Source organism: Phasianus colchicus, chromosome 17, assembly GCF_987193195.1.
Source record: "Phasianus colchicus chromosome 17, bPhaCol1.hap1.1, whole genome shotgun sequence".
Classification (NCBI taxonomy): Eukaryota; Metazoa; Chordata; class Aves; order Galliformes; family Phasianidae; genus Phasianus; species Phasianus colchicus.
Window position 1 is genome coordinate 2,468,835 of NC_143452.1, and position 125,661 is coordinate 2,594,495.

Here is a 125,661-nt window from a genome sequence, read left to right on the forward strand (position 1 = left end):
CCCTCAGATGGAGCTTTGGGTACTTTGTATGTAGCAGTGAGCGACACTTCTTAACAAGCACTTCCAGTTTGGTGGAAGATCACCTGGGTTACTCTTATTCATCAGAATTCCCCCCACCACAGCTGTGGGGTGCATTAATTGTGAGCAGACTTGGATGTCCCTGTTGTTACTGCAGTCTTGTTGCTGCACCATGGAGCGTGGAGGAACCAATGGGTCTCCCTTTTAAAACTGCACTGCTGAGTGCCAGGAGCAGCACACAGTGGATTTTCACAAGGGCTGACCAGGCAGCTGAGAAGTGCTCCATTTCATCAAAAACAGCAGCTGTTTTAAAGTTTATACCATCAAACTGTTAACACTATGAATTACTGATACTGCTGTATGACCATTCACATAATGATGTGCATTAAAATAATTCCTGACACGCTGGTTTTATGTGGTGATATCGTAAGAATCATTAAGCAGCTTACTCTAATTTTGCCCTTTTGTCTCAGGCAGGACTGCTTTGTTTCCTCCTCTCTTACCTCCTGTTTTAGCTCTCCATTTACACATCCACTTTTCAGTCCCACTGGTGCTCATTTTCATCTCCTGCAGTCTCTCCTTTGCCCTCCAAGCTCCAGCAGTTTGTTGTATTCAATAGTGTGACTGGAGTGGTACATTTGTTGTGGTACCTTCCATCTTAAGATATTTTTCCTTCACATCTAAAGCTCTTTTCGTACTACTATGTATTTCTCAGTGCTGCTTTGGCCTTTTCATGTTCTTTGTCAACAAGGGGAGAGTGAAATGTTCCCTTCCTTGGTGTAAATGAACTTAAAGATTGAAGTACAGAAATGATGGAACTGTAGCTCAGTTCTGATTTCTTTATAAGTATCACACCTGGGCTCCACAGGAGGAGGTCTGAAGCAGCACTGCATCCGATCTTTATGTTGGATTAAATAAGATGGGATCCTTTGATGGGATTTGAGAAGATCATTCTAGAACCCAAGGGCCATAGCTTGAAAGTTTCTTCCTGGAACCATCAGACTAACAAATCTTTGACTGTGTGTAATTGAAGCACAGCACCCTGCAGGCTGCTCCTGTGAGCTGTTGTCTGTTAAAGGTTTTCAACCTTTTGACCTTACTGCTGCCATTCCTTTCTGGAGAGAGGCTTCTGATTCTCTTAAATGTGGACTGCTGTGCTTCTGCTGGTAGTTGTGTTATGGCTGCAGTCACACAGTGCTTGTGCAGCACTTCTCTGGCTCTGCAAAAGGTCAAGATCTGCTGTGCCCCTTCAATCACAGAATCACAGGATGGCCAGGGTTGGAAGGGACCTCAAGGATCATGAAGCTCCAACCCCCTGCCACACGCAGGGCCACCAACCTCCACATTCAATACCAGCCCAGGCTGCCCAGGGCCCCATCCAACTGGCCTTGAACACCTCCAGGGATGGACGGGGCATCCACAGCCTCTCTGGGCAGCTGTTCCAGCACCTCACCGCTCTCTCTGTAAAGAACTTCCCCCTGACATCCAACCTCAATCTTCCCTCCCTCAACTTGAAACCATTTCCCCTTGTCCTGCTGTTCTCTACCCTTTCCAAGAGTTGATTCCCCTCCTGTTTGTAGGCTCCCTTCAGGCACTGAAGGCTGCAATGATTCACCCCGCAGCCTTCTTTTCTCCATGCTGAACAAGCCCAGCTCCCTCAGCCTGTCCTCATAGGGGAGGTGCTCCAGTCCCCTGATCATCTCTGTGGCTCCTCTGGACCCTCTCCAACAGCTCTCTGTCTTTCTTGTTTTTGGAGCCCCAGACCTGCACACAGCACTCCAGATGCAGCCTAACGAGGTCAGAGTACAGAGGGACAATTACCTCCTGTCCCTGCTGGCCACCCCAACCCCACCGCAGTACCTCCATGCTCTCTAGATGGCAGAACGAAGCCAATAGCAGCGCTCTAGGATCAACCTGACAACAGCAGCCATGGGTCGTCCTTGCTTCTGATGCCCTTTTCCTCCTGCAAATCTCTTCCCAACGTCACTTTCAAAGCAAATTGCTCCTGAGGCTCCAACCATCTGTACTTGTGACCCAGGACCCAGCTGCTGTCCCTGGAAAACAAACCACAGCTCATCCCAGAGCAGGGGCTGTGCAGCAGCAGTCATCAGCTGCGCTTTGGGACGGTTTGTGTTCCCGCTGCGTGCGGGCAGGACGTTAAGCTGCAAGTCACTTCTTTCCCCAGGGAAGTAATTGGAACGGTTCTTTAACGGCATCGGTCCGCATCGCTGTTCCTGTGACCAGATAGCTGGGGATGGAGCCCTTCTGCTGCCGATGTGTTGGAACAAAGCCGGCGTGTAGTAAAGAAGTGAACTAGAAGTAATTTGTCTGAGTCAGACTTTTGGATACAGAAGTGACACTCCCTGCCCTCCCCCAGCGCATTGTGTGAGGAGCTGAGCCCCCGTTTGTGTTCCTTTTTTTTTTTTTTTTTTATTAGCATTAAAACCAAAAGGAATAAAGAGGCAGTTGGGAAGCCACCTGCAAATCGGCCACACGCTCACAGATGACAAAGGGAGTGCAATTTTTCCCCCCAACCCCAATGGTTTTGAATGTTAAGATGAACGTGTTTTTGTCTACATCAGCCTTATTTTGCCCCGTTATTTTTTCCCAGGCACCTGACTCTGAGATGCTGAGTGCTTTAAAGAGGGACACAGCATCTCAGTTTTCAGCTCAGCCTGTCGAAAACAGAGTTGTGGATAAAAGTAGAGTGTTGGTTTTGAAACCGTGCTCCTCCTTCACATTTCAAGTCTCTTTTGCAGAGGTAATTTTAAAGGTTAATGAATGGAACTGATCAAAAGTTTTCACCCAGCATCCAATACCAGGCTGACTATCCTGAGCTATTTATCATTTATGAGCGAACAAAGCAAGCTCGGGGTTATTTACAGCACTGCGTGCTGCCCTGGTGTACATGCTGTGCTTCACTTCACTTTGGAAAACAGCTCCTGCATTACTGCTCTTCTTCAGGGTTACTGAAAAACCATCCCCAGGACAGCTTCAGTATTTAACAAAGGTGAAAGCTCAGTGGGTGTGTAATATTTGGTTTGGCTGAGGTACTGCATCTGATCCTTTCAGTTTAGGAGAGGGGAATTCTGAAAGGAAAACTGCAGAAGTTTGGTGTCAGTGCTGCAAGGCTTCCTTGCCCTGGTAGGGAGGTTTAAGCTCTAAATCGAGCTGGGTGGGAGCAGAAGAGAGGGGATGGTCTTTGCCTCCCAGAGCAGACTGAGAGCAGCACCCTGCGTGCCATTGGGAGCTGCCTGGTGCCAGTAGGGTGCTGGTAACCACTACAGATACCCTCTCTGGGAAGAAGCTGGTATGACGAAGCCCATTTTCACTGCATCAGCACAAATCTGACCTTTGGATACCATCCCAAGCTGTGAGCTGTTTCCTATTTGCCAGGCGGTGTTTGTCTGGATCACGCCAACCTGAGCAGACTGGCTTCCATTTTCTGTTGCTGGTTTTGCAATCCAGCAGATAAGGAGAGAAAACCAGGCGCAATGCCATGCAGTGTAATGTCTGTCTGCTGCTGTTAATATTTTGGGGGTGCTAATCTTGAGTTTTCAACCTGTATGTTCACACCAGATTGCTGGAGGAGGTCACTTTTTTTTCCTTACTTTAAATTTTCAACTCTCTCCTTTCCTTGTGAGGCTGGCAATAAGGAGGGGAATAATGAGTGCTTTGTAACACGGGGGTTGTTGCCTTTGCTTTTGGTCTCACTGTGTCTATTTCAGGTCCATAATTGCTGTGTGACCGAGGAACTGCATCTCAGCTGCTCAAACTGGGGCTGGGATGGACAACTGGCAACGTGTGCAAACTGGATGCACTCAGGGAGAGCAGGAATGAACACAGCTGGCTCTTGCATTGCAGCCTGAGAAGTCAGTATGGGCTGATGTGGTTAGAGGGCAAACTGCTCCCCGGTGCCTTGCAGCCTATCACTGACACGTGCAGGTGCTCTCAGAGAGCGTGCAACCGTTCAAAAAGACACGAGCCTGAGTGTGCCTCTCCCATTAGCTAAGGAACAGAAGTACACATGCAAATGATTCGGGTGCTGCTTCAAAGCCGAGCGCCACAGAGGAGATATGTGGTAGAGGTGAGAGCTGTGGCAGTGGAGGTAAAGGCAGCCCTGAGCAAGGAGCTCCACGTGGCACAGGGAGCTCCAGGAGCCCCTCGGGGAGGGGAGCACTGAGCAGCTCCATCAACCCTGAAGAAGCCAGACCAACACCTGGGAGCTGATTTCAGCCTTATCTTCAGATGTTTGTTTTTCCCTTCATATTGTACCAAGCCATATTTCCTTCCCAGGTGAAGCTCTGAGCTGGTGCCTCGCCCACCCTCTGGCTTTGCAGTGCCAATGGCTGCGCTGTGCACCTGCTGGGAAGTGAGCTTGGGCTGGGCGAAGTCACAGAGTCCAAACACACTGCTGTGCGAAGCTTAGAGCACAGAAGGAGAAGAGGTTTTTCCCCAGACGTGCTCCCAGATGGCTCTGCAGAAGACATCCTGGCCTATTCTTCCCTTGTAAGCCAGTGCCCTGGGCTGAAGGCAGCCAGAGAGCCTGGTGGGATGGAGCAGCTTTCAGCAGCTCACTTGGGAGGCAGGCAATGACTTATTCTGGCTTACAGGGACTGGACAGGGCTGTCTTGGTTTGGTGGGTGAGCAGCATCCACACCCCTGCTGCCCTCACCCTGGGACTGCAGGTTGATACTGAGTTTCAATATTGGATACCACTGGAAGAGAGAAGGAAGTAAAGCAGCCAAATTTGCTCTGTCCAGCATCCAAGGCAATAGCTGCTGTCCTGGGGGCAAAATTGCTGCTGTAGTGCTCTGTGTAATAATACAATGAAAGGAACAATTCCTAACTCTTGGGAAGCAGGATCTAGTTGTGCCATCTTCCGTGTGGATGTGGCCGTGCTGGAGCAGCAGCTCAGCACAGTCTGTATGGTGAACTGCTGGAAGCCAGACCGAGCTGCAGGTGACAAGGACAATAAACGTGCTTCGGGCACAGCTACATGCTAACAGCACAGGGACATGCAGGACCTGTATCTTCATTCAGCTGCACACATGAGGGATGTGTAAGCTTTGTGAGCGCTTCCCATGCCTGAACAGCCCCTCTGGCCTCCCCCCCAGCATGTGGTCTGACTCACACAAGGCTCTCCCAACCAAAAATGGTTCGCCTTTAGGAGCAATGAATGAGAAGATCCCTAAACCTGAAACATTGTTCCCACAGGAAAGAAGCCCTGAGGTCAGGGCAGTGATGGTTGGAATCCAGCCCTGTGCTCTGAGCGGATTTGTATCCTCCCAGCTCCCCTGTGTGCTCCCACCACCACGAGGTGACCGTGTGTGACCTCAGAGACCCACAGACAGCCCATAAACATGACCACAGTGAGATAACTTTGGCCAAGTCTGCAGCTTGCAGAACCCTCTGACCCCCCCAGCCCAGGAGGAGCTGCGGTGCAGTGTTGGCAGCTATCAGGGTTCAGCACAACGTGGCAACTTATGGCAGCCCGCAGCTGTGCCAGGTGGGATTCATCCGCGTGCAGGAAAAACCCTCGTTTCCCCCAGCATTTGTTGCAGTGACAGTTTTGCCTTTCATTTGTCTTTGCATCTGCCCTTTTCCAGTGCCACAAGAGCTGAAAGCCTCGGAGAATTGGCATGAGGGGAGTGGGGGGGGGGGGCCAGCCTGCTCCCCCTGCATAAACTACCGCGTGAATGAGGGAGGGGGGAATAAAACAAACCCCGGGCTGCAGACCGCGTGCCCCCAGCTGCCCCGGCCTTTGTGAGCGCGGTGGGAGCAGCTGGTGCAGCAGCTGCAGCCCGCAGCCCGCGGCCCCGGAACGGCCCCGCAGCCGGTGCGGGTGGGCTCTGGGTGGGGAGACACCAACGAGCCCGCATCTGGCGTGTAACTGCTGCTTCTGCTGCTCGGTAACGGGGATATTGCCGCGACCGGTGTGTGGGTTATCACAAGGGCCAAGCGTTAATTAACTGTGCTCATCTCCGCCAAGCGGAACGGTGCTGCCGTTTGCTCTTGGCTTGCGGAGGAACGAGGCGCTGGGGCAGCAGGGTTCGGCCGCGGTCTCAGCGCTGCCCCGCGGCAGCCACAGGCGGAACGAGCAGCAAAACATCCCTCAAAGTTCGCAACATCCCTTAAAGCAGAGGCACCTCCCGCTGAGCCCAGCGGCCCCGGCGCGGCCGCAGCGCTTCCTCCAGGCCCCCGGTACCGGGGCATTTGGGCGGGGGGGAAGGGAGATATTTACGTCCCTTTGGGCTTGTCTAGGTTTTCCCTTATGGTTCCGTCTCCTCACGCACGGAGGTTATCAGCGCCCCGCATGCGGGGATGCCGACGGCGGGAGCCGCCCACGCCACGTCCCGCGGGGGGGGTATCGGCTGCCCTGCCCTGCCGCGCCCTGCCCTGCACCGCCGGCACCGCCACGGACGCGTAGCTCAGCCACGCCGCCCACCCAGCTTCGCGGTCGACTCTAGGTCAGGAGCGCAGGAAGCGCCCAGCACTGCAGACCCCGTCTCAGAGCGGCCCCACGCGGGGCAGCTCCGTGCTCCCTCGGCCCCTTTAAGGCCCCGCCGCGCTCCTCACCCACGCGGCGCCACGGCCGCGTCCCCGAGCCGCCTCCTGATTGGCCTCTGCCTCGGCGCGACGGTTCTGATTGGTCGCCTGTCAGCGCGTCCGCCGCCGCCGCCCTTGACCAATGGGCGGCAGGCACCGCCCCTCCCTCCGGCGATCTCGACCAATCAGACGGAGCCCCCGCACCCCCGCCCCGGCACTCGGCGGAGGGCGCAGCCAATGGGAGGGCGCGGGGAGGTTGGCGCCGCTTTCGCGGCAAAAAGGATTTGGCGCGCAAAGGCGCGCGGGGCCGGAGCGCGGGACAGCCCGGCGGCGGCGCGGCGCGGAACGGCCCCGCGCCCGGCATGGGCCGCGCCCCCGCCCCGGCCGCGGCCCCGCGCCCCGCGCCGCCCGTCACCTGAGCCATGGCTACGGCGGGCGGCGCGGCGGGGCTGGCGGCGCTGCTGGGCGGCGCCTCCCCGCACCTCCTCATCGTCTCGGCCTCCGAGGAGCCCGCGGGCGGCTGCCGCCCCGACGCCGACCTCCTGCTCTTCGCCACGCCGCAGCCCTCCCGCCCCGGCCCCGCGCCGCGCCGCCCCGCGCTGGGCCGCCCGCCGGTAACCCGCGGGACGGGGGAGGGAGCGGGGGGCGGCGGGGCCTCCCGGGGTGGCGCGAGCCGCCGGGCGGGGCCGGGCCCCGCGGTGCCCACGCGAGACGGCCGGCGGGAGCGGCCCCCCGTCAGGGCCCGGCCCCGCGTTAGGGCCCGGCCCCGCGGGGCACCGCCGCTCCGGAAGCCGCCGCCGAGGCCGCCTTCCGCCCGCTCGCGCCGCTGCGCGGGGCTGCCCCCGCAGGCCGGGGCCGGGCCTGCCGCCGCGGTGCGTTCCGCTTCCCCGCGCTGAGGAGGCCCTGTCCCGCAGGTGAAGCGGAAGCTGAACTTGGAGACGGATCACCAGTACATAGCCGAGAGCCTGCCCGCGGCCCGCGGCAGGGCCCGGATCCCCGGCAGAGGTACGGCGCGGCCCTCCCCGCTGTGCTGCCAGCCTGGAGCTGCGGGCGCGGCTGTCGGTGAGCGGCCGTCTCGGCCGGCTGCGGGCGCCGTGCGGGCTCGGTCCCTTCGTTCAGGATGGGCCGCGTCCCCCCCCGCTTCACCTCTGCCATCTGCCGTCCCCGTGGGAGCAGCGGGCCCTGCCTGGCTGCTCGCTGTCAGATCTCAGTTGCGGGGCCCTGCAGCGCCCATCCCCCGAGCTTCCCGCCCAGACAGCAGATGTCGGGGTGCTGCTCACCTGCAGGGTGTGGCAGTGTTGGTGCTGGGGCTGTCCTGGGCCCGTGGCTGAATCCTGCACCTGTCCCCAACAGGGACAAAGTCTCCTGGGGAGAAATCCCGCTATGAAACCTCTCTGAACCTCACCACCAAGCGCTTTCTTGAGCTGCTCAGCCAATCCCCCGATGGTGTGGTGGACCTCAACTGGGCGGCCGAGGTGCTGAAGGTGCAGAAGAGGCGCATCTACGACATCACCAATGTCCTGGAGGGCATCCAGCTCATCACCAAGAAGTCCAAGAACAACATCCAATGGCTGTATGTCCCCAGGGTGGGGGGAAACACGGGAGCCACTGGGGTTGGGTGGAGGGTGGAGGAAGGAGGGCAAAGCTCAGAGCAGTGCTGGTGGCCGGGTCTCACCCCGAGGTCAGGCGGTGATGGCAGCAGTGGGATGTTTGTGCTGGGGGTGACAGCTCTGTGTATCCCAGGGGCAGCCAGGTGGCTGTGGGGGCCTCCAGCCGACAGCGGCTGCTGGAGAAGGAGCTGCGGGATCTGCAGGCGGCCGAGCGGCAGCTGGACGATCTCATCCAGACGTGCACGGTGCAGCTGCGGCTGCTCACCGAGGATCCCTCCAACCAGCAATATCCTTCGGTGCGGGGCTGGGATGGGGCTGGCTGGGCTGGAGAGGTGCGGGGAATGGTGCCCCCCCCCCCGGCACCTACGGTCACTGTTTGGGGTTTTGTGTGTGAATGTGTCCCCGTGTCTGCTCCTTGACCCACCACACCGCAGCCTACGTCACCTGCCAGGACCTCCGGAGCATTGTGGACCCCTCTGAGCAAATGGTGATGGTTATCAAGGCACCTCCAGAGACCCAGCTGCAAGTCTCGGACCCGGCAGAGGTGAGTGACCCAGTCCCCCCCGTGGGTCTGCACAGCCCTTGGTACAACTCCGCCTTGGTATTCCGTGTCCCACCTGTCCCCCATGTCCCCAGGCTTTCCAGGTCTCTGTGAAAAGCACTCAGGGCCCCATCGACGTGTTCCTCTGCCCCGAGGACAGCTCGGGGGTCTGCAGCCCTGTCAAGAGCCCCTTCAAAGCACCTGCTGAAGAGTTGTCCCCTGGCTCATCGCAGCAGAGAGCCTCCCCGCTCCTGCATCCTGCCCAGGATGTGAACATGCTGCTGCCTGGTGAGCAAGATGGGGATGAGAATGGGTTGGGAGCAATGCCTAGGCTGTGGCGTAGGGACACTGTCATCACTGTTGTTCCAGTCCCAGGAGCATGAGGGCAAAGGGCTGCATGCAGCACAGGGCTGAGATCTTGGCTGTGTGTTAGGGGCGGCCCAGCCTCCATGCTCACATCATGCAGTGCCAAGTAGTTGGACTCAATGATCTTTATGAGTGAGTCCCTTCCAAACTGGGATATTTTGTGATCCACCCAGCTGTGGGCTTTGCTCCTACCCAAGCTTGGCAGAGGCAGCCCTGGAGCTTTCTGCTTAAGAAAGGACACTGTCCCTTCTTCGTCCCACCACCCAACAAGTGGTCTGGGTCATGCTGGCCTGGATGTTTCTGAGCTCTCCCAGCGCTTTGTGTGCAATCTGCATGGCCTCAGTGGTTCAGAGCACAGCAATCCTGTTGTTCTGGTGTGTGCTGTGGGGCTGACAGCCATGCTCTGTCCCCACAGAAGCACTGCTGCCAGGCACAGCGCTGCCCTCTAAGTGCCCCACAGAGGACGTGAGCTTGTCGCCGCTGGCCTCCATGGACACACTCCTGGAGCAGGGCAAGGACGATTTCTCGGGCTTCCTGGCAGATGAGTTCATTGCACTGTCGCCACCACAGCCACAGGATTACCACTTCGGCCTGGAGGAGGGTGAGGGCATCAGTGAGCTCTTCGACTGTGACTTTGGGGACTTCACGCACTTGGACTTCTGAGGCTCTGTCCTGATTTCTGAAGCTGCCCCACTGCCAAGGGAATGCGGGCAGGGCTGAAGACAGCCACATGGTGCCCTGTGCCTTGGCGTGGCTCCGGTGCCTTCCTGGGGTCCCTGTGCTGCAGCAGCCCTGGGGCCCCCTCCATCCGTCCCCTCTGCAATATTTTCTTCTTCCCTTCCGGCATCTCTGCGCCGCGATGGGACAGAGCCCAGCTTGGTGCTTGAGCCCTCACTGGGGGCTGCTCCTGTCCCAGGAGGAGGATGCTGGGGAGCAAGGGGTCCCCATTGGGTGCCCCCCACTGCGGGCCAGCCGCAGGGTGCCCATGGCAGAGCTTTAAGCAGTCCTGTGTATAGATCGGATTAATTTATTATTGTTCCCTGGGGACAGCGTTTAGTTTCCCGGGAGGGGTCGGGGGGGTATGTGGTGGTGTGGGGGTGCCGGGAGGTTTCCTTGTGCTGGGAAGGGCCAGCTCTGCAGGGTGGCACCGTGCCGGCAGAGTGCGGGGTATTTATTTATTATTTATGCCATGAGGGGCTCTCCCGGGATGGCGGGAATGGGTGCAGGGGGAGATGGTGCAGGAGGAGGGTCCCGGCAGGGTGTGCTGGCCCCAGAGCTACATGCATCAGATGGCTGCAGGAAGAGCGATGGGGCGGGCTGGGGGTGTCCCAGGATGTGTGAGGATGGGGAGTATGTGCACCCCCAAGCCCCAATGAGGACCAAATGTTGTCTCCAGGCTTTCTCTCTAATTTCCTGTGCAGCCCTTCAGGCTGAGTGCATTTTGGGTTTGTTTCCTCCTCCCTGGCTCCAAGGGGCTGTGGGGAGGATGGAGGGGCCCCGGGGCCAGGCTGGAGCCGCACTTTCACTTAATGCCTTTAACAAGCTTGTGTTCCGCTGAGCTTCGTGTTTAATAAAGGTTTCTACTGACTGTGGCCTTCACTTTGGGACTGGGCTGTGAGCGGTGGGGAGCTGAGATACTGCCTGCACCCAAACAAATAAGGCCTTTGAGGTTAACTTTTTTAACTTGAAACGCAGCAGTGGTGCTTTCAGAGCCTGCAGGAAGCACTTTGGTGCTCATCTCCCAGGGTGGTGACACAGCCTCAGCCCCAGGCAGGTATTCCACCCAGCGTGGGTGCTGGGAGATAACAGGGTGTCCCTGTAGGGCTGGGGACAGTGGCATGTGGTAGGAACAGTGGGGACAGCCCTGGAGTGGGGCTGAGTGCCCCATCCTGTTGGTGGGAAGGGATGAGCCACTTCCTTCCCCTCTTTGTCCGTCACTCCTTTCTTTCTGCCTGGCTTCCTGCGTGTTACTTATTTAAACTCTGATAAATATTTCACTCCAGCCTGCATTGCATAACCCCTCTGTTTCTGCTCAGGCTTTAGAGCAGTCTGGAGCCCAGTTTGGGGCTGTGCCACATGTGGCCCCACTGAGATAGGCACAGTGTCCTTGTGGCTCATGGGGCTGAGCTGTAAGCTGGGTGTGGGCTGGAGGGGTGTTTTACCTCTGGGGGTGTGCTGGTCCCTTCCTGCCCTGTGGAGGTGGTTCTGAAGAAGCTGGTGGCCACGGAGCATCTTCAGCTACCTCCTCTCCCACTTGCAGAAAGGGCAGCCGCTGGGGGCTGGCTGAGCCCTGGGAAGGTGGCAGGTTGCACAGATAGGAATCTGTTGTGAAGGTTCAGGGATGTTTGCTGACAAACCAACCCCAGCTGGGAGCACCTGGCTGCCAAGCCCAGCCTGGGTGGACATAACAAGTGTAGAGTGAGTATTTATCCTCTTCTGGTGTTGGCTCCCTGCTTTACTTAAGGCAGGGATCCCGCCTGCCTTCCTGCTGGCTGCAGTGTGTGGGGGCAGCACTGCTTTTCCCTGCAACAGCTGACCCACAGCAACAGCACAGTTCCTCCATTACCCAGAACAAGAGTACCAAACCACCACCAGCATGGAGCTGAGCCCTTGCAGAGCAGGGACGGATCATGTCCCCGTGTGCCATGCAGCCCATCTCCAGAGCACTGCATCGGCTGCGCCGTGCTGCAAAAATAACTGCTGTGTCCCGGGGATGAGTCACGGTGCAGCTGAAGGGCTTCCCCGCTTCTATTTTGGATTGCTGGGGAAGGAGCTGAGAGCTCGTGTAGGAGTTCTCATTTCTGACAAGCACAGGGGATGCAGTGAGCGTGGCTCCTCAGCCCTGCAGGGTGGGAGGGAGCAGGGTGGGAGGCAGAGCGACTGCCCCAATATGGGACAGCCGAGGAGCTGTGCATTCTGCGTCATGCCAGGATCCTGTACTTCACCTTCTGAAGTCCATTTGCATTTCTGCAGAAAGCAAACAACGTGGGGAGGTGAAGCACGGCATCATTTATGCATGAGGCACCACGAGGCGCTCCATTGACTCGTGCCCAGCTGTGTTGTTGTGCCCTGCTGTGCCTAGGCAGCGCAGCTGAGGGGACCCACACCCAGGGCAGGGTCCACAAGGGACCCCACACCCAGGGGAGGCATTGTGGGGTCCTCTGCTGAACTCCTACAGCCTTTCTCAGAGCTCCCACCTCCTCCTGGCTGTGCACAGTCTGTGGCCATGGCGCCCAGAGCTGCTGTGGGGCAACTGGGGCTGCACTGGGACTTCACTGGGACCAAAGTGGGGCCGTACTGAGCCAACCGGGGCTGCATTATGGGCTCACTGGGACCACAGTGGGGCTGCATTGGGGCTTCACTGGGACCGCTCTGAGGTTATACTGAACCGACTGTGGCCGCCCTAGGGTGACGGGCTGCCCTGAGCCCTCACTGTGACACTGGGGCCACACGGAGCCAACTGAGGCTGCACTAGGGACACACGGAGCCAATCGAGGCCTGACTGGGCCAGCTGGAACTGCACTTCGACCGCGCCGAACCGGCCGGACCCGCGCCGTGCTGACTGAGGCCGAGCCGCAACACCGCGGCCACCCACGGCCGCTGACACTGAGACGACCGCCGCCTCCGCGCTCCCCACAGCACCACCCCGTCCCGCCTCTTTCCTCTCTGCCAATCACAGGCGCGATTCTGAGATGCCAATCACCGAGCGCGACCAATCGAAGCGCCGCGGGGGGCGGGCTTTGCGCCGAGGCAAAGTTGCCGGGCGGCTGCGGGACCGCTGGCTGAGGGCGCCGCTCTTGCGGTACTGTGGTGCCGGCACCGCGCCGGGAGGGCAGCGCACCCCGCGGGCGGGCGGGCAGGCAGCGGGCCGGCCATGATGGCGTGCGCCGAGCTGCTGGCCGTGTGCCTGCTGCCAGCCAAGCCCGGCCCCGAGCCCCGCCGCGAGCCGCTGCCCATCTTCCACGACGTGAGTGCCGCGCGGGGCCCGGCGCCGGGGGCGGGGGAGCGTCGGGTGGGCGCCGGCGGGACCGGAGCCGGGCGGGGGGAGCGAGCCGCGGCCTTGGGAGCAGAGCGGTGTGAGCGAGAGCTGCGTGCCGGGCTCCGGGAGCGGCACCGGGCTGGATGTGGCCCTGCTGCTCCCCGTGGGCGCGGATCGCGGGTCCCATCTGCCGTGCGGGCGGCTCGCGGGGCTGCGGGTCCCCGTGCTGCCGCAGGGGCTCGGGCCGCGCGGCTCTCCGGCCGGCGTCGTTAACCGCGCTAATGGCTTGGCGGAGGGAACGCGGGCTGTGGTGGTGACAGCTCAGCTCCCCCGGGCGGCCGCTTTGTCCCGGCTCTATCCCTCGGAGTGTCGTTAAGGCAATTAAAATGTGGAGTGTTAACAGAGCTACCAGCGGCTCTCGTGGCACACCAGCCGCTTCCCGGGTTCTCTCGGCTTCCCTCCGGGTTGCTGTGCTCCCGCCTCAACTCTGGAGCTCGCCAGAACGGTTTGAATGCTTCCTAGGCCAGTTCCCAGCTCGGTTCATGGAGCCCAGCTGTGTGCTTCTCTCCTCCCGCAGGCTCTCGGTCAGTCCCACACACCGCAGTGAGACCTGCAGCAATGGGAGCCTGTGAGCACAGCATGAACCCTGGGCATCGCCCCTTTATTGACATCTCCTCTGCCGTGGGCACCTCCAGGTGCTGGAAGGATGTGAGACTGCTTTTTCCCCTAAGGCTGCAGAGATGCTGCTGGGGGACTGTGGCTCTCTGGGCACACCTGGACATGGTGGCACTGCCAGGAAGCTGAGCTGTGGGCTGGCAGTGGGATGGGAGGCTGGGAGCAGTGCTGGTGGATTCCTCTCTGATGTGTGTGATGGAGAGGGCTCCTGAGCAGTCCAGGTGCTTTTACTAATGAGAGATGGAGAGGAAAAGATGATAAGGAAAGGGAGATGAGATGAGAGGGAGAACAGTGGGATCTGTCTGTCTGCCTGTGGCAAGTTGTGCCAGGCTGACTCTGAAGAGCCAGGTCACCTCTCCTGACCTGCATTCACCCCTGTTGGAAGTCACCAATGTTTTGGGAAGGTAAGAATGAGGGCTTTGCCTGCAGTGCTTCAGCACGCGTGCTGTGTGAACTGCAGCACTGCTGTTGCAATTATTACTCTCCATATACATCTCAAGTCCCAGGGGTGCTTGCCCCCCAGACTGGAGCCTAGGGCTCGCTTGCTTTCCATTCTGTATACCAGAGATTCAGAAAAGCTGTTTGCAAAGCCAGCCTTGTGCCTGAGGCATGGCCTTAAGCTGCAATGACTTGTCTGTTAGTTCCCTTGGTGACTGCCCCCATCTCACAACCAGGGTGTCCCCTGCTGAGTGCCTGGGAGCAGAGGTTGCTTCTAGCCCTGCGAGCAGGCAGGGCCTTGTAACATCCTTCTTTTCCAGGGCTCACGAGGCTTAATCCCAAAATAAAAGTAGGCTCAAATCTTCCTTCATTGTTCTGTCTGTCACTGCAGGCACTGAGCAGGGCTGTGGTCCCTTGGGCTTAAGCCTGAGAGCCTGGGTGAAGGGACATGTCTCTCTCAGGCTTGAAGCAGTGTCCCTGTGTTTCTGGAACTGCCCAGCAACGTGAATGCATGTGAGGATGAAGGTAGGGTTCTCCAGTTGACAACCCAGACCTGTTTCTGTTCTCAGGCTGAGGACAGGTGGGATGAGGAACCTTGCTGTCCCCAGCATTGCACAGCCTCAGGGGATGTTGCCTTTCCTTCACAGGGCTCTTGCAGCTCCATTTCCTTGCTAAGATGATCTTTAGACAGTTCTGCTGCATACACAGGCAGAGGTTTTCTAAAATGTTGCTGTAGTGGAGGCTTCTGTATGTGAGTGAAAAGCATCTCCTTGCCATGATTTGCAATGAATCCAGGACAAATACCCCCAGGTTAAGGACCTGCAGTCTTCCCAGCCCTATGGCATCCCCCCCAAAGTTCTGCCCTCACTCCAAGCCTGCAGGCAGACCACAGTGAGCCAGGACAGCCTAGGAGAAGGAAATGTTTGGCCTCTCTTGATTCTGAGTTAAGTAATACCTGGGTGACACTGGCAATGTTTTGGGGTGCAGGTAGGATGAACTAGCTGGCCTTGGTGTTGGAAGGAAGCATAGCCTTGAAAGCCTGAGTGGAAGCAGATACAGAAGCAGACCCTTTTGCCTGGAGAAAGTTCTGCTTTAAAACCCAGAGAAATCCCCAGTGTGTGCAGACTGCAAGTTTCGGTACTTAGTTGGTAGCAAGAAAGCTTAGAAGTCCATCCTGAGAGTCCTAATGGGCACTCAGAGGGCCCTGCCCTATATTCATTTGAGGAAAGCAGGCTGGCGTGACCGGGAATGGCATCTTGCAGGCAGTTACCTAATGCTGGGCAGCTCAGGGCAGTGCTGCAAAGGGAGCAGGTTTTGCTCAGGAGAGCATCCTCCTGTGAGGTGTCCCTGCTTCTGGTTTGGGCCATGGGGATGGAGAAGGGAGCTCCCTATAGGGACCAGCTTTGAGAATGAGATTTCTCCAAGAAACTATTTCAGCTGTCTTTTTGGCTGAGCAAATGTCAGGAACATCTCTGTGGCTGTGCGTGCAGGGCTGGCTATGGGCTGTGTAGCAGAACCTCCAGCAAGCAGTGTGGGACAGAGCTGGGGTTGCAAAGGCAGCTTTATGGATGTATCTCCCAGCAGTGAGGAGCAGAGCTCTAGGGCTGGTTTATCAGTGGTTTCTATTCTGCAGGTGCTTGGAAAAGAGCATAACAAAGCCTGCTTTTCCTTTGCCCTGCCCTTTTTCATTCCTGATCTTTCTTCAGACCTAAAAGACATGGTTAAAAAGAGGAAAGTTGTGACACACACAGCTTGCTGTTGTCAGCTCTGCTAGGATGTGCTGGCCAAAAGCCTGTACTGTTCTGTCTGGCAAGATGTTCTCAGCCTTCAGCAATTGTGAAATTGTGCTGTTCCTCTCCAGAATCAGCCCAAGACCTTCAGACAGTTGTTGGTGAAAAGGGAGAGGGGAGGCAATAAGAAAACCTGGCTTTCTCCTGGTCCCTGTGGTTTGAGACAAGATGCTTAACCAGAGCAGTGCTCAAACTGTGCTCTGGGACAGAATTAGTTACAGATGAATGAATTAATTATTAGTTACATTGCAGGGGTTCACGTGTCTGGGTGTCCTATACAGAAGAATTGTGAAGGGCTGTTACAACATGCAGGGTGAGAGCTGCAGATGGTTGAAATGTTGGTGATGACGTGCAAAGCGCTCACATTATGGAGTGTTTTTTGCTTAATGTTCTTTCATTTAAGGGATTTGAAAAATTAAACACTTTCCATCACAAGGCTGTAGCAAAGCTGCAGTAATGCCTTTTCTACCTTGTCTCCCTCTGCGTTCTCTAAAAGATGCTCTGTGCTAGTGCTGGACTTGCTCGGGCATCAGCGGTTGTGCTGAGAGCTTTGTGCAGCGGAGAGAAATGGTTTTAAGCATTTGCAAAGGGAAATTTCCCACCAAGCAGTCTGTGCATGCTGTCCTTCTGCCCCCGTGGTGTGGGCTGCCCCACAGCTCCTGGAGGGCTGGAGGTTCCTCTATGGTGGCTGGGGAGGGCTGGCAGCTGCTGTGCTCGCTGCTTTCCCTGCCACTGCTCTCAACCTTGTCTTGTTTTCCCTTTCAGATTTTCCGGCGAGCGGACAAGAACGGTGAGTGCTTTGTTCTGCTGCCTCCTCCCCCTCTCAGCCCTGGGTAAAGCGGTAGCCCTTCCTCGCTGAGAGGTTCACTGGAAGAGCGAAGGACAAGGACAGGCAGCTCTCTGCCTGGAAGAAAATTGCTTTTCTGCTTTGCCTGGAGGTGAAGGCACTGGCCAGGGACTGGGAAAGCAGTTTTCCCAAACTCAGCGTGGCCTGTGTGTCACCCAGCACAGGGGCTGTGGGTGCTGGGCTCTCACTCAGCTGAGATGTCACCACCCACACAATGGCAGTGCAATGGGAGGCAGAGCAGGGCTGGCCAGGATCCATCAGGCTTTTTCTCTATCCCTTGCACCACTGACTCTGTCCTCTGTTTGGGTGACTCTGCTCTTTAACCCCACCGGAGCCCCTCATGTCTCAGTGTTAGGCTGGAGTTATATTTGGCACCCTTAAACCAAGATGTTCAATGCCATGAGTGGTTTCTACAAGCCTTCCTCCCACTTTGGCTCTTCTCTTTCACGGTAGATTGCAGGTTCCAGAAGCCACCTTTGTTGCAGATCAAAATGTAGCTCAGGAGCATCAGTTCCCTACAGATTGGAAAGAGAGAGCTCATGAGTCAAAGAAAAGATTTTCTTTCCATAGAAATCTGATACCATCCTCATTGTGACACTTATAATAGGCTCTGTACTGAGGAGAACTGAATGGAAAGCCAGCCTGGAAACTTATTTAAGTGTAGTTTCAATACATTTCTGAAAATGTTACAAAAGGTCTTTTGGAAGGATCAGGGTAGCTGAAATTTCCACCTAGCAGCACTTGCCCTTCTTGCCAACCCTCCTAGGTATCTGATGGGGTTGCTCTGACTGATGGGATGTGCTTTCAATGAGATCTCCACTCTAATTATCATGCACAACACGCCCAGTTATCCCACGCTTCTGTAAAGAGGCTGCTGAGAGGATTGCTGGGGCTTGTATGCTTCTTTCTGCAGATATATAATTATTCTTCCCTTTTGTTTAAATGCAGATGATGGGAAACTGTCATTTGAGGAGTTCAAGAACTATTTTGCTGATGGAATCCTCAGCTCGGAGGAGCTGTGGGAGTTGTTCAGTGGCATTGACAGGCGTCATTCAGAGTAAGTACCATGGTGGTGCAGAGGAGAGGAGATGAAGGAGGATATGAAACTGCTTGGCTGTAGATGGAGGACATTTGGAGGCGGGTGCAATAAATAGTCAGGGTGAGATAAAGCTAACTCTTGTGACACGCAGATGTTAAAATCCATTAAACACCGACTATGAGCACTGGTGATGAGAGAAACCAGATTTTCTGAGATCAGGCACTATCAGATTTACTTTAGTGCCGTAAGAGCAAGCATCCATTTAAAATTACATTATGTTGGTTTGAAAAATGTCTTCCAGAAATACACAGCTTTACAGAGCAGGTTGAGTATCTGCAGGAGGAGCATGTGGTGATGTGAGGACGATGAACAGTTATCTTTGTGACTGCTGACACAGGGAGCTGATTTTTCACTTATGTAAGGTCTTTCCACCAGAAATGGGCCTTATGAGTGTCAGTATAACTGTGAATTTAGGTCAGCACTTAACTCTGGGCTCCTGTAGGTTGGAGCTACCTAGGAAGATCAGCTGGGCTTTGCTGGGTTTGTCATGCCACTGACTGCAAATTCTGAGCAGTCCCTGCCTGCAAGTCCCTGAGCTATCCACCCTGAGTTGGGTGAGTGGAGTGATTGATTCTGACCAAGCATTGGGTTGGTGGGTTAGGTGATGCTCTTGATGTAGTGATGGGGCCAAGAAGTGTGCTGGTGCCTCTGCAGCCCCCTGTGCCTCTTTCTGTGATATGTATCAATCTGGACAACTGCTGAGAAGGTGTTGTACCATTTGTGTGAGGGCTAGATGGCATCTTCCTCCAGTGACTGCTTGCTGCTGTGTGTACAGTTAAGTGAGCTTGCTGGATGAGGGCAGCAGGGATGTAGCAGGCGGCTGTTGCCTTTCTCTGTTCCTTCCACTGAGCCTCAGTTTGGGGTGATGTTGGAGTCATCACCAATGCAATACCACTGGAAAACAGATTACAGCAGAACAGAGGGCTTTATCTGACTGGCAGTGATTTCTTGGTTTACCATTGCTTTCAGGATGGGTTTCCTGATGTCCCTGGGCAGCAGCTCCACCAAACCTCAGACCTTCCAGCTATGGAAGAGGAAGGATGCTGTGCTGGACCTCTCCAAAACTGCCCGGTGGCCCCCTAACTCTGCAGGCCCCATGCCCCAGGGCAGCATGCCTGCTCTGAGAGTCATGTGTGGTCTTGGCTACTGCAGTGCTCTCTGGAAATCGTCACCTGTAATGACAGTGTAGTAGCTATGACAACGTGGTGTTTGCAGCACTGAGCTGGTGACATCTATTAGCAGGGCGTGACCATTGTGTGTTTGATCTCTTTCTGCCATGAAGACCAGAAGGGACCTTGCAAACAAAGTTAGTTTCCAAATTTTTGCATTCACTAACTTCAAGGAAGCACAGGAAACCCCTTGTCCTACAAGGATGCCCTCAGTTCTCCATAGGAAAAAGGGAACAGATGGGAAGGCCCAGCCCTGAGGATGTTTCAGGAACACTCCCTGTTTCTGTCCCTGGCTGGATGTGAGCCATGTGCACATGCACAGGGTTAGTTCTGGGACAGTGAGCACGTGGGAGAGGGATGGATTTGGGATTGTGGCAGCAAGGGAACTGTACTTAATCTCTCCAACCTGATCATTAACTGGTGAAGGAGCAGGTGGCATCTCCAGGAGCAGGAGACTGGTGCTCAGCTAATTGCCTGGTAGGAGGCAACCAGTCCTTTGCAAACAGTGTGTTTGTCAGAGTGCCCTGATCCTGGCCTGGAGCTCTGTGCCTGCTGGGCTGAGGGCTTTCCAGGCAGCCTTATCCCCAGGGAGAAATTACCAGGGACTGCCACCTCCTCTGGGATGAGGCCTCTCCCTGGGGCCAGCTCCACTGTTGCTGGCTTTGTGCACAGCCTTCCACGAGGCAGTGTCAGCTTTCACTTGGTGCCACTCCAGGCTGGATTTGGCCTGGCAGTGAACCGTGGTGTTTGCTGTCATACAAGTGACACAGAAACCCTGTCCAGGGCAGGCAAGCAGGCCTGGCTCTGGGCAGCTTCAGGATGCATTAGATAGTTTATCGCTTCATTGACCTTGCCAGAGACTTCAATTCAGAGATGTAACAGGGTTTGCTCTTTGCATAAAATGGAATTGATAAATATCCATTGGGCTCTGCACAGACCTACTTACCTGCTGCACATTACAGGTGATGGAGAAATCAGTCGATATTCGGTGTGCTGGACCAAGAAAAGCTTCCCATTGCTCTGCATCTGAAGTCAGGCTTTCTGCCATTTGTTCTTGGAGCATTCAGGAAGGCTCCCACTTTGTGGAACTTCTGGTGCCTCGTCAGGGCTGTGCTTGTAGCCATGCTGTCTCCTGGAGAAGAGCCAGGCTGGACCAGACCAGGGCTCTGTCTTTTCCAGTATCTTTCTGCCACTGGTGTTGACAGAAGGGGCTTAACAAGACTATAGAGGAAGCACCTTTACCCTTCCAGCAATCACTAGTTCAGGACCTTCTTGATAACATCACCAGCTCCTGTTGTCCTCCACAAATCTGACTTTGTTTTGAAACAGACTTTCAGCTTCAGCCATGTGGGCTGAAAGTTAGTTCTACAGTTGAGCTGTGTAGCATAATGCTTCTTTCTCCAGCTTTTTTGATTTCTGATATCTGCCAACTTTGTGTGATATTCCACAGGTTATCATGAGAGGTATTGTGAGGCTGTCAGTGAAGCCTTCTCCCTGCAGATGCTGTGATTGCTTTGAGCTTCACAAAGGAAACATAAGCTTTTATACTGAGCAGAGTGTGTTCAGAGGTAGATGTTCAGCACCATCTGCTTGTGCCTGAAATCAAAGGTGGGCAGAGGCCTTCAGAGGTCAACCTGCTGCTGTGTGCTTCTTGCATGTGAATTCAGCATAAGCATGGTCAGCTCTGCAAGCACACCTGGCTTTCTCCTCTCATGTTCTATAGCTTTTCTGACAGTGGGAAAGTTTCATTCTTAATCCAGTTGGTGAATTTGGTCACAAGGAAGCTGTGTTCATCAGGTCTGTGTTGAAAAGATTATTTCATTGTCAGTGACAGCCTGACCCAAGGAAACACAGCAACAGATTTTTTTTATACCCAGACATTATCTGTGTCTGGGTAATGGAGTGCTGCCCAGACACATACTGACTCTCTTTCATCACTGCCAGCCTGCATCTGCTCCCCTGGCTCACAAAGCTGACATCTGGGAAGATTAATATTTTAGAGGTCTCATGCATTATTTGTTCTCCTTCCAGAGAGCCCACAGCATCACAGTCTCCTTTCCTCCCTTCCTCTCTTCTTGTTCTTCCTGTCTGCTTGTGCTCCACCTCCGGTGTCACCCAGTGCTCAGGCAGGACGCTGGTGGTGTTTGTTAGAGCTGCCTCTAAGTTCCAGTTCAGTTCTGAGCAGGTGGAATAAGGGCTGAGGGGTAATCCAACATGTGTTTGCTGACTTGGATGGAGGGATCGGATCAGAATACGTCTGCGATAAAATTCTAATCCAACGTGTTTGTTTGAGTGATTGTTTGAAGGTTTTCTGTTTCCCTGTGAGACATCTTTAGTCTGCGTTTCTCATAGATACTTCATTTTGGTTTTAAAATATCTCCTCATTCTAATTTTTCAGCGTTTAGAAAATGTTCTGTAGTGAAACTGCATGCAACTTTTGGCAATATCTCAGTCCAACAGGGAGGTTCACTGCTGCGTTTCACTTGTCAGAGAGTGCAGCACCAGAGCTGGCACTGGAGCAGAAGAGACCATGTCTCCCTGCGTGCATTTTCATCCACCAAAACTTCTGATAGAAAAAAGCCAAACGTTTTTGGGAGCAGTGGAAAAGCTCTGTTGCTGCAGAAGTGTCTTGGGAGGAACAGCATGCAGGTTGCTGTCAGAGCAGCCCTGTGTCTGTGCTCAGCCCAGACAGGTGGGTAGCAAGGGGTCCTGAAATCCCTTCAGAGGTCCCCACCCCTACAATTGTCCCCTCCTGAGCATGTCTATATGGGATTGTCCTGCACAAGTGGGCTGAGAGCCAGCTTGGGAGGTGTTTGGACAGAGCACTGAGGTGTGTGTGCTGTGTGAGCTCACTGCTCTGTGCATGGGCTGATGCAGTGTGTCCCAGAAAGTGTCAGGAAGATCTCTCATACCTTTCTGTTCTGCATCAGTTGGGAAAATCTAGGGGGGAAAAAAGAGATCCAGCACATCCTCCTTTGTGTGGGAGGTAGCTGTCAAATCAGGCTGACAGCAGCTTGGATGCAGTCTGTTGAGAGTTCAGATCTTGAGCCACGAGTGAAGGATTTGGGATCTCTGAAGGTCTGCTGACCTTTTAGTTTTTAAGATCTCCCGGGAAATTCCCTCAAGCCTCCGGTGCTGTGAAAGAACTGGTTGTGTCACATTGCCTCCTGTCTTTGCTCTGATGCTCAGTGTCACAGCATCAGCCAGTCTTTCAACTCTGCAGAGTGACTGCAACTCTAAAGAGCGCAGCTAAGGGTTTGGAACCAGATCTGTGATCACAGATCTGAGGTTTCCAATGTGAACGTTAAATGGTAAAAAAAAAAAAAAAAAAAAACCACAAAATTCCCATCTGCTTTGCTGAAGCTGATTGATGTTTTCTTGCATCAGTTCCAGGCGCATTCTGACAAAATCCTGAAAACATAATGATGACAAGATCCTCCATCATCAGTTCAAGCTTAATTACCGTTAATCAGAGGTTTGAATGTAGTCAAAATACAGCTATGTGGAAATGTGGAGAGCCTCAGAATAAGTGCTTTGGAGACAGAGGATGCCTGTCCTGCAGTGATAAGAGGAGGTGTCAGAGGGAGGAGCTACTGGTACTGCACTCTGTCTTTTTTACCCTTATTGCACTCTGTCTCTTCTCACCATGCAGTGCTGTGCTCTGGCAGCTGGTGTTTCAGTGCTGACATGGGAAGAACCAAGTGTGATTTGGCACTTTTGCAAGGCAGGGGCAGTGCAGGTGCAGGACCTGGGAAGCAGTGGCCATACAGAGTTTGCCCACTTGGTTTTGCTAACTTGGTCCACATCTCCTCTTTTATGTTACTCATCTCTTGGATGGGAACCAGTGGCTGCAGTTATTCCTCTGGAGCACAGGTTACACAAGCTGTGCCATGGATGCTGCAGTGCCCAATCTCTGTGTCAGTGCAGCAGCAAGGGACTTCCTGAAGCTTTGCAGGTTCCAGACTGCTTTCAGAAACTTGTAGAAAAAAATAGTAGGAGGAAGATGTTTTTTGCAATTTAAATTTTTGCTTCAAACCCTAGTCAGCTTGGCAGAGCTGTGGGGGGATGTATGGAGCTTCTTAGGGGTGGGATCAGTAAAGTTTGACAGAGAGGAGTTGGCAGGTGAAGGGGTATTGGTTCTGTTGATTATCTGTACTGTATCTCAGGGGAAACACTATTTTTATCAACTTTAAAAACTACCTGCAGTGCCTGGACTGTGGTCCAGAGCTCTGCTTTAATCAGCTCCTGCAGTGGTGTAATGTGGATGAACCAAATCACATCCCAGCACTGCCAAAGTAATACCTGATGCAAGTAACTAAATGCAGGGGCTGCAGTCCCACTGCCAGGGGCTTCTTACTCCCAAAGAGGTTTGGGTTTGGTTATGCAATTTCCATTTCATGACCCCAGTACTTGTCCTCCCAGTGTTCCTGCACTCTGAAATTGGCTTCTCCAGCAAACCCCAAGTGCAGGAGCATCCTGCTGAGTCCATCCTCCCTGGCACACTCACCTGCCACACTCCCAGTGTTCCCCTGCCCATCTCTGTCTGCTGGGGCTGTGCAGGTTCTTGGGTCACAGGGGCCAGGTGACAGCCCAGGGCAGCCAGGGTCATGGGACTTTGCCAACCAACTGCCCCACGTCTGAGCTGCAGCCTGCTCTCTGCATGGGGCTGCCCTTGAGCTCTTGGCTGTGAAACAGTGACGTGCTGCAGTCTGCTGAGCTTTGCAGGTGTTGCTGGTCCAGGTGGGTTGATCTGCTTACAGCAGGAGCACTGACAAGGTGCTATGTTTTCCACGTAAACTGGGGAAATGTAAAATTGACATCTGTCAGCTCAAAAATGAGAGGGTTGGACATTGCTATTCCCACTGGGGTTTGCGTATTTTCATAATTGGAAGCACTGTGTTATTAAAGATCATGGAATCTTGACAGAAAAAGAGATGCAGAAACCAGCAGCAGTGCTGCATCCACTTTTATGCTGGGAGCCCAGCAAGCTCCAGATATCACCAGTTCCTCCGCATGTGACAGTACTTAAGCATTTAAAATAATTTTTAATACTGTCTTCCACTTTTCCAATCAGGTGTAGGAAAAAAAAAAAAGGCTGCAGACACTTGGGAGATTTTGAGACAGCAGAATTTCTTGAGGAGGCTGATTTGAATAAATGACATCTTGGGGCATTTTCCCTGGGAGCCGTGCAGGTGATGTGAGGCATCACAAGCAGAGCTGCTTTGCAGCTTTGGCTGCCTGAGTGTATCTGCCAGTTCTGGGCAGCGTCCAGATCTGCCCCAAAACTGCTAGGTATTTCTGGCTGTGTCCTCCTTCCTCTCCATCCCAGCAGTGCCTTTATTAGCAGGAAGAGGGAAGTTTGCCCTTCGTTTGCAGTGCTTGAGAGTGCTGTGACCAGGGGGCAGGGGCTGGATGTGCAGAGCTGCACTGTAGGGTGACAGCTCTGGGTTTAAGGCTTGGGGCTGTTTTGCCACACTCCTGTTTGCAGTGGTGGGACCGTGTTCCTGCCTACCTGGGCATGTGATGGTTTTCCCACAGGACTCCTGCCTTGTCTGGCACCTGGTGGCAAGAAGATTCAGGGAACTAACAAGCTTTTCAGTCTGTTGGTTTTTTTTGTTTGTTTTTTGTTTTCCTTTATCATCTATTTGCTGTCTGCAGGTACCTTGTGTCTGTGAGCCTTACAGGAGCTGCTCCAGGGGCATGTGTGGGCAGAGAGGACAGGAAGGGGACTGGTGTCACATGAGAAGAACTTGAGCAGAGGCAATGCTCTTCACACCTTCCTGCTGCTGCAGGTGCTGAGCACAGCTTCTGAGCTTGTGTGGCTTTTTTATCTTTCAATACAGCCTTTAAAATGCACTGGAGGAGCATAAATTCACTGGGGGCTCCAGACAAGCCTTCAAGACCCCACTCACCACAACTGTTTCTCCCAAACCAGCCTCACCATCTAACAAAACTGTTTTTCTTGCAGCAATGTGGACACAGAGAAGCTGTGTGGTAAGTAGGCTGATCTTCTGTTCCGGAGGGGCTTTGTCTCTTGAGATCTGCAGGGGGTTTGTGCATCTGGGCTGGGCAGGCTGGGTGGCACTGATGAGTCCCTGTGTGTGGGTCCAAGCTGTCTGAGGGAGGGTCACAGAGGGTATCTGTGCTTTCCTCCAGGATGCGGCAGTTGTCCCTGGGGCAGAAATGGGCTGTCCATCTGGTGCCAGGAAGGAGGTGTGATTGCTGGGTGGGAATGGGAATGCCCCATGCAGTGCTGGAAGCAGCTGGCACAGGGAAGGTGAGGAAGGAGACGTTTTGGGAGCTTACTGTGTCTTCTGTCCCACTTCAGATTATTTCTCAGCGTATCTTGGAGAGTACAGGAACGTGCTTTCTGCACTGGAAACGCTCAACTCTGCTGTCCTGGCAGCCATGGACAAAACCAAGCTGGTAAGGATGAGGCAGGAGGGTGGGTAACAGAAGTGGTGTTCTCATCTTGTTCAGCATTAAATGTGGGTTTCACAGGCTGCAGATGAGGTACTTCCCAGGTGTTACAGATTATCTGCTGCAAAGAGGTTTGATGTGGATGGGTTACTTGAGGGTGGATCCTGCACCAGGCAGCTCAAGCTTGAGCTTCAGTGAATATGAGTTTCTGCTCATGGAGAGGGGACAGGAGTTGCTGTAGGGAAAGGGCCACTTCAGGAAGCTGCCAAATGTTCAGAAGGAAACGAATGGTGAAATCCATTGACTCCTAGCTGAGTTCACCCCTGCTGCGAATGCCTTCCCTCTTCCTGCAGCTTATACTGAGGGGAAGCAGATCTGAGGCTGTTAATGAGGCCAAGCAGTATCCTGCTTTGTCTGCCTTCCTGCCTGCATGTTGAAGGACAGGGGTCTGCAGCATGCAGCACTGCAGCTGAACTGCAGCTGCAAGAGAGCAGTAGCAAATGCTGGAAGGGACCCTTCTGGGTATCAGCATCTTGTCTGCATCTGAGGAGTAAGTGATGGTTTAGTTTTATACCTGGGCCATCACCAGGAAGGTAAGTAGGGAAAAAGAGGCAGTTCCCTACTGGTCAGAGAAGCAAACGGTCCTGCTGCCAGCTCCCCTGAGCAGCTCTCTGGGGTGTTTGTGTCTCTGTAAACTCACTCATGATCTTGCCCTCTGTGCCGCCTTCTGGACAGATCCACCCTCAGTAGTGTCTCCCTGTGCAATCTTATTAAATGCAAATCCAGAGGGAGAGAATGATTCATCTGGAGAGAGCTGTGCTTTATTTGACTTCTTTTCTTATTTATTTATTTTAATAATGAATTCATTGTGTATTCATGTATTTCTCCCAAGTACAGCACAATTACTGTCTGCTTCACAGCGTTGGCATGATGTATTCATTCATTTAATAGTTTCTGGTGTAAACATCCCAGAGAGTTCCATTATAATTACATGTCGCTGTGCAGCCCTGTTCAGCACACACCTTAAACCACTCATTTTCTTAAATTAACTTCTCATTTTCCTTATCTCTTGCCCTTTTTCACCGGGCTCAAAGAAATAAAAAGCAACCTGTGCTGGCTTTGTTGTTGAAATTCTAGGGCCTTGGATGCAGCCTCTAAGAAATAGAGCTTAGTGGGGGTTTCTAGTGTCACAGGTTTTCCCTGGAAAAGGGAGGCAGGTTTCTGCTATTGAAACAGGTTTGTGTGTTTGTTTGTTTTTGCACCTGTGATGGCTCTGAGCAGAGCTGGCAGGAAGGCAGGACATGCTGGTTGTGCAGCACCTGGTCAAGGTGCAAGTGCTGATGCTGCTGGGTGCTGCTCCATGCTCAGCCCTGGGTGACCCAGGGAGAAACCAGGGCTCATGTTGGAGCTGTGGGAAATGTACCATTGCTAGAGGCTGGCAGAGATGTTAAACACTGCTTTCTTAATCTGCTGTGACCTGAATGCCTTCCCATGTTTGTATTTCCAGATGGGCTATTCTGGGAGCAATGGGTCTATTAGGGTTGGGAAGATTTTGGCCAGACCTCACACCTGTCTGAGCCTGGGCAATAGGCAGAGAATGGAGATTTCCCATGTGATGTCTGCCTGTTGTTTTTGTTGACTCAATCATCCTCTGTGCCCCTGGCTGGGGACTGGGAGTTCTGCTTTGTCAGAGGAACATCCCTGAGCTGAGTGAAACTTGTTCCTGTGGGTTTTGCTGGAGGTGCAGCAGTGCTGGGTGCTGAGCAGGCTGAAAGGTCCTGGCCTGCTCAAGTGGCCCTCACTGTGAAACTGCCTCCAGAGCAGGGCTGTGGGGTCACCTTGGTGGAGGATTTTCAATAGCTGCCTGGTTTTCCCCTGGCTTTATGTAAGAGAGCTTCATGTGATGCTCATGGAGACAGTGATACTCAGATGTATGGGAACTGTTGAGTCCCAGCCTAACCCACTGATTGAGCACCTGGGGAAAGGAGCTGGTCAGCCCTGAGAGCACAGGTGAAGGCAATTCAGCTGCAGAACCAGAAGGGGTGAGCCTGACTGCACCTCTCTTAAACCTCATTTGAGGGCTGACTGCCAGTGGGGAAGGATCTCTTTCTGGAGTTTTCCCTGTGAGCTGAGAGAGATGAGCAGTCCTTTTTCCTTCCCTCATAACACCTTTCTGTTGCATTAGTCCCTCTGTCATTGCACCCCTTGTATCACCATTCCATTGTGTTGACCTTTCTGATTGTTATACCTGGACCAGCTAAAGGAAGAAGGGCATCTCTAATTTGGCCTGGGTCTCACCAGTGGAATCACAGCATCCCTTGGTTGTGAGTGTGATCTGACTCCAGTAGCTCCTTCTTTCTTCTTTCTGAGGATTGCTACCCCTGTATCCTCCAGGCACTTGTTCCACAGCTGCAGGAGGCCTCAGGTAAATAAATATGAGCCCACTTCTCAAGATGGAAAACAGAGCATGGGATGCTTCGTTAACACAACAAAAACATGCGTCATGGGAGACAGGCTGGGCTTGCTCAGACAGTGTTGGGCAGCAAGCTGCAGGGAGGGAAATACAGAAATCAAAGCTCAGAGGGAATGTGGTGCGGCTGTGCTGGAAGCTGTGGTTTGAAGTGGTGCCACTGAAAGCTTTCTTGGTGCTTTGGCTCCCACTTCTGCATGCAGGACGGCTGGCACAGATGTGCAGTGTGTCTCCTGGCTGTGCCCTTGGGCGCTCAGTGCCAGCAGTCACCTTGTAGGCTGCTGCAAAATGCTGCAGGAGTGTGGGAAATGGAAGCCAGGTTGGTCCTCGCTGTTGCTGTGACAGCAGTGACTGTAGGAAATAGCATTTGTGTGGGCAGCAAACCTGCACCAGCTCGTTCTGTTTCGTCCTCAGTTGGCAGGAAAAGAAATGTCGGGGTTCATGCATTCCTATCCTTCCTCTTTGGTAGAAACATGGTAAAGAATATCACCTGTTCAAGAAAAGAGTGGGTTTTCTTGTTTGGTTGTTTCCTAATATAATAATTATATATTTTTAAAGTATAACTACTGGTAGCTGTGCTACAATATATTAAATATGCCTTATTCTATGGCTGAACTTTGCATTTGCAGTCTAATAGTGTCAGAGTAGGATGCAAACAGTCTGATATCTCTAACAGGGATCTTGTGTGCTAGAATCTTCTCACTCTCTAGCCTGCAAACACTGCAAACCAAGGTACAAATAGCCCTCCAAATCAGATGCTTTGATGTCTCCGTTGGCAGGAACCGTGTGTTCACCTATTCCTCCGTGTCCCAAGTTTAACCACCATCATAAGAAACAAACAAAACCTCTCAAAGCACAATTGCTGCAGTTCGTGGCAGCTTTGGGATTTTTGCTTGGGTCAGCGGAGCTGAATACCACTCTGCAACCACAGTTCTTGTCTTGTGCTTGCTGAGTTATTTCCTTTGCTGTGAGCAAAAGCTGCTGTGTGCTCAGTGAGATGTGTTTTATTGAGGTTCTATTGACAGTGGGGTTTGAAGTGCTTATTGCAATACCCAACGAGAGGGTTTTTATTTTTATTTTTTGTTCCCTAAAGTGAGCTGTGCAGCTGAATCAAAGTGAAAGTGTATTTTCAATCAATTCCTTCCCTGATATGAGATCTTCCAAGGTGATGCAGAGGGGTGAGCTAGCATTTAATGTCTGCTGAAATGCCTCCTTTGAGCCCAGGCATGAGATGCCCATCACTTGATGTGGGGCAGAGGGAACATTTTTCATTATGAAACCCTAAGGGGCTTTAGTGATGCAATGCTGCCTGGCAGTTCCTCACTGTGCCTGCAATGTGCCCTGAGGCTTGGAGACTCCTCTGCTTTCTGCTGGATTCCTGAGAGCTCCATAGGGCTCCCTTCTCTCTGTGTGCTCCCAGGGGCATGCTGTGTTTGAGCAAGACAGGAGGGAACTGGCTTGTTTGTGCACAGGGCACATCTGAAATGCTTGCAGTTGTACTGGGACCCTGCTTTGTCCATTCAGGGTGGTTGGAGGTACACAGTAAGAGATGGGCATTGGAGCAAGTGAAAGTGTATGTTGGAGCCAGGTGGGCTCATCTCAGCTGCTGTGTGTAGAGCAGATTGGAGCCTCCAGAAATGTCTGGCAGGAGTCTGAGCTCTCCTCTGAGAGAGCGTAGTTGGGGGGTGAGCTGGGAAGGGAAACCCGAGCCTGTCTCAGCACTGTGCACCTAGCATGGACATCCCCAGGTGTGTCCCAGAGGTGCCCTAGCTCCCATTGCTGCTCTGGGCAGGCGGAATCACTTCCTCTGACACAGACCTTGCAGTGAGACAGGGGGATCTGTTTTGTGCAGCTCCCTCTGAATGGGCATGGCTGAGGGTATGTGAGCTGCTCACTGCAGGCAGCGCAGGGGGATGGAGCTGGGGCTCTGCTTCCTGAAGGCACACCACCTTCAGCTGCTTCTCTGCCACCCTCTCACTCTGGCAGGAAAGAGATTCATTTTGAGAGATGGATAAAAATCCATTCACAGTGGAGCTGCTGTGGTGAGAGCTGTCTGCTTGGACAGAGAGCAGCTGCGGCTGTCTGTGCCTGCTCTGCAGATGAGCATCCTCTCCACTTTCAAGGCCAGGAGCTGGCATTGCATAGAACTGCAGCCCTGTGAGTGACAGCTGCAGGCAGAGCCGTTTCCAGCATCAGGGTGAGTGTGTCTGTTTGTGTAATTACATTAACGACTTTGTTTCTGCTATGTGGGACTGTTGGCTCTGTGCCTCCCCCTGCTCCTGGTGAGAGGCCTGGTGTGGCCCTGGGATGGGGTCTGTGCCTTGCACTGTTTCTGACAGCAGCATTGGAAGGGTTACATCCAAGTGTTTTTATGCAGAGCTTTTGGAATTTGGGATCCTCAGTTCTTCTGTGTGTTGGAGAGAAACAGAATAGGAATTGGAAATATTTGACCTCAATAATGCAACCACATCACTGGAATCTGTTTTGAAGAGGAGGGTTTGAGCTCAGTGCCCAAAGTGGGACTCACTCAGCTCCCTGAAGCACCAAATTACCTTTATACCAAAATCACAGAGTGAGTTCAGTTTTCTGATTTTCCCCACCTGTACTTCATACTCAGTGCTGGGCTGCTCTGTTGTTGTGGTCAGAGATCACCTCTTGCAGTAATGTTGCTGCAGTACTAGCACTCTGTAGCCCTTCTCAGCTCATTCCTTCCATGGATGTGGCTCCTTATGCAGACCTGTGTGGCCCTGCTGTGCTGGCAGGGAATTCAGGAAGGCTCACTCTGCTGTGGTGCTCTGGGTGTGCATAACCTCCTGCCTGAAGCCTTGGGGCCTGGCCGTAGAGCAGCTGGAGGAGGCGATCTGAGTTCCCCTGAATTCACAGTGGGCGTATTGCAGTGATGTTGAATGGGCCCAGGAACAGCTTGGAGCCACCAGGGGAAAGCAGTTCAGTTCTTTTGGAGCATTCAGGTTTACTTTGGGCTCCTGCAGCAGGGCAGGAGCTGGGCCTTGATCACCTTCCTGCAGCAGTGATGGCTTCTGTGCCTGCCTGCTGGAGTGTTCCATGTGCATAGTGGGGCCTTGTTGCTGGTACTTCTCCTTTCCAATCCACATGTGCTGGGAAGACATGAGTGATCCTGCTATCGAGCCTTCAACCCTTGCTGCCCTGCTTCTGTCTGGAGCAGCCAGGAACTTCAGCAGGCAGCCTGTGTTGGGGCAAGGTTTGCAGCTCTGAGCATGTCTTCTTGGGAAAGCCAGGAAACATGGAGGAGTCCCCTGTCTGCATGGTGTTAACCCTCTGTGTCCCTCTTGGTGTACTTGGGTACTTTCTAGAGACTCTGTAAGGCCAACGGGTGGAGCCCAGGGGAGCTTTGGTAGAGCAGCCTGAGCTTATTTAAGGGTCGTCCCCTTCCAGATATGTCTGTGCTTCCTCACGCAGAGCTGTGGCATCTGACTATTTCTCTCCTTTTCCCTACAGAGCTACGAGACCTCCTCCAAGATGGAGCAATTCCTGACCCGCTTCCTGCTGCGGGAGACCATGCACCAGCTGCAGTCCCTGCAGGGCTCACTCGAGTGTGCTGTGGACACCATGGAGGAGCAGGCAGGACGGGAGAGGTACTGGGTGCTTGCTGGGATGTGCTGTACCCTGGCACCACCGTGGGGTCACAGGGTGTTGGGACTTGGGGTGCTTCTGGGAGGGATCTGGTGGAGCTGCCCTTTGTGACCCCAGCCCTGGGAAGGACTGACCCCAACTCCTCCTTTGCATTTTATTCTTTCAGAAAGGACATAAAGATATCAGAGACTTTGGTTGGCTTGAGGTCAGGACGGCGATGTGGGCGCAGAGGACAGAAGAACATCTGTCTGTCTCCAACAGACCCCTACTCTGGAATGCTGACCACAGGTACTGTAGCTCAGCCATCCTGGGGCATATCAATGGATAAAGCCCCCACCCTGCTACTGCCTGGACTGAGTGTGAGAGCAGTCTGCAGCAGGGTCTGGACTACTGTACTCAAATTACAACCCAGACCATTGTGAGATGTTGTATCTCTTGAGCAGCGGGAAGGGTTTCAGTACAAAAATCAGTTTCTTGGTTTATATCAGAGGGTTTAGAAACTTCTGTGGTTTTCTGAGTCCTCAGCAAGCTTTTGTGGTGACATCTCTCTGCCTTCACCTCTGCAGGTGTTTGTGTGGAAGCTGACAGCCAGTGGATGGCAGAGATCTCCAGGCTCCAGCAGCTCATTGAGAAATTGGAGTGCAAGGTGCGGGGGGCTGGGGGCTGCCCCACATCTCAGTGCCAGAGCAGCGCCGGGACCTCTCCTTGTGCCAGTAGCTGTGGTATTCAGCCCTGGCTTCATTACAGAGCTGCACCAATTCACCAGACTCTGACCTGTGAGTCAGTCTGGACCCACAGAGCCCCACAGATGTGTGTGTGTCACATCCCCTCATCCCCAGGTATCTGAACACCTCTGAGGTGGTGCTCATCTCACACCGAGCTGGGCTGGATTGTGGGTGGCTGCTCATTTTGCTTTATTACAAAATTCTCAGCTAACAATGATTCTGTGAAATGCAGAGCCCACGCCTGGAGCCTCTGAAGGAGGAAGCAACGTGCAAAGGAAGAGATGAAGTAAGTGCCTGTCCTGTTGTTTGTCTCTTGCAGTAATGCTGATGCATGTACAGATTTTTCTCTTGTGCACCTCTGTGCACTGAGATAGTCACTGGCTTTGGTCCAGAGCTGTGCTTGTTGCCCAGGGCACATGCAGCTTCTGGGTGTGTGTGTGCCTGTGATCAGCCCGAGGAGGGCAGTGCTCTGCTTGTGAGCACCCAAACCTCTCAGCTTTGTTCCAGGCCCTGTGGTTGGGGTGTCCCTTTCAGCTGGAGCAAGCACAGAGGGAAACACAGCAGTCGTGGTGCCAGCCTGGCTCCTCTGCTGCCCTGTGCTTGCTGTCACTGCACCATCCTGCTGCATGGAGGGAGGGCAAGCGAGGGGGTGTCTCTATTTGCGCTGCTGCTGACTGCCTGTCCACCCTGCAGAGCATCCTGGTGGCCAAGAGACAAATATCAGTGGCCAAAGGTGGCATTGAGGAGTTTCGCCAGGCACTCAGGTCCTACATGGAGGTCACCACGGCGCAGAGCAGCTGCCTGCAGTAAGTGTGGTGGGGAAAGGAGCAGGGCAGCCCTCGGTCCTGTGTCAGTCAGCACAGCACAGGGCCGTGCTGGGAGGTGAGAGGGGGTTATGCCAACCTGAATGATGGTGCCATACACCTGTAAGAAAGTGCAGCATTGAGAGACTTGAGAGGAAGGGAGAAAAGTGAGGGTAGAACTTCACATGAAGCATGTGTGGTGCTGGTGGGAAGCATCCTGACCTTCTAAAGCTGGCCCATGACTTAAGATCAAGACTGTGCCCCAGCACTGCACCAGAGCTAAGGATGGAGCCCTGGGCCAGATGGAGGCACAGCTCAGTCACTGTGTCCCTGCAGACTGCAGCTGCTGCTGGAGAGTCTCCCTTTTCCCAGGGGAGGCTTCAGGCTGCTTCCAGAGGAAAACGTTTGTGCTGTACCCATTTAAAGTGCCATTTTTCAGCTCTTCAGTTTCAACAGTAGAAAACTGCATTTCAGTGCAAGCAAAAGGAAGAAACTTGTTTTGACGTGTGGCAGTGAGAATGATGTGTATTTTTTTTTTTTTTTAGACTTGATGGGCTTTTCCCTCGTAAGAACTCATAAGAAATTGGTGATAGGTGGATGGTTGGACTGGATGATATTGAAGATCTTTTCCAACCTTGGTGATTCTGTGATTCTGTGAACTGTTAGTGTGACATGGGAGCAGCACTAGGGGCTCTCCATGTGAGTGGGAAGCAGATGTGGAGTCTGAGAAGACCCTGCTCAGTGCTCCAGCACAGGGAACAGCAGAGTGCAGTGCAGCCCTTGTGCATGGCACAGCTCTGAGCTGCAGCCTGGGCATCCTTGGGTGTCCTTTGGCTTTACTGCCCTAGCTTCCTTCCTGCAGCTGCCACAGTCCAATGCAGATTGTCCTGTGGCTCTGCATTCCACTCCCTGAGAAATAATTAAACATCTCCATGCTGCTCCTGGGCTGCTGCGAGGGTCACCCCAATGGCATTTCACTCCTGGCTGTTGAATTGATGTAGTGGGGGTTCCCCTTGGCAGCTCCAGGTTGTGGCTGTGCCCTAGCATTGCTGCTGCTCTCTGACAGCTGGGTGGGTGCATGTGGGCAAAGCTGTGCCTGTTTTTCCCAAGTGGCCCCAGCTCAGGTTGTTCCTGTCCCCGCAGTGTGTCTGCCTGCAAGCTGACAGACGAGGCCTGCTTCATCCTCTATGAGTTCTGGCAGGACGCAGCTTCATGGAGAAGGTTAGGGACTTTCCTTGTGTGTGGTGGGGGGCTAGGAACTGGATGTGGGGGGTGGAAAGGGATTCTTCTGGGACTCCAGGGGGCCCTCACCAACCTGTCCTGCTCCCTTGCCCCCTTGTGTTCCAGGACTGATGGCAGCAAAGGGGGGCTGAGCACTTAGCTTGAGGGGTGGGAATGGGGTGGGAGCAGGGTGGGAGCAGCAGTGCTCTGGGCAGTGTCAGTGCAAACCTGGCCCCTCCCTGGCCCAGAGCCCTCCTGCAGCCCTGGGGCAGGAGCAGGACAGGCTCTTGGCCCTGACCTGCACACTGCCCAACAGCCACCTCCAGTCCAGCCACAGCAAGATGTTCCAGCGGGCCACCATCAGCTTGCTGGAGTCCCCAGAGCTGCTGACCACGATGCTCTTCCCAGGTGAGTGGGGGCTTTGATGAAGCTGTGCTGTGGGTAGCAGCCTCCTACATCATGTTTCCAAATGTGCTGTGCAGCCTGAATTGCTGAGCAGCTGAGAGCAGTTCCTGGTGGAAGACACACACAGACCTGCTGCTGCCAGCCTGGGCCCCAGCTGGAGGTCACACTGACTGCCCACTGTGCTTCCCCCCCATCCCAGAAAGCTGGCTGTAGAGTATGTGCCTTCCTGGTCCAGTCCCAGGGGCTGTGTCTGAGCTTCATTTTTAAGGGTGCAGTCAGAAACCTACAGAGGGGGGGGTTTGGAGGCAGCTCTGAGACCAAATTGCTCTCCATTTCACTATTTACTGTGCAGGTGGTGCTGGTGCCTCAGCTCTCTCTGAGCAGGGCCGCATTCCTGCTCTGTCCCCGCTATCCTGCCCTCAACACCACATCCTGCCCTCCCTGCCTACTTCCCCTGAGCCTTTCTTTTTCTCTCCCCAGCCTCGTGGTGGATCATGAACAACAACTGACCTGAGCAGCCGATGCTGGTGGCACGCAGGATGTGAAGCCCCTGCACTGCCACTGCCTGTGCTCACGTTTGTCACCTCTGCTCCCCTTCCTGCAGCCCCGGGGCCGCCTGCCTGCTGGCCCCAGCGTTGTTCATCATTTTGCTCTTTTTGTGTGATTAATTTATTAATTTATTTACTCCTATTGGAGCGGGTGAATGTGGCGGTGCCACCCCTTCCTCCCCCCCCCCTCCCGAGTGCAGCTCATGGCTCTATGCTGCTGCTGAGTGAACATAAACAGAACTGGCACCAGCAGAGTGTTGGCATGGAGAGTGTGTGGTTGTCACTGCATGCTGTGGGTTGGGAATGGCACTGTGAGGAGCCAGGACAGTACAGTGCCTGTAACAGCACAGTGATGGCTGTGTCCTCATGCTGCAGAGCCAGCAGAAACCGAGCTGCTGGGAGCAGTGTGAAGTGAGAGCCAGCATGGGCACGTGCCACGGCCCTGCAGGGGAAGGGAGAATAGCACAGGTCCTCTTCTGCCATGCACCTGTCCTGCAGCAGCAGCGTGGTGCTCAGCCCCACATCTCCCCTGCCCCTCACCTCTTTTCCCTGCTGGCTTTCACCAGAGATACTAATTTGAATGGTTCAGCTCCATTCCCCAGTTGTAGTCATTAAAATGCCATCAGCCTGTGCAGGGCCATGAGGCACAGAGGGGCAGGGGTTGGGATGCAGGAGAGGGCTCTGCTCACCCCAGCCATGGAGGTGGGGGATGGCACCCATGAGAGGACAAAATGCTGGGGGCTGCAGCTTGGCCACAGCTGCTGAGCAGTGGTGGGGGGCAGCTGGGGGTGACCTGCAGCCAGCAGCTCCCTGGGCAGCTGCAAACATTTCCCCACCCCCAAGCAGTGCCTGACCTCCAGCCCTCCATGGTCACAGCCCCTAAACCCTGGATTTTATCCCCATGTTTCTGCCCCCAGCGGCAGAGAGGGGAAGGCGCTGTGTGATGAGTAGAGTCTTTTTATTGACTACTTCTGAGTAGAACAAACTAAATACATCTGTAACAGTTTGGGTTCCTTTATACAGTACATTAAATAAGTTATGCACAGGAATGAAGTAACAAATCCCTATTACAGAATTAAATGTCAAAAAAAAAAAAAAGGAAAACTAGAAAACTCAGTCCCACAAGTCTGCCCATGTCCAAAGTTCACATGTATCATTATGTGTTTAAAAAAAATAATAATTCTAATCATGACTGTTAGTATTGTATTCATTTACACTGGGGTTAATTTTAATACACAGCCACCAAAGTTGCATGAGGATGATGGAAGACGATCTATGTACACACGCAGGCAGCACTCGGCCCTCACACTGCAGGCCATGGGTTGACCCCCACTGCTCCATGAGAACCAGGAGACTTTGGGGCTTTATTTTGTAAGATAAAACCCTGCAGAGGCAGGGCTGAGCTGCAGAGCAGCTCCCACAGCAGCGTTCCCTCCAGGCTGTGGTTGCTGCTCCTCCCCAGCACACCGCCCGCTGCACCGCTGCAAGCTCTGGGATCACTCCTTGCATCTCCATTATTCGCCTCCAATGGAAAAAGTGATCAAAAATAATTTGGGAATTACTTGCCTCATTGGGCTCCAACCCAGCGAGCACACAAAACCAGTCATGGAAACGCAGCTTTACTGAACAGATGCTTTCTTCAATCCCATTTGTGCGCAGCACAGCATGAGCTCAGTGCTGGTGCACTCTGCATCCTCCAGTTCCTGCACTGCTGACAGCACAGCCCTGCATCCCCCCAGCCCTGAGCAGCCTCTCCCCAGGCAGTGCTGGCTGCTGGGAGCTGAGAAGGGCAGCGTGGGGGTGCTGGGCCCCACAGCTTCAGGTAGGGCTCTGGGGCAGGAGTTGTGTGGGAAGAGCAGGCTGTGACACCACCCAGCACCCACCCTGCAACCTCTGTGGTTGAAAGCAGTAGTAACTCCCAAACCAACAACTTCCACGCAGCAAAAAAAAACCACTTCCTGCATAGCAAATATCTGCACCCAGATGGAAAGGGCAATAATCACCTGTGAGGGATTCAGATTTGGTCTGCAGGCATTCAAAGCTGCCTGGCATGGCACAGAGGGACTCAGTGCAGCCCCTGGAGCGGAGCTGTGTCCCCATTGCTGCCTCCACCACCAGGGTGATCTGTCCTTATCACTGCAGAGCAGGATGGGATGCTCCTGCTGGGACAGATGCTCCGGTGAGGCAGAGCATCACGCAGCCAGCAGCACACACTGGGAGCAGGGTAACAACAGACAGATGCACCTGGGGCCGAATACAGAGGGCTTTGGACAGCCCAAGGAAGGAGCTCACGTGTCTGAGCTAATGAACAGGGCTCTGCGTGCTCAGCACTCCTGCCTGCAGCCCCCACTCCTTCACAGAGATGGTGAGGAGATGCTGGGGGTGCTTGGGCTGCAGCTCTGTGTGCACTGAGCGAGGCAGGAGGGGCGGCAAAGCTTCCAACAGAGGTGGCCTGGATTTGTCCAACGTGTCAACTGATCCGAGTTCCTGTGGGTTTTATTTTCCAACTTCAAAAACCAAAACACCACCAGGACAATGAATGAAACGGGCTGAACCCAAACTTCCCCTTTAGAGTCCGTTCGTGTCTATCGCTGTCACAGACGCGGGCGTGGAGGAGCGGGAGGTGGCTGCCGAGCTCTTCTCCATGCTGGGGCTGGGCACGCCGTCCATGCCCTTGGCCGAGCGCCCTGCAGGCAGTGCCAGCCCCTTGCTGTGGCCATGCAGGCTCTGCCCGCAGATGCGGTGGTGCCGCTCCCAGTCCTTGTGCTGGCAGAAGGAGCCGCAGTAGCGCGCGATGTTGCAGCCGCTGCACGTCTCGCTGGCCTTGCGGCCGCAGTTCCAGCAGCTCTGGAAGGAAACAGACATTGTGCTTTGAAACGGGTCTCGCAAACAAAGCTGTAGGAATGTAACAGAGCTGCTGCCCCAACAGCGCTGGAGGGAGCTGCTCACCCCCGCCGGCCCCCATCTGTTCACACTGAAATGGGTCCTGCCCTCGCACAGACCTCTGCCAAGCCCAGAGCAGCCGGACTGCCCCACTCCCACTCTGCCCAGATCCACCCAAACGCATGCAGCAAGCAGCAGGCAGGACTGGAGGACTGACACACACACACTGCTGTCTGGTTTTTCTATTTCCTGCTGTAAGCAGCTCTGTTCTGGTCTCAATCCCAGCCCAGTGCTCACCGCGGGGATCCCAGCGTGCTGCACCGCTACCAACTGCTCTGCCCCTGGGTGGAAGCACAGTTGTGAGTGGGACAAGGAGCACAGCAAAGCCCCTGGCCTGCAGCCCACAGCCAGCTCAGTGAGAGCACGGGGCCAATGCTGGAGCTGCAGCCACAGCTGCTTCAAGGGAGTGGGGGAACAGCTGAGCTGCAGCTGGGCTCGTGTGATGGTGAACACCCACCCAGAGGGTGAGTGCAGCTGCCACCAACACTCAGTGCTGTGGGCAGGAGTAGGAGGCTGCAGGGTGGGCAGGCAGCACATGGGGCTGCACTGGGACAACCTGCAGGCTGCTAGCAGCCCACAGCAGCTCTAGGAAAGCTGTGTCACTGCTTTAAGCTGCTTACATTTCAACCACTGCTGTTAAATCATGCTCCCGAGGTCACACTGTGCGCCAGGATGCACGCCAGCTTGTAAAGCCCCCAGAGAAGAAGTCCCTGGTGCTGGAGGATCAATCAGGGATGCTATCAGCTCCCAAGGCCCTGCTCTGCTCCCACTGCTCTGTGCAGCAGTGTGGGGCAAAGGATGGAGGCAGAGGAGGGGATACACCCCAAAAATTCCCCTACAGAGAACGACTGCTCACCTCATTCCTCCTCAAGCAATTCCACCCGCTCCCATTGTCTGTTTACTGGTTGCTGCATTGGTTCATCCTTCAATGATTTCATGGGAAAGCACCAGAGCACACACACATCTATAGCAACACCCCATGTCCACACAGCTGCTGCCGTGTGCGGGGATCAGAGCTTTCCAGAGCATCCCAAGGGAGGACAGAACTATACTGGCTGCCCACACGGCCTGGGGTGACACAATTCCTCACTCACTTCTCAGTTCTGCTGAGCTGAATCAGGCAAAGCCTGAAGCATTTGAGCAGAGAAGCGACAACACTGAGCCAGCCACAAGTGGCTGTGACGTCGCAGAGCAGGAATTACCCAAGCAGCTCCTGCTCAGCCCCTCTGAGACCTCCAAACCAAATGGAATGCATTCCCAGCCAAAGAGCAGTGAGGGTATCTAATGGCTGAGGAATCAGAATAGCTCTGACACTCACTCCCTGCATTCTGCTGTGACAAACCTGGAGGCACCCACTCTTTTCTGAGCTGCCATAACCCCACTGGGTGTCCTCAGACTCTGCAGTATGGGGACAGCCATCCTATGCACACTTCCCCTGAAGCCTATGGGGTCAGAGGAGCAAGAGCTGTGCAGAGCCAGATCCCAGAGGGCAGCCAGGCACACACCTGTGCAGCATGAGCCTGCAGAGCAAAGTCCCAGACAACACACACCCGGTGCTGCTCAGCAGCACCACAGGCACATTGCAGCCACCAAACAGTGGCAATTCTGAGCAGGATGTAAAGCTGTCCCACCAACACTCTTTTCTCTCTGCAGAAACCCCTGCAGCCGCCCCACACTCCGCTGACGGTGCCCTCACACCACTGCTGTGCTCCCAGGGCTTTTAAAAGGGATGAAAGCAAGGCAGGGGACACCCAGGCACTGCAGGGCAGGACCCAGGGCTTGGGACTCGTGGGCCTGCCCAGCTCCATACCTCTGTGGACTCCTCCTGCTCATTGATCACCAGGAAAGCATCCTCGGTGGCCTGGCGCTTGGCATCGGCGATGGTTTGCTCCATGCGCGCCCTCTCGGAGGCGATCATCTCAAACGCCTTCTGCTCTGCCTCTGCCACAGCCTTCTGCACCTCCGACATGGCCTGGCGCTTCACCTCGTTCACGGCTTCTTCTGGAAGGGAAGCTCAGCCTCACCAGCCTGCCCAGACTCTGCGGCCGCGTGTCCCCACTCAACACAGGGAGGGCTGCCCTGGGCGCACCGCCGGCAGAGCCTGTGCCAAGGCCATGTGGGGCACAGACAGCAGCGTGCAGCCTGGGCTGTGCTGCAGGAAGGCTGCTCCAGTCAGTGCACTGCAGCACCAGAGCTCACCCTGGGCAGCCCCACAACCGGTGCTCACCTGCTTTCTTCCATATCTCCTCGGTGACGTAGCCCGGCCCCGACCTGCTGCTGAACTCCCGCAGTGAATCTGTTGGAAGAAGAGCGAGGCAGGGAGGGTTAACAGGGCACAACTCACAGCAGAGGGTTCCTCCAGTTGGGGCCGTTCATCAGACACTTGGATGATAAATCACAGCCCTTAATTAGTGCCCTGCATAATTTGTGATGCAGTATAACCCATCCCCATCTCCCAGCACTCTGCAACAACTGGAGATACAGGCACGTCACCAAACGCTGTGTGCTGACCCCAACACCAACCCTCAGCAGCTCACAGCCAGCACAGCATCCATGGGGACACCCACATGGGGATCCATGCCCACGCCACACAACCCTCGTGCTGTCTTCCATCCCTGCCCTTTTTTAGTGCTTTGAAATCTCATCTATCTCCCTTCAGTGAAACTTTAAAAGCCACTGATCCCTTCAGCTTTGCAATTCAGATCTGCATGGGGTTCCCACCGCAGGGCAAGGGCTGAGCTACAGCACAAGGACCTCTGACTTCAATCTGTTCTCCCTTCCACTTCCACACTCTCTCCCACCCTGGGTTCAACACACACCACCCCAACTATTGCTTCTGTGCAGAAATCAAACTGAGGTAAAGCCCTCAGGATAAATTAGGTTTTAAGGCTGCAAACTGCAAATGCTCAATAACAAATTCTACTTTAGTTCCTGTTGCATGGGTACATGCTGTTGTTTCACAAGAAATGCTCATTTTTGCTGTCTGAGAACTCCCAAAACTCATCCAAACACAGCTAAACCTGACCCAGACCCTAATTTGGGTACCTTTCTGACATCCAGGAGGATTCACTTTATGTATTAATCCAAACAAGTTGAATATTTATCATTGAATTGTAAGAGTTGGGGGGGGACTTTTAAAGGCCATCTGGTCCACCCCCTGCAGTGAGCAGGGATGCGGACATCAGGTTGGTCAAACTGGGATTCTGAGCTTTAAGAATTGCATGCATTGAAGTCCTCAAGGTCAGAAATGATTTGGGTTTCAGTGAGAACTACGTGCTCTCAAACTGGGGGGGTGAAGACAGCTTTCCACCTGTAAGTTAATGCTTAGAACTGCCACAATGACAGATGAATTGTCATCCAAAGCAACTAACAGCTTTCTCCCCATGATTTCATTAAGTGAAGTCAAGCTCATCTTTCCAGTATGTTCTATTTAATGACTCATTATCAGTCTGAAGAGTTTCAGAGCCAGCAGTCAGCCACTGTGCTGGAAGAAGAAATCATTGCCCACCACAGGTATGAAAGAAACGCCAGAACAGGGCACAGAGGTGGAGCTCATCTAGAACCAAGGAAGCTTAACTTTCCTCATATAAAGGGGCTTAGAAAAGAGATGGAGAAAGACTCTAAATCAGGGCCTGGGATATCAAGACTAAGGGGCAATGGTTTGAAACCAAACAAGAGCAGATTTAAATTGGACAAAAGGAAGACACTGATGACAGTGAGGACGGTGAGGCACTGGCACTGCTGCCTGGAGAGCTGTGGGTGCCCCATCCCTGGAGGTGCTCAGTGCTGGGATGGAGGGGACTCTGGGCAGCCTGATCTGGGGGGCAATCCAGCCCATGGCAGAGAACTACGTAAATGTCCTTTAAGGTCCCTTCCAACCCAAACCACACTGTGATCCACTTCAGTTGTACCCCTTATGCTTTGCTATAAACCTACTATTTAAAGACCCATTTTCAGATAAAAAACCCTTTTTCTCGTGCAGCCTCCAACCCAGCACCGCTCACCGCTGCCGATGGAATCGGAGCTGCCAGGGCTGTGCCTGGCTGTGCCCAGCTCTCCCCCAGCCTTGCGTGGCTCAGCCTCACTGCACCGCCTCTTCCAGTAGTTGAGCTCCTCACGGTCAGCCTCCTGGCAGCGCCGCAGCACAGCCATGGAGCGCCGGGTCTTCTCCACCATCTCCATGATGCAGTTCAGCGCCTGGAGGGAGGGAGGCTGTCAGTTCTTCTGCCACTGCTCAACCAAGCTGGCTCTTGAGTTTCCCACTGGAGGTGCCCCAGGGACTTTCCCAGTAAGGGAAACCCAAAGTTATTTCAAAGCAAAAAGATGTGAGCATGGTATCTCAACAGTATTCAAACAGATACCACTGGGTCTCGTGGCCATCCGTGCAGTGATGCTGTGGATGTTAGCACCTCCCGGGAGCTCAGGCTGTGTCTGAGCTCAGCATCTGGTTTGGTCACCAGCAGATGTGGCCATGCTGCTAAAGGTGGAGCGAGAATAAACTGCTCTCCCATGGGAGCACAGTGCCCATGCTGTTGGCTGTGCCCCCACAGCAGTGGGGATGTGTCTTTATGATTTATGACATCTCTCTCTCCAACCTAGAGAAATTTGTCTTGGTACCAGCACTCCATAGGTACATCCCAACTTAAAATATTCACCTATGGGGCCTTCTGCTCCATATCCAACCACATGAAGCATCAGCTTTAGGGCTTAAGTAAGCATAAGAGCCCCTCTACATTTCTGATCAAAGCTGAATTTCAATTCCATCTCTCCAGGGGAAGCATTCCAGAGAAGTGCTTGGGTCAGCAGCCTTGTTCAGCACAGAAAAACAGGCTCTGCAGAAAGTCTGCCAGAAGTACCAAGTCTGCCCATACCCAACCATGGGTATGGGTAACCATACGGGCTGGCAATCCAGGAGAAAAAGCCTTCAACCAACCCCAGTATTGTTTTGGTTTTTTTTTAATCTGTAAGCTCCATACATGTGCTGCACACAACACATCTGCATGCTTGTTGGCACAGTGCTGGCCTGGGCAGCTGCTGGAAGACCTGTGCAGGTTACTCTGACCTGTGCAGGATGTTCTGACAGCCAGCAGGAGCAGCTCTCCAGCACCAAACACTTGGTCCAAACTGCTTTTGGCTTCCACTGCGCACAGGCAGAGGAAAAATACCAGGAAACTGCTCCTGCTCCTATCTGCCCCTGTTGACCTACTTGTGGCAGCCTGTCCAACTGCTTTTAAAGCCTGGATAAGGTATCATATCAACAAGAAGGAAATCACTAATTGGAGCAGGTGAGCAGTGGGTCGCTGTGTCCCACAGAGCTCCCCACACCTCCCACCTCCTTACATGATCGAGGTGCTTCCACTCGTCAGCCCACTCCCTCTCAGTCAGGCGGTGGTCCACCAACTCGTCCTGGTAACCTCCATTCAAACCTGCAACAAACCACAGTGATCAGATGGAGCAAATGCTTTCAGTGCTGCAGAGGGAACTCAGCCCCAAAGCCACAACAGAGCAGGATTTCTAACCAGGTAGAGCTGTAGTTTTAAAACACATCTCCAAGACATGGCTTATGGGGCTAATTGCATACGGCTGCTCTGATCCTTGCTTGTGTCATTGCCTCAGAAGTGCTATGATCCCCTCACAGGCCTGGACCTGGCTTGCTCTACAGGCAGCTCCCTATTTGTAAAGCCAAAGGGCTCTGAGCTGTGACTCAGGTTGCCCTGCTGGAAACAGGGCAATTGCTTCCACACACCACTACCAGCACCAGGAGAGAGGAGAGGTCACACACTGCTTTCCTCACACACCACAGATGTCCTACATCAGTCATCTCTGAAAGGCTAATTTCTATTTATTTCCACAGCCTTCATCTCTGCATCCACAGTCAGCACCAACACCAGGTCCTGCTCGCTCCTCACCCCTGGTGGCTGCAGTCTTATACACACAGAGGGAAACTGCAGCTCTGCCTCTCCCTCTGTCTTCCTGCTTTTAACTTTTCACTATTTGACGTTCTGACTTCTCTGCAAAACCCCTCAACTTTCTTATGGGACACACCTAGAATTACAACCCAAAGCCCCGCAGAGCTGCTCACCGAGCCCGCCGTGCCTGTCCCGGATCTCCCTGTGCTCCAGCATCTTGCCAGGGTCTCTGTACAGATGGGAGGTGGCGATGTCTTCCAAGGTGTAGTGCTGGAGGGGTGGTGGGGTGGGGTGGAACTGCCCACCAGGGTTCAGCATTGGGATGCTGAGTGCTGGGCTGTGCCGGGGCGCGGGGCTGATGGTGCACACACGCTTGGCAGGCGGCTCCGTCGGCAGCGGCTCTCTCTCAAAGCTGTTGTCATCCCTTCTGTAACCAACCAAGAGACACAGGGATTTGTTAGTGCTGCATAAACAGGCACGGGAAGGGAAAGATGAAGAAATTGAAACAGCAGAATTTGGGCAGTGCTGATTTACCAGAGGGGTAGAAGGAGGGAGCTGAAACAAACATGACCGACTTGTGAACAAATCCACGGAATGACCTTGCTAAAAGGAGTTCAAAATGCCCAAGTGTTGTGATTCATCTTTCTGAGCACAACCAAATTAAGATTTCACAGTTTCTATAAATTTGAAGTGTGCTCCACATAATTACATAACGACTTTTCCTTGGAATAAAGGCAGCAAAAACAAAACCATGTCCTTTCCTGTGCTGAAAGTGCCTCCAACCTGCTGCCTTCCTGGCTCAGGCACTTGGGTGACCTGCTCCCAAAAAAATCCCCATGGGCAGGATCTGCCCGAGAGCCCTTGGAGAGGATCTGCAGCCAAATTATCAGTGCTATAAGCAGGAGCTACAGCCATAGACAGCAGCATCTCACCAACAGCTGTAAGGAGTGGCCCAGAACACAGTTTAAAGTTTTAATTCATCTTCACTGCTGTCCAAAAACATGACTTTGGGAACAGAATGGCAACGGCTCCTTTACCTGTCAGGGCTGTGCCTCTTGCTGTTCCCATTGACCTCGATGAGCAGCTCTGAAGAGTCGGCTGGGGAGGAGGTGGTGTTGAGAAGGATGTGCTCATGCTGCGCCAGGTACTGGGATGGTGTCTGCTTGGCAGCCCGGGCGCAGTGCAGCAGCTCTCTCTGGAGCAGAGGGAGGTTGGCCTGGAAAACATGCACGGCTCTGCTTCACGCAGCCTGCATGGACACGAGCAGGTTTGCTCAGAGAGCATGAACAGCTCAAGCCTGGGGTCCCGCTCAGCATTTCCCAGCTTGTCATGTCTGCACTGGGCAGACCTACCTGTGTTTTCTCAGGGGCTGGGGATGGCCTGGGGCTGGTACACACAAAAGCACTGTGGGAAGCACTCTGTGCTTCCAGCATCTCGCTGCCCCAGACAGAATAAGCCAACACTTCAAACACTCTAGATCCCAACATTTTCAAACTGCAGAATGGAGATTGGTTTGTCTCATTTACCCCTAACACACAAGCAGATATACGTGGCTCTCATTACAAAGTCAGCTTTCTGACAGCAGCACGTGGCAATGGCCACGGTCTGTGCAGTCTGTCTTGGATAGAATAGTTCTGGTGCTTGTTATGAGAGCTTCCCCAGCAGGGACACGCTGCCAAGCAGCACAGCCCTGAACAGCACTGTCAGCCAGCCCCACCAGCTCCTGTTACCTTCAGGAAGGGGATCACAAAGGGCCGCAGGGGGAAGTTGGTCGCCTCTTGCAACTTGCAGTGAAATTCCTCAATCGTCACTGTTGAGTTCTGAGAAAAGAATTAAGAAATGAAATGACCGTTTGTTCTTACTTTTAGATGCTTGGAAAACAGCTCAAAACAAACAGAACTAGTAAGGAGACTGCATCTGCCACAACAGCACTGACAGTGCTCACATCAGATCCTGCCTCACACAGCCAAACAGACTCAGGCCAACGGAGCAGAACGACTGCAACGGGCATGGGGGGCTGTGGGCACTGCCAGAACCAGAGCAGGGGGCACCTCCTGCAGCCCAGCCAGGTGGCCAAGGGCAGGCTGGGGACGGGCAGCAGCTCCAGTTGCTTCTTCCCTCCCTTCCAGCTCAGCTCACCCAACTTATCTGCCATCCACAAGGTCACCAGCAGCCTGCTGCTCCTACACTGATGTTCCCAGGTTGGGTGCTACCTGGAACAAGCTGCACACACAAAGTTCATCCCTGCAGCAATAATTGCCATCGGGGGGACATGAGGGATGAGCAGAGGAACTTGAACAGTTTGTCATTTCCTTTGCTGGTGGGTAAACTAATGTGCTGCCTCACACCCATGGAAATACAAACAAGTGCCCGCCTGCTTCAGCAGCAGCACTTGGTGCCCGCTGCTCAAGTCCAGTGAAGAACCCCAAGGCTGCAGACTTGTGTATGCTCTGCCCGTGCCAACCTGGGGAGCAGCAATACTTCAGGCTTCCCGTGGTCCAGCTGCGTTTGCTGCGTGCTCAGCCTCTAAGCAAGGATGCTGAGAAGCACAGATCAGCTCAGAGCTGTGCTGGGCCATGCAGCAGGTGGCAGCTGGGCAGGTGGCACAAGGCTGTGCTCCAGGACCTTGGCTGGGCGTGCACAGGGCTGTGCAGCATTCCTACCAGTCAACTTGTACCACTGCAAGTACTGGATCCAGTCCTGCAAGGCCTGCTCATTTCTTTACTGAAGGATGTTTTCAGCTCTCCTTAGATGCAGAGGGGGAGGAGGTCGTATGTGCACTGTGTGCACCAGCAGCAGCAAGCCCAAGCACAAAAGATGTAAAAAGTGTCATTTACCAATCCCCTTCCTGCTACTGCACTGTCAGACTGCCATAAAAATGAATTCAGTTAGTGACAGTTTGCCCAGCCATGCGCTTCTTGTAGATGCAAGCAAAGCACTGAGGCCTCCTGCTGCAGTGCCAGGCTTTCAATGTTCCCCAGGCCTCTGCAGTGCTAGTGGGGCTGCACTGCACTTTGCAGGAGGCAAAAAGCCCACTAAATGCCCCCCGTGCTCAGCACTGCGTATCACAAATGAGGTACAGAGACATCCTCTACCTATTCAAGGCTTAGAAATTGATTTCTTTCAAAAAGCAGCAGGCACAGAGAGCACCCCCACAGTCCAGCATCACCCCCTCTCCACCCAGCAAGTTGTGCATGCAGCACCTGCAGCAAACAGGATGGTGGCCCAGCATGCAAGGCCCACCAGCTCCCTGTAAGATGCTCTCTCCAAAACAGCACCCAAAGCCACCGGTCCGTATTTGCAAATGGAAGCACCATCACCTCCCCAGAAATCACACATCCCTTCTGCTCTGGGCTTAGGGATGCAAAGAAGAGAACACTTCCCTGACAGAAAAGCACAGGCTCCTGGGAGTTGCTGGGAGCTGCATTACAGGAGCAGAACAGGAAGCACAGCACTGCTCATGGCTCCTAGTGAGGAAGGCAAAGAACACCAGGCATGCAGCTTCTACAACAAAGCGTAGTCCCAAGCCCTCTGGGTTTCCATAAGCCCAGCTGCACCTGGGCCCATGTCAGTGCAATGGAACAGATTGCTTTTGAAATCCACCGAAGAAAAAAATAAAAAATAAAAAGCCAGCGAGTTTACCAGAAAGCACAAACAATACAAGCTGTGCTCAGCCAACAGCTCTGCTTGCAAAGGCCCACGATATTGTGCAACGGGGGCACGTGTTGGCTGCTGGGATCCCATCACTACAACGCTTTTGCAAAAAGAAATGTCCCCTGGGCTTCCCAGGGAGCTGCTTACCACCAGGGCCAGGACCAGGGTCCGCACCTTCTCCCCGATCTCCGGAGAGATGTCATTGCCAAACTGCTGCAGGGTGGTGAGGAAACGTTTCAGCTTGCTGAGCTGCCGTGCACCGCACGTGGCCGGGAGCTGCTGGTTGGTCAGTGAGGAAGAGGAGGAGGAGGCCGGGCCGTTGCCAAAGCGCTGAGGTGGGGATGGTGCCCCATTGAGCGTCGGTGGGGAATGGTTCATCCCATTGGGCACTGCAGAATGGAGACAAAAGTGTTATGGCATGAGATGGGCTTGGCCCTGAAGGCTGCGTCCTGCCTGCAGCGCGTGACCGTACTCCCCATGGAGCTGAAGGGAGTTTGGCAGACACGGCTGTTTGTCCAAACCAGTCCCATCTGTGACCGGGTCTCCTTTAAGCAGAAAGCGTGATGAAACTGACTGCAGCTCGGGAAGTCCGCATGGGATTAGAATAAATTGTTGACATCCCCTCAGTGCTGTTGTGCAATCTGAAGTCGTGTCTGGGAAATGGTGAAAGCAGCTGTGCATGGGGGGCCCAAACTTCAGATAAACCCAGAATGTTAGAGGTGAAAAATACACCACGGTAAATACAGCTGTGGCTGATGCACAGGGTTGGCCTTAAAAGCCCAGAGCTGAACGATGCACCTCTCCAATGAGACAGGCTGAGGGAGCCAGGGCTGCTGGCCTGGAAAAGACATGGCCCCAGGGAGACCTCAGTGCAGCCTTCCTGTACCTGAAGGGAGTTCACAGAAAGGAAGGGAGCAACTTTCTACATAAGCAAATAGCGACAGAACAAGGGGGAACGGCTTTAAACTAAAAGCAGGGAGATTTAGGTCAGATGTTAGGAAAAAATTTGTTACCCACAGGGGTGTGGTGCTGGCAATGCTGCCCAGAGCTGTGGGCGCCCATTCCTGCAGGTGCCAGAGGCCATGGACAGGCCCTGGGCAGCATAAGCTGAGGGCAGCCAGCCCACAGTGGGAGGGGGAGAGGGGAGAAGCTCCCAAAGAGCTGCTACAGGCATGGGAAGGCATGTGCTGGCCGCAAAGGAACGCAGCCTGCCAAAGATGCCAGCATTCCCACTGCAGCTTCCCCAGGATTGCTCCTTGGGTCTTCCAAAGAATCACACCTGGGAGGGTTTTTCAGAGAAAAGTACTGAGGCATTGGAGCAGTTAAACCACCCCCGGGGCACAGCAAGGCTCCACACACCTGGAGCTGTGGGGTGAGCACGGAAAGAGGAAACACAGTCAGTTGAGATCCAAAGGAAAGATAAGGGCAAAGAGACCAACCAGGGCAAAAGGCTTTTCTGGGGCATAACAAAGACACACTCCTTTGTGCAGAGAGCGATGATGAAATGAAAGTAAAGGCTGAAGACAGAGCTGTGAAGGCAAAACGGGCTGGTGCCTTCTGTTCTGGGTCAGTGCAACCAAAGAAACTCATGGCCACACTTTCCCAGGCCAGGAAAGGAACAGAGATGACCTGCAGAGATCAGCAATACCTGCCATAGCAGCAAATACTGAGCTCACTTGAAAGGCAATGGCAAGTACTCACAACAGGCATTGCTTCTGCAGTAAACGTGTAATAAAGGTGGGTAAAGCCACTCCAAGCAGAGCACAGCCTTGTGCACAGCCTTGTGCTCTCCAGAGCTGCAGCCAAGGAGCTCTGCCCCATTCCCTGTTTCTTTCCTCCTGCTCTTAGCAAGGGAAGGAGGAGAGTGCAGGTTGCTGCGTGTGGGCAGGAAGGAGCAGGGACTGCAGGGGAGTACAGGAATATGAAAGTCATCCTTGAGGGCTACACCACTAAATTCTGCAACAGGTACCAAAACCATCTCTCCTTGTCTTTACATCCCTTCACAGAGCAGGGTGTGCAAAGGGTGGCTCTGACCACTGCCTATGTGCACAGCCAAGAAGTGAAAAGCATGAGTAAACTTCATCACAGCTCGTCGTGCTCACTCTACTGAAAAGAGGCAGTGAAGTCATCAGGTCCCAGCAGATTCAGGTGACTTGGCCCTTAACAGTGTGCCAAGCAGCCTTATTGGAAAAATTAATTTCTATCACTTTGCTAATGGTCTTTTTCTGCCTTAGCAAAAGGAGAGCCATTAAAAAACCCTCCGTGTATAAAGCCAGGGACAACGTGTCTGGCGGGATAACCCAGCGATTTGCACTGCTGCCAGCATCTCTCAGTGCATTAGCTGGTGTCCTGAAAGAGGCTGAATGGTAGCGCTGTGAAATCCCCTGCCAAGATGAAATGGAGATGCCCCAGACACTGCTGTGGGTAGCAGAGCAATAACACAGCCAGGGGACCTCAGTATGGAATAAAGGTGAGGAGAGAATGAAATGTCTGCATGCCATGAGTGGGGTAAGGTAATTCCATGCTTGAGTGTGAAGTAAAACAGCTGTGCTCTGGAATAATGCTTTTAGATGATGAGATTTTAAGATGATGGCTTAAATGTTTCCTAAAAGGAAAAAGCATGAGCCTGTGTTCTTCCTGTGAGGTGGGGCTGAACACCCATCCCACCTGGTGAGCTGCCTCTGAGCAGCGCCCTTAATGGGAGAGGTTATGGAGCAAAGATGGAGAACAGAGAACTTGGACAGACAGTGAGAAATGTCTGAGGCTGTGAAATTAAAAGAGGAAAACTTTCTAATCTCAGCTGCAGAAATGCTGTCTGCAAAGCGAGATACAGCAGAGTGGGAATTAACTCTGCCAGATACAGCACAAGGCTCAGCTCCTGGCTTCTTTGAAGCCAACCTGATAAAAGCCTTCCATTTCTTAAGGAGGTTATTGCAGAAATCACATCTGCACCTTCACGGAGAGGGACTTGGAGAGACTGTGACAACACTGGGACAAGCAGGAGTGGGCAGGGTTGTACTACAGACCCCCTGGTATGTCCTACATAAGTAGAAGGAAAGGCCCAGCCCTCGTTCCCAGCTGTGCAGCTCTGTGCTGGCCAGCAGCCTGGCAAACGGGGAGCCCTGCCAGATGCTGGCACAAGCAAAGCTCCTCCTCACTGGGCCAGTCCCTTGGCAAAATGATTTACTGGGGGCTTACGTGCAGCTGGGGTGAAGGAGACGGGCCGAGGGCCGCCAGGGTTGACGGGGGGCAGTGGTGGCATATTGGGAGGAGAGGACCTGGTCTGTATCTTCACTTCCACGGGCGAGCCGGGCATCACTGGCACCCTCTTCTCACCAGCAACTGTATGAAGAGAACATGGACACATTACCAACAGTCCTCACAGGGATTTCCCTGCCGAGCACGAGAAGCAGAACTGCAAAGGCTTTCCTTCCATTTTAACTGCAGAGGGATACCGAAACCTCAACAAGCTGCTATTATTTTAACTATGATAAAATAACAATACTAATATAACACTGCTAAACACTACTCACGCACACTTGGCCATGCTTTCACACCACGTGCCTCTCACTGGCACACTGCTGCACAACCACAGCGCTCACACTGCAGAAGGAGCAGCACTGCTTTGTGCACAGGAGCTGCCCTGGCTTGGTGCAAAGCCCTGGTACCCCCTTGTCCTCACCCCCCAGCCACAAGCTTTGGACACCAGAACATGGCCACAGGTCCACCTTGGTTCCTCTTCTTCCCCTCTTCCACTGCGTACATACACAACTGGATTTTGCCATGAAGAAAAACTGAGCCTGAAACAAATCTTAAAGGCTTTTTTTATTCTGTTCTCCTAAAGCATTCCTAGGGTATGCCACGCACAGCATGGAAGCACCAGCAAAAAAAGCAGGACTAACCTGGTTAAACTGCAGAGGGGGAAAAAGAGCCACAGATTTGATTCCCTAGAATACAACCAGCTAGCACTGTGCTACCAAATGAGAAAGAAGTTACCCACAGGGAGGGTGGTGAGGCACTGGGACAGGGTGCCCTGGGAGGTGGTGGGTGCCCTGTCCTGGTGACACCAAGGTCAGCTGGACCGGGCTCTGAGCACCTGATGGAGCTGTGGGTGTCTCTGTTCACTGCAGGGGGATGGGACTAAGTTTAAAGATCCCTTCCAACTCAAACTATTCTACAGTTCTATGAAAGCCAAGTCTAGAGGAGCCAGCACCTCACCTTCGGATGCACTCCAACAGACAGCACAGACCAGGCAGGGCTGATAAAGCAAAGCTTTCTGCTAAAGGCCTGGGACCTCTAAAATCCAGATAAAACCCATCCTTCTCAAACTCAGTTTTAGCCTAACCACATCCATTTCTTGAGAACCATGCCTGCAAAACAGGCTGTGAGCGAGGACGTGAGCCAGCCCCTGGCTGACTGGGACTGAAAACCAGACAGCCTTTGTCCCATGGAGACACTGCCTTCCCCACCTCCTCCTTGCACATTTCACTATTTAGAAATATTTACCAGCTCACCAATGGCAACACAGCAGTGCTGCCTCCAGAGGCACAGAAGACACTGCAGGTCCCAGCACAGCTGCAATCATGGCTGAGAGCTGAACACCAGCTCAGCTCTCTGGCTCACGTTGCACCAAGGGCCATCCTTGCTGATGGCTGAATGCCCCAAGCGTCAAGCAGGACACCTGCCTGCCCTGGGACACTGATGGGTTTTCCATCAGCAAGGCTTGTTCCAGCCCAGGTGCTGAGTGCTCCCATGCAGCTCTTCTCAAAACGCTTATAAATGTTGTGTCTGTTTTTCCAGCAGCGCCCGCAGCACACGGACTGAGCACATTCATGGCCCAATGCTTTTACCACTGCTGCCAACTGACCCAACCTGGTGATGACGCAGGGACTTTGCACCCAGGAACAGCAATCTGAACCACGGAGGGGGCTGCAGCACTGCGGTCCCATGGGAGGGCTCCAATGGGAGCAGTGGGACATCACACAACAGGATGATTCACCAGGAGCAGAGAGAAACCTGAGCATGGAGACACTGTTCCAATCCCAGCTCGGTGCAGGAATGCCACATCCTCAGGAAGCTGATGGGGCAGATTCTGCAGTGTGTGGAGTCACGGCTTTCAGATGCTGCAGAGCTCCTGCCTGGAGTGGGACAGCCATGGCACAGAGCCTGTGCAGTGTGCCCCACGTGGGGCAGGCACCTGCCCCAACACACCACGCTCAGTGATTCCCCTTACAGAAGCCTTCTGACTACTGTGTTTAGTGCACAGATAGTGTTGCTATGATAGGTAACCTCAGAAGAATGGCTAACATTTGCTTGCACCGTAAACTGTATATAGAAGCTGCTTTAGTAATCTCTCCCTGCTTGTGGATTCAAGAAAAGGCACGGGTGAAAAGTGCTACAAGTCAGGGAGCATCTCAACCCCTCTGGAACTGACGTTAATAATACTAACACACCTTTGGTAATCAGAGAACAAAGTAACAAAAAGGAAGAAAAATACTGCATGGTGAGAAAAGGGCACTGCTTCCCTGTACAGCCAAGGCAAGGGCTGTGGGGCAGCTCGGGGGCAGGCACTGCCCCACACCTCTCCCCACTGCATTTTTGCTGCGCAGATCCACACGAAGCCAAAGCCCTGAGCTGGCTGCGATGCTGAGCCACGAGGCTGCAGGGAGCAAAGAGCACAGGGAGAGAGCAAGAGCACTGATACAGCACACAGCATGTGGATGCTTCATACACATTTCTGTGATAATATTTATATGTGCACAACTTAACACCATACCACAAGCCCTACGCACCAGCACAGGCAGTATCTGTAGGCTGTTAAGCCCTGCTGTCAGCTGCAGACAGCAAAACCTTTCCTGCTTCTTGATGGGAAGCAGATCTGAGCCTGTGGCTGAGGACACACAGCATGGATGGGGGCAGACCCAGGTGCTGTTGATGCAGGTGTGGGATGCCCTTGGCTAGGGTTCAGGATGAAGGAGGAACCCGCTGCACCCAGGCTGACAACAGCTGCACAGAGCCCTACTGCTTCCTCACAGCCCTGTTCACTGGGCTCAGGCACTCCAGCTCAGCAGGCTGTAGCTTTCTGAGAAGTCAAAACAGGGAACACGTTGGAAGGAGCGAGGGAAAAGCATGCTGAGCATGGCACAGCTGGCTGTAATGCACGCATCAGGATCTGCTTTTTGCTTTTGCAGATGGCAGGGTGGAGAGAGTAAAGTCACAAGACTGCATCACCAAGGCTTTGGCCACTCAAGGTTAGAGGTGAGGTCTGTGAGTTTAGCCAGTTGGTGCCTTTTGAACAACAGTTCAGAATCAGAAAAGTAGGTGACAGTTTCAGACAGAGAGGTTTAATTGGAGCAAGCGCCTTTAACTTCCACGTAGTACACATGGAAGTGTACACAAATACATCACAGAGCACACAAGATGTGCCTCAACTGAAGCAGCCACTCCTCAAGGCTCAGAGCCCCAACAAGCTCCCACACCAGCAGCATGCTGGGCAGATGGGCACAGATCACAGTGCACGACATGGCTCACCCCAGGGTGCCCAGCAGTGCCAGGAGACAAACCACGCTCTGGAGGCACCGCTGCTTCCTCTGACCTGAACCTCATATATAACACGATCACCAGCAGCTCAGCCAAAGCCTTCCCAGCAGCAGAGGCTCAGCGACCCCACTGGGGTCCAAATCACAGCTTTAGGATAAAGCAAAGCCTGTCTGGGTGCCAAAAGAGACCATCTGAAAGAGCAAAGCAAAGGACTCCAGTGCCACGGGCCAGCAGGACCCCGTCCATGGCCTAGGAGAGCTGCTTCAACACAACCCCATACATTACCCTGGAGAAAAGGCCCCAGAGCTCAGTCCTGCTCCAGGCACCACGCTCACACCGTGCTGCAGCTGGCTCTGCAGCTCCTGACAGGCAATCTGCATGCAAAGAGAAGCAGCACCCGTGTAACCTGACCTGCTCGAGTAAATAGGCTGAAGTGAAATATGGCTCGCCACCTCCCAGCTTTGCTGAATGTTTATTTTGAATAACATGCTTATCTGCTCCAACTGCTCACCATCTGTTTCCAGTCTCCACCAAGCTAATATTTTTCACATTTAGGCACCGAGAAATGGGAAGAATTACATTTAAATTTTATTAACATCTTTCCTCCTCTCCGAGGTCGCCATTCCCTCCCCTCGCCAGCTCTGAGCCATCTGCAGAGCACCTCTGCAACTCCAAGGCTTACACAGGGCTGCCTGCATGCAGCTTCCAGCAGCTTGCTGCCGCTCCAGCACCGCTTCCAGGCAGTTCCCAACCCTCAGAACTAAACCGAGGAAGGACCCAGCAGCACTGTCGCATCACCAAGCGATGGAGGAGGAAGGCAGGAAGGCTCTGGAATGGGGCAGCTGGCAGCAGCCCAAGGAAACACGGGGCTGGGGTACTGAATCCTCCTTAGGGAGTGACAGAGAGCTCTGAAGTCAGTTTTCACCCCGTTGCTGCTGGGTGCATGGCACAGCCACGCCGTGACCTGCAGGCTGCAGTGGGAGGGAAGGACGGCACCTCGTGCAGAGCCCCACGGCACTGCGAGCTGCTGAGCCTGGGACCGGAGCTTCGTACATCAAAAATAAACGCGTGCATCTCCTCTGCCATCTCCTCCTCTCCCACACACAGCTGCTTCGCTTTAAATCGCAATTCGGCGCAGCGCTCAGATAGAGGAACTTGAAAGAGCAAAGTATGTTATCATTTGCAACCAGTCCAGAAAGCAGTTAATAAGGGAAATAAGATTAATAATTGATTCCTGACAGCAGACTGCAGATCGCTATCTGCCCTGCCCTTCGGGGCTCTCCGTAACACCCTACCAGTGCTCCCACCACGCTGGGCTCTGCATGGTTCCCCTCCTCTTGCCCCCACCCAGCACCCGACTCACTGAAACAACCCAAAATGCCTCCGTGCAGAGATCTGCTTTCAGAACCCATTCCACAGCTGCTGCTTTCAGCAGGGGTGCCCTCTGGAAAGGCACCAGCCTGTGGGACAGGGTGACAACAGCACTGCGTGCACATACCCTGCAGAGTGCTGCTAGGAGCCCAGCTGGGAAAAAGAGCTCTCTGAATGGACCAGACTGCCTTCAAAGCAGGGTTTAAAAACAAAGTTCTGCTACGATCTGCTAAGGTTTAGAGCAGAAAAAGCCTGTTATGAAAAATCCCATATGTTACATAGAACAACTCAGCACTGCAGTTTTGGGAGTGGGAATCTTTTTTTCTTCCTGCTGCAAAGCAGACAAAGGTGTGACTTCCATACCTGGAAACGCTGACCCAAAAGGCAAAAACAAGCTGCAGCAACCTCTAACTTCTGTTAGTGTTTTCTACTTTCACGGAGGCTTTAAGACTCCCCTTTACGCACAGCTTGGCCTGCTCCACAGCTCCTGCCCTCCAGATGGAACACATCAGCCCAGCCCCATCTCGGTGCCCTCCTCTGCCATGGGAAAATGCCAGCACAGCCCAAGGAGCTGTGTTTAACTGGCACCCTCTTATTGCTAATTAGCTGCGAGGGGCTCTCCGCAGCTCCTAACGGTCAACAGAAGCGCACCAACTGATTTAAAGGGGCTTTGAAGCAGAGAACGATGAGATGCTGCTGCTGAGCACCCACAGCCCGTGTGTCCCACAGGCAGCTTTCTGCCCGGCCCCGCAGCCTCTGCACAGCCGTCTGTTTGTTGCTGGCAGCAGAAATAAACCCCAACCGGTCTGTCCTGAGCTCGCAGGCTGCCGACCCCTCCTCTCCCCTACCTGGTGTTCAGTTCCCCAGCTCCTGGTTTGGGAAGAAAAAAATCAAGTTGTGGAAGAGGAGGCGATTTTCCACCAGCCAGTTCTGCACAGAACGCAGCAGATGTTGACAAAGCCGCTGTTTCTAGGTCAGTGCAGCCCGCTGCCTTACGGCTCCTCACCAGCCCTGTCCTCACCAGCTGAGGAGCAGCCACACGGGGGGCTCCCTTGGAGGAGAGCCTCAAGCAGAGCCCGCTGCTCTTCCTGGTGTGTTTTAACCTCCAACACCTGCAGACGTGCTGCTTCGTGTGAACCAGATCAGGGCCAAAGCACCACGACACGTGTCCCCATCGCAAGGGATGGAGCAAAGCAGCAGCTGGCCCATGTGTCAGCACAACACAAGCTGCTTGGGGTGCTGTGCCTGTGTAGGAAATCCCCGTGCCCAGCCTGCTGCTCCTGGTTGTAAACTGCTAGGGAAAGCCCCTCTGACTTCCAGCATGCCACAAGACCTCGCTCACGGCCAGCAGGGCTTTAGAAATCAAAGCTGGAGGTTCACAGCTGCCCTTCCAAGTGCAGACTGAACAAGGAGGGGAACCCAGGACCCCCGCAGCCCCAGCCCCACACTGCAGGGGCTGCAAAGGGCAGGGCTGCGGGGTCTGTGTTCCTGAGATCCCAGTGAGGGAAGGGCAAGAGGCAAACACGAGTCCTGATCAGGAGGAACACCCCTCCCCAGCCTCACGTTTTACCCGAGCATCCCTGAGATCAGATGGCACCTTCACAACAGCACAATTTTCCATCACCATCTTTTCCATATGCGCCTCTTCCGTACGCCGTGGAGTTCTCAGCCCTGTTCTCCTCCGCCTGAACAAAGAGGCACGTACAGACACCTACAGAAATGTACACCCCCATATGGCAGGGTCAGCTTGGAGCACCTGGGAAGTGAATCCAACAGAAGGTAAAGGGGAACAGCCTGAAAGGGATTAGAGGAGGAAAAATTCTCATTTCAAATAAAGAAGATAGATTCAAACCCATCACAAACTTAAAGTCATCCAGTAAGCAAAGATTTAAGGATTTTCTGCCTTATTATTAAAGGTGTACAAGAGGACAGCTTAAGTTAGGAGCTTCAAAATCATGGTTTAGGATTGCATCCCTCTTCCCTTTCTCCCTCTCCCTAGCCCTGCTGCTCAGTGACCTGGTTCCCATCATCACAAAGCAATCTAGACAACAGCCAGCACGGAGCAGACCTGGGCTCCCTGCATCGCAGTGCTGCTGGTTAGATGAGAAGCACGGCCACCAGCACTGCAGGCTGGGACTGAGCGGCTCCTCCTCACAAACCAACAAGCAAAAACCCTCCAGCAAATCCCCACGTTCATTTTAAACTGCTGTTTTCCTTCCTTCCTCAGCCACAGGGAAGGCTGTGACACAGAGCCTATAAATGTCCTCTAACGATACAGCAGGCAGAGCCCCATCTGTGCCTGGGCACAGGTGAGACTTCTCACCACGTGTAAGTGCACCTGCCTTCCAATTACACTCACCAGCCCATTAGGCAAATGAGATTCACATCTGAGGGGATACCTGGAAAGTCAAGAAACAGGCCCTGAAGGAAGACATGCTTTATAACCCGTGTGAGCTGAGCTGGGCCTTGGAACGCAGGCCATACTGGGCTGTGCTTGGTGTTCTCTGGGTTCCTGCTGCAGTGCTCAGTGCTGGCGGAGTTCTGAGCATGCAGAGCTCAAGCCAAGGATATCTGTGTGCCCTGCATGCTCGCTCCTGAAAAATACAGCCACTTCTGCAGGGCCCTCATCATTGCCAGGTTCTGCCTTGCAGCGGGAGAACAGATTATTTCCACCTATCCAAAACAGACCACAGTCTCACTGGCCCAAAACAATTTAGACTGCTGCTGGGTTTCTCCCTGCATCTGGGGGACCACCACTGAGCTCCAGGACTGTGCCAGCACCCAGGGACACACAGCAGCAGGCTGGGCTCACAGCAGTGCGTGGTGTCACTGAGGGCACAGGGAACAAACCGCCCTGCTCAGGTGATTTGAGGAATCCATCTGCCTGCACAGACTTTTTTTTTTCCCCTCCTGTGAGTTTATGCAGAACAGAGACAACCTAGCTCAGCTCCCAGCATCCAGATGGCACTTGCAAACCTTGTCTGTGTATCAAATGTTGTTTTTTAGATCAAGTGTCCCTGGTTGACAACACAGAACTTGGAGATGCTATCTTTAGAGAGGCTCTTCTGCAAAAGAAGCACCCTTGGAGCACATGTTGCAGGGATATGCTAACATGGCAGCTCTCAGCAGGCACACACGGCTCTGTTTGGGGGGCTCAGGTACCCAGAGCATGGCTGAAGCTGAAGGATAATCCAGCCCCAGCTAACAACAAGCCTGCAGGAGCGATCCATCAGTAAGACTGCAGAGAAAGGTTAACATCCAGCACAGCAGGATGTGCTCATGGCAAAGTCTACTTGCACGCAGGAATGATGCTTACCAAATCCCTACTAATGGAGCAGCTGAACACAGGCAGCAAGCTCTGAGATTTCATTCCTTCTTCCCCCTGGAGGTTTGGAGACTCCTACCCTGCTCTGCTCCTCACCTGAACACAAAGGTCCAATAACAGACTAACAACAGCAGACTGACTTCCTCCCAGTCTTTATTTCCTCCTCCAGTTTTCACAAATAAAAGCATCACAAGCAAAGACACCACTTTTAAATACCCCATTAACAAAGAGCAGAACTCCAAAACTTCCAGTTTTATTTATTTCTGAGACAGCAACGGTAGCCTCAGTAAGTAGCTGTAATCCTTGCTAGAGCAATATCAGCCTCCCCCTAACCTCGAGTTGCTTTCCACTCTCCTCAGCTCCAAGATTATTAAAGCAATTGTCACCTGCATGGGAAAATGCACAAAACCCAGCACATCCTGCACACTGCCATGAGCAGCATGGACATGGGGAGAACACAAAGGGGTCTGCAGGAGCAAGGAAGGTCCTGGCTCAGCTCAACTCCTGCTCCAAAGGTGACACTGACAGTGCAGAGGGCTGAAGTGACCCCTCCTGCCTGCTGCTGAAAAGAACATTTCAGAGCAGCGACATCAGGTAAAGCAGCAGCTTCTGAAAAAGAAAGTGATCCAGGAGGCAGCTCCTTCCATATTGCAGGCGCTCACAGTAAACACCATATGGCCTGCTAATTTAATTAGGGAGAAGAAACCCCCGAAGTCTGAGATTTGACTTTGAAGGGTTTAAAACAAGTCTGAGGAGAATTGCTCAGCATACCGCATGAGGATGCTGCCCTGCTCCAGCTGTCCTGCCAAGCCCTCACCTGCAGGCAGGAGCTACAGAAGTGCCCAACCTACAGCCTTGCCCCTCATTGCTGGGTTAGCAGAACTAAAAGGATTTCTCTGTTCTTAGCACATCTTCCAGCGAGCAGATGAGGGAAATGAGCTTTCCCTTCTCTGACATGGGACAGAAAGCAAGTCTGAGGCATGAGCATCGCAAGCATCCCAACAGCATTCTGCCACTTCTAAGGACTGGTGTAATCTGGGAAGAAAAAAAAAAAAAGTGGAGAAGTAAAATAGGACGTCCTTTTTGCTCCAATTTGGACAATTCACAGCTCTCAGCATCCAGGGATTTTTTAGAACCAAGGCTGGTACAGACTCCTGCTGGGCACAAACCTATGGGAATACATCATCGCTTCAATGAGCTGCTGGTCCAGCAGCCCCCAGCACAAACCCCATCCATTGCAGCTCTGCAAACTCCTGGGAGGCCAGAAACGCATCCTATGGGAAATCCATTAGCACTTGTGTGCACTCCATACAAGTGCACAGCCCAGCCTCCCTCCAGAGTCACTAGACTGGGCCACCTGTGTCATTAGGGCAGAAGAGCAGGAGGGATGCTGTACCTGATGGCTCCAACACCACAGATCCAGCTGTGCTCACCCATCCCTGCCTGTCCCATAGCAGCTCAGGGTTCATGGGCTGCTTCTTGGGATGAGCTCCCACCCTGCCCCTTGCAGCAGTTGCTCCACAGGAGCAGATCTGTCCCTGAATTGGAAGATGGCAGTGAGAGAGACAGCCCCACAGTGCTCTGTGCTGCTCTGCTGGTGACAAACCCAGGAGAGAGTTGGGGTTTGGCTGCAGCCTGCTGCCCTCTTATGAACCATGCTGGGAGAAGGCCACCCAGTTCCCAGCACTCTGCAACTTCTATTTGCACAGTTTTCCTCCAGCTCCTCTCCAGAAATGAATTAACCACCAACCTGTTTCTTTTTTGTGTTCTTTTTCCCCCACAACCCATCCTGCTCTGCTTGTCTGCTTAACAGCAGTGGCACAACAGTGTGCCAGAAAGACGACTTTCCCAATTTTCGGGTTAACAATAAAAACCCCAACAAACATCCAAAGAGCAGCACACTCCTTCCTGCGAGCAAGGAACCTCCTCTCAGGACACCGCAAAGATTTAATTTACTGCCAACTGCCCTCTGGCTATTTTACATTTATGGGGTGGGGGTGAGGAAAGGAAGGAGGCAGGAGAGGGCGTAATTAGCTCTGCTTGTAAAATGGTCATCGTGGCGGTGATGGTGGCTGGGATGCAGAGCCCATTGGGGACTTAATAGATTTCAGGGCATTGTTCTTTGGGAGTGCTGAAGTGTGCGTGTGGGGTGGGGGGAATAAAAAATAAAAAAAAAGGAAAAAAAAAAATCAATGAGTGGATCCTACTTCTTGCCACAACCCCATATGGAAGTAATCAAGCACGAGGGTGGCAGCTGGGGCCAATAACAGTCACCTGCAGTTGAGGGACATGGGGGTTTCGGATGGGTTTTTAATGCTAATTTCCATGGGAAACAATGCGGGAGCGCGCGGGGCGCAGCCGCCGAGAGCAGTGAATGGCCCCGATGGGAACAATGGCTGCACCTGGTGCTGCAGCACGGCCGGCACGCGGCACCGCACATCTGTTCCGCCCCGCGCACACAGCGTGCAGCAACAGGTCGGGCTGCCAGCCTGCAGCCAGCACTGCACACCTCGTCCTGCCCCTCTGGGGAGAGCTGGACCGATACGGCGGCGTTGGTTTGGTTTTCCAGGTCCCTTGGAAGGGGTGGCTGCGGGTGCTGCAAGGGGGGCTCGCTCCTCGCCAGCTCCGTTATAAAATGCCACTGAACAAAGCCAATCAAAGCCACGATATTATACTTTAAAATGCTTTTGAGACCTCTGAAATCGCCACTGTCCTCGTGCATGACTGTGGCCGACACACTGGGAAGCCAAAGTCTGGTGACAGAAAGACACATCAGGCTCAGGGGCTGAGCTCAAGCCTCCATCCTGCACCGCAGCAGTGAGAGCAGCACCTCCTGCTCCCAAACCAAGGTCTGTGCTGCCCCCATCTCCAGCTGTTCCCAGGATGCCACCTGAATTAAGGCTCCACGGCAGAAAAGTTTCAGGGCTCCTAGAAAGCTGCAGTGCTGCTGCCCCAGGGACCACGCTGCACCCAGGCCCATCTCACAGTGAGCTGCTAACAGCAGCCCTGCACAGAAGGACTCAGTGCCATAAGGGGAAGCTTGCAACATCACGGTACTGGTAAGTCAGCTCTTTTATTATGGGGAACAAACCCAAGCAGCAACAGATTATGACCAGCTCAAGTTCAGATGTAAGACACCAGCCAATGCTGCCTTAAACCTCTTACACACACAAGTCCTCAAATGACTCCATCCAGCTACCCAGATATCCTATAAATATTGTACACACACAGATCTTGCTTCTTTTTTCTCCAAACCCTGAAAAATTAGAGCTGAACAAGCAGAGGCCCCCAGCTGCCCCATCCCAAAGAGGCTTTGGCTGTTAGCTTCATGAATTCCTGCCCACCCAGACAGGGCAGCCTGCAGAGATCACGGGGTGCAGGACCCCACACAACAGCACCACCATGGCCTTTTCACTACTGGATGAGTTTCTGCTCTTTTCCTTGGGGCAGTCTCTGCGTAACACACTTCTCAGATTAAAAATTTATTCTCCTTGCTTCTAGCAACCCTCCTGCCCCCACAACCCTTTAGATCCTCTGCTCACTGCACTCTCCTGTGGTCATTCCTTGTCCAACCTGACTCTGTTTTGTCCTCGTCACCTGGCTTCCCACCCAGGGTCCCTGGGCTGCAGGGTTTGCTGGTTGCTGGAATCGGGGCAGCTCTGGGCACCTGGCAGGGGACCTACAACTGTTCTGATGAAGCCTCAGTAGTCCCCAAAGTCAGAACACCATTTCCATATAAAACTGAAACCACAGCCTAGAGCACAGCTCTGAAAACATCTGCACTCAGACACGCCACACAGGTACTGTAACCAGCCACCAAGCTCCAAGCCGTCTCCATCCCAACCACCATGCTCAGCTCCTCACACACCCCAAATCCTTCCCTTCATTTTTCCTTCTACAGAACCCACAAAGGAAAAGTTTTCCCCAGGACTTGAGCAAGAACCTGGGGTTTTAGGTTGCTCAATGGCCCAACTGCACCACCCTGATGCTAGCAAAACTTCCGCCTGCTCCCGAGTCCCTGGAGCAGCTGCTCCTGCAGCCAGCAGTGTGCTCACATGCTGGACAAACCCCCAGGCTGGCAGGGCTGCTGGCCTGGAGCACAGGGTGCTGCCCCTGGGCACTGCATAGCCTTGTCAGAGCTCTTCTGCTCCTATTTCCTCCTTTGTGCTGCTGTGCTGTGAGGTGCCCAGCTCGCGTAGCTGCTGTCTGCAGGCTCTCCTGGGGACACCGAGCAGACTAAGAATCGTATTTAAAAAACCAACAGCAAAACTATATCCAAGCCCTTTGCAAACTCCAAGAGAATGCAAACCTTGGGGTGGGAATGCAGCGTGTCCTGGAAGGGTGCTCCCACCCGGCTGCTGCACAGGAGCATCTGCAACTGCCAAGCTTCCCCAAAACCAAGGGGAAAGGGCAGGTTTGGAAGAGGAGGTATATCAAATTGCAGTGGAGTAAAGCAGGAGCTGAGATGCAGCAGCTGCAGCCCGGCAGTGGAAGCGTCAGGGCAGGGAGGTGCGCTCCTGTGCCACATCGATCCACAGATTTACATGCTGGGAGCATCGGCTGCTGCGCGAGGAGCACGGAGACAAAAAGGAGCATTCTGACACAATGCAGAGAAAGGCGAAAACGCAGGGAAGTGAGGAGGGCTGGGGGCTGACGGAACAAATCTGCCTCTGCAGATTTCCCCCAGCTTCAATATTTGCATGCACAAACGAGAGCAAGACGAGGCACAGCAGAAAAACGCGTTTTGCTAAAGCACACAAAAACCTCCCTGGCTCCGCGTTTCCCCAGAAAGCACCAATCCCAGCCCTCTGCTCAGGAAAAATAAAAGGGGAAAAAAAAATAAATCAAACTGAAACCATTCCACGGCAACACAGAGCGAACCCCCCCCTCCCGCAGCTCTCCACTGGCTCCATGTTATTTCAGCTGCAGGATCCCTGCGCCCATGCAAGTTTCTCCCCCTCCCGCCGCCAGCACACGGGCTCAGGGTGCCACACAGCCTCCCCAGCACCCCAAGTCCCCCAGCACGGCACCACGAGCCCCCCAGGCTCCTTCCAAATCAGCCGGCTTACCCTACGTGGCGAGGTTAGCGCAATCCAGCTGCTGTTGAATACACCTCGTTTCGTTGCAATATAAATAAAAAGGCTCTTCCTCCACCGCTCTTAATCTGGGAGCGCAGGCTGAGCCCAGCCTTCCTTCTCCTTTCATTAGCTGGACATGTGTCAGGTCCCTCACATCTGCGATTTCTCACTGCCTGGAGCCGCCTGTCCGGTTCCAGGGAAACACAGATGGCTCCCAGATGGGGAGGTCCCGCCGAGCCGCCCGGCTCCCACCTCGCAGCGCCCGCTCCTGCCCGCACCGCGCTGCCGGGCGCCTCGCCAGCTGCCAGCACCACCCCGCACGGGACGTGGCGCGGGTCTGTGGCACCGCGCAGGGACACACGCTGCTCCGTATGCAATGCTGAGCCCCCGGCATCGGCCCCGCGAGCTGGGAAGCAAGTCGCTTGTAAATCATGGCCGGGAGGAGCCTTCGCCTTTTTCAGACCGGGGTGAGCTGGTGGATAAAGTCGCCAATCGGTTTCCTGATGGCTCGTTCCCCCGCGCGCAGCGAGCTCTCATGTGCGCTCCCCTGCGAGACCCCGCCATGGAGTCTGCGAGGCGGCATGTGGGAGCAATTAGGGGCAGCAGTGAGATAACAAGAGACCGATGTTGCGAGGGTACCAAATGAGGGCTGGAAAATTCAAAGGAAGAGCAATTAAATGCGTAACATACTAGCTGGGATCGAAGAGGAAGTGTTAAAGCAAAATGTAAATCCTAAATGTTTTATAGGAGGAGTGAAGCCCACGAGGGCTGCAGGCGTGTGAGGGAAAGCTGCTGGGCATCCCTCTGCAGGACCGTGCTGTGCCCTAACGCAGCGCCAGTGGCTCTGCAACCCACTCACAGCCCCTTCCCCACGAACAGCAGCAGCAGCACACTGACAGCAGCACAGCTGCCCTAAGGAGCAGAAGCGAGGTTGGAATTTTGCTTGCAGAAATATCCCGCTCTGCAGTCTGGGCACTGGAGCACACAGGTGGATGCAAAGTGCTCGGGAGGAACTCACCGCAGCAGGCTGTGTTTTGCAGGCTCAGGTTGTGATGTCATCCTTGCGAAGTGTTTGCAGGCAGTTTTAGCTCTCCCTCCACCAGCCAGACTCCTACGTACCTTGCCAGGGCAGCACTGAACCAAGAGCTGCCACTGCCCAACCCAAGGGATTCTCATTTCTCAACACCAGAAATGACACAAGTTGAACCCTGCACTCTGTTGGTGCAGGGGTGGCGGGTATTTACTTGCTCACAAGCACAAGAACACCTCTTGTTAGAGTCTTTCCACATCCCCGCACTGCTGCCATCCTCCCGGACCCCTGCACTCGGTGGCCCTGCAGAGCTACAACCCAGGACACCACCAAAGCTCAGCATTCTGGCTTGCCGGGGCTTTGACACTTGCAATGAAGGTTGTGCAAAATACCAAAACTCTCAGTATTTCATATGCCAAGATGGAAAAACCAACTCTGAGTTAGACAATGAAGCAAGACAAAAAGCAAGCACCTCCACAAGCACTGGGATCCATAAAGCTGATCTCCACGGTCCCACACCCAACAACTTGGTGCCTTGCAGCATCACTGTGGGGCTCCACAAGGCACGAGGTCACACAGCAGCTTCACCCAGCAGGACTGGCTCCAGGCAGAGGGAAGCAGCCCCATGTTGATGGCACTGAGCATCAGGCACTGCTGCTCCTGCCCTGCCCTGCTGCACAGGTCCTACTCAGGAATTCCAAGACTGCTGCAGGAGCACAGGGGAGGAGGAGGATGCTGCGACCAAACTGCAGTGATGCAGGTGGGGGGCTGCTGGGTCTCTGGGTCAACACCATCAGAGAAAGCCCTCTTCGAAAGCAGGCAGTGTTCTGGGGCCCAAAGGGGCTAATTGAGGCAGGTTAACTGACACCTCCAACCCCATTCTTTAATCTTATTTTAATGCAAGGACCACAATAGACTTGATGTCTAGGTAGGAACTGCTGCTTGCAACCACATCTGCACCAGCCTCAAATCACATTAACTAGAGATGGGGGAACCTGGGTGCCACAGCAAGCCCTCACTGTGCTGAGCCTGCTGCCAGCACTCCTCCCAACACAAACAAGGGAAGATGAGCACTGTTGAGAGGCCCTGAGCCACAGCACCTACTGCCCTCGAGCAGCTCACCTGTGTAACCCACAGGCAGCCTGCCCTCTGAATGCGTATCACACCAGCTTTCCAAAGCCCAGATCCCTCTGCCCATGGACAGCACAATGGAAAGAGCGAGGCCAGCCAGCAGCAGCATGGAAATTGCTTTCCCCGACTCACCACGTCTATCTGCTGCTGCTTTCTTCTCACGGCAATGTTCCATGGAAAGAACGATGCAAACAAAGTTTGAACAGTAGGAGCTATTGATACCTGCTGCTCAGTGTGGTTTCTGAGGAAAGTGGGGAAATCTGAAGAATTTTTCCAGTTTGCAGTGGAATTTGCATGCCTATCACAGCCCATTCCCACAGAGCACAGGGGACCTGGACTTCTTGATCTCCCTTCAGTGCCACTGTATTTCAGAACCACTGATGCTTTACTTTCTGCCCACTGTGCTCTTACCTTGGAAAGAAGCTCAGCATGCACTCATGGCAGCCTGGGAAACCTCTGCAATTCTGGGCTGATCACTTTCCATTGCACAGAAAATAAATCCAAGCACACCAAGGTGGCCAAAGCTATCTATCAAGCTAAATGGAAACTGTAAATTCATGCTAACTGGAAACTGATGGAAACCAATTGGGAACCTCCTCCTCCCCCAGGCCTGGGTTTGGCAGCGAGTCTGATGTCTCATCACCTCCTTTCTGCCTCCCTCAGAAGCTGCACCCCTCCCAGATTTATCACATTTAACAGATATCTTCTTTTTAATACCTCCATCAAGCTAGCACACAGCAGATCATGTTAACAAGCTTAATTAGTCAAGTAAAGCTAATCAAATTGCCTCATACACGTGTAGGATTCAGCATTTATACCATTTCAATATTACCCAGCATTGAAGGCTGGCCTTAACTGAATGAGCTGAATTTACACCCAGAACAACTATGATGACACACTAAGGAAAAAGCAGTGGGAGCAAAGGTTCACCAACTAAGCACAACCTCACCGAGTTCCTGCAGCCTCACTCATGGCTGAGGACTGATGGCAGGGGAAGGAAGGGAAAAGGACTCTGGCAAAGGCAGCCTTGCTCCTCTGACCACATACATGAAGGGGGCGATGTCCCATCCAAAATAATGGGGGAGACTGGTTCCTAAACCAAACACCCGTGCTACGATTAGAAATCCCAGTCCGTAGTTGTCATGGGTATTAAAACCAAACGTGGAAATATGGAAAAAATGAGTAAGCCCATTTGAATAGAGTAGAACCCAGCCTGCAGAGGATTAAGTCTAGTTCAACAGCTCTGCAGCTTGACAATATTTTCCAAAGAGCAAGGTCAAAAGGTACGAAATCAATAGCAGCCCTGTTGGATGGCTGAGGTTTGTCACAAGGCACACAGCACCCCTCCAAGGGCAGCTCTGGTGACAGTGGCTGCTGGGCAGCCACGCAGGGACCAGCAGGAGGGCCTGCAAGCCAAGCAAGCACATGGGAACACATCTCAAAGCAACACAACGCGTGCCTTTGCTCTCATCCCAGGAAGGGCAGCATTTACAATCAAATCCCAACACATTGTGCAGACCCCAAGCCCTTCCCCATGGTTGGACAGTTAAGCAGCGGCTCGCTTCCTGCCCTCCTACCAGTTTTCCCCTTCCAGGACAATGTTCTCACCCTGGGATCTCCTTTTCTTTCATCTCACACCACTTTCACAGAACCTTTCCTCCTTCACCACGCATTTCCCTCCTCTGTGCCCCGTGGTCAGCACAGCTGCAGGCACTTTGCACGGCAGCTGCACATGGCACATGCACTCCTTGTGCTACCACACGTCCCGTAAGACGGCACCTCCATGCCATGCTGCTGCCCACGAGCCTTACAAAAAAATCCTCTGTTCTCTTTTGCTCCTTTTTTTCCCAGCAAAGCCCCTGGCTGAGAGCTTGAGGCCGGACTTTCCAGCTGCTGCCAGAGTTCTGCTGGTTTGCAGGGTTAGTGCTGAGCAGAGCTCCCTCCCTTCCCCCCCACCAAACAACCCAAACCACATGGTTTAAACGGCGACTTCCCTTCTGGTTTTGTCGATTTTTTTTTTTTTTTTTTCAACATTTTCCTTCCCAACGCCTATACTTGTCAGCTCCTCTTCAGCTGTCAGCCGGCCCACGAGGGTGGATTGAGGGGGAAACACAAAAGCCAGCCCCAGCTCAGCACTCCGCGCCTGGCCAGCATCCTGAGCTTCCTCTGCTGGCTCCACATAAGCTGATGTGGGCACTGCTGGGAGCCATCCGTGCAGGACAGTGCTGTGCTCCCCTCCTGCCTGCTGCTGAGTGCTGCCCATGGGAAGGCTGTGCAGGGCCTCAGCAGGGAGCTGCAGCCAGGGAAGGCAGGAGGAGAGCGGCTGGATCGTGGCTATGGCCAGTGCTGCAACGTGAAGAAATGTTAATTAACAGGAGGCTCGTTAAGAGAGCTCAGCTTGCATCCAGATCCTCCTCCTCACCTTTCATCCCGCCGGATGCTCTTTGCTCCCATTCCTTCTATTCACATTTTGGTGCCCTGTAGCCATTCCTCCTTCTTTTCCAGATCCTCTTCCCCTTCCCACTCCATGCTTTCAATCTCCTTTTTGGCCTTATTTCTGCTCCACACCCTGCCTTCACCATCTCCCTGGCACCCACACACCCCCTGGACAGCCCCAGCAGTGCCACACAACGCCTGTGCCCAACCACAGCTGCCAGCTGCAGCAGCCCAGCAACGCGCCAACCAAAAACCAAGAGGCACGTGGAGCTGAGACAATGTCTGCCTGCACTGCTATTTGTCTTGGCACCGAGAGATGCAGAAGAGCAAGATGTTAAGTGCAGAAGGTGAAAACCACCAGCTGAAGTGCTTTATGGCACCCAGCAGATCTCCCCTTGCAGGCAGGAACAAAAGCAGGGCTAAGTGACACTGGTGGCAACATGCAAAGCTGAACAGCTGCCAGTTAGGCTCGTGCATCACCCAAAAACATCCCCTTTGGATGTGGGAGGGTTAACTCCCTGCCACCAAAGATCAGCTCTGTGGTAGGAGAAATGAAACAAGAAAACAAGTGAGAAAACACCATTCTGGAGTCATTAAGGTTTTGAGACTCTCCAACTGGCTTCTATTAGGATTGCATCCATATTTGGGCGCCTGCAGGAAGGGAAAATAAAACAAGAGCGATTTGCAGAGGCACAGAGCCACCCACGGGATCCCTGATTTGCCTTTGCTGCCTGCAGGAGGTTGGTGCACAGCCCTAGGAGGTCCAGGAAGGGTGAATGAGGACCTGAAGTTTTATTCCCTTCATTTTTGTAACAAGCAAAGCCTACTTGCAGACTCACAGTTCACAGCAGCAGGAAGTTCATGTTTACAAGTTTCCAGGAAAAAAAAAAAAAGCCAGCATTCCTGTCCTCTGTAATCCAGTGGTGAGAGCTCAGCTCGTGTGGGAGCCCCCAGCCCAGCGCTGCATAGAGCTCTGCCTGTCTGAAATACCCAGCCCCAGAGATACAGCTATGGAATAGCCAAGGCCACAAGGAAAACAGTAATTCAGCAGCTCAGTGGAAAATACACACTGAGGTACTGTAACCACGCCTGGGAAAAAGCTTTTTAGCATCATGGGTTCACACTTTGAAGAATCTTAAGAGGGTGAAAATCTATATTCAGGTATGAGCACAAAGCTTTCTCCTCCTGCCCCCTGTTATGTCCTCCCTTACGGATGCTAAAAGACCACAATCCTCTCGCAGAAGTAAGGCACAAAGCAGGGAGACCCCAGGCAGCCTGCATTCCACCAGGATGCCAAAGAGCCACATTCACATCGCTGCGTGTTTATTTAGGCCATGTTGTACAGTTTAGTAAATACTACAGAGCGCCTAGGGGAAATTCTGATTTCCTGCACACATATTGGTCCCAGGGAAAGTTTCAATCTTGACAAATGGCTGCTTTCCAACAGAAAAATGATTCAATCAGAAGATTCTTCACCAGATTTATAAAACAAACTCTTCAACAATATGAGTGCAGATCATTGCAGCAAAACATGGAGCAACAGTCAGAAGGATCAACGAGGTAGAACAGTGATACAGAAGGCATAAAGACAAAGGGACTAGAGTGATAAAAAGGTGTTACAAAGAGGACGTAAAGGTGCTCACCTGCCTCTGAACATCTAATCACAAGGAAAACCACACAAGGGAGGATCTCCAACCAGAAATCTTTCCCTGCTGGCAGTCAGCCCTTCCATGAGGTCTAAGAGAGGAGCAGCCAGGCTCCACCCCTTCTGGTCCCACAGTTGAATTGCCTTCACCTGTGCTCCCAGGGCTGACTGGTTCCTTTCCCCAGGTGCTCAATCAGTGTTTCAGGCCATAACTCAACAGTTACATACACACAGCCAGCTTCTCCCAAAGAAGCAGCAGAAGAACAGGCCAGCAGAGCACACAACTCATCTACCTTGGAAAGAAGCAGGATTCAATGTAATGCTTGCCAAAGAGCAGCACTAAGCATAGCACGTGTGCACCCACAGCCCTACATGGGGCTGCCCATCACAAATGTAGCGTCCACCCCACCTCATCCAGGCAGCCACACTCCCACTGTGCAGCAGCAGCAAGATTCCCAGCCAGATGAGAGGGATGGAGAGGAGATGGGCACACAGAGTTAGCAATGCCTGTGCCTCCATCCCCAGAGCCCTGCTGCCCGCACAATGCCTGCCCCACCAAGCCAGCAATGTGCACAGAAACTCTTCAGACAATTCAAAGAGAGGGGTTTTCAACAGCCTCCCAGGAGCGGTTGAGTGTTACTTTGAGAACCACATGAAAGGAGGCAGAGTGCACAGCACAGGGCTGCAGTCTGTTAATTCACATGGGGAAGAGACCGAGAGTTTCCTTCAGTCCAGAACTGGGACACACTCAATGTGAAACTTGAACAGCTGTCAAAATCTTCATTTTGTACACCACAAGTTAAAAAAAAAAACAACAACAACAACATACGCCTCAGGGAAAAGACACCTCCTAATTCAAGCAACAGCAATAAAACCTTGGAGTAAGAGATGAAAAAGAGACGCTCACCGGCAAAGCTTCTATGAAGCAAGGTTAGATGCAAAGGCATGCATTCTTGAAATAGTTGATTTGGCTGCGGTGCTACCCAGAAAAAACCAACAGTTCAGACATACGCTTACTTCCTCTTGGTTTCATTAATCCACCCAGAGCCCACGCTGTCACCACGCAGTGTGCATTGCCGGCACTTTGCCTCCAGGCTGCTCTGCCCAGGTGAAGCAGCACATCATTCCTCTTTTCTTAACTTTTCCCAGCTGTGTTTTGCTGACTATCCCCAACAACTCCACCTGTTCCTGCAGATGGAGCAGCTGCAGCTAAAGGCAAACACCTGGTCCTGCTGCAGCAGGGGCTCAGGGTTACAGCAGCTCCCACCCAGCTCGTGTCAGTGCTCGGCACAATACGCTGCCCCTACAGAACCAAGGCCACCTGAACCCCTGCGTGCTGATTTTTGCACTGAGCAAGGTTATTAGCATACAGTCAGCTTCTGCAGACTGCTTGTCTATCACAGCCAGTGGGACACAGAGCTGAGCAGCAGAATGGCCCTGCTGCAGTTTGCTGCCACGGGTCTTGGCTGGGACCATGCCTCATGGCTCCACTGCCCAGCCTGCACCCAGCTCCCACCCTTTGGCCAGCCCCAGTCCCATGGTGAACACATCTGGGTTAAGACCAGGAGGTGGGAGTCAGCTTCTGCTCCCAGGTAAGAGTGACAGGACAAGAGGGAATGGCCTCAAGTTGTGCCAAGGGAGGTTCAGGTTGGATATTGGGAAAAATTTATTCTCGGAAGGAGCAGTGATGCAGTGGCACAGCTGCCCGGGGAGGTGGTGCAGTTGCTATTCCTGGAGGTGTTACAAAATGTGGAGATGTGGCACTGAGGACTGTCGTCAGTGGGCATGGTGGAAGGGTTAGGGTTGGACTTGATGACCTGAGAGGTCATTTCCCAACTTAATGTGTCTACGATTCCAAGATGCAACCACAGAGAGTAAAGATAGTGGCACGCTTACAAAACCAAGCAAACCCATTGCCCAGCAGGCTCTGGGTGTGACAGCACAGTAAAAGATGCTACCTGGTCCTTAGCCCTGATCCAGAATCACAGTCCACCTGACTTAATCCAAAATACAATCCACCAGATTTAGTCCATCAAGGAAGAAGGTCCACCAGATTTAATCTATTTTGGAAGAATGGAGATAACTTGAGCAAAAATTAGATTTTGCACAGACAAAGCTGACAGATTCAGGGATTAGTTCAAGAAAGCCCAGGGGTCAACTCAGAGTAAGAAAGATCTTTCAGCAAATTAAACTGTTTTCCTGACTCACCTCCAGACCCCTCAACTCAGCAGCACAGGGACAGGACCTGGGAGCAGCATGGAGTGCTGGGGCTGCCACTCACACCCCCGAGGCTCTCCCATGTCTTCTTGGGCCAAGCCCAACGGGACCAACATCAGTGCAAACCCTTTGCAGGTGCCAGTCCGTGTTGCTGCTCCTCCTCGCCTGTGTCCCAGCACAGCCCCATGGCCAGAAGCTGGCTGTGAAAATGAAGCGCTGCCACTTGCTTGACCCATGCAAAATGGGTAACCCCAGAGGGATAATCCTGCTTTAAGGAGGGAACAATGGGACCTTTGATGAAGCATACAAATTTTATAAACGCCCCGCTAAAACATTCCTTTGTCTCTGGAAATGGACGATGGACCTCTAAAATGAATGTTGCATGTGCCTGCCTTAAGCCGTGTAAGGTAATACAAGGCAGGCAGAGCAGGCTTCTCTTTCTTGTATTGCAAGACACCATAAAATCCGTAACAATGCCGAAGGCAAGTTTCCCATGCCTACAGATATCTGTGTGCTGCCTCTGCCACAATGTGCAGCTCGAAGGAGCTCGAGTACACGGCCATCCCATCAGCCCCACCTCGCAGGGCAAAGCCCCTCTATGTGCCACAAATGGGCCTGGGGACAGAGTGAAACCTGCAGCTGCTTTCATGCTGGGCGGCAGGGACTGGGCTGCAGCACAGCGCGATCTTCGCTCCTGCTCTTAGTCAGCCTCTGTGAAACTGAGAACCAGTGCCAGGATTTGCATTAAAAAAAAAAAAACAACAACAACAACATCTGAAAACAATTCATTACAGTCTAGGTGCTGCTTTATGCTCACCGTACAAAAACCCACTTACTTGTTCTCTGACTTTGTGGTACCTCGGTCCAGCAGCACAGAAGGGACATTTCAGCACTCTGTTTCACCCTTCAGTGTAAACACACACACACGGCGCTGAGGAAAAGCAGCAATGCTGTGACCTGACACAACCACTGTGCTGGGGATCATCCCCACGCCGTATCAGTGACTGGAATTACCAGGGCTTTGCCAGCAGCTCAATGAGATGGAAACTCACGCTCCCGCTGCCAGGATATGTTTGCCGGGATATAAACTATTTGGATGCCTGGAATATTTTGACTCAGTGTTATAAAACAGGTGCAGATAGGTGCATCTCCATTCACAGAGCAGCCGCTCTGGGAAGCACAGCCACACGAAGCACACCATCCATAGCAGAGCTGTGCTTAGCACTGCCCTCACCCTCATTTCCAGCTCCATCCCACACTGGAGGAACAGTCAGCACAGAGTTGGCCACCACACATCTTTGGGGCTCTCTGCAGAACCAGCCCTGTCCTGGCCTTCAGCTCCTTGCAGCGTGCTGCAAACCCCTCTGCCCAGGCTGCCTGCACCCAGCTCTGCAGCCTCAGCTGTCAGCCCGGTGCAGCTGGTGCCCAGGCAATGTCAACAGCATTGGCCAACGGTGGAGGAGAGGCAGGGATGTGACACACACAGCACGCAGGAGCAGCGATGAAGCCCACAAGTCTTGTTTTTGCAAGCATGTTTTACCATAAAAACAGAAGTAATTTTATTCCCATAACTTTATAGCTAACTTAACTCTTTTAATTAGAGGTATGGGGCTCAAGGGAAACTGCTGTAATTACTGAATGGAAAATAAAATCTGATGAAATGGCAGCTGCAGTGGCTGAAGACTTAGCATTGCCTGAGATCAGGCAAATCAAGAACTTGTACAAACTACGTTATGACACGTACCCACTCACACACAAAAAGATGTTTTAGAATAAAGTAGTTGTCTTTTTCCTCTTTCAAAACACCTTTGAAAAAAACGCAGTACTACAAAAGAAAAGAAAAAGGTTGTTCAATAAGATAAGTGCATGCAAGATGAAAAAGGAAGGAGACATGCCTGCGAACGTCTGATTCAAAGAGCACCCAGCACACAACCAGCACAAGGCAATGCAGGTGCTGCTCTATGCAGGGGCAGGGAAGGAACGCAGCGTGTTGTGGCTGCTGCCTCTATGGGCAGGAGCTGAGACATCGAGTCCTCCCCATCCCGCTCCTCTCCTGCTCAAAGAAGACTCCCAGCTTTGTCCTGCATGTAGGTTTTGTCTCTGTCACATGAGCTGCCTTCCTGCTACAGCCCTGAAGGTCCAGGCTGGTCCTTCAATACCAGGAGAACCTGTGAAGGAGAGGGCATTGCGCCTCTTAAGCATTCTCTGCATCTTTTCAGTTCCAGCACTGAGCTGCATCACAACTGTTATCCACTCCCTTAGTGCCTCTACTTCTCATTTTGGCAATGCAGAATCCACAGACGCAAACCAAAGAGCAGAGCTCAATGCTGCGATCACAGCACCGTGCAAACCCCTGTAAAATAAATATTTAAAACGTTTCAATGAGCCCTGGGTGAGCACGGAAAGCCAAGAGATGAAACTGACAGGATTTGTGTCCACCGTTGGACCCTGTCTCACTTTCAGCCAAACTAAGCTGCTGGAAACACAAATGTACCGAGAGTTCCCAGACAGCACCAAAACACAAACAGCATTTCAAGCATGAAGCTGGGAAGACTTTTGCAGGCTTGCGTTCATCCTCAAATAAGTAAGATCAGAAAGGCACAGAGGAAAACTTGAAAAATTTGTCCTTTCAAGCAATGAGAACCACAAACCATGCCCTGCTGCAAGGGAAATGAGTATGTGTTCAGAGCGAGTAGCAGCACCATTAACCTACAGTCTATGCTGCAGCAAAGGGAGTTTTCCAGAGAAGGGGCATCTGCTGCAGCCAAAGTCTTCCTCAGGAGACTCCATCAAGTTAACTTCGAGGTGTCAGGCACACCTAGGTACAGGGGGCTGGCCACACTTTCACAGAAATAAAACAGCCCTTGGGGATAAGGCACCCATCAGAGTATTCTAAAAACTGGTGACTCACGTGGCCGAAGAGCTGTAATCTGGGGTCAGCAGAGAGATTAATGAATAATGGTAAAGGGATGCAGATGGTTCACCAAGAATTCCTTTTTGCACATTGCTGATTTGTGGTCCCGTTACCCAGCAGTCAGGCCCACAACCTGTAAGGACAAGCCACTGCCAGCGTCCCTACACTCTAATCCCTCCTTTCTCAGCACACATTTAGAGGTGAGGACTAGCCTGGCTGAAGAAACGAAGAACAGAGGAAAGAAGGCAAGCGCAGACACATGTATTTCCCTTCTCTGAACGCAGCTGGAGGTGACAGGGCCTTTAAACAGCCAACACACTTGGCATGAAGTGAGAGATCTCTCCTCCACCCCATAGCACGGAGCTGTTTCCTCTTTGCAGTGGTCCTGGCTCTCCCAGATCTGTTAAACAAATCTCCATCATGGTTGCCACCAATCTGCCACATTCTTTTTTTTTCTGGAAACCACTGTCAGGATTGCTGCCTTCCCTCTTTGTCTCTAAGAATCGGTCTGTATGAGCATCCAGCCATGGCAGAAGCACCAAAATATCTTCCAGCAGGTGCCCATGCTCATAGAGGAAGTGGGTATTTAAACTGACACAAGTAATCTCAAATTAGGCATCAGGGTTTTTCAGCACTTCCTGACCTGAGAGCTGGATCGCATCTCTGGAAAAACCTTCCTGCAGGTGCCAGAGTTTCTCAGCCCGATGCCAAGCACAGCTCGTATCATTACTCACCATGGGCAGGTGATCTACTGGCATTTTTAGTGTGAACAGGGAAGCAAGCAGCAGAAGGAGAGCAAAGAACCAGAAAGAATTTCTGGCTAGAATTTGCTGCTTTAAATCATCACATCAACATAGGCTGTGTGCTGGAACCGCCACGCTCGCATCACAGAAGCGAAATGGGCATCAGGCTCCCATCCAGCTTGGGTTTAATGGCAGGGAAGACAGATCTGCTCTTTGAGAAAAATCCCTGTTGTTGATCTCTATTTTGTCTTGCAGCGGAGTACAGTATTCCTCGTTACTTCCTGCCAAAAGTGGAGGAAGTACTATGGCACTTCAAAGTAATTACAGCAGTTCAGCCGAGAAATGGCTGCATTTCAAACTAAGCAGAAGATGAGAAAGTGGGGAGTGGCTCCCTGATAAATGTTTAACCTGCTTTCAGACCTCGGGATGAAAAGACATTCTCCAGAACAAATAACTGCTGTTTGCTTAATACCTGTCCAATTTGTCTCCATAAAGCACTTAGAGAGGCCTTACCCTGCTAGCACCTCGGTGCCAGACCTGGGCAGCACAGCCCCGACACGACAGCTGGTGTCCGAGGAGCAGGTGGTAGCGGGGGATCCCAAAGAGGCTCTGTTTGATCCCGTTTCCTTTTGGTGAGCTGGTATCTCGCTCTTGGAGAAACTGGCAGACGTTTGGCTGTGCCAGCACTGCACCTCTGAAATAGGCAGCCTGGCTTTTGTAGCAAGGCTGGAAATTTTCAGTCTTCTGATTATCAGCAGAACAGCCACAATTATCCAAATAAAACTATTACTATATTGGGCCTTGGAACATAAATAGAACTTAATGGATTTTATTACATCCCAGGAAGCAAGAGTTACAGACGGAGAAGTATTGCTAAGAGTGCACTGCTGCTACCTATCAATTTCTCCTAAACACTCAGCACTTAAGAAACATCCAAAGAAACACACTGCTTCCACAGCATAACTATTTCAAATTCCCCTTTGAGCTCTTCCCTTTTAGCCAACTTGCACGGCACATTTTAGCAGCTGAAAATTAAAGGGTCACAATATTGAGCCTCAGGTATCGAGTGCACAATGGAAACAGCAGCTTACACAGAAAGGGCACTGCTGAGCACCGCAGAACAAGTTTGTTGCCTCAGAGCTGGAAGCCCTCTGCCATGAAGTTTCTTATTCAACTCAGCAAGAAACAAAAGGAAACGTCACAGCCATGAATTTATTCCTTACACAGCCGCTTGCAAATCATGCTACAAAACCAGAGCTAGGAGCAAGAGTCCACAGCTCAGGCTGCAGCATCCTCTTTGATCTGATTTACTCCCATTCAAGTGAGAGGGGTCAGCCTAAAGAAGGACTGCCAGTACTTCAAGCTCTCCTGCTGGAGCCCGGCTTCCAGAAGGCCACATAGGAGCCAAGGACAGGAGATGCTGCAGGTCCAACAGAAGCAGCTCGCAGCAGCAGAGCCGGGCGGCGACGCAGCCACCAGCCCAGCAGGGCTGGAACAAAGGGGGGCCGAAGGAAAGCAGCCAGCTCTGCCGGGCTTCCCCTGGCCCCTCCTTGTGTGGTAGAGGAAAAGCAATCTTGCCACTCCGGGGACTTCCCACCTGGCCCCGCTCAGAGGTGACAGCCCAGGCCTGCTGTTATCTCCAGCACAGATGCGTTTATTCTCCCGAGAGCCCCCCGCATCTTATCTGGCCGGCCGCTTCCAAAGCCTATCGCACAGGCCAGCTAAAACCACTTTAAGCTCTTTTATGCAGCTATTTCTGAGAGCGTGTCGGAGGGGAGAAAGGAAGGAAGAACAAGAAGCTGGGGGGTTGCTGGAGATGTCAGAGCACAGTTGCTCGGTTCCCCCCCCCCTCACCATGCCCTGATTGTCATGGAAAGCAGCCTCCTGCCGTCTGCACCGCTCCCTGCCTCCCCGCCTTGTAAACAGGACCTGGCACATGAATGGAGGCACAGTTTACAAAGATCCCTTGCTTAAAGCAAATTTGCCTCTCAACACATGGCCAAACTCTCACACAATAAATTAACTATTTGGCAGCCCCCGAACTATTACTGGAGCCAAACCAATTAGGGTTTAATGTGATCCCAATTTCCTATTTCTGAGACTGGGGTCGGGATTGAGGGAAGGCAAGGGGGGAGAGGAGGGAATGAGAGCTAAGTAAATCCCCCCTTGGTTTATAAATCCTTGCCAATCATCCCAGATAAACCTGTCACCCACAGCTCTAAATCTGTATCTGCACTCGTACGCTCGAAGGGATGCTATGGGAAAAGGCACACTGCACTCTGCGTGCCCGACTCCCAACATGTGTTTTCCATACTCGGGAAATTCAATCATTTAAAAAATATTTACTAAGCTTTGTCTTTAATTAGAAAAACATGACGACGGATAAGGAGAGTTATTGTTTCTAAGCTGGAAATGTCAGAGATCCTAATGATGTCACAAGATAAACCCAATTACCAACCCACATGTACGCTGCCAGGGAGGCAAACATTTTAAAGAGTTTTTCATCTCCCCTCCAAGTTCAGTGCTCTACAGTCACAATTAATCAGAGGCTTCTTGGCCCCCACCAAACCCACTGAGGGAGGGGGGAGGGCTGTGACTGCAGATCTGTTAGGCAGGCTGTTTTGACGCAAAGGAGCTTGCCCGCAGGGGGAGGAAGATGGGAGCCATTTGATGACTTTGTGTTTTAACATCCTGGCTTCAGTGCCCCCCCTGTGCATGCAATTACCTGCCATCACCTAAACCAGGCAAACCACCCTCAGCTGCACCTGGAAGTGCCACGCAGTGCGCGTTCACATCCTTGAAAAAAGTGCTGGAATAATTTTCTGGAGCAAAAGCCATTGAAAGATTTGCTTCCCACACCACAGCCACAAAACGTTGTCACCTGCAATACTCACACGACTGCAAAGAAAAAGCCTCGAGGAGGGGACAGGCTGCCGAGATCCAAGCTGGCCCTGACGGTGGGTGCAAAGGAGCAGCTGTTGTCCTCCTTGCTTCGTGTGAAGGCAAAGGAAGGTTGAGCATTTCCACCACGCTGCTGCCTATAAGATGCTGCTGGAGCGGCCCCGCAGATGCGCCCTGCACTTCCAGCCCAGCTCGTTCATGCAACTCCAGCCAGATGCAAAGAGACTCCGCAGGCAGGATACACAAGAACTTAGAAGTATAAAGCAAATATTTGTTGGCTAACGCACACAGAAGAGAGCTGGGATGTAATGAGTTATTAGGAGAAGCATTTGTGTGCTCACCACTCCTGATAAGGCATCCAAAGAGTTACTGCTGGCAGGCAGGCAGGCGACAGGGAAGGTCCCAGGCTCAGCTGCTGTCTGCCACCAGCCCAGTCCCTCCACACTGCTCCACCAACCCCACAGCCCCTGGCACAGCACTGCCCTACATACAGCAGCACACACAGCCTCCCTCTTCTCTTCCCTTTGGGATTTGTTACCTCCCCATTTTACTTCTTTTCCTTCTTCCTTGAGTCTTGAGCGACTAAGGGACCTCAGGATGTAGTTTCAAGCTTTCTTATCTCTGCAGATTTTCTCGTGGCTCTCTCTCAGTGGTCTGAGTCAAGGTTACACAGCTGCACCACATCAGAGCCAGGCCACAGATCCTCAGCACAGAGGCAGCCAAACTTTGGGGTGGGATGCTTACAGCAGAGGCTGCGGAGGGACACAGTTCCTCCCAAGCACCCTGATAAGTACCACACACATCTCAAGGTGTGAAAAAAAACAACTCCCATCGCTACTGCCAGTGCAGATCATGCACTGGAATGCTGATGCAAGATGACCAGCCTCTCCCTGCCATGCTACCTGAGGAGCAGGGCAGAGATGAAGAAGGCACGAGGCTGCGGGGTCACGGATCTGCTGAGCAGGAGCGAGCCCTTACACTCTGCTACTTCTGGATTTGGGGGAAATTTAAGATCTACACCTCCTGTATGCCAGAAACGGCTAGACAAAACGCACAGAGAGGCCAGGTGGGATTGCTCCCGGTGGTAACAGTTAGAGGAACTTGCTGCTACAGTGACTAAGTGTACTGTTAGGAAGTGGCTGCCCAACTCCCAGGAGGCCACACGGATTCAGAAAAGCGGATGTTTAGCTCAGGGAGAAGCTGCTATTGATGCTAGCAAACCAGTATATCAGTTACATCTGCTTTGAGAAAGTCAGTTCTGTGATTCTGTGAATGCTTGCAGAAACAATGCTAAGTAGTCCAGTTATTATTTTATGACATCCACAGGGAAAAAAAAGCTACTGCTACCTTTTCCATTCAAAACCATACCTGGTAATGAGAGAATTCTGCAATATTTTGTAAAAGCTTTCAAGTGTCATCTATGGACCCAAAGTTGAGACAGCAACGTGCCATTTATCTTCTGAAAATATCCTTGCAACTCAAGGTTGAGAGCCATCACCAAATAATCTCTCAAATTCCACCATAAATCTACACTGGAGAAAATCCCCGCTTGAACAGTGCAATCCTTTACATTTTACAAGACTGCAAAGACTTTCTTTGAAGAAAACGTGTGTGCAGGATTGAGCCTCATGGCCCAGTCACCAGATAGCAGAAGTTAGTGCTTCACTTGCTAGAAGAGAACGAAATGGAGCAAAAACAATGTTAGTTGAGCCCGAAGGCCAGGCCTGGTTAACTTGGTGTCCACAGACAGAGTAAAGATCACATCCAGTGACACCATCACAGCTGAATCAAACCCATACGTTGGGTGGCACAGAGAGGGTAGGAGGGCAACTGTGACAGAAGTTTTCTGCTTGATGCTGGCTGGACAAGTGCCCTCAGGAAGATGGCTTTCAGTCGGGCAGGGTTCTGGGCAAATCATGCATCTGGGTGAAAGCACCGCCTCTGGGACTTCTTATATCAGAGGATATCTGTTGGTAACAACTCGAGGCAGCTGTGAAGCCTTGGCAGCTCAGGCTGATGGAAACTGAACGCAGCTGACATACCCTGCTGCCGTCCTGCTTTTGTCAGAGTCGAAAACATGAGCTCTACCTGAAGTACGTGCTCTTTTTTTTTATCCTCACAAGTCAGAAGAAAATCTTTGTTTTTTTCTTTAGAAGAGAATTCCTTCCACTCTCCCCAGCACTACTGCAAGGACGGACTAACACCCTAAGCCAGTTAGCTTGCAGCATACAGAAATTGAGACCAACCTCCTCACAGACTGTTTTTAATTTCTGCATATCAGAAAGTCAGCATGTGCCTTAAACTAATATGGAACATCCCAAAGTTTCAAAGCAGATCCACATTTCTCCTTTCTTTCCGGTTCATTTAGTTTCAGAACAAGTACAAAGTATTCCTCCGTAATACATACTCAAAGACATTAAGAATCTTCCCAACAGACACAGCATCTGTACTCATAATACAGTAGAAATCACTGGGCTGATAACAAAGGCAATGAACATAATTTGTGCTTAAACAAATTACAACTCTATCTTAATTATTCACTTCCTAGAGACCAGTGATAAAATCCAGCAGCATTTCTCAGGCAGATGCTAAGCCCAGTGACAAGAACCAGTGATGCCTTATGCTAGCAATCAGCCGGCTCAATTCCTGGCACCAAGTGGCCATTGTTACCTGTTCCCTATCTATAAAGCTGCTAATGACACAACACGTTTTTGTGTTTATCATTATAAAACAGCAGTATGGCTCATTGGTGTTATCCTTAGCACTTCAGGGATAGAAGCTGAGCCACAGGCATACGATGCTTCGGCTGCAGCTGAGTCATCTGAAGCATCTCCTCTTTGTGGCATGCCAGGTATTGGTCACTTTCTCTTGTCAGAGGTTACAGCCTTGTCATACCTGCTGGTGTTTGGTCCTGTGCAGTCACTTCCTGACCCAGATCTGGCAAAAGGATCCAGGTTTAAAGTGTTTCTAGCAGACGTGGTATATAATGCAAAACTGAAAAGATGCACTTATACACACTTCAGCTACAATCCAGAAAAACATTCAAACCACTTGTCCAAGGCTGCAGAAAGCACCACAGCAGAGGCAGGATCTGGTTTCACACATCAAGCACAAGATCACCGTCTTCCTTCAGCCTTTTAGGTTTTTGTTTAAGTTGGATTTTAATGGCCTGACTTTCCTCCCAGTGATCAGTCTAACAGAAATAGGGATGTACAATGTCTAGCTGCACCACAAACAAGATTTGTTTCATCTAACTCAGTTACCACAGTTGGAACCAGTTAGCCCGGACTCCCCTTGCAGTCTGCGAAAAAGCTCAGGCATCTGAACAAACAATTCATCACATCCAAAGAGAGGTGGCGTCCAAGGAAGGAGAGATCAATCATGCTCACAAGTGCCTGCTTCTTCTGCAAAGGGAACTCAGAGAAAAAGGAAAACAGCTATACAAGGGTGATTTGTGGGTTTTGAAGCTAAAGAAGAATGATCTTACTCAAGTTCTGTGGGGTCTTTTTTTCAAGACAAAGAGAAAATCCCTCCCTCACAGCGAGTGGATGAATCAGGTATGAGGTTTCTGCAAACCTGTGCTGATGCCGATGCAGCTTGCTCACTGCAGCTCCTTCCTCCTGCAGCAGCCATCTTCACTGCTGGCTGTTTCCAGCCTGCTTGCTTTGACAGACCACTATTTCTAGCTGCCTTAGGGGCATAACAATCTCACTCAGAACACCCCCACACGCTGCACCAAGCAGTGTGATAAAGCATTCACCCACCTCCTACAGTTTTCATCACTGGGTAATTCCTTCTTCCTAGAGAGAGCATAGCTCAGGGTGTTTTCCATATTAAAGCTGGCATCTATCTTTGCAGAACAACAGAACATCTTGAGTTGGCAGGGACCCCACAAGGATCATGGAGTCCAATGCCTGGATCCACACAGGACCACCCAAAATCCAACCTTGAGCAAGCTGCAGCAGTCCCGAGCTGTGCCCACTGCCCTGAGCAGCCTGTTCCATGGTTGCAGGGTATGGTTGGCCCTTCTGGCTGCCAAGGGCACACTTTGACTTGACTTTATGACAACTGGCCATCAACCAGAACCAGGTCTCCTTCCGTGGGGCTGCTCTCCAGCCCCTCGTGCCCCACTCAGTGCATACAGATGGAGCTACCCCAACCCTGCTGCAGAATCCAGCACTTGCTCTCCTTAAACTTCAGTTGGGGACTGCCCTCTGATTTGTCAAGGTATGTGTGCAAGGCCTTTCTACCTCCAAGAGAGTCAAAGCTCTTCCTTGTTTAGCATCATCCACAAACTTAACGTACCCTCAAGAACTTTATGAACATAACTGAAGAAAATATTGAAGAGAACTGCTTTGAAAATGGAGCCCTGCAGAACCCCACTAGTGACTGGTGGCCAGTCTGATGCAATCCCATTAACTAGAACCCTTTGACTCTGACCTGTCAGCCAATCCTTCAGCCAATGCATTCCGATTTTGTCTTGCTGTATGCTGGACAGTTTGTCCACAAGAATACTGGGAGAAACAGCATTGAAAGCTTTGCTGAAATCCCACAAGATCATGCCTTGCCTTCCCTCGCAAACTTCCCTCGGGTAACCTTGTGATAAAAAGGTTATAAACCTGATAAAAAGTTCATTAAAAAGAACTTTCCCATTGTGAATCCATGCTGGCTACAACCAATGACTGCATTGTCTTTCAGGTGTTTTTCAGTATTTTCCAGAATAACCACCTCCACAATTTTGTCTGGTCTCTTAGGGCCACATCTGCCAGCTTCCAGTTACTGAGACCTCTCCAGATTTCCAGAACCACTGAAAAATAATTGAGAGGGGTCTCACAATGACATTGGTCAGGTCTTTGAGCACCCTGGGATGAATCCCATTGGTCCCCATAGATTTATATGCATCCCGATGGAGCAGCAAATAGCACACAAGTTCAGAGTTGGCCAGGAATTTATTATTAGCACTGTCATAGTCTTCAAATTCAAGCCTCTTGTGGTCCCGGAGCCCATCATTGGTGCTGAAGACAGAAGCAAAGAAGGCATTAAACATTTCTGCATTGCTGGCATCTCTACTTGTGATGTGACCACTCTCACCAAGAAACAGTACAGTGTCATCTCTGCTCCTCCACTTGCTGCTATCGTATTTTAAAAAGGCTTTTTTTTGCTTTTCCCCAAAGTTCTGGTCAGCTTCAACTCTAACTGAGCTCTTGTCACACACATATACTCTCTCTACACTGGCAAACAACATCTCTGTAGTCCTCCCGTGTCACCCAAACTCACTTCCACTGGAATTACACTTTCTTCTTCCACCTATGCTGCACAAGAGCTCTGCTCAGCTAATCTGACCTTCTGTCCTGCCCACCTGCATGGCTTCCAACATTATGGCACTGCTTGCTCCTGGGCACAAGAGAGATAGTACTTAAAAGTGACCAGCACTGATGTTTGGTGTGTTCTGCAACAACATCACTGATGAACCCGTTTTATCCCTCTTCAAAACTAGGGCAACTCTCAGGCTATAGACCCCAGTGAGCAAACACATAAGGGCTTATATTGAGGATTTCAGCCTCAAAACCATGGCAAACACTGAGAAATGCTGCTCACGTTTAGAGAAAAGACTGAATAATACCATGAGGAAATAAGATATTGTCAGCACTGCTCACTGGGGTCAGTCAAAAACTTAAATGCAGCAGAAACAAAAGCAGCACTTGCCATAATATAAACAAAGGAAAAGAGAAAACTAAAGAAATAAGCAATCCAACCCTTTTCCATTTTAATTTGTGTCTGTATCCTGCTGAGGGAACAAGCAGTTTGTAAGTTGTAGTCTGCCATGTAATTCAGTATTAGCTGCAGGCTCATAAATAGGACAGTAAAGCATACGCAAAGACTGATTTATAGGATCCAAAGAGAGAGAGCCTAAGTCCTGCAGCTATTTGCATCCTCCTCACATACAAACGTGCGCTGATGGAAAGTTTCCTGCTGAGAAAGAGAGAGAAGCAAGAGATGCCCGGGAGGGAAATCTCACTTTAAAAAAAAAAAAAAAGAAAGTCTAATGTGTAGAAAGCCAAGAAACTTCATATTATGTTGGTGAGTTTTTTTCCCTCAAATCCACAGGCTAATGATTACACTGGAGGCAGGGCTTGCTGCAATCACACTACTTAACTGCTGCTCAGCAGGTTTCTGCCCCTACCTCTGAAGCCGTCCCTCAAAGTCACAGCAGGGCAGAGGTAATGGGGAGGATGTGAAGTGAGCAAAGTGTCCCAGCACCAGTAAACCAGGGCAACAAGTGGTGGTATTTATCATGGCAGAAGATTAACACATCAGATCAAAGCTGAAAAGTATCACGACAGGTTTTGGGGTTTGTTGGTGATTATTTGAGAACTGCTTTTCCTCACCTGACAGCTACAGTGGGTGCTGGGAAATCATTTGCTCAGAAAAATTCTTCAGCTGAGCAGAGGTGAAGAAGCAGGACTGCAAAATCTCAATGCAAAATTACAACTTTGGATTTTTTCCTACCTCAAATAATCTCAAAGCTGGGTGGGAGCTGACTGCAGAGCGAGCTTTCTTTCCCTAACTCTGAAAAATGCTCCTTAATCTTTTCATTTGGACAGGGCAAATGTAAACATAACCAACACCCAGCTCATCCCTGGAGTTCAGTTCTGCTGGCTTTGAAAGCAAAGCCGTTCAGCTCCATCATTCAGAGGCAAATGCTGTGTGAACTTTAAAACCCCCATTTCCCTCAGTACCTAACAGAGCTGGCTGAAGGGCCTCCATTCAGCACACCTGACTTCGACAGACTTCTGTGAATTCCTGCTTTGAAGATAAAGGGATCTGGAGCTGCTGCAGTGTGAATGTCCTTAGCTCTGAACTCAGCCACTCACAGTGTAGATGGGCTCCATTATTCATTCAAGCAAAACCTGCAAGCTTCTTACCTTAGAATTACAGCTGTGGCTTGTAAGTGCCCAAACCTCCAGAGCTAGCAGAGTACAGAATCACAGAGTCATAGAATCTCCAAGGTTGGGAAAGGCCTCCAAGACCACCCTGTCCAGTCATCCACCTACCAGTGATATTTCCCCACTAAACCACATTCCTTAATACAACACCTAAACATTTCTTGAACACTCCAAACATTTCTTCTACACAAGAGTAGTTTAACAAGTACCCACACATCAGATCAGCTGCAGTGTATGTAGTGCTATGCCAAAAGAAAAAATGGATGGGAAGGCGTGTATTGCACACAGACCTGGAAAAACACAAGTAGTCTGAATATGAATGAAGGAGATCATTTAAGAAAGGCTTCCACCTCAACACAATCAAAGGTGCTTCCAGATGCATCAAGGAAAAAAAGTGCAAAAAAAAAATTGATATAAGGTCTTCTTTAGTGCAGATCATTAGGAACCAATGTATTTAGCTGTTCAGCATCACGGCTTGCACACATTCAATACAACCCAAGAAGGTCAGCTGTGCATCTAGGTGGTTACATGGCACATGGACAACAAGCTTAAAGCAGGGTAAAGTCAGCTAGAGAACTCATTAGCACTAGGGAATTCATTAGCACTTTGCTCAGAACAGGAAACTGTCACTTCCACAGGTCATTTTGAACTCTTTTGTTCAGCTGTGCAGAATAAAATGCAGTACTTTGTGGAAAGCCTACGAGCTGCAGCTGCTGCTCCATTTCTGAATGATCAGTAATCATGCATGTTTACACAGCATGCTGCTTCCCTGTGAGCAACTACACTTCATTAGAGAAATCCCTCATTTCTTTGAGCACTGGGACACGCTCTTCGTGCTTTTCTCAACCACAACGTACAAGCAATTCTGAGAGCACAGTGCAGCCCACGAGCCAGCAGACAGAATCATAGAATCACAGAATGGCCAGGGTTGGAAGGGACCTCAAGGATCACGAAGCTCCAACCCCTGCCCCATGCAGGGCCACCAACCTCCCCATTCAATACCAGCCCAGGCTGCCCAGGGCCCCATCCAACCTGGCCTTGAACACCTCCAGGGATGGACGGGGCATCCACAGCCTCTCTGGGCAGCTGTTCCAGCACCTCACCGCTCTCTCTGTAAAGAATTTCCCCCTGATATCCAACCTCAATCTTCCCTCCCTCAACTTAAAACCATTTCTTCTTGTCCTGCTGTTCTCTACCCTTTCCAAGAGTTGATTCCCCTCCTGTTTGTAGGCTCCCTTCAGGCACTGAAAGGCTGCAATGATTCACCCTGCAGCCTTCTTTTCTCCATGCTGAACAAGCCCAGCTCCCTCAGCCTGTCTTCATAGGGGAGCTGCTCCAGTCCCCTGCTCATCTCTGTGGCTCCTCCGGACCCTCTCCAACAGCTCCCTGTCTCTCTCGCACTGGGGGCTCCAGACCTGCACACAGCACTCCAGACGCGGCCTCACAGGAGCAGAGCAGACAGCATCGCGCACCACGCTCCCTTCTGCCCCGGCCCGATGCGGCTCCGAGCTCAGTGCCACACACGCGGCTCTGCGCACGGAAGCGCAGATGCGGGGCTGGGAAGCAGGATGCCGACCTGCGGCAGGCACGTGCCGCACACCTCCGCCGCTCCTCGGCAGCACGGCTGCGCTTCCCCGCACTCCTGCCAGCCTCACAGCGCGCAACACACCCAGCAACAAACCTCTGTGCTGAGAAATTAACCAAAACAGAGCTGCAGTTATTCACCTTCACTCCTCCCAACATCCCTCCTGCCCCACGGGGGACCTCACACACACACACACATACATACACAGCCCGAAAAGCCGCAGAAAGTTGGCACGTAGCGGGGAGCCGGGCTGAGCCACGACCCGGGGCTGCAAACCCGACCCGGCCCGCCGGGAGGGCGCAGGCACGGCCAGGCGGATCGCTGCCCGGCTGTATGCACGGGGCCAGCAGCGCCCGGCCCAGCTCCCGCCGCCCGCCCCGCCAGGCCGCCCAGCCCTGCTCCGCGGTTCTTACACTGGCAGCCTCCCGAGATCCCCACCATCGCGCGGCTCCCCGCTCCCGGCGCGGCCCAGGCGGCCCGGCCCTGCCCGCCTCTCGGCGTGACGCGGGGGGCGCGGCCAGCCCCAGGGTGGGGGTTGGTCTGCTTCTGGGTAACCCGTTCAAATGAGAATTGGGAACGAGGCGGTGTTGATGCGGCTGAAGCCTTTGCGAGGATGTAGCCGTCAGATTCGTTCTGCTGTAGTCCAAAATGAGCCCACGGCTCCCCTGGCCACGCTGAGCCCCTCGCACCTCTCCGGGGAGGAGAACACAGAGGTGCATCTCAGTGCCCACAGCCCTGGCTCTAAGGATGAATGCTCACATCCTGCAGGAGGTGTTTCAGGAGCTCCGTGGAGCCTGCAGGACAGCTAGGATGAATCACAGAATGGCCAGGGTTGGAAGGGACCTCAAGGATCACAAATCTCCAACCCCTGCCACACGCAGGGCCACCAACCTCCCCATTCAATACCAGCCCAGGCTGCCCGGGGCCCCATCCAACCTGGCCTTGAACACCTCCAGGGATGGACGGGGCATCCACAGCCTCTCTGGGCAGCTGTTCCAGCACCTCACCGCTCTCTCTGTAAAGAACTTCCCCCTGATATCCAACCTCAATCTCCCCTCCCTCAACTTGAAACCATTTCCCCTCATCCTGCTGTTCTCTACCCTTCCCAAGAGTTGATTCCCCTCCTGTTTGTAGGCTCCCTTCAGGCACTGAAGGCTGCAGTGATTCACCCCGCAGCCTTCTTTTCTCCAGGCTGAACAAGCCCAGCTCCCTCAGCCTGTCCTCATAGGGGAGCTGCTCCAGTCCCCTCATCATCTCTGTGGCTCCTCTGGACCCTCTCTAACAGCTCCCTGTCTTTCTTGTACTGGGGGCTCCAGACCTGGGCACAGCACTGCAGATGGGGCCTCACAAGAGCAGAGCAGAGGGGAACAATCACCTCCCTGTCCCTGCTGGCCACCCCTCTTCTGATGGAGCCCAGGATACCATTTGCTTTCTGAGCTGCAAGAGCACACTGTTGGCTCATGTTAAGCTTTTCATCCATCAAGACATCCATGGAGACTCCTCAGTGAGGATGGCTGCAGCTGACTGCCCAGCCCTTCAGTGGGGCTGAGGAGCTCCATCACAAACCTATGTGGTTTGCTGTGGCTCTGTGAGGCAGTTCAGTGTGCCAGCAGCTCTCCTTTAGGCCTGGTCCCCCAGCACCTTGCCTCTGCAAAAATGTCCCTCAGAGCCTGGCTGCAGAGCCAGTTCATTTAGATGTCATTTTTACCTTATGTGGAAAAACCTGATGCTACGGTCCACAACAGACCTCCAGTGTGGCTGTTTTAATTGTGGCAGAGTCCAAAGCTTGGGTTTCCCTCTGGTGGGTACCACTGAGCCCAAAAGTGCTGGGATTGCTGATCCCAAGAGCTTCACCCAGTGTCCAGAAATTGTGCTTGGGCTTTGTCGCAGCTGCATGTGCAGCACCAGCCCAATGCTGACAGCCAGTCAGCAGCTGAAAACAGAGCAAAGGGTGGTCTGTGCTAAGGAATTTGCTGTGATAGGTGCTCCCGAGGGACACTGCGGGTGGGCTGGCTGGGCCAGGAACTTCCCAATAGCCTTAAAGGAAAGTAGCTGTGTATCTGCAAACTGAGTTATAGCTGAGGTTTCTGTTCTCAGCAGTAAAATACTAATGTGCTCCTGAGAGCTGGACAACATCTATCCTGTGCAGAAATCCTTGCCACAGTTGGCAGATCACACTGGTACCAGTGTTCCTGTGGCTCTTTGCTTCCTGTAGCCCAGTAGCTCAGCGTTTGCAGGTTTCATCACACCTCTTAGGACTGGCTGCCCTATGCACCATCAACTCTCTGTCATTATAAACAAGGCAACAAGAGCTGTGAGCCCTGCACAGCACTGGGGAAGGAAGGGCAGCAACACTGCTGTTGTCCCATAGGATCACACTCCCAGCAAACTGGCAGTGAGTCGCTGCAGTTCTGCATGGGTAACTGCTGGTCATGTACCTGTTTGAAGCACAGCTGCAGGTGAGCTGCTGTGCAGTGACTGAGTGCAGCTTTGTTTGAGTTTGATGGCCAGCAGCAGGCATCTCTTGGGTTTAGAAGTCCCACAAACATTTCAAATGTGCTTCATTGTGCCCTTCATCTATGGACATTATATACACAATATATACAGTGGAGCAGACTGAGGGTTATGAATAGCACAGAGACCCTCAAAGTTTGGCGTGTTCTGTCACAATATCACTGGTGAACTGATTTTATCCCTTCTCATCCTTCAAATCATAGACACCCCCCTCCCCCTCCAAAATTAGGGCAAATCTCAGGCCATATGCCCCAGTCTTGCCTAGTGCAGCCATGTTTGGTCATCATGAGACATTCTAAGGGTCACACTGCCTCTCATGTCATGAGCCACCTCCCTGATGACCCTGACAACAGAACACCAGTCATTAACTGACCTGCACCTTGTTGGCAGCTAGCTGGCACAAGGAGGGTTCTGCAGTCTCTTCCCACCTTGTGTTGTCCTTTGTGGAGGAGGATGGATCCTCCACCAAAGCAGCCACAGCTTCAGGGGAGCAGCAGCAAACCTGAGCTGATGGATATCGATCCACCCGAAAGCAGCGTCGAGCCCATGGAGGTGGACATCCCGCTAGAGGAGGAACCAATGGAGGTGGATCCACCTCCATCGCGGCAGGGCAGGCACCTCAACATCGTGTCTGCCTGGAGACACTGCTCCATCCGTCGGCAGCGCACCAGGGGCTCTCGATTTCCATCCTGGTGTTGAAATGTCACCATCCGCCAGAGAGCCCTGTGCCAGTGTTGTCAGTGTTGTCCCTTCTGGAAGGAACAGAAGGCCCACGATGACATCTGCTTTCATTGCTTGTCCCTTCATCCTTACTCAGGGGCTCCCTACCATTTCCTCACCAGCACTGAGCTCCTTGCAGCCCAGCCCCTCCCTCACACCCAGCGCCAGGCAGGCTGGTCACAGGAGGAAATCATTTAGATGGAATTTTTTTCCTTATATGGAAAAAAAAACGCAACAACCCTGAACCTACTTCAGTGGTCTATGCTAGACCTCTGATGTGCATGTTTTAACTGTGTCAGAGTCCAAAGCTTGAGTTTTCCGTGGCCATGCTGGGGTTTCTAGTCATAAGAGCTTGACCAGGTGGAGTTTCCCAAGGCCAGTCCTGGTATCTTGTTTTCAGTGCTTCTCAATGAGGGTTGGCCTTGCACTGAAACAAGCTTCTTGGGGCAAAGAGCCCAATTCTTGCTCATCTCCTAGTTTCTCACTAAGGAAATTCCCTAATTCCTTGCTAAGGAAATGCAGCATTGCCCAGAGTGGTCAATATGCCTGATTGCAGGACGATGGGCTCTTGCAGAGAGAGAACTGCTGAAGGAGATAGGAGAAGGGATGAGATCAGGCAGGAGTGAGAGTACACTGCAGCTATTGAGCCTGAAGAGACAACAATTCTGTGCTAAAATACTTCCAGCAAGGGAAATCTGAAGCCATCAGTTATGGCACAGATCAAATGTGAGCATGTGAACCTGAGAGTGCTCAGCCTGGCTTAGAAACTGTAATCTTGTCCCTGAAGCCATCTCAGATCTTCCTCATTTGTATATTCAAGCTGGTGGGTGCCTGATGCGGAAATAAGGATAGGGAAACCATCTTTAATATCACATTCGTTTTCCAAAGGCTATCTGGCTCCATTTATTTTACAGTTTGAGAAAGCAGTGACTTTGGCAGTGCTGCATTACCCCAAAGTGCCCTGGGTGGTAGGATGAACAACTGGAGGGGTGGAAAAGTGGGAATTGCAGTTGTCAATGCTGAGTGCTGGATGTACATCTCCTCATGAGACCTTCCATATCTTCTCTGAGATGAAGAAGCTCACTGCAGCCATTGAGGATCTCAGGAGACAACAAGCAAGTCCTGCTCCATGTCACCTGCTCCTCTGGGTCCCCATTGGCCAGCCACTCATTTCTGTATCTTGGGATTTTACTCCTCGTCTCCCCACCCGTAGGGACAGCTTTCTGCCCAGCTCCACTGCCCTGCTCAGTGATGTGGCATGGGCAAGCTCAGCACTAGGCAGGATCTGGCCAAGCAGATGCAAAGCAGTGGCAGTTGATGCAAAGCCAGCGATAAGCAGCAAGATCTGAGGACAGCCCAGCCCATATATGGCTTGGATTTCTTATAGGATCACATTTCTGTGATCATTACATCTCTTTGGTCACGATGCTGAGCCCCATGGTTTGGCTTCCATCAGCTGCAAGCTCTACTCTCTTCCTCTTCCATAGACGAGTGCCATGATGCCAAGACCCTGCCAGCAAGTAGAGCTGCCAGGAAAGGCTGCAGAAGGGGGGACACCACCTCTGAGACTGCTGGGGACCACAACTCCTTCCTTATGTCAATGTTTGCAAGGAGATGAACATGGTTGGGTGCTGAGGCTTAGCACTGCAGCATGCATCGTGCCTGCTTACAGCATCCATGCCACCTGGGGAGCTGCAGCATCACTCAAACTTCTAGCAGCGGTCCCCAAACACCCCCTGCTCTCATGGTGAGCCTGTGCCTCACCATGCAGGCTGCCTGCCATCTGGCATGAGTGGGACTGAGTAGAGTTAAATAAATGTTAAATACACACTAATGCCATGTGACAACTAGCAAAAGGCAGTGACTTCAAGCTTGAAGAGTCTGCTTATGTAAACAGCATCCTGAAATTAATATTTACCTTTTAAAGCAAACACATATTTGGGGTATTTCGTCGTCTTTCTGCTTAGCAGATGCTAAGAACAACAGCTTGGTGCTGCAGGGAATTGGCTTGACAGCTCAGGGGATGGTAAACTCCCTGGCAGCCTCCAGACTGTGAGGTCAGAGCTGGTTCCTCTCTTCTCAAGCAGATAAATTCTCACAAACACCAGATTAATCTGTGCTGAGGGGCTCAACCCTTAATGAGGAGCAGGACCCAGGGACTGGGAATTCACGCAGCAGATGGATGAAGACTTTGGGGATGCCCAAAGCAAACTCTTGTCTGGAAGGGTTCCGGGGAAGGCTGTCCTGTGCTCCATTACCAGCAGAACCTGCATCCATGGGGCAAATCTCACAATTTTCCATTTTTGAAAGAATGATCATTTTGTAAATCACATCTTCAGCCCATTTCAGCTCACCACACAGCCCTCAGAGCCCCCCAGCCTGATTTTGCTCCTGTGGGAAGAGCTCCAAGGGCTGTCCCCATGTACACCTACAGACCCGACCTTTTTGGGATTTCACCTGGGTGTTTGTGGTATTTCCCAGCCCATGGGATGGCTGTCTGGTATCTGGGACTGGGAGGTTTTAGGAGCATCCTTCATCTCATCGCTGCTGCCCTCACCCAGGGATTGCCTTTATTTCACTCCTTTGCTCCTATTCTTGCCTCAATCCCCAGCGCTGTACTTTCATCCTCTTCCACCACGCAACATGTGGGGACATCCATGCCACCCAACAGCTGCCTGAGGGAATCAGGCTGGTTTATCTGCATGGGATCATGGTCAAAATGTCCCCATCTCAGTGGGAATAGAGACGCACAGGGCTCCGAGCTGGGGGGCTTAGTGAGTGGGATGGGTCTGGTCCTGCATGTCCCAGATCCAGCCCTCCAGTTTGCACCAGTCCTGTGAGCATCACACCGAGGGGCTGTCACCTGCTCCTATCCCGCTGCACAGCTGCCAGCTTAGGAGGACAAACTGAGAGCTGCTTTTGGAGGCCGGTACTCACAAAGTAAACCCATTAACACAGGAGGTGCATGGGTGGGATCTGGGGCAGGATTGGGCTGGGAGGATGTGGAGAGGCTCGATTGCCCCTGTAAAAAGTAAAACAAACCAATAACAGCGTTCCTAGAACAGCTTGGAAAGAGATGCAGGCACAGTTGCACACATAGGGGAATTTTAGGTCTCATTGTGCTGAGAAATGAGAATATATTGCTGTGGGGGGGGGCAGGAAAATTGTCCAGCAGCATACCAAAAATGTTGCTGAAGCACTGTGAGCATGCACAGCAATGCCTGGGGCAGCTTTGCTTCTTCCTTCTGTCTTGCCCTTTGGCACCAAGCACCCACCCCAGCAAAAAGAGATGCACCACCACCACAGGGAGTTACTTCCATTGGTAACAACAGCAGGATGTACAGGATGCTGGGTGCCTGGGGAAGCACTACACCAACCTGGGGTGCTGAGCATTTCCAGAGCGCTGTGCTGGGAATAAAACAAGTTCATTTGAGTCATTAGGCTGAATACCTCTTTCTTCTTGAAAGTAAACCTCTTCGCTTTTAAAGTGCTGACAGTGTATGTTGAAGTCCAATGTTACCATGATTATGATGGATTTAAAACACTGTACTCATTGCAGCCTTCCAGTACTTGAAGGGAACATATAAACAGGAGGGGAAATGGCTGTTTACAAGGGTGGATAGTGATAGGATAAAAGGGAATGGTTTAAAACTGAGACAGGGGAGGTTTAGGTTGGATATTAGGAGGAAGTTTCTCATTCAGAGGGTGGTGACACTCTGGAACAGGTTGCCCAAGGAGGTTGTGGATGCCCCATGCCTGGAAGTTTTCTTCTTGCATGGCAAATCCAGACTGGAGATGGGAGGATGAGAGCTCAGTCCTTCTTCCTGAGCCAACAGAGATACAGGACAAGGGCTTGGATACTTTCTCCTGCAATGTCCACATGCTGCTGGCTCCTCCTCAGTGCTCCCAGGCACCCAGTGCATGGTTCTGGCTGCACTGGGGGCACTGGGAAGAATTACTCCATTCCCACAACTGGAAAGCTGGGAGCACGGTGTCTTGGGACCTGCTAAAGTGGGAGAAAAAGCATCTCTGGGACTCCTTCCATCTTTGTGCTGGGGCTGCCAAGCTGAAAATAGGACCCGCCAGCCCACCCAGCTATGGGTTTGCAGACATATGTGTGTGTGAGTGGCTTTTTTGGATGAGTTTTGGGAAGAAAAACCTCTCCGGGTGTGTGCTGTGTCCCCCAGCCAGGCTGGCCATGGCTGCCTTGGTGCTGCAGGGATGCATGGCACCGACTGCCTTCTGCTAGGGGAGGTTTTGGCTGGGCATTGCTGTGTGTTAATTTGGATAAAATCTCATTTTAGAAAAGAGAGCAAGCATGTGGCGTTTTCATTCCAAATTCATCTTTGTTCTATACGATAAGCCGTAGAGCTGGAGATCAGGAGTCGAAATAATGAATTTCACTGTTATTCACTTAAAAAAAAAAATCCGTTAAATGGCAAATTTTGAAATGTCACGATTTTTCCATCTGTTCAGTGCAAAAAACCATCTGAAAGTGCCCACAGCTGAGCCCCCATGCCCTCTGCAAGCCCAGGAGCCTCTCACTGCCATCCTGCTGGGCCTTGGGCTGCACCTCTGCTCCTGATCCCTTTGCTTTGGCTCCTCCAGGCCCCATCCCAGTGCTCAGGGCTCTGCACAAGGCCGTCACTCTGCCAGCATCCCTGGTGCCCATGGGCAGCTCTGCTCCAGCAGCGCTGCACACCGGGGCCACATCCTGTGGGGCAGCCAGCTCCAGCAGGGAGCAGTGGTAGCACACAGGCCGTATCAGAGATGATTTCCTGACAAACAGTGCGGCTCATTGTCTGTTCTCATTTATAAACTGCTCCACACCAGCCATCTGATATCCATTATTACAATTACAAACAAGCACAGTAACTCTCCAGCTGGTCAGCCCCAGCCGAACAGCACTGCAGCCATTCAAGGATGCCATATGGTACCGGGGTTTCCAAAGCAGCATTGTCAATCAGCCTTATTAATTTCTGAATTTGTTTCTTTTCCTTTTAGGGATATATGTACATGTATATTTTTATACAAGACAGAGACACTTCTCTGACCTTAATTTGGTACATGCAGCTTGATGGAATAATTGAAACCTTGAAATCTACCCGGCAGCTGGTGGGGACAAGAAGAGCCTGGGCTCGGCGAGCAGCCCCCCGAGTGCTGGTGCTTGTGCAGGAGCTGCACACGCCTCTCACCATACACACCACCATGCATGCCACGAGAATATTAAAAACCCATTAGATCTGGAGTGCTGGGCACGGCCAGTGACCATACTACAGATGAAGAGAGGCTAATAGTCACTTAGAATCAGAATCATAGAATGGCCTGGGTTGAAAAGGAGCACAATGCTCATCCAGTTCCAACACCCTGCTATGTGCAGGTCACCAACCAGCAGACCAGGCTGCCCAGAGCCACATCCAGCCTGGCCTTGAATGCCTGCAGGGATGGGGCATCCACAGCCTCCTTGGGCAACCTGTTCCAGTTCCCTTTGACCTTTTCACCTCCTTTGAGCTCTGTTGAATTTCTCCCAAACATTTTGGAACTTTGAGTGGTATCACTGGGGACAGCTGGAGGTCCTGTTGGGCTGCACTGCTGCAGTAGGGCAGCCTCTCAATTTGGAGTGATTTGGGTTAAGAAGCACAAATGCATCAGCTCATGGCAGCCAGACGTTGTGTCTTCTGCATTCACTGCAGCCAGCGGTAGGGATGGTTGGGGTTTGGTTTGGGACTGGTGGGGTTTGGTTCAGAAGTGATATGCCTCCATGTGCTGGTTGAGGATGGCACTCTCAGTGTACTCACTGAAAGCAGCTTCATCAGGAATAACCCTGTGCTGTTACATGGAAATATTAAAATGGTATCAGAGAAGACAGTGGGTCTGCACTCAGCATATGGATGGAGAAGGCTGGAGCTGGGATTACAGAGAGCTATTTCAGAGCAAAAATGCCTGTTGGGCTCTGGGTGCCCCTGGCAGCATCCCCAGAAGCAGCCAGGAGGAGGAATGAGTGAGGCCATGTGCACTGCACCCTGAGGCTTGGCTCCTGCTCCAGATGAAACCCCATGTCCAGTGATGGATGAGGCACAACAGGGTGTAAAAGGGAGAAAAACCATGTGCCTGCACTTGGAGCAGAGTGCATTATGCATATTGCATCAGATTATGCAAAACCCCTTTGTTAATCTTCCCTGTCCAGTGCAGAGCTCAGTCGGATGCAGGGACGCAGCTGGTGGCACTGTGGTTCTGGGCCCCTCACCTCCCCATCCCAGCACTACTGGATGCTCCAGTGCCATCATTCTGCTTTGTCCCTTCACACCTTTCTGTGCTGTTTATGCTTTTCTTTTTGAATTTCTGGCTTCGTGCCCTTTCCCTTGGACTGGCACCATGCGCTTTTGTTGTTCCCCAGCTTCATGATGGCACTTGGTCAAAGGTACACCTACAGATGTGACATCTGTGGTGTGCTGAGCAGGGCTGGGACACCCCCTGGGGGTGTATTGTGGGTACCTCGTCCTGTGACAAGCAGCACCCTGGAGCCCTGCTTTTCTTGCCTGCCTGCTGCTTGCAGCTTTCCTTTCGTGAGCTGAAGGATGTCCCATTGCTCACACAGCCCTCAGCTCTGGGATCTGCATTGGATCTGCAGCTCTTGCTTGAGGTCTTTTTTTTCCTTTTTTTTTTTTTTTTTTTTTTTTTTGTGGGATTTTGATGCTTTCTCAGCATTCTTGCACTCTGATTTGACGTCTCTCCTAGAGCTGACTCACTGCTGACACCATCTCCTCAGGGTACCCTAGGGAGAGCTGAGACACCATCACTTTCTGCTCCCATTCCTCCCTTTTCCATGTGCAGTTCCTCCTCCTCCGGTGCTCCACAAGAAGCACAGCTCCATCATAGTGCCACGTGGGCTTTCCAAGAAACTTTAGGAGAGGAAAAGTTTTTTTAAAAAATCCATTATTTTTTTTTTCATTTTCAGCTGGAGCAAGGCCAGGTTTTGCAGCAGGATGCTATGTTTTGGTAAAATGGAGTTATTTTTCTCTGGGCAGCTCTTGCTGATGGGCTCCCACCACAACCACCTCCACAGAGGGACAGGGGCCACCAGCTGAGTCACCACGCCGTGCTGTGCTGGGGACTGCTGACCTCGCCGGAGGGCTGCCACTGAGACTTCTCTTTGAAAACTCTCCAGTGCTTTGTTCTCCCTCTGATACAATCCATTTGGAGCAAATGCAGTTTCGAAGCATCTTGCCAAGCCCACAAGCTTTTTGGGAGACTGCTGTGAAGCATTAGTGGCAGATAAGGCCCTCTATGGGGATGGGTGTCTGGCAGAGGAGGCAGTGTGGCGAGGTCCCCTCCTTTTCCCACCCTGCTGGGAGTCCTGGAATGAGCACGGGGAATCTAAGGCCAGCCCCAAGGCAGCTGCATGACTGTGGGGATTCTCACAGCCCTGGGGTCAAATTCCCTCCTGCTTTGCGTCCTGGTGCCTGTTCTGCAGTGCTGAGCAGAAGGCATCACTCCTGAGACCCACTGAAATGAGGTGCAATGTGGCTGCAAGCCCAACGCTCCCTAGCCCCCATCTCTTATGGCTCAGAGACACTGCATTTCTGTCTGCAGAGCCAGTAAGCAGCATGTACGTGCAGCATTCATACCAGACAGTATTACAGCATGCAGCATTCATACCATGCAGCATTCATACCATGCAGCATTCATTCCATGCAACAGTCATACCACGCAGTATTTCTAACATGCAGCATTTCCACGCAGTTTGGCTGCCATGGTGTCAGGAGGGGAGGAAAGGGGATGCGCCCAGCCTGGCCCAGCTCTGTACATGGGCAGCAGCAATGCTTGGCTGAGCTTTGCAATGAACCCATGCCACCAGCAGCCCAATGTCCCCAGGGTCCAGGGACTTGGTGACAGTTGACACAGGTGTGGAAGCAGGGCCAGGAGCAGCTCGGGGGGGTTAATGCCATTGTAAGCCAAGGCAGGGCCCTCCAACAGAAGGACTTGTGGCCAGCTGGGGACCCCGTCTGCTACACTGCCTGCGCCAGGCCACAAAGGAGGATCCCAGTGGCAGCTGGCCCCAGTAGAGGTGACAGAGCCACGTGGCAGGGCAAAGCCTGAGGGTGGCAGAGTCCTTTGTCGGGGTCACTGTGGCTGGTGGGGAGCAGCTGGGATGGGGCCATGGGGCCAGAGGGCAGCAGGCGTCTGGGGGGCACAGCAATGGCTGTGAGACCCACTGAGTGCCGTGCTGTTGCTTGTGCAGATAATGAATCATTCATTCATTCATTTTATCTTCCCCCCATCTTTGTTTTTCCCAGGAAAAACAAAAACAAAACCAACCCAAAAAACAGCCCCAGCCTAGTGCATGCATCCTCTTGCTCTTCATGGCAACCAAATAAGGATGGAGATGAGATGGGATGGAGATAGGATGGGGTGGAAATGGGGATAAGAAGGGATGAAATGGACCCACCCTGCTGCTGTAACCCAGACAGACCCCCAGCAGTAGCTCAGCCCTGGGGTGATGCCAGCAGCCCCACATCCGGCCCAGCCTCCCCCCTCACCAGCGGTGCAGGGCTAATTTCAATTATCTTCTCCAGGCCATGTGAATTCTATTAATATCAAAGTAATGAGGTAATTACTGTGATTTGGAGGAACGGCTGGGGAATTGCTTTGGAGAGGAATTTGCCAGCCAAGAGGGTAAATTAAAACCGCTGTTTGGAAGGGAACAAAAGGCTGCACAGGAGGCAAGCAGGGAGCCGTGGGAGACAGCCCAGGCCAGGGGAAACATCCAGGTGGGGAACATCCAGGTGGGGGACACGTGTGTTGCTGTCCCCTCCCGTACTGTGGGGCCACTGCTGTGATGTTTGCTTTGGGGAGCGATGCTGAGATGTGCAGAGGACAAAAGGATGGGGATGGGGCTGATCCTGCTCTGTGAGGCTCTCATCCAGGATCCTGGACACTGCGTTGACTGTCCCCTCGGCGCTGCTGTCACACAAGGGCTGTATTCCCAACACACGCGGGTGCCAGGGGTCATGCAAGGGATCCGAAACGCCACTGCCTGCTATCAGCACGGCCTGGGGCTGGCGGTGCTGCGGCTGCGGGCGAGGGAGCACTGCGGGACCCCAGCAGCAGGCGACGGTCAGGGGGCTGTGAGAAGACCTCAGAGCACGAACGCTTGGTGTCCGCGCACACCGCGGGTTATGGCTTAGAGTAATTGAGGAGCTGAGGGGGGGGGTCCCACCCACCCGTCCCTGTGGGGGTCCCAGCCGGCTGTCCCCGCCTCCCGGGGTTCCCCACGCGGCCGCTCCCGGGCGCTGCCGGCGGCTCTCTGCTGGCATCTGCTGCCGGCACACGGCAACGCAGCGGCTGCGGCGTGGGGACACGGCTCACGAGTGGTAGGAAAGGGCGGGGGGGCGGGAACATGGGGACATAGGGACACGGGGACACGTGGACATGGAGACGCAGGACACAGCTCTGGGCCAGTCAGGGGTGGGAGCATCCCTCGGGGCTCCTTTTCCTTGGATATTGGGGCCTTTTTGCTTTATGAACTTTATGAACATCACGTCCAGCCATTGCCTAGCACTACAGTGCACTGCTCAGCCGCGTCCCCGTGTCCTCGTGCCTCAAATACCCGCAGCGTGGGGATTCACCACTCCCTGGCAGCCCGTTCCCATGTCCCACCATCTCTCCACGATACCCCACTGGAACCCCCTTGGCACAGCTGGAGGCCATCTCCTCACGTCCATCCCTTTGTCACCTGAGAAAAGACACGACACCTCCTCTCTGCAGCCTCCTGTAGGGTGATGGGTTCTGCCCTCAGCCTCCTCTTCTTCCCATTTCCCTCAGCCCCTCCTCAAGTCCTGCTCTCAGTTGCCTCACCACCTTGTTGCACTCCTCTGCACGCCCACAAGCAACAAAATGTCCTCCTGCCCCTCTGGGCTGGGGACAGCTCAGGCACAGCACTGCAGCCATCCTGCTCTCGTTGGCTGCTCTCCTCCACCAGGATCTCCTCCCGCTCAGGACAACCTTGGCTTTGCCACGTTCACAGCTCATTGGAGACAAGAGGTGACAGTGGCAAGCAGTGACATTTACGGGAGCTCCATTCACCGACTTCAAATAGAAGCTGACGGGAGCCACGAGTGTGGGGACGTTGCCAGCGCCCTGTGTGGGGACAGCTGCCACGTGCCCCTTGTTGTGGCACGAGCCCAGGACTAAGGCAGTACTGGGGCTGTGCTCCGTGCAGAGACAGCACCTGCCCACCTCACTCCTTGCCTCAGTTTCCCCACAAGCACCACGCAGGAGAGGGGCTGCATGGGGACCCTGTGCCGGGCAGGCATGGCATCTTCCTTTGCAGGTTGCACATCATTGTTGGCAGAGCTGTGCCCACCCTGCTGCATCCCCCAGCTCCTGCTTTCCCCCCACTTATCTCAGTACCCAGGTTCTTCTTTTTCCTATTTCTTCAACAGCACTCATCCAGCCTTGATAACCCATCTGCCGTGCAGCAGCAAAGTGTTTTCACAGCACAGAGCTCAGCTGGTGTGGCTGTCTTATGGGGATTCAGAGAGCAGAACCCAGACTGAGAAGAGAGAAACTTGGCCAGGAATGACTGTGTCCCAAAGCAAAGCATCCCAAAATCAACTGGAGGAGTGAGAGACTGCACGGTTTGGGTAGACAACTCCATTTCACTGCATTTCCTGTATACCAGAGGATGAATCACTCGGTTAAGTACATAGTGCACATCTGAACCTTTTTTATTTCCCTGCCCATCCTCTCCAGTGCATTTGCAGCCACTGATTTCGATGGATCCATTTCAGCAAGGCAGGCTGTGCCACCCAGGACTCACCGCTGCCCTGTGCACCCCATGCCCTGCCAGCACCCGAGGTGCTGCTGTCAGGCTTGGGGATGCCACTTCAGACCCAAACACGAGCTTTTATTCTGTTTCAGAAGTGATTCATTTAATTCACCCAGCTAACAGCACTCTATAAATAGACGGGTGGGCTTTGACACAGCTCCTGTGTGTGCCAAGAGCTGAGGCTAATAATAGCAGCTCACCCACCACGTCCGGGAGCGGGGATGTTCTGCAGGGAGGGGATAGGATGGGCTCAGCCGTGTGATAAAATCACTGTGAAAATGTCACCATCCCACGGGCACTGCAGCACCTCTGTGCCATGATGTGGGGTTGCACACCTGGCCCCGTTGCCCAGCAGCATGGTGTGGCACAAGGTTTCCCCCTGCATGGCATTGCTCTGCTTCCCACTGCTGCTTTGTGTCTGTGCCTGAGTGGTGCATCTGTGCTGCCAGGGCTGGGGAATCAAACATATCCCTGGATGGTGCCATTCTGTGGCACTGAGAGCAGTGTCTCTGCTTTCCACCATGACTTACAAGGAGAATACGGCCTTAACCAATCATCTGTGCTGGAAATAACATTGGAAAGAAAAAATTATGTGTTTGCATAGACCCATGCTGATTGCAGCTGGGACGGTGAACACAGTGAGTGGCACAGGGCAAAGTGACGCCAACTGGCAGCAAGAGGACAGAACCCCCTCTGCCATGGGGCACAGCAGCTCAGGGCCTGTGGGACACAGGATGGGGGGGGTGACAGGGGTAGAAGCAGCACTCAGACAAATCCGAAAAGTCACTCCAACCAAACTGCAGAATTTTGATTGAAGAGAAAACCGGAATATTTGAGCTGTGTTTTGCAAGGGAAAAACCTTCATGGTTTCCTCTGCCACAATCTCGAGAAATTCCACAGCTGCCTCTGCTTGTGGGGAGCGCTGCTGCCTCTGTGTGTGGGTGGGGAGGGCTGCAGCCCCCTCCCCCGTACCCCCCACCTTATGGCGAATGTGCCCTTGTGGGCGAATGGGATTCAATTCCTTTAAGGCTGCTTCTGCAGAGCCTGGAGCTTGGGGACCTGCAGCCCCACCCCAGGACTCTGGAGCTGCCCGAAGGGGCACAGGGATGTACCCAGAGGTATTTTTTATCCCTAATTGCTGCCACTCGGTTGCAGGAGGAAATGCAGATCTGCCAAAGGAAACAAACACCGTTCCTGTTTTCCAGAAGCAGAACGGGGTAAGAAAAGAGAAAGGCAAGACTGTTTTGAATGTCTCCAAAAATCCTCCCTACTGCTGTCTGCGCCCATCTTTGGGACATCGACGACGTGGGACGTCTGCGGGAGAGCTCCTGGGGCCGCCCCCTGCCGCCCTTAAAAGCTGCCAACGCTTTTCATCATCGCAATTTTCCGTAAAAAGTCCGGAGTCCGCTTCGAGTGACTTTTGGGTTCGCCTGACAGCGGTGCTCGCTTCCACGAAAGCAGTTACCCGGGTACCCCGCGGCACGCCCAAAGCTCTCGCGGCACCCGGTTCTCGGCACTGAGACCGCTGCGCCCCGACGAGCCCCGCGGGGTCCCCCCGTCACACGGCCGCACCGCGGTGCCCAGAGCCGGGCGGGTTTGAGTGCGGGTGGGCAGACCTCGCCGCGCCCCTCCCGGCTCCTTCCGTCCCTTCCACGGGCGCGGAGCCCCGCAGCGCGGCGCTGCTCCGACGGGGCGGGCGTGGGCCGGGCCGGGGGCGGTGCGCGGGGCGCGGAGCTCCGCCGGGCGGGCGCGGGGCAGCGCGGAGCGGAGGTGCCGGAGCGGCGGGGCCGGGCTCGGCATGCGCGGAAGATGGCGGCGGGCAGGCGCGGGGCGCGCAGCGGGCTGCTGGAGCTGCGCGGACCCGGAGGGCAGTGGCTCCGCGTCCTCCTCACCCTGAGCGATGACACGCTGAGCGTCAACCCCGCCGACGGTCCCGGGCACGGGGAGCCGCCGGCGGCGCAGCTGAACGGAGGGGAGCACAGCTCCGGCGTGCCCGAGGCGCTCGCCAACATCAGGCGTACGGTGCGCGTCGTCAAACAGGACGTGGGGGGGCTCGGCATCAGCATCAAAGGTGAGGGGGGGGCATCGGGAGGGGGCGGCAGGTGGGACCCACGCTGCCTTTCTGCGACCGGGGCGCTCCGCCCGCGTGTCCTTGCGTCCTGCGTGACCTCGGTGCGATGCCCCCTCCGGGCCGCCCCAAACGCAGCGCTCTGCCCCCGTCGGGCGTCCCCGGCCGCCCTCACCCCTCTCCTGGGGACTTTGCGGGAACTTCGGGCCGGGAACTTTTACGAGGTGGGGGCGGGGGGCTGCCGTTTTTCTGACGTGGCCGCGTCGGGCTCAGCCTTCACTGCGCTCCTTGCCGGACGCCGCGGGGTAGGGCGGTCTGTGGGGTGCGGGTCTCCGAGAGGGGTCCGCGGTGGACCTCACTGCTGGTGGGGTTCTGGGTGCTGGAGCTCGGCAGCGCTTTTGGGAAGTGCAACTCCCTCTTGTAACCAACCCTGAGCTGCGAAGCTCTGCCGGCTCCGCGGCTCTCCCAGGAAAGGAGAAACGTTACTTGGTTCAGCTAAACTTTATTTTTGCAGTGACGTAGGTGGAAACCAAGGAGCCGCGATCCAAACGGGGAGCTGCGGGCGTGCGGGCAGCACTGGGCTGCCTTGTGCCTGCTGCTTTGCAGGGGGACGAGCATTTCCCTTTAAACACAGCCCTCAGCTCGTAGCCAAACCCTGCTGTCCTTGCGGGGTTTGGAGGGAACGGTACCCCTTTAACAGCCAGCTCCTGACCATTGCTTGTGGGACAGAACCTAAAGCAGATCCTTCTGGTTGGGGTATTACAGCTGCATCCTAACCCCAGGCACTGCTTTGCTCGGGGTTTCTGGTGCTTCAGCCAGCCCTGCAGGATTTGGGTTAGGATTATTAGGGTTAGGGTTAGCATCCTTCTCCTGCAGGGTCGGTGTACCGCATGGTGCTCCGGGCAGCGGTTCCCTCTCCATGCACACAGCCCAGTATGGGTGGCTGCGAGGCGCTGCTTCCAGTCCGGGCTCGGCAGCCAGCAGCAGCCCCCGCGGGGGCCTCTGACAGCTGATAGCCGGAGGAGCCCTCAGCTCCCGGAGAGGCTCTGCAGAAATCTGAGCGGAGCAATGCCTGCGGCTCAGCGGGCGCAGCACCGGGCGGTGTCACGCTGCCGGTCCCTGCCCGTGGGTGGGGGATGGGGGGGAGTGAGGGGGAGCCCGGCACACGCTGTCCCAGCGCTGAGTGCGGGCAGCGCCAGGCGGAGCTGCTGGCATCTCCTACGGGTTCAAAAGTTAACGTGCAAATTGATCTCTTCGAGCTGCCTGGAGGCCTTGAGAGGTGTCTTGGTGGGCTGAAGAGTGGGGAGCAGCCTGAATGGAGCCAGAGGGGAGTGGGGAGCCGGTAGCCCTGTGGCTGGGCAGCTGCTCTGTGGCTCTTTTGCTTCTCCAGCTCTCGGCTGCTGACCCACTGAGACCCCAGGGTCCTGAGAGTGGGGAGGGCTGCTCAGCAAACACGATTAATAATGCAAATAGTGACACGGTTTCTTGTCAGAAGTGATGGAGAGGATGTCAGGATGTGTGTTTGCTCTGCGAGGAAATCTGCAGCCACTCATATGGCTTTTTGAAGCGCTTGTGTGCATCTGCCATAAAGCCCTGAGGTATTTGGGCACTGCGTGTGCTTGTTATGGGGCTGGGGGCTGCACTCAGCCCCGAGCAGCCTGTGTGCCCTAATTGCTCCGTGTCCCCTAACTGCTCGGTGCCCCTTCTGCCTGCAGGTGGCCGGGAGAACAAGATGCCCATCCTCATCTCCAAGATCTTCAAGGGACTGGCAGCAGATCAGACCGAGGCGCTGTATGTGGGAGATGCCATCCTGTCTGTGAATGGCACCGACCTGTCCGAGGCCACGCATGACGAGGCGGTGCAGGCGCTGAAGAAGACGGGCAAAGAGGTGGTGCTGGAAGGTAGGGGGCAGCGGGGTGCCGTGTTTATGTACACCCTATGGGAACCCTCACATCCTCTGCTCCCGGGCTCTGCTTTTCTCAGAACTTCCATTTAAATCCTCCTCCTTAGCTGGAGTTCTCCTGCGCCTTCCCCCAATTGTGTCATCTCCAGATTTCTGGTTTTCGCTGCGCTCAGCCCTTTTCTGCTCTGGGTTCCTCCTCTCCTGGGAGCCACAGAACCACGCTGCAGCCTGAGGAATGTGCTGCTCTGCACAGCTGCCGGGTGCAGATAGGGGCTGATTTATTTTTTTTCTGACCAAAGAGAAATACAAGAGCCTCTTTCTTTGGGAGTCTGCAAAATTCCTCCCTGCGGCCGCTGCACTCAGACCACCCTCTCTCTGTTATTTTCTTTTCATCCTTTACTTTGGCACGGGCTTCCTTTCTGCTGGAGGTGCTGCAGGAGGTGGTGCTGAGCTGCCCTTCCTTAAGAGAACCACTTCTCCCTCTGACCTTCCTCCTCCTCCTCCTCTGCAGGGAGCTGGATGGGCCCTTTAGGAGGCACCTACATGTGGTTCTGCAGGAGGTGGGCTGCTGCAGGAGTGGAGCTGGGCTTCAGAGGAGAGCCAGGCTGACTCCCACTGTCATGTTCTGGGTTGTGCTGTAGCAATGTAATCACCTTCCTGCAGTCTTATTCCCTGAACAGGGAATGTTCAGGTTGGATATTAGAAAAAATTTCTTCTCCAGAAGAGTGGTGAGGCATTGGAACAAGCTGCCCGGGGTGGAGGTAGAGTAACCATTACTGAGGTGTTTAAGAGCTGTGGAGATGTGGCACTGAGGGATGTTGTCACTGGGCATGGTGGGATAGGTTGGGGTTGGAGTGGATGATCTTACAGGTCTTTTCTAACCTTTGTGCTTCAATGATACGTGCATGGCATCTCCATCTCATCGCCACCTCCACTTCCCATGAGGCAGAGCCTGGGGACATGGCACTGCTTTGCACTGAGCTGGGGACAGCCCTGCTCCAGTCATGTCCTTGGGCTTGCTCCAAGGCTCAGTGACAAGTGACATGATGACTTTAGCATCCAGCAGGTGCCCTCTACTCCTGACCACGCTCCCTCCCAGAGCCCCACGCCTGGACTCCATGCAGGGCTGCCCGTCCCCTGCTGACCTCTGTCCCTGCAGCTCTGGGTCAGCCCTGTGCTGTTCTGTGTGCCTCAGCCTGGCACAGAGCTTGGTTATGTTGTGCTGGCATTGCTGGCAGGGAATGAGGGCAAACCGCAGCCCCTGGGCGCTCCCTGGTTAACTCTGACATCCGTTCTCTTTACCATAAATATCACCATGCAGTCATTTAGCACAGCCAGCATATGTTCACCACCTTTCTCCTCCCCAGCAAAGCTTGTGTTTGGAACTGGAGCTCTTTTAGAGTGGCTCACGAGCGCTGTGCCAGACAGAAACAGAGCCCTGACCGTGCTGTCGCTGAGAAACCATCAGTTTGTACGCTCCTGGCTGGTGGGGGCAGTGAACTGGGGTTCTTCCCCCCATGCTGAGCCCCAGAGCCAAAGCCTGGCCCTGCAATGCTAGCATTCCTGGGTGAAGTGACATGCAGAGGCTCCTGGTGTGCCCTGCCAGCACTGCTCTGTGCCAAGCTGCTCACTGCTATCTGCAGGAGTGTGCCTGTATTTATATTACACTGTTATATGGGGAGAGGCACTCTGCCTGACCTTATTTTTCCCCTACTTTTTTTTTTTTTTTTTTTAAATTTATTTGTGCATCGCTTTGTATCCAGAGTTACAAAGCACTGCTGGGTTCAGCAGACACTGGAGAAAGTAGCACAGGGCTGAAGGGACAGGAGGTCTCAGTTGCTGGTTTTGGGGCTGGGATTTGCATGCTGGTGCAAAGAGGCTCAGCAGTTGGTGTTCCTGTGGCACTGGAAGTGTGGGACTGCCCTCCTGTCTGTGAGCCTGTGGAGCTGTGCAGGGTGAGTCCTGAGCTGTGATCCGAGCATTGGGACGTACCATGGAGATGCTGTGGTCAGACCACAGTGGGACCACCAGATCTGTTAAGTGCACCATGCCCTCCAGAAAGAGGATCAGAGCCTCCTTTCTTGGCAAACTCTGGGCAGAAAACTTGCAGAAAGTGCAAGTTTAGTGACCCAGCTGTGCTGCCTTAGAGATGCTTTGAGATCTCAAGATCCCACCTGGAATTTTTGGGGTGCACCAGGACGTCCTGCACAATGAATGCCGGAGCTGGTGGCCATGTGCCCTTGTTTCATGCAGCACTGGCTCACAGAATCACAGAATGGCTCGGGTTGGAAGGGACCTCAAGGATCACAAATCTCCAACCCTCCTGCCACAGGCAGGGCCACCAACTTCCCCATTTAATACTACACCAGGGCCCCATCCAACCTGGCCTTGAACACCTCCAGGGATGGGGCTCTGTGCTCATATGTGCACTGAGGGGGTCTCCAGCACATCCCACCAACGACACCCCAGGGCAGTGCCTTGCATCCCATCCCCTGCATGGCTCTGGGGATTTCTCCTGGCACAGCAGCCATTGGCCCTTTTCCTACCCCTTCCCCTGCTGCCAGGATGTGCTCCAGCCATTACGCAGCCGATGCTGGTGGTGTCCCACTGCCCCGAGGTGACACTTAGGACAAGTGGTGCAGGAATGCTGCAGTTACTGTGAGTTAGGAGGGGGGGCTGGGGGCATAGCAAGCAGTGTGTCCCCGTGCCCTAGAGCACTGTTCCCTGCAGATGGCCTTTGGCATGGGTTGAGTGCCTGCAGCTGAATGCTGACTTGTGAAATGCAGTGAGCTGCCAGGCACTGGGTAGTGATGGGTCCCCGCTGCTGGGAGTGCTGCCCGGGCAGCACAGCTCGCATGCCTGTGGCAGCACGGCCGCTATTTATACCAGCAGGCACGAGGTGGGTGGCAGGCACATGTCTGTGCCCTGGTCCTTTCCCAAGGGCCACCCAAGGAAAGCCCTTCCCCAGAGCTGCACAGTCCCTGCAGGGCACTGCCCTGCTCAGTCTTGGCTTGTGTGAGCCCCGAGACCCCATTCTGCAGCTGTGCCTGGAAGGCCCCACCAATTCCCCATCACTTTTCCTCTCCCCTTTCCCAAGCCCTGGGGACCACTCTGAGGTTTGCTCCTGACTCGCCAGGTCCTGAGCACTGGTTTCTCACCCCTTCATAGCTCACCAGGCGGGGTGGGTTATGTGAGCTGTGTGCACGCAGCTCCAGGCTTTTCCTGGGGCCAAGCCATGGTATTTGAGAGCTATTACTGCTTTGTTCCCACTTGGCTGTGGGACCAGCTGTACCAGCACAGTTTGGACTGTGTAATTTTGGCCTGGGCCTCCTGCCCGTTCCCCGCCCCTGGCTCCGTGTGCCATCCCAGCCAATGGGGTCAGGGCTGGAATGGGAGCTGTGACCCAAGACACACTAAAAAAAAAAAAAAGAAAAAGAGGGAAAAGGATAATTTTGGCCAGCTCAGCTCTCTGGTGCATGGCAGCGTGCCACAAATCACATGTGGGGTACTGCAGAGATCCCACAGCAGAACTGTGGGCGATGTTGGGGTGATGGGTGCAGGAGGTGTGGGTGCTGCAGGCAGGATGTGGCCATGCCGTGCCATGCCATGCCATGCCATAGCCCGGGCTCTTCTCTTGCAGTGAAGTACATGAAGGAGATCTCACCTTACTTCAAGAACTCGGCGGCGGGGCCGACAGTCAGCTGGGACCCCTCTCCTGCTGCCCCACAGAAGCACTCATCCCCCGTGCTGCCGCCCCGCGAGAGCCGCACGGTGCCGCTGCGGATGTGCTACGTGTCCCGCAAGTGCCTCCCCGCTGACCCCGAGCACAGGTAGGGCTGCTCCGCGCTGCGGGGACGGGGCAGCCGAGTGGGGGGCAGCGGGGATCCAACGGGGCCGTGTCACTGCAGGTACCTGGAGGTGTGCTCGGCAGATGGGCGCGTGGCTCTGTTCCTACGGGCGAAGGACGAGGCCACGGCACAGTCGTGGCTCGGGGCCATCCAGAGCGCCGCGGGCGCGCTGCTGCCACGGGTGAAGGATGAGCTGCGGGCGCAGCTGGCGGGTGCTGGCACAGTGAGCGGCAGGGATGTCAAGCACGTGGGCTGGCTGACCGAGCAGGTACCCACAGCCCCGTTGTCCCCTGCACATTGTCCCCTCCCGCCCTGACCCCTTCCCCTTGCAGCTGCCCGGTGCTGGCACCAGGAACCTGCTGGCGGTGCTGACCGAGAAGGAGCTGCTGCTGTATGGCAGCCTGCCGCAGAGCCGTGATGCGCTGGGCAAACCGGTGCACAGCTACCCACTGATTGCCACCAGGTAGGGCTGCCAGAGGGATGGGTGGTGGTGGTGTCCTGGGGTAGTGGTGGTGGCTGTGGGTGGTGCTGGTGTCCTAATGGGGTAGCAGGGCCTTAGGATGATGGCAGTGGTGTCCTTGGGGTGGTGGCGGTGTCCCAGACGTGGTGGCAGATGTCTAGGAGTGCTGGCAGTGTCCAAGGGTGGTGTTGGTGTCCAAGAGTGGCAGTGGTACCTTAGGGGTGGTGTTGGTGTCCTGGGGGACTGGCAGTGTCTGGGAGTGGTGGCAGTGCTGTGGGGGGCTGTTGGTGTCCTAGGGATGGTGGTGATGTCCAAGGATGGTGGTGGTGTCCAGGGGCGGTGGTGGTGTCCCACTGTGGTGATGGTGTCCTAAACGTGGTGGCAGTGCCTGGGGGTGGTGGTGGTGTCCAGGGTTGACTGCAGGACCCCAGCACTGGTAGCAGAGTCTAGGGGTGGTGGTAGAACTTGGTGGATGATAGCAGTGCCCTTGGGATTTCCTTCCTAGCACTGATGCCAAAGCTTGGGATGGTGGTGGCAGAGCCTCAGGGGTCACTGGCAGCATTCAGGGGTTATTGGCTGTGCTCTGGGGATGGTGGCAGTGCCAAGGGTGGTGGCAGGGTGTGTGGGTTGTGGTAGAGCCCCAAGGGTGGTGGTGGTGTCCCAGAAATGGTGGCGGTGTCCCACGGGTGGTGGTGGTGTCCCAGGGGTGGTGATATTCTGGGGTGCTGGCAGTGTCTGGGACAGGCGGCAGCATCCTGGCTGGTGGTAGTGTGCAGGGACGGTGGTGGTGGGCTGTGATATTGGTATCCTGGAGTGGTGGTGGTGTCCCAGAGGTGGCGGTATCCCGAGCTGGAGGCAGTGCTGCAGGGCGGTGTCGGTGTCCCAGGAGCAGTGGTGATGTCCATGCGGGGTGGTGGAACCCTGGGGGGACAGCGGCGTCCTAGAGCGTTGGCAGTGTCTGCGAGTTGTGTGAGGACCCTGGGGATAGCGGCAGCATCCGTGGGGTGGTGGCAGGTTGCTGGGCACGGTGTCGGTGTCCCGCCGTCCCGGCAGAAGTTAGAACGCAGCGGCAGAGCCACCTCCGGCAGCCGCTCTCAGGGCGCGGGGGCGCGCACGGTGCGCGGGCGCGGCGGGTCCCACGGGCGGTGTTGCGGCGCCCCCTGGCGGCCGCGCGGTGCTGAGCGCCGTGCCGCAGGTTGGTGCACTCGGGGCCCGCCAAGGGTTCGGCGCTGCTGGAAGCGGAGCTGGCGTTCGCGCTGCGGGCCGGAACGCGGCTGGGAGTGCAGAGCCACCTCTTCAGCCTGGAAAGCCCCCGAGAGCTGGCGCTCTGGACCCGCTTGCTGGTGGACGGCACCCACGGAGCCGCCGAGCTCGCACAGGAGGTGTCCGCAGGTACGGGGTTGGGGTGCCGGCGGGGCGATGGGTGGAGCGGTGCGCCCGCATCGCTGTGCTGAGCGCGTCCACGTCCGCAGCGTGCACCTGGAAAGGGCAGGAGTGCATCCTGTCCATCCACATCGACAAAGGCTTCACCATCTCCGCCACGGAGCCGGGGCTCAGCAGGACCGTGCTGCTCCAGCAGCCCTTCGAAAAGCTGCAGATGTCCTCGGACGACGGCACCAAGATGCTCTACCTGGACTTCGGAGGCCCCGAGGGAGAGATCGTGAGTGGGCGTCCCCCCGCGGCCCCGGGGAGGCTGGGGGGGTCTTCTGGGGGGTCCTCACCCCCCACAGCTCCTCCGGATCCCATCCCTCCGCCGGCACAAAGCCGCCCACTCCGCAACAATTCTCATTGCAAACGTCCCTCTGCTCCTCTCTTGCAGCAATTGGACCTTCACTCCTGCCCCAAAACCATTGTGTTCATCATCCACTCCTTCCTTTCGGCCAAGGTGACCCGGCTGGGGCTGCTGGCGTGAATCCAGAGCGGGGTCCTGGCCCCCACCACATCTATGCACCTCCCTTCAGGCCACCTCCAGCCCGAAGCCCCCTGGTTGGGACGCAGCCCCCTGCAGGGTGATGCCATCCCAGTGCCATCCTTGGGGGTGGCAGTGCCCGATGGCTCCGTGCCTCCATCCCTCCCTGCAGCGCTCGGTCAGAGCAGCCCCGTGGACACCACTCGAGTGCCTTGAGATGATATTTTCTGTACAAAGAACCCATTTGTATGGAAGTTTTATATTTATATCACCCCCGGTGCAGATGCTGATGGGGCAGCACTCATCTACCCGAGTCTCCCAGCACAGGGATGGGGGTCTGCCTGCCCCCAACACAGCACAGCACAGCTCTGGGGGCCGGATGGACAGGAGCTGCAGATCAGCACTATTTGCCAAATCGTTCTGTGTCACAGCGTGCAACAGGAGCTGCTTTTCTTTGGGATGGTTGGGCGCTTTGTTTGACTTTGCCAACTCCGCATCGTTTTATTTCTTGGTTCTGGGGGGAGGGCTGCCAGGTGGCTGCTGGGAAACATGTCACAAACCAAAAGTTTCTGCATGGAAATGCCTCTTCTTGTCTGATTTTGGTCAAATAAACTCGCAGCTCACACCCAGCATTGATTTTAGGGGACTTCCACTGAGACAAGTGGGAGGGGGGGATGTTGGCTCCACGTGGGCTGTTGATGTGGGGCAGGATGCAGGTGAGCAGACCCTGCGTTGTATGGCACAGTGCTGTCCCTTGCAAACTGGATTTCCAAAAGAAGAAAAAGGAAACAAAGCCCCCAACTACATCACTGTCAAATCAGTACCATGGTTCAGAAACAGATGGTGTCTGTGCCAGGAAAAAACTATTGCTGCCATTTCCCTTCCCTTCCTGCCCTGCAACCATTGGGTTCACACCGATAAAAGAGGGAATCGCTCCCAGTCCTGAGCAGATCTCCCACAAACTGCCATCCCACTCCATTGCAGTGCTGCAGAACAAGTGTTCTGTTTGGAGATGGACCTCTACTTCCTTGGATTTTTTGTGTTCAGTGCTGGTGATGGGTTGAGGATTTTTCCCAGCCCCTCCTGGCCCTGTCAGCGCGGTGTGGCTGAGGCTGTGTGCCACCACCAGGACTCGAGAAACAGAGGTAAATGGGGTGGTGGAGTGAGTGCCGGGGAAAAGGATGGCAAATGGAAGCAGAGGAGGCTCCCTGCTTCCTCCTGCTCGTGCTCCTCATTAGTCAGCGCTGACCTTTCAGAGCTGTAATCAAACAAGACAGCCTAACGCTTAAATCGGAGCGTTTAGGGCTGACATTTACAATTGGTTCTCACACTGGAGAGCCCAAATGAAAATTTCCTCGCAGACAGCACGCTGCAGGCAGCAGGGATCAAAGAACTCATTTGCCAAAGCACACACATGCTGGCCCCTATCAGCCAGCAGCCAGGCCTATATCCCATCTCATCCCATCCCCATGCCATGCCATGCCATCCCATCCCATCCCATCCCCTCCCCTCCCCTTCCCCACCCCATCCCCTCCCCCTCCCATCCCCGCCCCTCCCCCTCCCCTCCCCTCCCCTCCCCTCGCCTCCCCATCCCATCCCATCCCATCCCATCCCATCCCATCCCATCCCATCCCATCCCATCCCATCCCATCCCATCCCATCCCATCCCTATCCCTATCCCTTCCCCATCCCCTCCCATCCCCTCCCCATCCCCTCCCCATCCCCTCCCCTCCCTTCCACCCCCCTCCCTTCCCCATCCCATACCCTTCCATCCCATCCCATCCCATCCCATCCCATCCCATCCCATCCCATCCCATCCCATCCCATCCCATCCCATCCCATCGCACTGCCTGCTGTTTGTGCTGGAGCTCTTGTGTTTATCAGCCATTCTTGCTGGAGTGCTGAGCACACAGTGTGTGCTGAGCCCCTTTCTACACCCCCCATGCTCCAACCTCCCCCTTATGTCAGGGTTTTCAGTTAAAACAAAGGAAAGCAAATGGGGATTATGCAGCATGTCTGGCCCAGGTGACACAGAAGGAACCAAGCCCACAGGTAACACCTCTGTCCTCCTCACCCCAGAATGAAGCAGCTGGTATGGATGCTGCCATTAAAACAACAGGGGAAAAGTCATCAAAAGGCCAAGGAAATCCAGATGTTTTTATCCCAGCTCTACAACTTATTTATCTATCTATCATCTATCAGTCTATCCATCTATCATCTAAGTATCCACTATCTATCCATCTATCAGTCAATCTATCTTCCTATCGATGTCTATCAAGCAATCTATCTGTCTGTCTATCTCTTTATCCATCTTTCTATGTATCTGTCTGTATACCTATCTATCTTTTCATCTATCTATCCATCTGTCTGTCTATGTCTACCTATCCATCTATGTATCTGTCTATCTAACCATCCATCTGTCCATCCATCTCTCAGTCCATCCATCCATCCATCCGTCTGTCTGTATATCTGTCTATCTCTATTTAATATATGCATTTAACTTCTCTCTATGTGTTCTAGATCAGATCAGGACTCAGGAGGCTGGGGAGCTGAGAACAGTTGAGCTGACAGCCAGAAGGCAGAGGTTTGCTCTTCTGCCAGGAATGGGATTTGATGTGTAATGTGGAGCGATACAGCTGAGATCCTATCAGAGTTTTTGTGTTTTTGTTGTACTGTGTATTATCAATGCTGCAAAATAGATCTCCCCCTACAAAAAAAAAGAAAAAAAAAAAAAAAGTTCCTTTTCACAGCAGAAGCTTATTTCTGAGCCCTTCACCGTGGTGGTGACATATCCATATGCAATATAAATGACCTGTTGTTTCAAATGATGATAATGGGAATAAATACCAAATTAAAAAAGAATCAAACCTCTTAGGTCAGGAGAAATACCAGAATTTCAAACACCCAGAAAGCTCTTGCTCTAGCAAAGGGCACGTAACCATGGCAACGGTAGCCCTCACTGTCACGATAATAAAAAAATATATTATTCTAGGAGAGCTCTTAAAAGGGAAATATACATTTCACTGAGGTGGGTGATGAAATATTGGGTGGTGGATTGAGGAATGAGGTGGAGGAGCCTGGGAAGCTGTCCTGGCTGTTCTTCAGCACGTGGCAGGCAGGGAGGGGTGATGGGGAGCGGAGGGCTGGGGGTGCAAATGGCCCCACTGAGGATGTCCACCCTGGGACAACACAGAGTGGATGGCAAATGCTGGGAATTCTGGAGCAGCAGCAGCATCCTGCAGTGTTGTGATGGGTGACTGTCCCACTGTGTGATATGGGCCGGCTGGCTGTGAGCTGCAGGAGCTCTCTGGAAAATGGGCCCAGACATGGATGGGCAAATTGGAGCAGCCCTGTGCCAGGCTGGAGTGGGAGCTCAGCAATGTCCCCGGGTCTCCAGGCTGATCTCCCTTGTTGCAGGGGACTGGGTGGATGTTGGCAGCCAGACAAGGCTGTTCCTGCTGTTGGTCTTCTTCCCCCATGCTGGTTCCACAGGCAGGGCTCTGCTTGCCTGATCCCACTGGCATGGAGTTCAGTGCTTTATAAGCAGTCAACCCAGGGTCTCCCGAGCCCATACCCTGCCAGCCAGGGCTCCTGCCCTGCCAGCACTGACATTTCACCCCTCTGTCCTTCCTACCACAGCTAAGAGGAGCCCAGGGACAAGCAGGAGGTCTGGGGAGTCCCACTGAGTCCCAGCAGCCAGGGCTCTGTGCAGAGGACCCGTGGGGTAACATCCACAACCACCTCCTGTTGGTGGCTCCGATCCCGGCAAAGCACGGGGAAACCTCTGAACCCCCGCGGGCGCAGAGGGAAGGGAGCTGTGCCTGCGGGTGCTGCCCGCGCTCTGAGCCCCTCTGCGACGGTGCTAATAAGGGGTGAATGAGGGCTGCATCACCGGCAGAACCCTCCGCGGGCATCCATCCTTTCAGAGAGACCATCTGCGCAGAGACCTCGGGGCGCTTCACCTCCCGGCGATCGAACCGAGAGTTGGACAGCAGAGTTCGGCCGTTTCGCCGTCATCCAACCGCGCTTCAGAACCCCGAGAAGGGCAACGTCGGCAGCTCCGTGCCCCGGGAGGTCAGCAGCTCTCGAATCGCGAGGCCGCTCAGTTCGGTCTCTGCAGGGGGAGCTCTCGCAGTGCCGCAGCCGCAGCTCCGTGCGCTCTCAGGCGGCTCCGCCGAGCAGCAGCCGCTCCGCACCGCCCCGCACCGCACCGCGCTCCTCGGCTTCCCAGCGGACGCATTAGGCTGACATCCACCCCATGGTTTCCCACTTCCTTGAATTCGTTCCACCCGCGGTGTTTTCTAGCGATCAGCGGGAGTTCAACTTGAACGGGGATCGATTGCGCCCGTATGGAGAGTGGGGCGGTACGCGGGGTGCTGTGCTGGGAGTGCGGCGAGCAGAACACAGGCACCTCTCAGCCTGTTAGCAGCTCCTGCCATGGAGCAGCGTCGCGGGATGCGGTGCCAGCCGTCCCCGAGAGAACAGAGATGCTCAGAGAGGTGGTGGTGCCCCATCCCTGCAGACAGCCAAGCTCAGGCTGGATGGGGCTCTGAGCACTGATGGAGCTGTGGGTGTCCCTGTGCACTGCAGGGGGGGTTGGACCAGATGGTCTCTAAGGATCCCTTCCAACTCAAATGGTTCTATGGTGATATAATCAACCCCTATTCCAGATTTGGTGCTGGGTGGAACAGAGTGCCTGGCTCCAGGGGCACAAACCTCATGGGCACAGCAGGGTGAAGAGTGTGCAGGCCCTCCCCTCTGGCTCTGGGAGGCACATGGAAAGAAATTAAGGAATTTGCACTTACTTTTCCATCAGAGATGCTTTTTAGTCCTATATCTGTCCCTCCTAGGTGCCATTCTCATATAAATATGAAGACCGTGTGCACTTAGCAACACAGTGCTTGGCTTAGGATGCATAGAAGAAATAAAGGACACTGGATAAATTGGAGGTAATTTAGCTTTTATATACATACAAACATAGATGTACGCATCATTACCGTTTTATTTATGTGTGTGTGTGTTTACACATACAGATCTTATATTTACATATTTATAGGGATGCTAAATGAAATATAGAAATGCCATCGGAGACAGCTCCAGGATGAAAGAAACACTGTGAGCTCATGGAGGTGAAAAAGAAGAAAACAAATATAAAATAATGATAAACCAGCAACCTCACTCTATTCTTCTGTTACAGAAGTAAGTTACATCTCTGAACAAATACATGTTTTACTGCACACTCTGCTGCTGCATCAGAAAGAGCCTTCCTTCTCCTTCAGCTTGCTGCCTTTCCCTATCCTAAAGGGGAAAAAATAAATCCAGGCTTTTTAGCACTGCGGTGAAAATTCACACCTTCTCTGAGATGATATTTCAGGTTCTTCTGCTTTTTTTTTACTTTCTTGCCACCATTCCTGGTGCATTGATCACGAGTTTTAAATGCTGATGTCCCTCTGAGGAACTCTCCCACCCAGCCTGGATCCCCACCCCAACTATTTGGGCTCCTTGGCAAAATAAATGTGGAATTATTGACTCTGTATGAGTGGAGCTCTCTCAGTGTCATTCAGACACCCCTTTTTTTTTTGGAGTGGCTTCTCTTGAGATGGTGTGAGACAGCGTTTGGACACAAAAAGCCCACCAGAAGAGCAGCAGCCAGGTTCTGCTCCCTTTGAATTGCTCTTAGTGCATTACTCAGTTTTCAATTTCCTCCCCTTTGCTATGAACAACCTGAGCTTTATGTTTCCCTTTTAAGCTGATTGAAATAAAGTATTTGAACAAATGTCATGGGCACTTAGAAATCTCTTCTCTGTTTACTCTCCTTTGCTTTCGTTCCATCCATCTCCTGCAGTACCAGCTCTTAGAGCCTTGAGTGCTGTCTGTCTAAATGAATGCATCTTGTAGGCAGGGAGCTGTACAAATTCATTAATTTTTTGTGTATTGGAAATATGACTTGATGAAGGCTCTGTTCGTGTTTCTCCGATGGCTGAATAGGTGAGCTTCTGTATAAACCATCAGTGAAGGTCTCCTTGAGATCCATTAGGTACATACCTCCAGGAGTGCCTTACCCATCCAACGGACATTTATGTTCTGGACAGACAATAAGCACCGAAGGAGAAGCGTTGTGATCTTCCAAGCTTTTTCTGAACCATCTGCCATTGCGTGCATGACTCACTGAGGCCCAGGTGGGCAAACCTACGGGTGCATTTCCATCCATGGTGATGGAACCTGCGTGGTCCTCGTGCACCTCCATCCCCAGGACGAGGTGACGGTGCACAGAACTTAGGCTGAAATGGTTCCTCAGGCAGACAGGAGCAGCTCAATGCACTGCCCTTTTCCCAAGGTGATGGTCAGGGCCCAGAAAGCCCTGATGGCTCTGGTCAGCCTCACCTGGTGCCTCCATCCACACCCCCACCTCAAGGAGCTCCATTTCAGCTTTTGGCCCTTACATCTGAGCTGTGCTAATGGAGTGGTGATCTCATGCCTGTGCCACCTTTTCCTAGGTGTCAACTTAAGGACTGAATTCTTGGCTTTGACCCTGTGTCCCCAATAGAGACCTGTCTGGCAGTTGCTGAGCCTGATCCTCACCTGGGTTTTGACTCCAAGGGTTGGCTCCAGGTCCACCTCATCACCACGGTGCTGCCTCGCATGCTGGGCTTTTGGTTGGACCTGTCAGCCATCCTGTCCTGCTCACATTGCTCCTGTGCTGTGGGATGGGGGAAGCCCCACTGGCTCTGGGCTCTCCATGGCTCCTCACCCTTGGGCAGCAGCCCTACTTGTGATGCTCCGTCATGGTGACATGGTGAGGCTGTGCATGGAGGGCTCTCCAGCTCACCCAGCAGCATGCTCCTAGCAACACTCTCCATGCTGTTTCGTTCTTCTGGGGTGAAATATCTCACCCAAAGGGTAGTTTTAGGGAAATCCCAACCTCTACTATGTGTGCACCTTCTGCCCAGCACCTATTTCCCATCCCCTTATGTCTGCAAGGACTAACCTACCTCTCTGGGCATCATGCTGCTGCTTGAGCTTGCCGCCTAACTCTGTCCATCCCCAGAAAAGCTTAGCAGAAAGACTGTGGGGGTGATGCTGAGGGAGGCACGAGGTGATCTCCAGTTGCTGAATGGTGTGATAGAAAAGGCCATGCAGGATGCTCGGTGACATTTTTAGATGTGCTGATATGGGGTGGCTGTGCTGGTGCCATGCATGCACCATCTGAAGCAGAAGACCAGGCTGCTCACTGCTATGATGTCCTTGGCTCACGCCCAGCTCATGTCCCAGTGTGAGGCCCCAGTCTACAAGTCTTCCTCCAGATGTGGTATTCTGGCAGGTGGGAGGTCCATACCAGCCTGGTCTCCCACTCCCAGGGCTCTGAGCACAGATGTGTTGGTTTAACTGATTGCCATAGGTTCCTTCCAGTGAGAGAAATAGCTTTGTGTGTTACATGAGGCAGTGTAAAAAATCAATTTAGCTGCCATCTGAGTTGCACGGAGAAGTGAATAAACTGAGAATTGTTTTTAAAACAATAATTCTGTTCATTCTCATCGTCAGCTGGCCTTGTTCCTTCTGCTGCAGAAGCTACAGCCCTGGCCAGAAATACCTGTCCCAGCCCAGGAGTTATGATGGGATGTTTATGGGAAGAGCAAAAGGAGGGTGAAGGATGGAAGGGAGTCAGGTAGGAATGAGCATAGGAAGGGGAAAAAAAGGGTGAACATGTAACCTAGTCTCAACAGCCTGTCCTGTTGGGTAGGGAAGAGGTCCAAATGGGACCATGAGATACCAGATGGAGAGGAGTTTTGTGCTGGGATGGCTTTAGGGTGGGCGATCCACTGAGCACATCCACCCTCACCACATCCATCAGCAGCTTGCAAGGAGGAGGGACCTTGATGTGGAGTGAGAGCCAGGAATGGGAGCTGGGAGGGACTGGGGGTGGAGGGGAGCACGTGGCACACCTGCTATGTGGATGGCTGCCTTTTGCTGCCTTCTCCACAGAGGACCTCCTGGCTGCACTCCCAACTTTAGCTGCAGGCCCAAACCTTGCAGCCCTCATTGCTGCTCAGCCCAGTGCCTGCCCCAGCCCCTCCTGGGCTGCTGCTCAGCACGAGAAAGGGCAAGTCCCAGGTGAGCTTTCTGAGAAGCTCAGTGCATACCTGCTCCTGCTTATCTGCACATCTCACTCTGCCCTGCCCATAAAAGGTCCGTGTGTCTGTCCTCTGGCCATGGTGGCGGAGCATCGTGAGGACCACATCCCTTGGTGCTGGTGACCAAAGTGCCCTCCAGCCCCAGCGTTCAGCCGTGGCAGGTGGATGCTGAACGACACCCTGTGTTCAAAACTCATCATTCATGGCACCTGTTGGGTGGATAACTAAAAAAGCTGCAGTTTGTTTGGAGTTTGGCACGGCTGTGCTATGAGGAAGGGGAGACTGCAACACAAACCACAAGCACTGCAGCACTGGGATAACACTGCGAGCAGCAGTTGCTGCTGCTTCACCTATTCCACAGCTTGAAAGCATGGAAATAAGTTGAAAGCAACGTTTCTTGTGCTCTTTATCACTTTGGCATCAGCCGTGCTGCAGGCGTTGCCACCGCCCCAGGTCTATCAGCTTGAGTCCCACAGCTGCAAAATAAGGGCTGAGCAGCACCTGTAGTGCATGCTGATGGAGCTTGGTAGGGTGTGCACAGCTCCTGCAGCTCGATGCGTGCAGTGCACCGGCTCACCTTGCTCTTTGCAGGATGCTCAGTGCTGCTGGGGCTGGGACAGCCCAACACAACCACACCTGGTTGGAATGCCACCGAGCTGTCCTGCTGGCTCTGGTGCATCACGTGTGCTGCAGGATGGGTCACCCCTGTGCACACAGCACAATCCAAGGGCTTGCTCCTGCCCCCAAGATGCTCCTACCCCAGGATGCTCATGCCTTGGGATGCTCCAGCTCCCAGCTTCGCAAGCTCAGGGACAAACCATTAAACAAACATCAGGGAAAGCAAAATCTTCCTAGCAATTACTTCAGAACTGAGATTGCAAGTCTGCTGGTTTTGTTCGTGTTCATCTGAAAGCCTTTGACACATCCGTGCTGTATGTTTCTTTTATGAATATGCAAATCAAAGCAGCAAAATTACGGATAATGATATGTAGTCAAAACTTTTCAGAAGTTAATGCATATTCCTTATTTTGCAGATTTCTATCACATTTGTATTTGCAAAATAGATGAGATAGCACCACTCAAGAGCACAGCTTCCCTGTCACTGTGGCAGCAATACACCTTTCACAGCCATAGGGAGCTGCCAGCGCCTTCCCAGTGTGCCATGTCCCTGTGGGAAGGGGACATCGGTGTCAGGGCCAAGCCACATCCCATATCTCATGTCTCATGGCAGCCTGATGGAGCTGTAGGTGTCCACTGCAGGGGAGTTGGTCCCTTTAATGTCCCTTCCAACTCAAACAGTTCTGTGATTCTATGATCCGATGCTGTTCCTGCTCTACAGTTGGGGCAAACTCCTGCTCAGCCAGTCCTATGTGAGGTTCCCAAGGTTTGGAGATCACTGGCTTTTCACAGAATCACAGAATGGCCAGGGTTGGAAGGGACCTCAAGGATCACGAAGCTCCAACCCCCTGCCACACGCAGGGCCACCAACCTCCCCATTCAATACCAGCCCAGGCTGCCCAGGGCCCCATCCAACCTGGCCTTGAACCCCTCAGGGATGGACGGGGCATCCACAGCCTCTCTGGGCAGCTGTTCCAGCACCTCACGGCTCTCTCTGTAAACAACTTCCCCCTGACATCCAACCTCAATCTTCCACATCCAATCTAAATCTTCCAAATCTTTTACCCCCTGACTGCTCAGTGCGGGGCAGAAATAACTCACTGGGAGTACTTTGCAGGCTGCACTGAAGGTGGATCCCATTGGATCACCCAAGCAGTATCCCAACCTCCTTTTCCTTGTTGTCTTTCCTAATCCCTCACTGCACAAGTTAGACATGCACAACCCAGGCTCATTTCTGTGCTGGTGTGACTCCAATCCCAGCATATCCACTCCTGCTGGAGATGCTTCCAGGGTGTTATGCTGTGATGGCTGCATGGAGATGGGGTGTGATGGGTTGGGTTGGATTAAATGATCTTAGAGGTCTTTTACAACCTTAATGATTCTGTGATTCTACAAAATGTGCTGCTGGTACATGGTTCATTCAAGGCTATCAAAGGGAAAAGAAATTGCTGTAGATAAAGATGTTGTGCCCACTCAGTGGATGGGAGAGGAGTGAATGGCACAGATGGGTGGCTTGGAGGGAAGGTGGGGGTGGAGAAGCTGTTTTAGCAGGTGCTGAGCTTTGGTGGAGGTGCTGCCCAGGGCAGGTCAGGAGCCAGCGAGCTCCATCCCTATGGCCATCAGGTGTTCTGTGGGCTTTGCAGCAGTGTGCACAGCCATGAGGATCTGCAGCACCCTGGGCTCCAAGAAGGACCTTGCCCATGGTCTTCACATGCTGCCGGAGCTTCCTATGCAGGAGTGCTCTCACCCACGGCTGAGAACACTCATGAGTGCCCCTTTGCCCCTCCTAACCCAGCCCTGATGGGAACATGACCCTTTTGTGGCCTATTCTCCCCCAAATTAATTTCATCACCTTTAATAATGCGCGTGGGAGAGCGGTTTCCAGCAAGTAACACCCGCTGCGAAGCCCCCCCCCACCCACCCCGGCAGCGGCCTGCCAGCCCTCCTCCTCCTTCTCTTTCTTCTTGCAAACACCTACATCCTTCCTGTATTGTTTGAAACCACAAGATAATAAACTGAGAAGCAAACGCCGTCAAACGTTGAGTGGAAAGGTCTGCGGTGGGAGGTGGACCTTCACGCCTCGTGGGCTCCACCTCCCGCTGCAAATACCACCGGAAACCTCCGTCCTGCCTGTTGCATAATGAGGAACAAAGCCACGCTGCTCTGCTGGCACTTCCTTGTGGTCATCACCATCTCGGCCAGCCCTGCTGGCTGGATTTGGCAGCCCAGGGTTTGTGACATGTTCTGTTCCAAAGGGGCTCCTTGCCGGGTTCTTACCGGCAGGTATTTGGGCAAAGGGCTTTTTCAGGTGTTTGGTCCCAGCCAGCAGGTTGGCAGCCCGCTGCCCAGCATGGGCACACCATGAGATAGGGATGCACTGGGAGATGTCTGTCTTGCAGACCCTCAAGATATCTGAAACACAAGTCCCCAGGTGAACATCCCTATGACCAACTGCTGCAGAGTGGACAGCTGAGAACTGACTGCTGTGGCACTTCCAAGTCATTGTGGCTTTGGATGGTGGGCACATTTGAGCCCCTAGGAGCAGCTTTGGGGGGCTGGGTGCTGAGCATGGACCCGGGTGCTGGGTGCATCCTGTCCTGTGCAATGTGGCTATGCTACCCTGCATCCTTGCATCACTGCAGGACACTGACCACCACAAGTTCTTTACAGAGAGAGCGGTGAGGTGCTGGAACAGCTGCCCAGAGAGGCTGTGGATACCCCGTCCATCCCTGGAGGTGTTCAAGGCCAGGTTGGATGGGGCCCTGGGCAGCCTGGGCTGGTATTGAATGGGGAGGTTGGTGGCCCTGTGTGTGGCAGGGGGTTGGAGCTTCGTGATGCTTGAGGTCCCTTCCAGCCTTGATTCTGTGACAAGATCAGAACCACTGCAGGTGAGGACCAAGGTTTGTTTTCAGGCATGGCTACCTGGTGGCAGTCTGGGCAATGCAGTAAGCTGTCTTTAAGCACTTGGTGAGCAGAGCAGGACCAGCACTTGCTGACCCAGTGCAAATCATGGTGGCAGACAGTCCCATGCAGCTGAACCTTGGGAAAGATCTGAAGTAGAGAGGAAAGACGAATTGGCAGAAGGCTCCTGTGACACGCCAGGAGCTGCCAGCCAAGCACTGGCACTCCAAGCACACGTGGTGTTGCTCAGCTTCAAGGAAATCCTTCACTCAGGTTTGCTTGTCACTTGCCCTTGCTCTTCTGGGATGGAGGCAATCAGGAAAGTCAAGCCAGTTCCCAGTTAGGCAATATTTAATGGACTTGTTCTTGAGGTACTCTGAGGTTATACCAGAGGAATTTTGATCCACTTCATGCTGTTGTTGGAGTGCTGACCAGTTCTAAATATATGGGGTAAGTTTTATATTCCCCACCCCAACCCTGCGCTTCACTGAACTGAGTGGAGACCCCGAAGTTACAGTGACTTTAGATCAATTTAGACTCGGTCTAAAACCCACCAAAAGCACCACAGGATCCTCTGTTCCCATTCTGAATGAGGGCTGTTTTGTGTTTTGGGGAGAAGCCATGCAGTCAGTGGGGCTGACTGTGGAGTGAGTGTGGCACGAGCCAAGGGTGGACAGATTGGAGGAGGCTGGAAGGAATGCAATAGAGGCTTGTTTTTATCTTCTCATGGAAAACTTCTGGATGAAAGAACAAAAATTAAAGTTTACGTCTCATTCTGTATTCACATTTTCTTTTCATTTTGGGTTTGGGAAAGAAGAAATTATTCATGTCTTCAGTTCCTCCTCTCTCTTATTTCTGTCTTTTTCTCTCTGTGCCAAACTCAAAAACACAAAGGAATGGATGGGTGATGTTCATGGGAAGAAAAGACATTTGCTCCAGGTTTTCCAGTCTTTTCAGCTCTGCGGCATTAAATAATGCTGCAACTGTGTAAAAATTGCAACTTGAAAAGGCAAAAGTGAAGTGCCGAGTTATTCCAGTGCAGAGAAAAGAAAGGAAATCAATCCTTGGATGTTTCTTGCTTTCATGCATTCAGTACTATAGAAGGGCCGAAGGAAAAGCACCAAATAGAAGCACGGAACCTGACCAGCAGTCTTGCATTGCTGAAGGGGTCTGAGAAACCAGATTTTTCTCACCTCTCAAATGGAAAATATGCATTTGTATTGCATCATGAATTCAGATTGCTTTTCAGTTATTCAAAGCGAGATATTCACTATTTCTTCTCATGGTTTATGGAGCCCCAAACCTGATTCAGGCTTTGGTCTGAAGGTGTTTCCAATGCAGTTACTGAGTGCTGAGAGGGGCTCTAAGAGCCCACGGAGCTTTGGCTGAACGTCTCCCAAACTCTGAGGAGGGTTTTTCCCCCACGTGCTTTGAGCCCACAGTTTGGTGCTGGGGGTGGGGATGGGACCATCTCCCCAAAGCCTAAGTGATGGAGCCAGGACTTGCCCACTTGGCTCACAGTGGGGCCCCTGGTGGGATGAAACTCATTTTGCTCACGCTCAGGGTAATCAGTGTGATGTGCTCCGAGTTTTATTAACTCAGCCTTGCTTTCCAGGCTGGCTGTCCCTAGGGAAGGCAGCAAGGCCATGGCCCTTTGTGACCCTCACTCAGTGACTGAGGTGATGCGAGGAACCCCCATGAGATGGCCTTTGGGGATGGAAATGGCCTTCACGTCCATCCTGTCCCACCTTCTTCCTCAGATAACTTTAGAAGCTGGCAGAGCCTCTCCGTGTGACATTTCCAAGCTTTTGGCAGGGCAGCCTGGGGAATGCTCGCGCTCTTTTTTTCCCCTGTATCCCGCAGTGATTCAGGTGAGTGGGAGACTGCACAAGTCCTGTAATGGGTGGTGCTGCCCAACCTCTCTGCCAAAAGACCAGCCACAATTAAAGCAGTTAAATGAGGATCTAATTACAAAAACGCCATGCATAACTACAGAAATATTTTGTGTAAATTGCCGGAGGATAAAAAATTAGTATAAACTGTGCTGCAAGCCAATAAATCTACTTGTAGTGTAGTGCTTCCGGAGACAGCATCTAGCAAATG

General features: G+C 53.2%; 4 protein-coding genes and 1 long non-coding RNA gene across 12 annotated transcripts; 4 read left to right on the top strand and 1 right to left on the bottom strand.

The window, feature by feature from the left end:
* Positions 1 to 6,989: 6,989 nt before the first annotated feature.
* Positions 6,990 to 11,045, top strand: E2F1 (E2F transcription factor 1). The gene is made up of 7 exons (XM_031603103.2): positions 6,990 to 7,181; positions 7,482 to 7,572; positions 7,921 to 8,140; positions 8,311 to 8,463; positions 8,607 to 8,721; positions 8,814 to 9,006; positions 9,500 to 11,045. The coding sequence occupies exons 1-7, from the start codon at positions 6,990 to 6,992 to the stop codon at positions 9,745 to 9,747; spliced, it is 1,212 nt and encodes a 403-aa protein (XP_031458963.2). The 3' UTR covers positions 9,748 to 11,045.
* Positions 11,046 to 12,823: 1,778 nt separating this feature from the next.
* Positions 12,824 to 36,389, top strand: NECAB3 (N-terminal EF-hand calcium binding protein 3). Its single transcript, XM_031603110.2, has 13 exons — positions 12,824 to 13,051; positions 16,732 to 16,756; positions 17,762 to 17,870; positions 25,050 to 25,075; positions 25,410 to 25,507; positions 31,449 to 31,585; positions 31,750 to 31,871; positions 32,150 to 32,229; positions 32,541 to 32,594; positions 33,002 to 33,114; positions 34,255 to 34,332; positions 34,649 to 34,740; positions 35,218 to 36,389. Exons 1-13 carry the CDS (start codon positions 12,959 to 12,961, stop codon positions 35,244 to 35,246), a joined length of 1,056 nt encoding a protein of 351 aa, XP_031458970.1. The 5' UTR covers positions 12,824 to 12,958; the 3' UTR covers positions 35,247 to 36,389.
* Positions 36,390 to 37,755: 1,366 nt separating this feature from the next.
* Positions 37,756 to 88,146, bottom strand: CBFA2T2 (CBFA2/RUNX1 partner transcriptional co-repressor 2). 8 transcript variants are annotated; one of them, XM_031603105.2, is made up of 11 exons: positions 88,068 to 88,146; positions 50,990 to 51,133; positions 47,939 to 48,180; positions 45,868 to 45,957; positions 45,175 to 45,353; positions 44,311 to 44,564; positions 43,569 to 43,654; positions 42,233 to 42,425; positions 40,456 to 40,524; positions 40,039 to 40,229; positions 37,756 to 38,132 (listed from the first exon to the last, which is right to left on the bottom strand). In XM_031603105.2, exons 1-11 carry the CDS (start codon positions 88,093 to 88,095, stop codon positions 37,854 to 37,856), a joined length of 1,755 nt encoding a protein of 584 aa, XP_031458965.1. In that variant the 5' UTR covers positions 88,096 to 88,146; the 3' UTR covers positions 37,756 to 37,853. The 8 variants fall into 8 exon arrangements, with proteins under 8 accessions (XP_031458965.1, XP_090008406.1, XP_090008405.1 ...); XM_090152280.1 differs by lacking the exon at positions 88,068 to 88,146 and adding an exon at positions 79,116 to 79,409; XM_090152279.1 differs by lacking the exon at positions 88,068 to 88,146 and adding an exon at positions 79,116 to 79,284 and having other exon boundaries at positions 44,311 to 44,561.
* A 15,308-nt stretch (positions 88,147 to 103,454) lies between these two features.
* On the top strand, positions 103,455 to 112,532 carry SNTA1 (syntrophin alpha 1). The gene is made up of 8 exons (XM_031603111.2): positions 103,455 to 103,790; positions 105,503 to 105,688; positions 109,331 to 109,520; positions 109,599 to 109,806; positions 109,871 to 110,001; positions 111,194 to 111,390; positions 111,471 to 111,658; positions 111,818 to 112,532. The coding sequence occupies exons 1-8, from the start codon at positions 103,529 to 103,531 to the stop codon at positions 111,908 to 111,910; spliced, it is 1,455 nt and encodes a 484-aa protein (XP_031458971.1). The 5' UTR covers positions 103,455 to 103,528; the 3' UTR covers positions 111,911 to 112,532.
* Positions 112,533 to 115,071: 2,539 nt separating this feature from the next.
* On the top strand, positions 115,072 to 117,398 carry LOC149915583 (uncharacterized). The gene is made up of 3 exons (XR_016471970.1): positions 115,072 to 116,271; positions 116,758 to 116,856; positions 116,964 to 117,398. It is a non-coding gene; the product is annotated as an uncharacterized LOC149915583 (long non-coding RNA).
* The last annotated feature ends 8,263 nt before the right edge of the window (positions 117,399 to 125,661 follow it).

Excerpts from the sequence above, each read along its gene's own strand:
- CBFA2T2 (XM_090152280.1), bottom strand. The coding sequence starts at position 79,242 with ATGCTCAACCTTCCTTTGCCTTCACACGAAGCAAGGAGGACAACAGCT. Across the intron at positions 51,134-79,115 it reads GGCTTTTTCTTTGCAGTCGT|TTGCTGGTGAGAAGAGGGTG; the intron begins GTGAGTATTGCA and ends CTCTTCATACAG. Across the intron at positions 40,525-42,232 it reads CTCCGATTCCATCGGCAGCG|ATTCACTGCGGGAGTTCAGC; the intron begins GTGAGCGGTGCT and ends TTCTTCCAACAG.
- SNTA1 (XM_031603111.2), top strand. The coding sequence starts at position 103,529 with ATGGCGGCGGGCAGGCGCGGGGCGCGCAGCGGGCTGCTGGAGCTGCGC. Across the intron at positions 110,002-111,193 it reads TACCCACTGATTGCCACCAG|GTTGGTGCACTCGGGGCCCG; the intron begins GTAGGGCTGCCA and ends GCCGTGCCGCAG. Across the intron at positions 111,659-111,817 it reads GAGGCCCCGAGGGAGAGATC|CAATTGGACCTTCACTCCTG; the intron begins GTGAGTGGGCGT and ends CCTCTCTTGCAG.
- E2F1 (XM_031603103.2), top strand. The coding sequence starts at position 6,990 with ATGGCTACGGCGGGCGGCGCGGCGGGGCTGGCGGCGCTGCTGGGCGGC. Across the intron at positions 7,573-7,920 it reads GGCCCGGATCCCCGGCAGAG|GGACAAAGTCTCCTGGGGAG; the intron begins GTACGGCGCGGC and ends TGTCCCCAACAG. Across the intron at positions 8,722-8,813 it reads AAGTCTCGGACCCGGCAGAG|GCTTTCCAGGTCTCTGTGAA; the intron begins GTGAGTGACCCA and ends CCATGTCCCCAG.
- NECAB3 (XM_031603110.2), top strand. The coding sequence starts at position 12,959 with ATGATGGCGTGCGCCGAGCTGCTGGCCGTGTGCCTGCTGCCAGCCAAG. Across the intron at positions 25,508-31,448 it reads CCATGGACAAAACCAAGCTG|AGCTACGAGACCTCCTCCAA; the intron begins GTAAGGATGAGG and ends TTTTCCCTACAG. Across the intron at positions 32,230-32,540 it reads TTGAGAAATTGGAGTGCAAG|AGCCCACGCCTGGAGCCTCT; the intron begins GTGCGGGGGGCT and ends TGTGAAATGCAG.